Source organism: Mobula hypostoma, chromosome 21, assembly GCF_963921235.1.
Source record: "Mobula hypostoma chromosome 21, sMobHyp1.1, whole genome shotgun sequence".
NCBI lineage: Eukaryota > Metazoa > Chordata > Chondrichthyes > Myliobatiformes > Myliobatidae > Mobula > Mobula hypostoma.
The window spans coordinates 27,680,998-27,812,006 of record NC_086117.1 but is presented as its reverse complement, the minus strand read 5'-3'; the positions used below and the strand labels follow the sequence as shown (position 1 = coordinate 27,812,006).

Here is a 131,009-nt window from a genome sequence, read left to right as displayed (position 1 = left end):
CAATCACATAGTCGTGTGGTCTGTGAGGCAGCAGTGTACTGGCTTCCCTCTAACTGAAGGCGATAGCAAGACCATGGTACTCCTGTGGGGGTTTGGTGAGTTTGGGGCTTTCCTCTGTCTCCACAGGTTTACAGGGTGAAGGCAACCGAGGCTGTGGGCAGGTGGTCCGGTGGGTGGATTCCTTACTCAGCAGTGAACCAGATGGCCAGGTGGAGTGAGGGTCGTGAGTGGAGGGCCGGAGGTAACCCAGGATGAGAGGAGTGTTGGGTGAGTCGGTCAGGAGGAAGTGGACGTGCTCGCGGTGCCCTCTGATGCTCGTGCCTCGGCTGTTTGCACACTCTGGCCATCCCAGGCCCCAGGGCATGTCTGCCAATGGCCTTGACGCAGGAGGGGTGCAAGATAGCGTCTGTAGAGAGCCCAAGCTGCACACACAGCGTCTGCCTGCTGCAGCAGATTCCACCCCAGCCTCCTGTGCACGTGGAGCTGTCGGGGTGCGGAGGAGGGCAGGGAGAGTGAGTTGGCCTATGGTGCTGGAATGAGGGGCTGGGGGGGGGGGGAGCTTACCAGATAGACGATAAGCCCCCCTCCAGCCCTGTGCCTGCCCGTGCCGGCCTGAGAGTTTAGGTTAACAACCAACACACCTAAGGTTGTGCCGGAGGCAGGCCACAAGTGTTGCCATACACACTCCACTGCAACATTCATGCCTGCAAAGATCAGCAGAGAGGGACGCTGTTTAAAATTAACCCACACTTCCACAGAGAGCATAGCAGCCATTCTACTAACAGAAGGAAAGCTTCATCTCTCTCTTCAGGATCCTAGTTCACAGGATTAGGTGGGTAAGCACCCAGACTGGAGAGATGAAAACCACCTAATTATAATCTGATGTCAAATATCTTCTTACTCTGTGTCACAAAGCTACACGGAACCTTTACTAATTCTCAATCGGACACATTTTGACTTTAAACCAGATGAAGCAAGTGTGAAAGTGGTAGTTTGGATGTGAGACCTCCTGTCTAGGTAGGTGAGCTGAAGTAGATCAGTACTCAGAACGGCTGTCCTTTCTCACCTTGTATCAGCTCAGCAGGTGTGAAAGCCGATCAGATACCAGAAGACGCCAACCAGCGCACTGGAGAAATCAAATCCCAGTCAGGATCAGTGCCAGTGGGAACTACGCACTGATGACAATCCGTGTGTTTGGATCCTAGAGAGTATCAGTTCCTTTGTAGCAAAAAGAATGGAAATTAGGGGAGAAATAAACAGAAAAGGTGCGAATTGGAGAGGTGATCTTACATTTCAGAACTGCTCTGATTATTTGGAAGATATCCCACAGAGCTGCACTTCGCATCCTCCCTGCTAGACACTTTTAAATTCTAATCACCGTTCATAAATTTAATTAGGGGTTCATTTGATGGAACCATTGAACAAAAACACAAATGCACAAAGGACATCTTCAAATCAGTTTATACTAATTACCTCAACCTCACACCATCAAGCTTTAATTAACGCTGGACCACCTCATCATTTCTTGTCAGCATTTTAAATCCAGTTGACCCGATCTACTTATTGCGGTCCCTGAGAAATGGCTGGGGATTCGTTGGACCCTTGCTGGAAACTGTCTGCTAGCATCACCACAGGTGATTGAGCTGCGCTGCTTTGACCCAGGCTCAGCCGCAGCTTAAACGTGCGTTCACTAATCAATGCGACAGCAGCCTCCGACCAACCATGCTGCAAAAAATTGTGAACAAGCTAGAGAAAATCTGCAGATGCTGGAAACCGCGGCAACACACACTAAAATTGTGAGGCCGGTTAGCATCAGCTGACAGACCAACATTCCCCTCTTCAGGAGATGCCCAGTGTCTCCAAATACTGACGTGATCTCTGCTCGCAGAAAGCCATGGCAGGGTAGTGATGGATTCAGGCAACCCGTGGCCGATGGGACAGAGGTGAGGCCCTTAGGTGGAGGATACAGGGGTGTGGCTCTGAGATGGAGGGGACAGGGGTGAGGGTCTGAGGTAGAGGGGACAGGGGTGAGGGTCTGAGGTGGAAGGGACAGGGGTGAGGGTCTGAGGTGGAGGGGACGGGGTGACTCTGAGGTGGAGGGAACAAGGGTGTGGCTCTGAGGTGGAAGGGACAGGGGTGAGGGTCTGAGGTAGAGGGGAAATGGGTGAGACTCTGAGGTGGAGGGGACAGGGGTGAGGGTCTGAGGTGGAGGATACAGGGGTGAGGGTCTGAGGTGGAGGATACAGGGGTGTGGCTCTGAGGTGGAAGGGACGGGGGTGAGGGTCTGAGGTGGAAGGGACAGGGGTGAGGGTCTGAGGTGGAGGGAACAGGGATGTGGCTCTGAGGTGGAAGGGACAGGGGTGAGGGTCTGAGGTGGAGGGGACAGGGGTGGCTCTGAGGTGGAAGGGACAGGGGTGAGGGTCTGAGATGGAAGGGACAGGGGTGAGGGTCTGAGGTGGAGGGGACAGGGGTGAGGCTCTGAGGTAGAGGGGACATGGGTGAGGGTCTGAGGTGGAGGGGACAGGGGTGAGGGTCTGAGGTGGAAGGGACAGGGGTGAGGGTCTGAGGTGGAGGGGACGGGGTGACTCTGAGGTGGAGGGAACAGGGGTGAGGCTCTGAGGTGGAAGGGACAGGGGTGAGGGTCTGAGGTGGAGGGGACAGGGGTGAGGCTCTGAGGTAGAGGGGACAGGGGTGAGGGTCTGAGGTGGAAGGGACAGGGGTGAGGGTCTGAGGTGGAGGGGACGGGGTGACTCTGAGGTGGAGGGAACAGGGGTAAGGCTCTGAGGAGGAAGGGACAGGGGTGAGGGTCTGAGGTGGAGGGGACGGGGTGACTCTGAGGTGGAAGGGACAGGCGTGAGGGTCTGAGGTGGAGGGGACAGGGGTGAGGCTCTGAGGTAGAGGGGACGGGTGAGACTCTGAGGTGGAGGGGACAGGGGTGAGGGTCTGAGGTGGAGGATACAGGGGTGTGGCTCTGAGGTGGAAGGGACAGGGGTGAGGGTCTGAGGTGGAAGGGACAGGGGTGAGGGTCTGAGGTGGAGGGGATGGGGTGAATCTGAGGTGGAGGGAACAGGGGTGAGGGTCTGAGGTGGAGGGGACAGGGGTGGCTCTGAGGTGGAAGGGACAGGGGTGAGGGTCTGAGATGGAAGGGACAGGGGTGAGGGTCTGAGGTGGAGGGGACAGGGGTGAGGCTCTGAGGTAGAGGGAACATGGGTGAGGGTCTGAGGTGGAGGGGACAGGGGTGAGGCTCTGAGGTAGAGGGAACATGGGTGAGGGTCTGAGGTGGAGGGGACGGGGTGACTCTGAGGTGGAGGGAACAGGGGTGAGGCTCTGAGGTGGAAGGGACAGGGGTGAGGGTCTGAGGTGGAAGGGACAGGGGTGACTCTGAGGTGGAAGGGACAGGGGTGAGGGTCTGAGGTGGAGGGGACAGGAGTGAGGCTCTGAGGTAGAGGGGACGGGTGAGACTCTGAGGTGGAGGGGACAGGGGTGAGGGTCTGAGGTGGAGGATACAAGGGTGTGGCTCTGAGGTGGAAGGGACAGGGGTGAGGGTCTGAGGTGGAAGGGACAGGGGTGAGGGTCTGAGGTGGAGGGGACGGGGTGACTCTGAGGTGGAGGGAACAGGGGTGAGGCTCTGAGGTGGAAGGGACAGGGGTGAGGGTCTGAGGTGGAGGGGACAGGGGTGAGGCTCTGAGGTGGAGGGGACGGGGTGACTGAGGTGGAAGGGACAGGGGTGAGGCTCTGCGGTGGAGGGGACAGAGGTGAGGCTCTGAGGTAGAGGAGATAGAGGTGAGGCTGAGGCAGTGGAGATAGGGTTGAGGCCTTGAGGTGGCGGGGACAGAGGTGTGGCTGTCAACAAGAGGGGACGACAGGGTTGAGGCTCTGAGGTGGAGGAGACAGAGATGAGGCTCTGAGGTAGAGGGGACTGGGGTGATGACAGAGGTTAGGCTCTGAGGTGGAGGGGACAGAGGTGAGGCTCTGAGGTAGAGTGGACTGGGGTGATGATGGGGTTCTGAGGTGGAGGGGACAGGGGTGTGGCTCTGAGGTGGAGGGGACCGAGGTTAGGCTCTGAGGTGGAGGGGACAGGGGTGAGGCTCTGAGGTGGAGGGGACGGGGTGACTGAGGTGGAAGGGACAGGGGTGAGGCTCTGAGGTGGAGGGGACAGAGGTGAGGCTCTGAGGTAGAGGGGACTGGGGTGATGATGGGGTTCTGAGGTGGAGGGGACAGGGGTGTGGCTCTGAGGTGGAGGGGACCGAGGTTAGGCTCCGAGGTGGAGGGGACAGAGGTGAGGCTCTGAGGGAGAGGGGACTGGGGTGATGATGGGGTGAGGGTCTGAGGTGGAGGGAACAGGGGTGAGGGTCTGAGGTGGAGGATACAGAGGTGTGGCTCTGAGATGGAGGGGACAGAGGTGAGGCTCTGAGGTAGAGGAGATAGAGGTGAGGCTCTGAGGCAGTGGAGATAGGGTTGAGGCCTTGAGGTGGCGGGGACAGAGGTGTGGCTGTCAACAGGAGGGGATGACAGGGGTGAGGCTCTGAGGTGGAGGAGACAGAGATGAGGCTCTGAGGTAGAGGGGACTGGGGTGATGACAGAGGTGAGGCTCTGAGGTGGAGGGGACAGAGGTTAGGCTCTGAGGTGGAGGGGATAGAGGTGAGGCTCTGAGGTAGAGTGGACTGGGGTGATGATGGGGTTCTGAGGTGGAGGGGACAGGGGTGAGGCTCTGAGGTGGAGGGGACCGAGGTTAGGCTCTGAGGTGGAGGGGACAGAGGTGAGGCTCTGAGGTAGAATGGACTGGGGTGATGATGGGGTTCTGAGGTGGAGGGGACAGGGGTGTGGCTCTGAGGTGGAGGGGTACACAGGGATTCTCCAGTACAGTAACCCAGGAGGTTAAACGGTTTATTGTGAAACGGCAAGGGGAGAAGGAGGCTAATTATCTCATTGACAGGGGCTGAAGCCTCAGGTACAGGATGTACTGCTGAAGAAAAGCTTAATGACTAAACAGGTCTGGTTCAGGTTGGCAAACACATAAACAAAGCAACTTGAATAGACTCACGTACTGCTCCACAGCGCCAAGTCCCATCATTTATCCAAGCACAATCTCAATCAGGACCCCTGCACGACAACCATCTGCCCCACCAGGGTCTGCCTGAATCTCTGCCCAGTACCCACACCCACGTCTTATTAAACACAAGTCTCAGCATTGTTGAAGTCTTGGCAGTTTACACAGAATTGCTGTTGCCTTAAACTTTCAGCCATTCAGATAGTGAAATCCTAGTTGAGATGCATCAAGCCCAGAGATGATTTTTTGCACCGTAGAGATCTGTCCCTGGAAAATTAATCCCTCAGAATTAGAATCAGCTTTATTATCACTGACACGCAGTAGGTCGTGAAATTTACTGTTTTGCAGCGCAGTACAGTGCAATACATAAAAATACAAAACATAATAAGAAATATATATATATATAAATAAGGAAGCAGTGGGAAAAGAGAGCAAAATTAGTGAGAGAGTGTTCATGGGTTCTGGGACAATCTGATGTCAGAGGGGAAGAAGCTGTTCCTAAAATGTGGAGTCTGTGTCTTCAGCACTGTTCTAATGAACGTTCCTATGTTCAGGAATCCTTTAAGCAGCATGGGGTGTGGGGGCGATGGTCTTTCCTGCCAGGAAGACCAGGTTCCTTGTTCACTTGGTCTGTTAGTTGGCTAGGCACATGCCAAATGGCAGGGCTCGTGCACATTGTCCTTGCCAATGGTTGGTACCACCCGCAGCCTGCTGTGCGCACTGCCGCATACAACACCCACAAGGCCTTTCTCTTTAACTTTCCGAGAAGCATGAGTCACATCATAAATATGCCCTCATCACTTAACGGAGGAAACTAGGAGCAATTTAGCAGCCGTGCAACCCAACTAAGCTTCACTATCTGAGCCAATTTATCGTGCAGTTTCTTGCAACCGTTTTCTGCCAGAGGGAAAATATCAGCTGCAAAGCCCATCGAATAAAGGGTCTGTCGCAAAGGATCTGTAGCTTGCCCAGACGCGAGGGATCTGTAACAAGTGGAAAGGAGAATTGGGGCGACTCTGATAAGTGAGCCAGACAACTAAGGGATCTTCTGCACTGCCCGCAGGTATTCCCACTATGCTGTTACATATGGGGCATTCCAGGGTTTAGACCAAGTGACAGTGAACCAATGAACAGTGAACAATATGGCCTGGGTTGTATTTAGTTATTTTCTGGGTCGTTAGCCATGCTAGAGCATGTGGCTTTTATTACCCATTCCGAATCAACTTTGAGCTACATCACCCCGTTGTGTTCTGGTATTCCCTAGTTCCCTTGCCCTTGACCATCTTGGTGACAAAGATCATGATTTGGGAAATGTCAAAGCAGTCTTGTCATATAAAGATGGGCCTCACTGCTCTTGGTGGTAGAGGAAGCAATTGTTTAGGGTAGGAGCCGAGAGACAGGTTAGGAGCTGCTTTATCCTGAATGGTGTCAAGCTCTTGAGTTGCACTAATCCAAGCAACACTCCTGATTTGCCTCTTGTGGATGTTGGTAAGGCACTGGGGTGTTAGGAGTTTAATCACTCATTGTAGGGCATCCTCCATTTAACCTCCTCTCATTGTCACAGTGTTGATGTTTCTCATCAATGGAGATATCCAACGTGTTCATTGTGGGGGTGGGGGGGCCTTCATAATGGTAATATTTATTGAACATTTAGCATAAATACTTAGACTCTCTCTCTCTCCCCCCCCTCGTTCTCTCCCTCTCTCTTTTGTTCGAATTCATTACCTAGAACTTTTATGGTCCGAGTGTTTACTTACAAAGCTGAAGGTCGAGGTCCAGAGCCCAGTGAGTCGAAGGGTCAAAGATCAAAGTCAGCAAATCCAGAGGTAGAGGATGAGTCTAGGCCAGAGATGGGAGGTTGAAAGCCCGAAGTCTTCAAGTCTGGGAGTCAAGGCTAAAGACTGGAGATTGGAAACCCAATATCTGTGAATTTTAGAGTCCGGGGCCAAGGACAGGAGGCCAGTAGGTGGCCAGTCCTAAGGTTGGAAGCCCCAATGTGTGTGAGGGGGTGAGGGGATGCTGTTGTTGTTTTTTTTCTGTTGTTATTGCTTGCTTACTTGTTACTGCCCATTATGCCACTGGTGTTTAAGGGCAGCAATGAAGTCCTCCATCTCTGTTTATCCATGACCATCTTCTATATTGTGCCCAGGTGTGGTTCAGGGTCCTCATTTCTGCCTCCACAGTACGGCGCCAAATCACCTTCGGTCTCCCACGTTTCCTCTGCCCTTCAGGGTTCTAATGAAGTGCTGTCTTGATGATGGAGTTGTGCTCACTTCTGATCCCATGCTCAAACCATCGCCAGTGTTTCCTCTCGATGATTGTGTGTAATATTGCATTGTTGTTGGGTGGAACATTGTGGGCAAGCCATGTGAGCCAGTATGGTGACACTTGCGGGCTCTCCTCAGCACATCCCTGGGCATGGTGGTTGTTAAACAATGCATTACGTTATATGTTTTGATGATGTACATGTGATAAATCTGAATCTGAAATATGATTTATTAAACCATACTTGAATGCTGCCAATGTCTTGGAACATTGGACAGCTTCACTTGTTGAGGAGCGGTGAAGGGAATTGACAGTGTGCGGCCATAATTTCTGATCTAATGATAGAAAGAAAGTCATGGTTGCTGTGAGAAGCTTCTGCATCAGTCTCCTGGATCTGATTTCAATCTCCAATGAACTTAATGCAAATTATGACCCTAGAGTTTTCCCTTTTTATCGCCTGTCAGCTATAATGAGACCCTTTTATGCTCTCTAGATGTCAAGAGTAGTTACTCCAGTAGATCTACCACAAGAGGCGCAGGGAGAGCACATTCTTCATAGATGAGCGATGACTGGGTGATTCTCTCTGTCATCATGTCCTACCATCCATGGCCTGCACGTAAGGAAAGAGTATTCCATCATCTTCAACCACAGAGAACTTCAGGAGAGAGGGGAAAGGGGAGAACTGGGGTTCTGGAGTGCTTTTCACAGCCTCAGATATCTCAAGTGGCTTTTCAGTCAATTAATGTACCCGAGGCAACATGGACTCGTACTTCAGTTGAGGGTTAGTTTGTAGTCAGTGCACTTGGATGAACTTCCTGCTTTTCTTTGAAATGGCACGATGAGATTCTTCATACTATTTTACAGAGGAGAGAGGATTATGTGTTTTACAAGCACAGAGAGACAGCTAGAATTTCAATCTGCTGAAACCAGGAAAGTAATGAATTCACAGAGCATCTCTCTCTCTGGCAGCAAGGACCAGTGCCTTTGTAATCCTGTGTCCGAGGCAACAGGTAGCCCATTATGCTTCAGATGTTTCAGTAATGCAATTTAATTCCAGAATAAAAACATCTTGTTGCCGTGTGACAGTTAACTTACATTTTCATCTGGCCTACAATGAGAGCTTTCCTTAAAGTGGAACGATCTGGCGATGTTAAACTGTCAACAGTAGTCTTGATTAAGGATTGGGAAAACTGAAGCAAAGCAAAATTGATCGGTGCATTCATTAACTGCGGAGAACAGCTAGTGTTCTGCACAATACAAAGAGCATTACTCTCAATCACCGGCACATTGTAACACCACTCTGCTTGAAGGAAAGACCAAGTCCTCACACCCCTCTTCTGCAGCTGATTCCCGATTCCCATGTGTTCACTCTGACTTCTTGTCAAGAAAGAAGAAATGAATTTGCTGAAAGAAGTTTAATGAAGGCCTCAGAAGGAAGCACAGCTAGCTCCCCATTCATCTTAACAGTATCTCTACTGAGCTGTCCAAAGGCTGGTCTCTAATCAAGCCTTTTCTCCCCACCGGATTTGTCACTTACATTGTAATGATGGCTTGTATATTATAACTACTGAAGAGTTGTGATCACCTTTTCTAGGTTAAGTGGGGGGAGGGTGAAGGAGCGAGGGCTGCTACATCTGCAGCGGGGAGGGCAGGGGGGGCTTTTGGGTTCTTACGTGTTTTTCTGTCTTTCACTCTGTGTTTGCACAGGGCCAAGTGGGTAAGGTGTTGGTCTAGTGATCTGAAGGTCGCTAGTTCGAGCCTCAGTTGAGGCAGTGTGTTGTGTCCTTGAGCGAGGCACTTAATCACACATTGCTCTGCGACGACACCGGTGCCAAGCCGTATGGGTCCTAGTGCCCTTCTCTTGGACAACATCGGTGGCGTGGAGAGGGGAGTCTTGCAGCATGGGCAACTGCCAGTCTTCCATACAACCTTGCCCAGGCCTGCGCCCTGGAAACTTTCCAAGACACAAATCCATGGTCTCACGAGGACTAACGGATGCCCATATAAACTCTTCGGGGTTCTCTTCTGTTTCGAGGATGTCTGCAGGGAGCAAGAATTCCAGGTTGTATACTGTACACGTTCTCTGACATTAAATGGAACCACTGAGCCTTCATAGCGCCTTAATTTTGTGCCAGGGTTCAGTCGCGCTGTTGAATTGCCGAGGGAGTGACACTCATCCCAGCTGGCCTAGAGGTGAGGTGAAGCATGTCTTTGATTTGCAAATGGGGAAGGATTGACGTTTTATACCTTTTACCCATTTGTATTCAAGCTGTGCTCAACAAGGCAGATGATCCAAGTATGAACCTTGGCTGTGTTACAGAGCACCAAGTTCGATTCCCATTTGAACAATGAAGCGGACTTGTGTTTCTTCTATTCATACGTGGGATGTGAAAGTTACTGGCAAGGTCAATACCTCATTATTCCTTTTAGTTTGCGCTATTTATTTATGATGTGCTTTGCAGTGATTCTATGTCTTAGCATTATTCCTGTCACAAAACAACAAATTCCATGTCATGTATGAGGGAAGACAGCCCAGCCCTCATCGAGGGATCAGAAGTGGAGAGAGTGACCAATCTCAAGTACCTGGGTGTCAATATCTCTGAGGATTGATCCTGGCCCAGCGTATCGATGTGGTTACAAAGAAGGCACGGCAGCAGCTATATTTCATTAGGAGTTTAAGGAGATTTGGTATGTCAGCAAAGACGCTCTCAAATTTCTACAGATGTACCGTGGAGGGCATTCTAACTGGCTGCGTCACCATCTGGTTTGGTGCTGGGGTGGGGTGGTACAGCACAGGATATATACAAGCTGCAGAAAGTTGTAAACTCAGTCAGCTCCATCACGGGCACCAGCCTCCATAGTATCCAGGACATCTTCAAGGAGCGATGCCTCAGAAAGGCGGCGTCCATCATTACGGACCCCCATCACCCAGGACATGCCCTCTTCTCATTGCTACCATCATGGGGAGGTACAGGAGCCTGAAGGCACACACTCAGTGATTGTTTTACCCTCCATCATGAGATTTCTGAATGGACATTGACCCCATGAACACTACCTCACTACTTGTTTTTTGCAATATTTATTTAATTTGACTAATATATATATACAGTATATAAACTGCATATATATGATATATGATGTGATAATAAATATATTAATATTTATATTATGGATAATAACTATGAATTACAGTAAGAAGTAGATATAAACTTACTGTAATTCACAGTTTTTATTATTATATATTGCTTTATACTGCTGCCAGATAACAACAAATGCCAGTGATACTGAACCTGATTCTGATGATAAACCTGAATCTAGTTCTGATACTTATCTTGTGATGGGGGCGCTGACTCTCTTCTTAGCCTGTGTGTGGTAAAGGTACTCTCCGGTGCTGTTAGATAGAGGCTTCATGATTTGGACCCCGAGCTGATGAAGGACTGGTGTACGACTTGGAGGTGATAATTCTCTGCTCTTGACCACGGCGGTGGAGGTTGTGTGCTCGGCACGCGCAGGCAAAGAAGCATCAACAGGCGCGGCGGCACGCGCTGCACTGGCGGTCAGGGTGGCGGCGTGGTGGATAAAGAGCCAATGAAGCAGGCCACTTTGCTCTGGGTGATGTTGATACCTCCTGATGTTGATAGCATTGAGTGTATCCAAGTAAGTTGTGCTAAGGTTGTAACCAACACAACACTGTCTGCTTGATCGAAAAGCCTTGAGGAATCGGGGCAAGTATTTCACTGCAGGATCCCTACACATGTAACCATGGTATTTAAGTGGCTGGTCCACTTAAATTTCTGGTCAATAGTAGGGACAGTGGATTCAATAACAGTGACAGACTTATACCTCTTTTAGTTGGGCATTGTTGTTATCTGACGTTCGTGTGGCATCCACTGAGTATAATTGCCACTGACCAGTGCAGAGGTGGATGATTAACACAAGAGATTCTGCAGATGCTGGAAATCCAGAGCAAAACACACACACAAAATGCTGGAGGAACTCAGCGGGTCAGGCAGCAGCTACAGAGGGAATAAACAGTCGACGTTTCAGGCCCAGACCCTTCGTCAGAACTGAATGATGTTGGGTTTGTTCTTCATGGGGCAGGGGCTGACCCATTGTTGGGCACTGCCATCTATAATGAGTGTGAACCTCTTCTAACCATTTGATGCAGGGAGGCTCACAGACCAGACCAGGCATCTAAAGGCGGCTGGGCCCATAACAGTGTTCTGCGGCAATGTCTTAGGGCTGAGATTGTCCAACAAATGGAACCGTCCCCTTTGACTCGGATACAGCTCAGCCAATGGAGAGGTGCCCACCGGGTTCCCTCTGAACGTTATCTGGCACACTGGATGCCACCCTCACCGAAACACTGCCAGTCTCACACCCCTCCTTCCTTTACATTTCTCGACTGTGTTTATGCCGGAAACTAAACTGGGCACCACTCCGCAGGGTACCGATGACGCTGTCCACCACCTTGCTGATGGATGAGACTACTCTGATGCAGTGGTGCATTTGCCCTTTGTATATGGGCTGTCCTACACACTACCAAGGTGACGTCAGTGATGTAGCTTTATTGGAACAGCTTGGCTAAATGGGCCAGATACTTCAGCAGAATAAGTCTTCAGCCTTACAACAGCGATGTTGTCAGTTCTCATTTCCTTGCTTGTAGGCAGTACATTCAGCAGTTAGTTAAAAGAATTGGCTCGAGGCCAGCTTCTGTGATAGTATGAGTCTTTGGGGGGGTGGGTAGGAAAGGGGTGGTGGAAGCCAAGATGAAGCAGTCCTGGTTGAAGATGCTATGAGTGCTTCAGCCTTACCTGCTGTACTAAGGACAGACAGAGTCAAGGTCCTTGGCTGTTTAATAGTCTGGTACTACCTACAATGGGATTTGGCAGGCTTCATAGTCCATCGTCTGCAGCTCTGACTGTTTAGTGAGACTGCAGACATGCATTGCCACTTCTTCAGGCCGGCCACTCAATTCTGGACAATCCACCAACTCCATGAGCCCGCGGACTGATGGCGGTGTGAGAGTGAGGAAAATGCAGAGCCCGGAGCACCATGATCTCAGTTTTGGCCCGCGAAACCTCATGGATGTCCTACGTTCAGTGGACGTCTCTGTTCTAACACACCGCATCCAGTACAGTCGCTGTGCCGCACAGCCTGAGGAAGGGAGTTCTTAGTACTTCTGCCCAGAGTGCAGCCGCGACCTGCAAGGAATGAGCCAGACAGACTTAAGCTGGGTTCACTGCGCCTGCAGGGAAATTTCTGCCACTGTGGAAAAAGCCATGTCTCCTTGGTGTGTCAGAGAGGGAGGCCCAGGGGTTGGGAGGGGAGAGGGATGGGGCCAGGAATACCGGAAAGATGACTGCTGGGAGTCATTAGTAAGGGCAGGCTTGTGATGATTGGCTGAGGATGTGGTTACTCAACTCGGAGCCTGCGACGATTGGCTGGGAACGGGCAGGTGAGGCAGGAGATGGGACCATCGGCTGGAAGATGGGCTACCTGAGATGGGAACGGTGATCGCTGGCGGGGCATGGGGATATGGATCAGGAGCTGCAGGCAGTGGTTGGGAATGTGGTTACTCAAGTAAGGTAGCTGGGGATTGGGATATTCACTTCTAAGTTGCAACCATATCCTGAGGTTGGCTGACACAGATCCGGGGCTGTTTTCATCTGTTACCGGGGACGTGGGTCAGTTGAACACTGAAAGAAGGTCAGGTTGTGTTAGGACATTGGTGTGTGGGGGGGGTAGGGCATTTGGAGACAGGAGAGCAGTGGGTGGGAGGAGATCAGAGAAGGGTTGCAGACGTGGAGAGGTGCAGGGGTGGGAGTGGAGAGTGGAGTTCCAGAAGGAGGGTGGGGTAGATAGGTTGGTCTCGGTAAGTCTCCCACACCATTCTGAGAAATGCCCATTAGCTTTGTCTTAAATTGCTCAGTAGCAAGCTTCAGAGGGACATTGAAAGTTTGTGATTCACCCGAGGGTGGTGCAGGCTCGAACTCTCAGGCCTGCTGTGATCTTTGGATGTCCAGAGTTGCGGCCCAGACTCGCGACTCTCCGATTTTCCCTAATGTTTTACTTTCCGTAGTGTGAAACGTGTGATCCAGTTTCTAGATGAGAACTGCCTATTGGTCACTCCCTAAGGTACCATCACAGTCAGGGATAAGTGTAGCAAGTAGGTCAATCGTGCCATTCCCTTGTGTCGGAATACTTTGCTACCATAGGACGTTGCAAAGGACTTCAGCGACGAAGATGTATGATGTTTGAAGGATAGTGCTATAAAGGAAATGTTTAGATAATTTGCTTAAACAGTAAACAATATTGACCATATGAAGTGTAATTTAGTTTGAAGCATGAATATTGATGGAAGGTAGCAACAGGAATTTGCCTGCTCTTCTCTGAGGAGGCTGTACAAGAATGTGAATCAGTGGTGCGGGGACTATGTCAGAACTGCCTTCTCTCAGACACTGAACACCTGCACAGTTTGAGTGTATTGAATAATCTGTGCTGGTGTTCTTATTGCTGGGTGCCTGCGTTGCACTGGGTTTCATAATCCAAGATTTTACACAGTTTTAAATTTAGAACAGACCAGTTGTAATGAGGTGTTGTTATAGTTGCCTAATTAAATGCATTATCTCCCAGCTAACAGCAATAACCTATTTATTTGTGAGAAGATCTCAAGGTTTCTTCTCAAAACCACAGAAGTGGACTGAGTGCTGCTACAGGAAGATAATTTGTTTTTTAATTGTGTCAGTTCAGGTCAAACTCTGAGTAATAATAAATATTCAACATGTACCGCAGACTTGGGCCTTTCAGACCTGTCTTTAAATATTGATGATTCTGCTGTTTCGCTGGGAAAAAAAAAATCTTGAAATAATCTTGAGGCCATCCTAAAATATGTTGCTTCAACACTGTACCTGGGGGTTCTCCAGGAAGCTTGAGACCGGAAATTCAGTTCAAACAATCCTAGGGCAGTGTTTCTCAAAACAAAACGAGTTCAAACAGTTCCAGAACATAGAATTAAGTGTTCCTGAAGAATTGCTTTGACCAGAGGTATGTTTTAATTCTTACTCTTAATTCCATCTGCAGGTCCTGGATTTAGACTTGGAAGGGCAGGGGAGTTGCCCTGTACCCCAGGCCTTTCAATTCAGGATTCATGATGGAGTTCATGGATTCCCTCCATGGTCCAGGTCGAGGGAGGTCCCTCCATCACAGAGTAAGCTGGGACTCAATGTCGAGAGGGAAGTAGGAATTAGATGGTCTTAAAAGGAGCCTTGGACCACCCACTACCAGAGGCAGTAGAGAATGGAGCGACTTCAGAATTACAATCTCACCTTTGACCTTCTTTAGAGTGGACGGCTACCTTCTTTATACTTAATACCTTATTGTCGCCAAACAATTGATACTAGAAGGTACAATCATCATAGTGATATTTGATTCTGCGCTTCCCACTCCCTAGATTACAAATCGATAGTAAATATTAAAAATTTAAATTATAAATTATAAATAGGAAATAGAAAAATGGAAAGTAAGGTAGTGAAAAAAAACCGAGAGGCAGGTCGGGATATTTGGAGGGTACGGCCCAGATCCGGGTCAGGATCCGTTCAGCAGTATTATCACAGATGGAAAGAAGCTGTTCCCAAATCTGGCCATACGAGTCTTCAAGCTCCTGAGCCTTCTCCCAGAGGGAAGAGGGACGAAAAGTGTGTTGGCTGGGTGGGTCATGTCCTTGATAATCCTGGCAGCACTGCTCCGACAGCGGGCGGTGTAAAGTGAGTCCAAGGACGGAAGATTGGTTTGTGTGACGTGCTGGGCTGTGTTCACGATCTAAAGGTCCTCGCTCTTGCAATCAGTCACAGCCCTCTCAATTCACTAAAGAGAGCAAATATTCAGTAATGCTAATTGGATAGCCCCTGCAAAGAGTCAGCATGGACATTTTGGGCTGAGTGGCCTCCTAAGACCCTTTTCCTCAGTCTTCACAGCTCCACATTCCATGACTCTAACACACTACTGACATGATGCTACAGTACTCTTTGCTCAGAGGCTCATCGTTTGGTCACTGAAACATCATAAAACGCAGGAGCAGAATTAGGCCACTCAGCTCATTGAGTCTGCTCCACCATGCCATCCTGGCTGATTCATTATCCCTCTCGGTTGCATTCTCCTGGCTTCTCAGCATAATTTTTGATGCCCTGACTGATCAAGTACCTATCAACCTCCATTTTAAGTACACCCAATGACTTGGCCTCCACAGCCACCTGTGACAATGAATTCCACAGATTCACCATCTCCTGGCTAAAGAACTTCATCCTCTTTTCTGTTCTAAGGAGATGTCCTATTCGGAAGCTGCACTCTATGGTTCTGGACTCCCCAACTATAGGAAGCATCGTCTCATCGTCCACTCTATCCAGGTCTTTCAGTATTCCATAGGCTTCAATGAGATCCCCACCATTCTTCTAAGCTCCAGCAAGTACAGGCCCAGAGCCATCAAACGGTCCTCTTATGTTAACCCTTTCATTCCTGTGATCATTCTCGTGAACCTCCTCCTGGACCCTCTCCAATGCCAGCACGTCCTTCCTTAGAGAAGAGGCCCAAAGCTGCTCACAGTACTCCAAGTGCGGTGTGAACAACGTCTTATAAAACCTCAGTATTACATCCTTTCATTTGTATTCTACTCCACTTGAAATGAACGCTGATTCAAGCAACAATTCAATTCAGACCCGTCCCCAAAGCCCAGACCAGGACAAGGCCATCGCTTGTCTGTGAAACACTCCGATGGATGACAGCTCAATCACATAGAAAGAGGGGAAGGCAAAATTAGAGGGACAGAGGCACAGTGAGCGAGGGGGAATGAAAGAGGCAACATGAAAGAGAAAGAAAGAACAGAGAGAGAGAGAGACAGAGACAGAGAGAGAATAAGATCCAAAGAGGGGATAGAGAAGGGTAGAAACAGGAAGCAAGAAAGAAAGTGAGGGAAGGAGTTTGAGGAAGAGAGATTTTCTGGCAGGTAGAGAGCGACCACAAAAGAGAAGGGGTTAGAGAGAGCAGGAAACTGAGGGAGAGGGAGACAGAGACAGGGCCACTACGGGAGATACAAGAGTGAGTCGGAAAGACAGAGTGAGGACATGAAATAAACAGACAACTGGGAGAAATGTAGAGAAGAGGAGAGAGTGAGGTGGTTTGAGAGAGAGGGAATGGAGACGAACTGAGACGAGGGAGAGTAAATGGTCCAATAAGTAACCAAGCAGAGTTCTCACATTCCTTCTTCCAGTTTACCCCTGGAGTCTTGCTTGACAGTTTTTGCAATCTGCTGAAGGAAGGAATGACTCCTAGCCAGGTCACAAATGGAAAGCTCACCCCCAGAGTCCCAGTGCCAGGCCGAGCATCAATATGCAGCAAAGCTCAGCTACACCAGTGACACCTATTTCCAATTGTGCTGAGTCAGTACAGGAAGCCAAATCCAAGCAGTCAGTCTCCGTCAAATCCTGCCTGCCAAACCCTGTCCGTCAAGTCCTCCCTGCCAAACTCTGTCTATTAAATCCTGCCCATCATACACTCCCTGTCAAAGCCTGCCTTTTGTACTCTGTCTATTAGAGCTCAGGGAACTCTGCTCTACAGTCACTGTGAGTCAAAGGTTGCAGCTCACCACCTTCAGCCCTTCAGCAGAGAGTGGCGAATCCGTGGAATTCGTTGCCACAGGCGGCTGTGGAGGCCAAGTCTGTATGTATATTTAAGGCAGAGGTTGATACATTCTTGATTAGTCAGGGCATGAAGGGATATGGGGAGAAGGCAGGAGATTGGGGCTGAGAGGAAAAATGGATCGGCCTGATAAAATGGTGGAGTAGACTTGATGGGCCAGACGGCCTAATTCTGCTCCTATGTCTTACGCTCTTCTCAAGTATGAACAGACACGGGTAACAAATGTTGGCTACACCAGTGATACCAATATTCTAAGGATGACTCAAATGCTGTCACTCTAACACAGTATGATCAATACTCCCTGCCTGGCCATTGATTTATCAAATGCCACCTCCAAAGCTATCCCAGCCCTATAAGCATCTGTACCTTTCCTAAGTTATGATTTTGTTTCTGCTAGACTGGATGTACCGAGAGAGTGTTCACGTAATTGGAACAGTATTGATTCAAAGCAATCGATTCATCCAAAACTGTGGCACCTATCTAGACGTAATACACTCATAGGAAAACTGCTAATGTTGTTTTTATATCCTGTCCAGTGACACAAAATTTTTCTTTTCAAAATATTGATTAACTGAGGGAGGGGTTAATGTACCAAAGGTAAAGGTGGGGGGTAACTATTTGAAAATGGCCTTTCACCACGAGAACAAAAGTTACAATCCGAGCCCAGAACTCATGGTGAACTTCAGACACTGTAAATGTCCAATGTAGAACGTGTTGTGTAATCTCTAAACTAAGAAAGTTTAGCATTTGTGTGCTGTTTCTCATATTCTTTTCATGACATCCCAAAACACTTGGGGAGGTGGGTTACTCTTTCTCTGGCCAGTGGTGCATCTTAAATGTGAAACATTTAAGAATGCAAACGAACGCTGTAGAGTTGGTGGCAAACATCTTTCCATCTGATGTCATACATTGGTGAACAGCTGAAAACATTATTCTCCGATGCCCTATGGTGAAGTCCTGGGACCAAGACTGTCCTTTGTGTGAGCGAAGGCTTTAGTCACTGGAGAGATGTCTGTGGTCTCCTTCGACATAGATTTTGTGAAGATAAAGATGAAGATTAGCATTGTCACGTGCAAGAGTCTTAGGCACCCTATATTTTTATATATGGTTTCGGATGGTATGGCTTCCACAGAGCCCTGATCGCAACATCGTTGAGGCTGTCTGCGATTCTTGAGGAGATAGAAGCAAGCGAGACAGCCAGAGTCTGCAGAAGACCTGTGGTAATTTCTCCAAGATGCTTGGAACAATCCACCAGCTGATTTTCTATTCAAACTGCTTAACAGTGTACCCAAGAGAAATGATGCAGTTTTAAAGGCAAAAGGTGGTCAGACTAAATATTGATTTGATTTACTTTTTTTGCTGTCTACTGCTCTTTATAGTAAATGTTTTGATATTTAGAAACTTTTCACTTCTTTATTTTTGAAAGCATTTTCGCTTTAAAGAATTTTTATATGGGCCTAAGACTTTTGCACATCAGAACGTAGAGTGAAATGTGCTGTTTACATAAAACCTAAACAGCCGCGGGCAGCCCACAAGTGTCGCCATGCTTCTGGCGCCAACGTAGCGATGCCCGCAACTCACGAACCCCACGTCTCTGGAATGCGGGAGGAAACCGGAGCATGCGGAAGAAACCCACGCAACCAAGGGGAGCACGTGCAAACTCCTTACAGACAGCGGGGGGGAGCTGTACCCCGATCGGGGATCGTAAAGCAATTGCGCAAAGCTCTATGCTACCGTGTCACCCCTGTTTGAAGTCATACTGTTGAACGTTACCCTGACATCAAAGGCACAAAACCTATGGGGTTGGCTTCTGTGTCCACATTTGAGTATAAACCATACCATAGTCCAGATCCAAGTGCTCCTGACCAAACTCCAGCTGAGCAGCAATGGTGAGTAACACACATCAAAGTTGCTGGTGAACGCAGCAGGCCGGGCAGCATCTCTAGGAAGAGGTACAATCGACATTTCAGGCCGAGACCCTTCGTCAGGACTCAGTCCTGACAAAGACCCTCTGCCTGAAACGTCGACTGCACCTCTTCCTAGAGACGCTGCCTGGCCTGCTGCGTTCACCAGCAACTTTGATGTGTGTTGCTTGAATTTCCAGCATCTGCAGAATTCCTGTTGTTAGCAATGGTGAGCAGCTGTTTATGAGTAAGTGGTCCTCCATTAGCTGAAGGAGTGAAATCAGTAGCTAAATAGGAAATGGGTGGATTTAGAACAGCCAATGTTAAAGCAGCCAATCAACTAACTGGTACATTTACCTGGAGTGACATTATCTGATCTCATCAGTAACTTTTCACTTAACACGTGCATCAATACAGCGTCCCTAACAACCCAGTAATAACAGTGCAGGCCCCAGCTATCAATTATTTACTGAAGAATAAATGGAATTAGCAGACAATGATATCGAAAAGTACACCTCAGAAATAATGGATCACATTTGATGGGCTTTGTGAAAGCCATGCTGGGAGACACAAGAGAAATAAATTCAATCTCTCTGCAGGATGCCTGCCTGAGTGACGGCAGGCTCGGTGGAGGAGCTGTGCTTCGTGGAATGATGCACTCAGTCCAGTTAAAGTTGACCGGTGCTAATCGACCATGAGTCCCAGTGAGTGTAAACAAGCAACAAATCTACACTTCCAAAAAAACTTAACATGCCAAATCTGAAAGAGGCTTGTCAATCTTTAAAAGTTTCAGGGCAGGATCTGACGTTTATATTCCACACTATCCTCTCAATTCCTGCCCTCTTCCTGAATAATCAACATTTCTTCTACCCCCTTCCCCCATGTACTTTCCTATCATCTCTTTAAATGTTTTACCTCAGCTTCTCTTTGTGGTATCCAGTTCCATTTTGTCACTTTCTAGGTGAAGAACTTTCTAGGTGAAGAGCTTTCTCCTGACTGCTTGTTAGATTTATTATCTTTCCTAGGTCTAGACTGCCTCTTGTTGAATGCACCAGCTACTTTAACACTGGCTGCACTAAATCCACTTATTTACACTCTCCACACGTAAGCCATCAAACCTCTCCTTGAGAAAGACAGTCCTCAGATTTCTGATTAATAAAGTAATCTTTTCCAATGGTCATATTTCTCGGTTCTGGCAACACAAGCAGCTGTTGTGTTGAATATTGAGGGAGAGTGCAGAGAGACCCTCGGGCAGCAGTATGCAGGCATTTCAACGCAACTTTGTTGACAATGCTGCTGGGACAATATGTGAACTTCTCCCATATGAGAGTGGCTAACTAGGCAACGTAGGAATAACACTATTAAATGCTACAACGGATGCTACAATCTGCAGCAAAGAACAAGCTGCTGGAGGAACTTCGTAGTTCAGGCGGCATCTGCAGAGGGAAATTGGCAGTCGATATTACAGTCCAGATGAAGAGTCTCACCCAAAACATGAACTGCAAAATTCCCTCTGCTCATGCTGCCTAACCTGCTGAGTTCCTCCACAGCTTGTTGGTTTTTTTTTTGGCTGTCAGTTCTGGCATCTTTCTGGTGAATTATTTTTTGCACTTCCTCCAGTTTTTCGCTATCATTTTTCTATAAAATATGCTCAAAGGCAATTGCATTGCTCCAAGTTTGGTCCAACAAAAGTTCTGTTCAACTTTAAAACACTTTGCAGTTCCATTCCTCTGGAAATACACACCCGTGTTATTCACATTTTGTAGTGAATTATGTGAAATCCAAGTGTCACTACCAAAACAAACAGAGCAACTCACCTGTAAAGGAGTATCCACTGGACTACATTGCATTGGAAGACACGTTATAAGCTTCCACACATTCTAGTTGGGGTTGGAGTGCTGAAAGAGATGATTTCTCTTTAAAACTATTATCTTGGGAACTTTAGTGTCCAAGTCAATGAAAGAGGTATTAAAGATTCTCATTTTAACAAGGGCCTTCCACATCTTCCAGTCACTTAGATGAACACCAGTGTTTCCAGGAGAATGGCTGAAAAGGCAAAGATTTCTCAGCCAGATAACTGAAGTCTTGTCCCCTGATATCTGAGGTTCAATGTTAGCAAGATGCTCAAGGGCACTTTCAACAGGTCATTGGCCAAAGAAAGAGACTGGGGAATAGAAAAGAGAGAGACGTCCATAAGGCCAGAAAATTACTGTGAGACTTGGGGGTTGTTTTTGGGATCTGGAGGAGGAAAGGCCATGAAGGGACGTAAAAATAATGCAACTTTTAAACATATAACAAAAAAGCTGCAAGAACAGGGCAAGTGCTGGAGCAATGGACAACAGGACATAGTCAAGTCAAGACAAGTTTATTGTCATTTAATTATACACATGTATATAACGTATATAATAATCATATAATGTATAGAAATGGGACAACACTTCTCCAAAACAGGGTGTAAAGCACAGTAGTACACGTAACACACATAACACACGATAACTTATGAAGATAAGGATAAAATCCGGGAATGAAGGGCTTAACATATGAGGTGCGTTTGGCAACTTTAAGCCTGTACTCACTGGAATTTAGAAGAATGCGGGTGGGGAGGGAGAATCTCATCGAAACTTATGGAATGTTGAAAGGACTAGGTAGGGTGGACGTGGAGAGGATGTTCCCTCTGGTGGGAGTATCCAGAATTAGAGGGCACAGCCTCAAAATAGAGGGGCAACCTTTTAGAACAGAGAGGAATTTTTTTTAGCCAGAGAGTAGTTAATCTGTGGAATGCTCTGCCACAGACTGCAGTGGAGGCCAGGTCCATGTGCATATTTAAGGCAGAAGTTGATAGTTTCCTGATCGGCCAGGGCATCAAAGGATATGATGAGAAGCCAGTTGTATGGGGTTGAGTGGGATCCGGGATCAGCTATGATGGTATAGCAGAGCAGACTTGATGGGCTGAATGGCCTAATTCTGCTCCTATCTCTTCTGGTTTTCTGGTCCGATGCTCGACTGCTCCCATACCAGATGGAGATGCAACTTGTCTGGATACTCTCAATGGTGCTCCTGTAAAGCACAGTTAAGATGGGGAGTGGGAGCCTTGCTGGCCTCAATCTTCTTAGGAAGTGGAGGCACTGCTCTGCCTTCTTGTTCAGGGAAGTGATATTAAGGGACCAGGTGAGGTCACCTGTGATGTGAATTCCCAAGAACTTGGTGCACCTAACTCCCTCTACGGAGGAGCCATGTATTCGCAGAGGTTGGGCCAACAAAGTCTTGGACCAGTGTAAGTTTGTAAGGCTGTACACCAGCAATGAAAAAACTTGGAATGGTTGAGTCTAGTGGTAATAACCTGAAACTCTTACCACATTAGTTTTCATTCGCCTTCTAGGTGTGCACGTTGTCCTGTTATCATTGATTTTTGCTTCTTACCTTTGAGAACACAGTGAGGAGCCGCATTCTTGAACACGGAGGTGAAAGTAGACAGGATTTACATGGTAGATATATGTATTTGATATCTCAAGTCAGGTTCAATTGTTATCAAAGTTGCAGAAAAATTGGTTCTGCATGGAGGGAAATGGTATGTGAATATTGCTTGTGATGAGGCCATTGGTCTTTCTGATTTTACTACTCGGTGTCAAAAACTGTAACAATAGAGAGAGCACTTCACAGTAATGCAAAATAAACTAGAACAAATTAGGAATATAAACCAAGGGGAGCATCTGGGCAATAGTGATGGCAAAATAGTAATTCTGGCATGGATTCAGACTGTTAAAACTACCAAGTTAAACAAGGACCAGATTTGGATGGAGTGTGGTGAAGACTGGTTTTAAAAGGGAGGCACGGTAGTGTAGTGGTTAGCACAACACTTTACAGTACCAGAGACCTGGGTTCAATTCCCATTGCTGTCTGTAAGGAATTTGTACATTCACCCTGTGACCGTGTGGGTTTCCTCTTGGTGCTCCAGTTTCTTCCCATTGTCCAAAGACATACTGGTTGGTAGGTTGGTAATTAGTCATTGTCAATTGTCACATAATTAGGCTAGGATTAAGTCGGGGGTTGCCCGGCGAGAAGCCTTACTCCACGATGCATCTCAATAAATAATAAATGAATAAAATAGTGGAAGCTAGGAAAGCAGAAAACAAAATGGCAACTTCCTGTTAACCAACAAGAATAACTGAATGACCCACCATGGATGGGTAAATAAATAAATAGCAAATAGATAATAAAGAGGTCAACAACAAGAATTTAAAAAGTACCAGGAAGTAGCAGTGCATATAATTATGCCTCCCAAACTGGATGATCAAGTCAGAAATTTCAGGCTTAACTAACTTAAAGAAATCAAGTGGGTCTATGCCAGAGAAAAGCCACACAGCCTCAAAAGCCTATGTATTTGGTAGGTGGCTTAAGCAAGGGATCAGGTTAAAGAGCCATGTCGATTGTTGAAGGGGGGCTACATCAAACACAGCTTAATCTCAAGAAGATGAAGTGCTAATATTTTCAGATGAGTGTGAGTTCTACTCGACAATTTCCTAAAAGTTAATTATCATTATTTAACGTAAAATAGAATAAAATATTTTACAAACACCCAAATTAAAGAAAAAAAATTTAATTAGGGATAAGATCACCAAGGGATGTGCAAACCAGACTCATGTCTAATGTTGCAAAAGGGGTTTGGGGGTGGAATGAGAAATATTTTGAAGGGGTTAGGTAAAGATGATGAGAGGCATTGATCGTGTGGATAGTCAGCTTTTTCCCAGGGCTGAAATGGCTAGCGTGTGAGGGCACAGTTTAAAGGTGCTTGGAAGTAGGTACAGAGGAGATGCCAGCGGTAAGTTTTTTACACAGAGAGTGGTGAGTGCGTGGAATGGGCTGCTGGCGATGGTGGTGGAGGCGGATACGACAGGATCTTTTAAGAGGCTCCTGGATAGGTACATGGAGCTTAGAAAAATAAAGAGCTATAGGTAACCCTAGGTAATTTCTAAGGCAAGAACATGTTTGGCACAGCATTGTGGGCTGAAGGGCCTGTATTGTGCTGTAGGTTTTCTATGTTTCTAAAGGATGGAGGGAATCTCAGATAAAACTTACACACTGGTAGAGATGCTTTTGACCGAGCAGCCTGCATCTATCCGTAAATACATGGAGCTGAAGGCACCTAAGACGAGACTTTGGACAGCACGGGGTACAGAACGGATGCTGGTGCTGTCTGTGCGGGCGTGAACTGATGCCTTCAGATCAGGCGTTCATCCGGGCATGATCGATACGTAGCCAGGCGCCAAGATGTAGCTGCGACGGGAGGTGACAAAGGACGGACCCATGGGGTTTCCAGGGACAAAGCGGAAGCTGCTGCACGTGCTTTCCCACCTATGGCTAGGAATGGAATCGCGCTAGGGCTTGGGGAGCAAAGGCCAGTGTAAATCAGTCCTGATCGTGCTGAACGTGGGACAGGCTTGAGGGACCAGACGGATCTAACCCACCGCTCTGATCTTTTTGTGCGTAGCGTTCCCACTTGGCTGGGTGCACATTTGATTCTACATCATAAAACTACTCAAATGCAGAGAAAAGGTTTCAAGAGCAAAATATAAGCATATACTGTCGATACAAAATGCAAGCGCTGTTTCACATGTTACAGAATTTAATCCTTATTGTGCAACTCCTGCACCGACTCTCCTCTCACAGATGGTGTGCAAAAGGAGATTAGGGTGGAGGTGGCCTTACACAGCAGCTTCCCTCTATAGGTGCTCAGGGAGGGTGACATTCCACATAAGCACATCCGCAGCAACTAATCCAGGACCTTGCAGTGTGTCCTTGGCTGCGAATCATTCGTTCTGCTGGAATGCCAATAAATTTCAGGCTCACCAAAGACTCATGAGGTATTAACCATGAAGTTGATCGGGGCTGCTTTAGCCTTGACAAGGGACAGAGTGCTGAGTGAAGAGACTCCAGGTCACAAGAGCTGCCCTCAGATGAAAGCAAGGCAGAGGTTGCCAAGAATACCTCTCAGCGGAATCTCCCTTCCAACCTATTCCCCTTCCCCCACTCTCTCTGCCTCCTCTGCCTAACAATTTATTCCCTCTCTGCTCTCTCCCCCTCTGTCACCCCTTTCATTCTCACTCTCCGGCTCCATTCTCCTTCCCTTAATCACTCCCTTCTCCTTTGCCTGTGCTCATTCTCACACTCTGTCCGTCTCTCCACTTCCATTCACTATCGTACGCTCCCTCCATTCTAACTCACCAACACTATTTTCTGTTTTCTTTGTCTTGTGCTTCCCCCATCATTCTCTCGCCTCCCCTCTCCCTCTCTCTTCCCTGTGCCTCTCTCTCTCTGTCTCTTTCCCATTCTCACCCTCTCTCCCAAATGCCCCTTTCCCCTTCCCTCTCCATCTATCACTCTTTTCCTCATTCTCCCTCTCCCGCCCCCACACCTCACAACAGGTGGGCTCACAACAGAATGGCTGTACAGCTCCACGGACTCCTTTCAGTCCTGATGTCAGATGCTGTCTGTGTGGAGTTTGCATGTCCTTCCTGTGACTGCACAGATCCCTCCAGATGCTCCTGTTCATGATTCAAGATTGTTCATTGTCATTTCCAGTACACAAGTGTAGAGGAGAACGAAGTAGTTGTCACCTTAGATCCGATGCAGCACAAAAACACAATAATAAAAAAACATAATCAATGTAAATACATTAGATCGCTTACATGCATAGATCTGTTGTGTGTCCATAAATTGACGCTAGGAGTATCTACACATATGGTGACTGACAGGAAGTGATAAAGTAGCGGTGTTTGGGGTGTGGAGAGATGGAGGTGTTGATCAGCCTTACTGCTTGGGCAAAGTAACTGTTTTAGAGACTGCATAGCCTCCTCTCTGAGGGGAGTGGGACAGACAGTCCATGAGCAGGGTGCGTGGGATCCTTTATGATGCTACTGGCCCTTTTCCGGCATCTTTCTGTACAACTGTCCTTGATGGCGGGTCATCTGGTGCCAGTGATGCATTGGGCAGTTTTGACTACGTGCCCACCACGGTGCAGCTTCCGTATCGAACAGTGATGAAGATTATTGGGATGCTCTCCACTGCAGCTCTCCAGAATTCCGTGAGTGAGTGAGCTCCCTTCGTCCTCCTCAGAAAGCAGACGTGTTGGTGAGGTTTCCTGACCATGTAGAATCTGTTCTGGGACCATGAGAGGTTGTGGGAGATGTGACTCCCAGGATTTAGAAACTGCCCACTGTTTCCACTGCTGTGTTGTCAACGTAAAGGGGGGGGGGGTGAGGGCTGAGAGAGCTCCTGAAGTTGATAACCACCTCCTTTGTCTTGAGTGGGCCAATAGTGTTTCCTCCCTCCTCCCAAAAATGTGAGGGTCGTAGGTTAATTGACCAGTGTAAACTGGTCCAAAAGTAGTTGGGGTTGTGGGGGGATACGAGGAGAGGGGTAAGTTATGGGAATGTGGGAGAACGAGATGCGAGTAATGTAAAGGGCCCCTTTCAGTACTCTATGTCTATCCTCACACTCCCTCCCTCACTCCTCACACTCCCTCCCCCACTACTCCTTCTTTTCCCATCCCCTCATCTCTCCCCTCCTCACCCTCATCTGCTGCTCACTCTCACTCTCCCTGCCCTTCCTCTTCTATCTCTCCTCTCTCCTTTATCTCCCCTTACTCCCTCCCCTCGCATTCTTTCCTTTTCACAGCCATGTATACTCTCCCCTTTTCTCACCCTTTCCTGTTTCTCATTCCTCTTCTCCCCACATCCTTCTTTCCTTCCTTCCCCTTCTCCGCTCTTCCACCATCTCTCTCCCCATCCATTTCTCTTCCTCTTCCCCCCTCATTTTCACCTTCCCTTTTCCCCATCTCCTTCTTTTCCCTCTTCCCCTTCTTTCTCTCCCTCTACTGCCTTCTTCTTGCCTCCCTTTTTCCCCTTTTGTCCCTCTCGCTTCCCTCCTCTCTCTTGCCTCTCCTCAATCCCCTCACCTCTCACCCCTTCCACCCTCTCTCACTCCTCAACTTTGAACTCCCTCCCCTCTGCCTCTCTCTCCCTCCCTCCTTTCCCCTCTTCATCCCTCCCTCCCTCCTTTCCCAGCTCCATCCCTCCCTCCCCCTCTCTCCATCCCTCCCCCTCTCTCTCCCACCTCCCCCACCCTCCCTCCATCACGGCTTTCTCCTCCCCTCTCCCTCACTCCCTCCCTCATCTATCCCTCCCCCCCCCACTCTCTCCACCCCTTACCTGCTCCCCCTCCCTCCCCCTTTCTCTCTCCCTCCTCCCCTCCCCCACTCTCCATCCCTCCCTCTTTCTCTCCCTCCTCTCTCTCCTCTTTCTCTCTCTCCCCCCTCCCTCCGGATTGATGTCACATCCTGTGCTAGCTCCCGGACCCAGACACGGGCTGGAAGCCGCTCTCCGCTCCGATCTGCCCGCCCGCGGACCCGCTCGCTCGCTGCCGGCGGGGCTGAGATGCGGCTGCGGTCAGGCGCCTGACCGGGGACTGAGCGAGAGAGGGAGAGGGAGGGGCGACGAGCGGGGAGCGAGCCGGGATCGGGCGGAACAGGTGCAGGGAGCCCGGGACAAGCGGACGGGGAGCGAGAGCAGCATGGAAGCGCAGCCCGGGGGCAGGAGGGAGCGCGGCCGAGTCCGGCTCCTCACGCTGGGGGTCCTGCTCATCAGCATTCAGCTCACCCAGGTAAGGTCCGGGGTCCCGGCACGCCCGTCTGCGAGGGGGCGCCGAGAGCCACGAAGCAGACCCTGGGATCAAGGGTCAGGGCTCCTGGTGCTGGGGGAGGAGGTCAGCGGTCAGTTGAGGAGTCGTGGGTCAGTGGGTGCTTTCAGCCGGACGGTTTTTGGTCCGGCTTTCGGAAGGAGGAGGCCAACATTGAATGGAGGGTCAGTGGCCGGGTTTGAGGGTTGGGGTCAGGTTGAAGGTCAGAGAGATGCTGGACTGAAAGTCTGGGGAGAGGAAGGTCGAGGAGGGGTTGAGTCTGGTTTGATCTGCGGCTTTGAAAGCCTTAGGGAGGGTTGCTGAGGACTGGGGCGGCGGGCAGGGTTAAAGATAAACCAAAGTGGGCAGGGATGTGGCTGGGGATCGGGCTACGGGAAGGGGGCTCTGCCAGCCCGCGAGACCAGAGGGTATAGGTTTCCACCCAAGCCTTGACCCACCGATCCGCGGAACCCGGTCCTTTGAAACACTTCCACTGTAAACTTTATCTGAGTTAGATCTTCTCAGACAGTCCTCTGGGATCGAGGATGCCTGGCGTCGCCTTCGGTTCGGTGGGTTCTGCGGTGGTTGGTGGGACCAATGTGTGAACCATCGAGTCTGACACAGAAGGTGCAGGAAGTACCTGGCGTGTCGTACCTTTGCAATGAATGGAGACGACGCTGGCAGGCTGATTGTAAGTTGAGTTAAAGGGGGTAGGGGGAAGAAAGAGAGAAAAGGGGGTGGAGATTCGACTTGCGAGTGTACTTAAAACTAGGTACCATTAAGTACAAAAGAGTAGTTTTTGCAGAGAACCCGGTGTGTGGGGTGGAATTGGCGGCCACTCGGCGTGGCCCAGGTGAGCTGAGTGGACGCGCCTGTTTCCCTGTAGGGCAGCGGGGAAGAAGGATTTGCTGGTGGGGTTAGGAGCAGGCGAACCCAACTCTGGCCTGGGCAAGTCAGCCACGCCGGCGTTCCGAGGCCCTGCCGGATCTCGAGATGGGAATAATGGCAATGAAGAAAGAGATGAGTGACATGGAAGTGGGGATGGGGTAGTGGGGAGGGGGGGAGCAGTGGCAGCCACACGGCGGGTTGTTGGGAAAGAAAGGAAGGAATTGTAAGAGGGGTCATTAAGGAAAGTGATGGAGTGGGAGAGGACAAGATACAAAAGCCTCTTGTGTCTGGAACGTGGACCTTCCATTCTTCCCGCCTGTTGTGCAATATGTATTTATAATCAGATTAGGTATTTATTTATACCTGTCAGCATGATTGCTTTATATTTAAAAGTAGAAAAAAAACCTGGTTATTTAAAATACTGCAAAGACGTTCTATTCTGTGGTGACCGTCGGTTTGTATTGTTGGCAAATTGAAATCGATGGGTAATTTGGTGTGAATAGAGATTTGAGGATTTTTATATTGGTTTTTATTTGGTTTATTTGGTCAAAAGTAAACTGCAGCTTGTGTTTCACTGCTGATTCCCGTTATTCGTGGCATCTGATGTAAATCATGTGTTTGTTGAGCATCGATGATGTGAGATTGGATTGGGGTGCGCTGCAGCCTGTTGCCAGCAGGCGGCGCTGTTCACCGTACTATGAAGACCGAAGCGCGTCCTTAAAGTGACAGGTTCCCATTGTTTTCTTAAGGTGACAGATGGCAGCGCATTCTTAAAGAGGCAGGCTCCCGGTATCAATGAGTAGACGGAAGCCCATGAATACATCCACATTATCTGTGCTCGAAAGTATTCCTTCACATAGATTCCCACATTGCTCCAGCAGTGTTTGTTTTTACTTCAAAATTAAGCACACTTCTGGAGGAAGTCGGTGGGCCGGGTGGCATTAGTGGAGGCAGAGGGATGGTTGGCTTTTAGGGTCAAGACTCTCCACACAACTGAGAGTATCGAGATAAGATGGCCAGCATAAAGGGCGGGGGGAGGAGAGGAGAGAGGCAGGGGCTGGTGGGTGACAGGTGGAATGGGGATGATGGGCGGGTGGAGAGGAGTGGGAGGGGGAGAGTAAGGTTGGAAGTGATGGGTGGAAACAGGCCGGGAAAAGGGTCAGGCGGGTGAAGGTAGAGCCTGAGGCTGTGTGATGGAAGGTGGAGGGACAAGAGATGAAAGTGCTGGGCTCTGATAACTCTTCTTCCTCTTATCGTGCCCAGCCGGAACTGGACACATCTTTGCGCCTTGTTGCTGAATTCGGCAAGATCTGCAACAGTACAGGGTTCCTCTCGCGATGGGCATTGCGGGAGATGTTGTACAGTTTGTGGCTCAGTTCCACATTCACAAGTTGTCGGTCTGGTTGTATATCCCCATTTGCTTAGTGACACCTTTGAACGACCTACACCAGTCCTACGTCTGCTGAGGAACTTCCGGGTTGCCCAGCGAGTAAGGAGGGTGATGAGTGGAGATAGATGAAGGAGGGCAGCTGGAACCGGCAGGGGAGGAGGTTGGAGGCCTATTGGGTGGATCCAGGTGGAGGAGGGGGTGTTTTGTGGGTGGATGTGGATCAGAAAGAGGGGAGTGGGAATATGTGGGATAAGTGTTACCTGAAGCTGAATGACCCCATGTCAGGATTGTAGATGATATGAGGCATTGTCCTTCAGTTTTATGTGTGGCCACTCAGCGGCTGTGGAGATGATAGACAGGGCGGTGCTGAAGTAACTGCGCAGCCGGAATGGCGACTGCAGGCAAGAGCGCGGGTACCCCCCCCCCCCATCCCCGAAAGGGTCACCTGGTCTGTAGCTGAGAAATTGGTTTATCAAAGTGTGGTGAAAAATGTGTCTTTGGTATCGTCCGTGCAAACAAATTCAATACAACAGTGCATTGAGGAAGTACATGGTGGAAGCAATGACAGTATCACAGGAACAGGGAGAGTGCAGCGCAGGTAGACAGCAATACTGGGCTCATCGGGCCGGAGGAGGCCACATCAGGAGTAGGCTGGAGGTGAATCCTTGCCCCTCCCGGGGAGGGCTGTTTAGGAGGGGGTGTAAGGACAAATATTGCAGCTACGTTTGCAGGGGGAGGTGGCGGAGGTCCGAGTGGGGTGGGAGAATGAGTGAACCGAAGTGGAGTGTAGACCCCGCGGGAGGTGTGGAGGGGAAGGTGGGAACCCATCACCACGGGGTGGGGTGGGGAGGCGGGGGATGACAAAGGTGTGCTGGATACGGTGGCGAGCGAGGTGACCGGTGAGCACCAGGTGAAGTCGGCCTCCGTCCTGTTGCAGAGAAGGGGCGAGAAGCCTGTTCTGAGGAATGGAGGTACAGGCGAGTGCCCCATCACCCAGAGTGAGGAGGAAGCCACGTTTCCTGAAGAAGAATATTTCAGGTGTCCTGGGGCGCAGGGCCCCATTTTGTGAAGAGATACAGCGGCGATGGAGATACGGAGAGAACGGGGCGGCATGCTTACATGAGACAGGGTGGGGGTGGTGGGGGAGATGTAGTGTAGGTGGTGAAGCTGTGGGAGTCGGTGGCTTTGTGGTCAATATCAGTGGATTGTTTGTCTCCTCAGATGGAGACAGGGATCTAGCAAAGGGAGGGGGGTCAGAAACCAATCGAGTAAAGTTGAGGGTGGGGATGAAGTTTGAAGCAAAGGTGACAAAATCCATAAATTCCTCGTGTGCGGGTGATGTCAACGATCTAGTTGCTGGTGTAGAGGAGAAAGAACTGGAGACCTTCATTCCTTTTCTCCACATGTTCCACTCCTTACTCTTCCATGGGCTCCTCCTCCTTCTCTCCTTTAGCTCCACTCCTCGGGTCCTACCCCCTCCTCGGGTCCTACCCCTCCTCGGGTCCTACCCCCTCCTCGGGTCCTACCACTCCTCGGGTCCTACCCCCCCCCCGGTCCTACCCCTCCTCGGGTTCTACCCCCCCCCCGGTCCTACCCTTCCTCGGGTCCTACCGCTCCACTGATCCTACCTCCCCCCCCCCCCCGGTCCTACCCCTCCAGTGATCCTACCCCTCCTCTGGTCCTACCCTTCCTCTAGTCCTACCCCCTCCCCTCTGGTCCTACCCTTCCTCGGGTCCTACCGCTCCACTGATCCTACCTCACCCCCCCCGTCCTACCCCTCCAGTGATCCTACCCCTCCTCTGGTCCTACCCTTCCTCTAGTCCTATCCCCCTCCCCTCTGGTCCTACCCCTCCTCGGATCCAACCCCTCCTCGGGTACTACCCCTCCACTGATCCTACCCCCCCCCGGTCCTACCCCTCCTCGGGTTCTACCCCTCCTCGGATCCAACCCCTCCTCGGGTACTACCCCTCCACTGATCCTACCCCCTCCCCGGTCCTACCCCTCCTCGGGTTCTACCCTCCCCCCGGTCCTACCCTTCCTCGGGTACTACCCCTCCACTGATCCTACCCCCCCCCCCGGTCCTACCCCTCCTCGGGTTCTACCCCTCCTCGGATCCAACCCCTCCTCGGGTACTACCCCTCCACTGATCCTACCCCCCCCCGGTCCTACCCCTCCTCGGGTTCTACCCCTCCTCTAGTCCTACCCCCCCTCCGGTCCTACCCTTCCTCTAGTCCTACCCCCCTCCCCTCTGGTCCTACCCCTCCTCGGGTCCTACGCCTCCTCTGGTCCTACCACTCCTCTAGTAATCTGACATCTCAAGCTTTCCCTCCAATCCTGGAGATGGTGGACAATCTGGAGCATGCCTTTAGGTGTCCGCCTCTGTTCTCTGTGCAATTATCCAACATGGAGTGCATTAATCCAATTAACCTTGTGACTGCGCTTCCTACACCACCTTCAGTCTGCACGGTTTCTTCCCAACGTCAGTCGGAAACAGCACGTTTACAAATGTATGATGGATAACACGAGAAAATCTGCAGACGCTGGAAATCCAAAGCAACCCACACAAAATGCTGGAGGAACTCGGCAGGTCAGGCAGCACCTATTGAAAAGAGTACAAAGTCCACATTTTGGGCCGAGACCCTTCATCAGGACTGGAAAGGAAAGGGGGAAGATGCCAGAATAAAAAGGTGAGGGGGGGGAGGGGAAGGAGAACTAGCTGAAGGGTGATAGGTGAGGCCTGGGTGGGTGGGAATGGTAAAGGGCTGGAGATTGAGGAATCTGGTAGGAGAGGAAAGTGGGCCATGGGAGAAAGGGAAGAAGGAGGGGACCCTGGGGGGGATGTGATCCTCCTTCCCTTCCCTTCCAGTCCAAAGAAGCGTCTCAGCCCGAAACATCTCGCCTCCCAACCCTCTGAGCTCCCCAGCATCCTGAGCGTGTTGCTCCGGATTTCACGCACCTGCAGGAACGCGAACAACGCCGCCTGTCCCCAAAATTCTCCAACAAAATATATTTCCCCTCAATTGAAGGATCTGATGGTTTCTGTCAATCAGCTCGTCACCATGGCGTCCAGGGGTTCCAGCTACAGTGTAGCATCTCCGTTCACTTGGCCCGCAGTCGTTTCTGTCAATTTCCTTTATCATTCCATACCACAGCCCATCCGGAGATGAATGTCAGGAGTCCCACTGGGCTTATCGTATCAGGGCATCCTGAGACTGTGAAATGTTCTCAGTAAACTTTCCAACTCAGTTGGAGGCTCTGGCTGAGAGACCTTGTCGCTGGCGTTAACATTTTCTGGGCCATCTACAACTAATGAGGGTGCTGGCGTTAAAGTGGCCGTTTGAATCCTGTGATGTCGGCAGTGGTATTAAAGAAGCGGCGGGGATTGCAGTGCAACGGCGGAAGGCGTCGCGGGGAGTGGGGAGAAGATGGAGGATCTTAGCGTGCACGTCCGCGGATCATGCAAGTGGGAGGATAGCTAGAGACGGTGTCCATTAGGAACACATCAGGTAGGGGCGGGCCATTACACACTCTGCCGTGTATTCCGCTATCAATCTGACCACAGCCCAGCTACCTGTCCATCCTATATCCCTTCATTCCTTCAAAACCTAGAAATATCAGTTTAGGAACGCACTCCATAGCTGAGCCTTCATAACCCTCCACGCAGAGAATTCCCGAAAATTCACCGGCCACTGCGAGAAGTGGCACCTCCATCCCAAATGGCCTGCCCCTTACTTTGACGTGCCTCCCCCTCGAGGGGAGACGTTCCTCCCGCGTCCATCCTATCAAGCTCTCGAAGAAGTTCGCGCGATTCAATTAAGTTTTGCTGAAGTGTGGAGAACTGTTCTACAAGATCATATGGTAGTCCCACGGTACCGGGAACAGCTCCAGTCAATCTCTGCCGCACTCTTTAAGTTTCCGAGTTCGCCCTTCCAGGTGCGGTCTCGCTCAGGCCCGATAATTCTAGCATGTTTCACCCACTTGCAGCAACAGGCCGGCACTCCTCACTGCCCATAGATCTTCCTGCCGGTGTTCTGTGACCAGTACTGGTATAAACCTTTCCCAGTGCCTCGCCGTTTAAAAATAATTGGTAATTTGTTTATTATTGTTACAGCGCAAAACTTCTGTTTGCGTGTCATCCAGACAGATGCGCCCACACATTTTTATGGAATGAAATTACACTGCATTTCTGTTTTCGCTGCGAGCGCGTACACTCATGGCTCTGCACCCCTCCATGCCCGTGTTGCTGCCCACCCACTTGACAGATGCCCTCTCAAGTTGTTCATCGTCATCAATGATGTCATACTCGCCTTAACTCGGCCGAGCACGAAGTTATACTGGGGCCATTCAAACCGTAATGATGCCGCAGCCAGGGTACTGTGCACGCTTCGGGCCACCACACTGCAGGAAGGAGGACGCTGCCCATCTCAGAGGCTAAGGCCCCTAATTCTGTTTGTGCGGGGACAGCGGGCGGCTCTGGGACTACTCAGGGGAAAAAAAAACTTTAATGGGTGTGTAAACTATTGGGAGAGGCTTCAACAGGCTGAGATGGATGGAAGACCCCGGGAGAGTGGACGTGGAGAGGATGTTTCCTATAGCAGGGGCGTCCAGAACCACAGGGTACAAGGGCGTCCGTTTAGAACAGAGATGAGGAGGAATTCCCTTAGTCAGAGGGCGGTGAATCTGTGGAATTCATTGCCACGGACGGCTGTGGAGGCAGAGTCACCGGGTGTATTTAAAGCCGAGGTTGACAGGTTGACAGGTTCCTGATTTGTCAGGATATCAAAGGTTACGGGGGAAGGCAGGAGAATGGAGTCGAGAGGGTTAATAAATCAGCCGTGACAGAATGGTGGAGCAGATTAGATGGGCCAAATGGCCTAATTCTGCTCCTGTGTTTTATGGAAGGAGGGAATTCTCTGAGCAGAAAGATTAGTAATAGAACATTCAACAGGACAGGGTTTTGTTTTGCAATACAGCTTTACGAGACACGCCGCCCAGCAGTCCCCGGGTTTAATCTGAGTCCAATCGCGGGACAATTTACATTGGCCAATTAGCCTACCACGTGTACATCTTTGGGAGGAAACCGGAGCACCCGGAGGAAACCCACATGGTCATGGGGAGAGCGTCCAAACTCCTAACAGGCAGTGTCGGGAATTGAACCGGGATCCCCTGCACTGTAAACCGTTGTGCTAACCACTACGCCACCGCGCCACCCCCGGCAGGCTCCCCACAACATCTGGTGCCAACCACGATACCAGTTCAAACCACTCTCCTCAGCCTGTACATGATAGATGTCCTTCCGCTCCCTGACGCTACATGGACTTGTCCAAATGCTCCTTACTGATTTAAGATCATTGATAAACTTTTCTCCTGGCGCCTGTTAGTCCTTTGAGCATTGCCAGAAAGAAGCAGCAACCCTTTTCGTATTTGAAACATATACGATGCGCTGTGAGCAGGGCAACACAGAGGGAATCAGGGTGTGAAGTTAGGCTGGTCGGCTCTATTCAGATGACAATGGACTCAAAGGGCAGGAAAGCTTTACGTTTCTGAGCTACTTTGTATCTGATTCTTGGAAAGCTGCAATAAGACTCTAGATTTGAATTTTACAGTCAGTAGGTATCTCTGTACACCTGCTCCTTAATGCAAATATCTCATCAGCCAATCGTGTGGCAGCAACAATGCATAAAGCATGCAGACATAGTCAAGAGGTTCTGTAATTCTTCAGACCAAGTATCAGAATGCAGAAGAAATGTGACTTTGACCGTGGAGTGATGGTTGGTGCCAGACAGGGTAGTTTGAGAAAGTGCTGATCTCCTGACAGTTTCAGTCTGGAGTTTACAGAGAATGGTGCAAAAAACACACACAAAAAAAAACCAGCCAGTGAATGGCAGTTCTCAACAGTGGTGTGCAGAGAGCGTCCCTGAGTGGATGGGGTACAGCGCAGAGGGGTACCGCGAGCATGCACTCTCTGCCACGTTATGAGGTACAGCAGCTGTCTTAATAAAGTGGTCACTGAGTGCGAATGAATATTCAAGTTAGACTTCGTTGTTCGGGCCACTAGACCCTCAGACTTTATTGCGAGTACAGAAAATTAAACTATTTGCGTTTATAGAGTTCCTTCACGAGGCGTTTCACGGGGAAACGTTCGACCACTGCTCGGCACTGAGCCGCGTGAGATATAAGACGCTGAGGAATTCTTTTCGTGGAATGACGTTTAGAAAAGTGAGAAGTTCGAAGGTTTAGGGGAAAATTGCAGATTTTGACCTTTCGACACAGAGGCGAGTGCTTCAGGGGTTCAAATAGCGGAATCGTCAAAAGCTAGAACGGGAATGGGGGGGGTGGGTGGTATGGTGATTGGGAGAGGAGTGCGAGACAGGGCAATGAAGCTAAAGTGGGTCAGCCAGCGCACCGATGATGGAAGAGGGGTCGGTATGAATCAGGCAGCAGCATCGTGGAGTGGGAGGGTAAAGAGCAAGGCGGATTGTAACCCCACGCTGCGGTGGGCATTCCCGGGATTTAGAGACCATTTACCTGTGAGGAAGCCCAGACGGAAACCGCTCCATCTCGCAGCTCCGGAGCCCTGCCGCTCCTCACCAGTGCTGGGCGCTGGTTGGGGAGGTCCGCTGCTGCAGTATCTGGTTGAGAGATGGCTGTAATCTGCACTAGGAGGCAGACCGGTTGCTGTAGCCATGGCAACTATGAGCACCGTGAATTCTGCATATATTAAGACACAGAAGTAATAAATCATTCCAGCTTTTTAATCTTATTTTCAATGCGGAATTTTTTTCCCATTTTCTTTTCAGTAGACACTGACCCTCACAGGGGGATAGTTCCACACCACACACACTGACCCTTAATGGGTGATCGGTCCCACACACACTGACCCTCACTGGGGGACGAGTCCCACACACACCGACCCTCACTGGAAGACGGGTCCCACACACACTGACCCTCACTGGGGGACGGGTCCCACACACACCGACTCTCACTGGGGGACGGGTCCCACACACACACTGACCCTCACTGGGGGATGGGTCCCCCACACACCGACCCTCACTGGGGGATGATCCCACTCACACTGACCCTCACTGGGGATGGGTCCCACACACACACTGACCCTCACTGGGAGACGGGTCTCACACACACTGACCCTCACTGGGGGACGGGTCCCACACACACTGACTCTCACTGGGACGGGTCCCACACACACTGACCCTCGCTGGGGGACAGGTCCCACACACACTGACCCTCACTGTAATGGGCTCAGTGGACTTTAAATTAACCGCTTCCCTCCCCGGACTCTGTGCTACCCGTGCCCAGGCCACTGAAGTTCACTGTACAGATTCCGCGGGTACTGACTTTCCCGGTCAGAACGGTTCCCCGTTCCCTGGCACTGCCGACTCCTGGTTTCACAGGGCGAGTGAGGGAGAACATTTGAGAGAGAGAGATGGGAGCTTAGAGCGGGCACTTCTGGTAGAGGAGGGAGGATTGGTATTAGGGAGGGTCGGTGGGCAGGTCCGTTCGGTGTGTACCGGGGGAGGGGGGCGGGTCCGTCCGTTCTGTACCGGGGGCGGGACGAACCTTGCGTATCCGCGTCTGCTGCCCCACTCTCCCAGTCACTCTCCAGTGAGCAGCGAGCGCGGCAGCTCCCGCCGCCGGAGCCTCGTGTCTCCCTCTCCCCGCCCCAGCCTTCGCTCGCTGCCCCTGCCCCTTGCCCTTGCCACCATGCTCCGGCTCGGACCGTGGCTTCTCACCGCCCCGCTGATGCCAAAACCCGCCGCCGCTCCGCCTGCTCCACGTTACTCGGTATGAGAGAACCGCAGTCCTCCCGCAATGACGGTACCTCTGCTAAAGATCGGGATCGTCCTGAGTACAATGGCCATGATCAGCAACTGGATGTCCCAGACTCTCCCGTCCCTGGTCGGCCTCAACGCCACCAGGCTGACGGCGGCCAGCGCCGGGACTCTGGATCGCAGCACTGGGGTGAGTGCGGGGGGGAGAGGGGGTAGAAGGAAGGACCGCGAGTGGGAGAGCCTGGGGACGGGAGAGGGGAGAAGGACGGGATGGGAGAGGCAGGGGAGGAGAGGAGGAAGAAGACGAACCGCAGGGGAGACCGGTGGGGCAGAAAGAGGAGTGAGGAACAGAAGGAGGGAGTGAGGACAAGCGGGTGGGGAGGGTGGACGGTGAAATGAGTTGGGAAATGGATAGGAGAGTGAGGAGGAAGAGGGGCGGGAAGAGGAGTGAGAGGAAGGCCCGAACGGCGAGGGGAGAGGGAGGAAGAGGAGTTGGGGGAGAGGAGAGAGGAGAAGGGCCGAGGGGCTGGAGAGGTAGCAGAGTGAACCTGTTGGAGAGATGGGCATGGAGAAGTGGCGGGGAGGGAGACGGTGGGGTTGGCAGATTGAGCGGGTTATCTCCTGATTAATAAACTGCCGGCGTTTACAGGTCGCCGGCTCCTGTAAAAGTTGTAATGCCCTTCCGAGATTTCGATATGAATTTGGTGACCCGCCCCAGTCGGGCGGAGAGCAGTTGTTGTACGGTTATTTTACCTGGTGAGGGTCGGTATGCTCGCAGTGGGAGCGTAGATTCGACGGGCAGCCGGTAAAACCCGGCTTCGGGCGACCCTTTGGGTGTAGCGAACCCACGCCGGTTAAACTGGGCATTAGTGTGAGGTGCGGTCGGGGTGCGTGAAACGCGGTGATGCGGCTTGCGATTGGGGGGAGAGAGAGCGAGCGTTTCGGCTCGGAGAGCGCAGTTCACCCGGCCGGCCCCTTCCGATCCCCCAACAGCTGCCTGGACACCATCGCCCTTCACCACCCCCCGAGATCGCTTTAGGAGATTGGTTGAGAGCAGTGTCCTCTGGATGGGTTGTTTGGCGAAGCGCCTTGCTCTGTCCCAGCCCAGCGTCCAGTTTGGTCCCCACGCATCAGGTTGTGTTCTGCGTGGAATGGGCTTAATCATTGGAGCCCGTCCCTTCACTCAGTGAGATCACCCCGACCTGTGAGCTCCGGACAGCCCTTCATTTCCCCGTGTCCTTTAATAACCCCGCGGGCTCGCTCTAAAGTTCGTAACTGATTTGGAGTCGAGATCTCCGAGTCTAAACTTCCGCACTCGGAAAGTTTTCTAAAGTTCGCAGCTGTAGGGTCCGGCGCGTTTGAACCGCTTCTAGTTTCGGCCAGAAGGAATGGTCCTTAACAGCGAGATATTTTGGAGGAAATGCTGCAGTTTTGTTCCTTAATATATTGGCGTGTCTGTAATTTAATGCTTCCATCTACCTTGGCCAGAACGCTTCGAGGTCAACTCGCGAGAGTGCAAATATCGCAACATCAAAGTCATTAACAAATTAAATGCATGATCGCGGTTCCAACTCGCGGCGGCGAACTGATCATCATTCATATCACCGCCTGTTGGAATATGTGACCTAAGAGATTCATTGAACTTATGAAGCCATCCCGTGCGATGTCTGTCCCAGCCCTGCGAGTCTCGCCCTCCCTCCAGGTACTTCTTAAGCTGAACGCGAGAGGTTCTGCAGGTGCTGTAAATTCAGAGTAACACGCACGCTGGAGGAACTCAGCAGGCCAGGCCGCATCTGCGGAGAGGAATAAACAGACCATGTTTCCAGCCGAGGCCCTTTATCGGGGCGGGAAAGGAAGAGGAGAAGAGGCCAGAATAAGATGCGGGGTGGGGGAAGAGGAGAAGAGGCCAGAATAAGAAGGGAGTGGTGGGGAGGGGAAGGAGTACACGCTCGAAGGTGATGGGTGAAGCCCCGTGGGTGGGGAAGGTGGGGGTGAAGTGAGAAGCTGGGAGGTGATAGATGGAAAAGGCAAAGGTCTGAATAAGTGATTTGATAGGAGAGGAGAGTGGACTTTGGGAGAAAGGGAAGGACAAGGGCCACCAGGGGGAGTTGAGAAGAGAAGAGGCACGGGGGGGGGGGGAGCCAGGTGGGAAATGGAAGAAGAGAGACAGGGTAGGGGGAAATTCAGTGTCATCCTTTTAGCCATGATTCTGATTTCTGTCCCAAACACCCCCCCCCCCAGGGCAGTGGGCTTCAGACCCCTGGCACCCTCTGAGTGTAAAAACAATTACTGATCTCCCCTCTGACGTTTCTACATGCATCAGATTGTATATCTTTTTTGCCTTTCTGACGAGGAAAATGCTCACTTCCTGTTTTCCCTCATAATTTTACACGTCTCAGTTACATCACCTCAGTTCCCAAATCTCTACCTATACAACCTTGTCAGCATTATGTGCTGCCAAAGGGTCTTGGCACAAAATGTTGGCTGTACTTTTTTCCACAGATGCTGCCTGGCCTGCTGAGTTCCTGCAGCATTTTGTGTGCGTTGCTCCGATCTCCACCATCTACAGATTTTCTCTTCTGCCACCCGACTATGTTGTCAACTGCATCAGCGATTTGCTCATGGTTCTGTGAGCTTTGACTTTTGCTAACTTTTTATGACTTTCGAAAGTTTCACTTATGGCCTTCTGGAACCCCACACTAATCATTGTCTTCTGGAACCCCACACTAATCATTGTCTTCTGGAACCCCCCACACTAATCATTGTCTTCTGGAACCCCACACTAATCATTGCCTTCTGGAACCCCCCACACTAATCATTGTCTTCTGGAACCCCACACTAATCATTGTCTTCTGGAACCCCCCACACTAATCATTGTCTTCTGGAACCCCACACTAATCATTGCCTTCTGGAACCCCCCACACTAATCATTGCCTTCTGGAACCCCGCACTAATCATTGTCTTCTGGAACCCCCCACACTAATCATTGTCTTCTGGAACCCCACACTAATCATTGCCTTCTGGAACCCCCCACGCTAAGCATTGCCTTCTGGAACCTCCCACACTAATCATTGTCTTCTGGAATCCCACACTAATCATTGCCTCTGGAACCCCCCATGCTAAGCATTGCCTTCTGGAACCTCCCACACTAATCATTGCCTTCTGGAACCTCCCACACTAATCATTGCCTTCTGGAACCTCACACTAATCATTGTCTTCTGGAACCCCACACTAATCATTGTCTTCTGGAATCCCACACTAATCATTGCCGCTGGAACCCCCCACGCTAAGCATTGCCTTCTGGAACCTCCCACACTAATCATTGCCTTCTGGAGCCCCATACTAATCATTGTCTTCTGGAACCCCCCACGCTAAGCATTGCTTTCTGGAACCTCACACTAATCATTGCCTTCTGGAACCTCACACTAATCATTGTCTTCTGGAACCCCACACTAATCATTGCCTTCTGGAACCCCACACTAATCATTGCCTCTGGAACCCCCCATGCTAAGCATTGCCTCTGGAACCCCCCATGCTAAGCATTGCCTTCTGGAACCTCCCACACTAATCATTGCCTTCTGGAACCTCCCACACTAATCATTGCCTTCTGGAACCTCACACTAATCATTGTCTTCTGGAACCCCACACTAATCATTGTCTTCTGGAATCCCACACTAATCATTGCCGCTGGAACCCCCCACGCTAAGCATTGCCTTCTGGAACCTCCCACACTAATCATTGCCTTCTGGAGCCCCATACTAATCATTGTCTTCTGGAACCCCCCACGCTAAGCATTGCTTTCTGGAACCTCACACTAATCATTGCCTTCTGGAGCCCCATACTAATCATTGTCTTCTGGAACCCCCCACGCTAAGCATTGCTTTCTGGAACCTCACACTAATCATTGCCTTCTGGAACCTCACACTAATCATTGTCTTCTGGAACCCCACACTAATCATTGCCTTCTGGAACCCCACACTAATCATTGCCTCTGGAACCCCCCATGCTAAGCATTGCCTTCTGGAACCTCCCACACTAATCATTGCCTTCTGGAACCCCACACTAATCATTGCCTTCTGGAACCCCACACTAATCATTGCCTTCTGGAGCCCCACACTAATCATTGCCTTCTGGAACCCCCCCCCCCACGCTAATCATTGCCTTAGGGACCCCTACACTCATTATTCTTAGTTTATTAATTTAGTCAACCCTTCAGAAAATTCAGTTTGAGTTCATCAGCCATTTCCAACTTTATTCCAGTTTCCATTGATCAGTTAAAAAGATTTGAGAGGCATTCAGCCAACTTTTCTGTAATTATAAAACATAAATTTCCAGACAGTGGATCCATAAATCTGTGGTTTTCATCCACTCAACTAGATAATCAAGCGATGTGCAATTTTCCATTATGCTTCCCAGATGGAGGGAGCTTGGAAGATAATAGTAGGGGTTTCCACAATATTCTTACCTGATTCCTTTAATCCCTTGGATGGAAACCATCTGGTCCTGGGAATCTGTAACACATCTCTTTGTATTATCTTCTTGGTGTGATCCTGTTCAAATGCTCTTCCGCAGCCCAAAGTACTTATTCAACATAGGCACCAATTCTTTATTTTGCTTTACAGTACAATCATAAATTTCAAAGAGATCACTCTGTTCCTGACCACAGTGTTTCAATAAAACTGCTCATTTATTGTTGTAACCCTTGCTATAGTTTTTGAGATGCCCTGTTCTTTGCAGATTCTTCTCATCCAGAGATTCCCAACCATTTTTATGTTGTGGACCAATTCCAGTAAGAAAGGGGTCCGTGGCTGGGAACCTCTGCTTCCCCTGTTTTAATCGTTACATTTTTAGACTAGCTTTTGAATTTCTTTTGTATCTTGACTCCTACCTCTATTGTTGCTGGGGTGGGGGTTGTTTGGAAAAGTGGTGTTTTCTTACCCCTCTTTAAACTGGATCGACAACAAATTTTTAACACATTCCATTGATTGTCCATTATTGTCCATCAGTTTGCTGATTTTACTGGGGATAAGCCAGCCTTCCCTAAATCTAGAAAGTTAGCAGCTGCTTCGTCCTTTCAAATGTAACATTGAATTTGATCATTCTCTGATCACTGTATTTAAATGTTAATGCATTACTGCTGCTGACAGTGAGATCCAGCTAATTATTAAATCTACTCTGGCTTTCCCTTGCCAATTCTCTGTGGTATTGCAGAGAAACTACCCGGAGTTTGCTGAAGAACTCTCTTACGGATTGGACTGGTCTACATTCCATTCATTTTGAAAATTAAAATTCTGCATTAAGACCACTCTGCCTTTCCTATATTCTTATTTAATCTCTGCATTTACTCATCCTAATACTTCATCCCTCTAACCAAGGGACGTATGAACAACTCCCGAATCAGTCTTAAATCCTTTTAGTTTTCTTAATTCAACCCATTAAGTCTCCACTGCCTGCTTGCCTCATGTTATTTTCTCTCATTATCGAAGTTATTTAATCTTTTATCACTAAAATTATTTCTCCCAACTCAACCATTTTCTGATTCTTTTCTGTAAACTCCGTAACAGTATAATTTACTCTTTATATTCATTTGGTTCTTGGAGGCAAACACATTAACCTCAGCCTCTATTATTTTGTTTACACTCTCATTTCTCATTTCCATCTCCTGGTTTTATTTCATTTCCCCTGTAATGGCTGAGGCAAAATTTCTGATTTATGCTCCCTTCTTTTTCAGTTTATTTGTTTCTGAATCGAGTATGTCCCTGCCACAGTTTTCTGGATTGAAGTCCCCCCAGTTATCCAATGATCCCCTCATTATAATCCTTGGTTTTGCCTGTGAAGTTAGAGTGGACATGAAGAGGATGCTTCCAATAAGTGGGGAAGTCCAGGACCAGAGGGCATGGCGTCAGAATGCAAGGACATCCCTTTAGGACAGAGATGGGGAGGAATTTCTTTAGCCAGAGGGTGATGAATCTGTGCAATTCATTGCCGCAGACAGCTGTGGAGGCAGAAGGGTATATTTAAAACGGAGGTTGATAGGTTCTTGATTGGTACCAAGGGTGTCAAAGGTTACGGGGAGAAGGCAGGAGAATGGGGTTGTGTTACTGCCCATTACACTGCTGGTGTTTAGGGCAGCAATGAATGTCCCCCATCTCTTGTGGTAATCATGGCTTCCTTAATCATATCAGTAGCTTCCTCGTGGTTTTCACTCGTGGTCAGTCATGCAAGTCCTGGGAGGAGACTCAGGAATACCGTCACACTCAGATGTAGAAGGACTCTTCGCTGCTATTTCCGTAACAGTGTTGTTTGACCAGTCAGGGTTGTTAGCCTTGAGCTGAACCCCCAAACCTAGAGGACCGATGGACCACTCTTAGCCTGGCCTCTACCCTTTGACCTGTTTGGCATGGGCGACCCTACCAAGAGCTAAAGCATGAAGCCCTGACTCCAGCCAGTATACTGTAGCTCTCCAGGTCATTGAGACATGCAAGCCTTCAGACCACGACAAGGCTGTGGGCCTCTGGGACAGGAGAGGGACAGTAAATCAGCCATGATGAAATGGTGCAGTAGACCCAATCTACTCCTTTGTCTTGTGTCTAATGAAGTTACTGCTGATGAAAGTGAAATGGGGAATGAAGTTGGTGCCGATGAAAGTGAAATGGGGGCTACGTGAGTGGGAATGTAGTGCTGATGAAAGTGAAATGGCTACGGCACGTGAGTGGGAATGGGAGGGGGAACATGTATTTAAACTGGTACACGTCTGAATGTGATACGATTATGAATTTCATACATCAATCCAACTGGGTACCCAAGTGTAGTCCTGACGAAGGGTCTCGGCCTGAAACGTCGACTGTACCTCTTCCTAGAGATGCTGCCTGGCCTGCTGCGTTCACCAGCAACTTTGATGTGCGTTGCCCAAGTGTAGTCACTGGTTTGGTTAGATTGTCAACAGTTTAGATTGAGGGAAAAAAATGCTGGTGTAAAGATTGAGAGATGAATGAATAAGAGAATGGGCAAGATCAATCATTTTGATTTATTTCCTGAGCCACATTCATTTAAATAAATCCTCCGAGTACTGAGTGCTGCTTGGAATAAGTCTCGTCTGATAAGAGCTGATTTTCCTGTTCCTGTTAGATGCTGCTCAGTGAGAGCTGGAACGAGAGATTGGCTTAGCAGTTAGACAGAGAGGGGACTGTGCTGCCCTCTATCATTGCCCTTTCGTAAAGAATCAAACAGTTTACTGGTAACTTTAGTTGCAGATCTCCTGATTCAATCTCATTTTGGAGGCAGGTAATCAATCGGTTTCTTTTATCTCTCCATGACCATCGAAGTGCCCGCCTGAAAGACACACTGCACTCAGAACTGGAGGCTTACTTACAGATGCACACTATTTAATTTACACACAGACACTAATTATACTAAAAATTATATAAAACTGTAGGTTCTCATATAATTATATACAAGGGGTGATTGATAAGTTTGTGGCCTAAGGTAGAAGGAGTCAATTTCAGAAAACCTAGCACATTTATTTTTCAACATAGTCCCCTCCTACATTTACACACTTAGTCCAGTGGTCATGGAGCATACGGATCTTGGACCTCCAGAAAGTGTCCACAGCAGGGGTGATTGATAAGTTCGTGGCCCAAGGAGATGAGTTATACAGCTCTCGTTACATGCACATGCAGTTCAACTCTTTGAGTGATTAAACAGAAAGTTTAAAGTTAATAACTCGTCGGGGTGATTAAGAAGTTAGTTGCCTAAGGTAGAAGGAGATGAGTTATTAACTTCAAACTTTCTGCATAATCACTCAAAGAGTTGAACTGCATGTGCATGTAACGAGAGCTGTATAATTCATCTCCTTCTACCTTAGGCCACGAACTTATCAATCACCCTTGTGAGACTGTAAACTACTGTAAGGTAACTGGCTCAGTAAGATATTGCGGAATCCCACCGACAGAACCCCAGGGAGAGTACCACACAGTGCTGTGCTTCATCTCAGCAGATGGAACTGGTACCATGCCCAGACTAGGCCTTTCCAATGCTTTTGGAATACCATTAGCAACAACTGAGAGGGTTTCTAACAGAAGAGGTGTCTACATTGATCCCAAAGCCTCCAATACTCATCATGCACCAACTCTGCTGGGCTGGGCTGCGTGTGCAAATGACGGGTTTCCAAGACCCCTCAGTACTGTCCCTCTGACAGTGAGACACTACCTCAGCACTGTTCCTCTGACAGTGTGACGTTCCCTCAGTACTGTCCCTCCGACAGTGTGACACTCCCTCAGTACTGTCCCTCTGACAGTGTGACACTCCCTCAGTACCCTACCTCCGACAGTGCGACACTCCCTCAGTACTGTCCCTCCGACAGTGCGACGCTCCCTCAGTACCCTCCCTCCGACAGTGCGACGCTCCCTCAGAACTGTCCCTCTGACAGTGCGACGCTCCCTCAGTACCGTCCCTCTGACAGTGCGACGCTCCCTCAGTACTGTCCCTCTGACAGTGCGACACTCCCTCTGTACTGTCCCTCTGACAGTGCGATGCTCCCTCAGTACTGTCCCTCCGACAGTGCGACGCTCCCTCAGTACCCTCCCTCCGACAGTGCGACGCTCCCTCAGTACTGTCCCTCTGACAGTGCGACGCTCCCTCTGTACTGTCCCTCCGACAGTGCGACGCTCCCTCAGTACCGTCCCTCCGACAGTGTGACGCTCCCTCAGTACCCTCCCTCCGACAGTGCGACGCTCCCTCAGTACTGTCCCTCTGACAGTGCGACGCTCCCTCTGTACTGTCCCTCCGACAGTGCGACGCTCCCTCAGTACCGTCCCTCCGACAGTGTGACGCTCCCTCAGTACCCTCCCTCCGACAGTGCGACGCTCCCTCAGTACTGTCCCTCCAACAGTGCGACGCTCCCTCAGTACCGTCCCTCCGACAGTGCGACGCTCCCTCAGTACCCTCCCTTTGACAGTGCGACGCTCCCTCAGTACCGGCCCTCCGACAGTACGACGCTCCCTCAGTACTGTCCCTCCGACAGTGCGACGCTCCCTCAGTACCGGCCCTCCGACAGTGCGACGCTCCCTCAGTACCCTCCCTCTGACAGTGCGACGCTCCCTCAGTACCGGCCCTCCGACAGTGCGACGCTCCCTCAGTACCGGCCCTCCGACAGTGCGACGCTCCCTCAGTACCGGCCCTCCGACAGTGGGACGCTCCCTCAGTACCGGCCCTCCGACAGTGGGACGCTCCCTCAGTACCGGCCCTCCGACAGTGGGACGCTCCCTCAGTACCGGCCCTCCGACAGTGGGACACTCCCTCAGTACCGGCCCTCCGACAGTGCGACGCTCCCTCAGTACCGTCCCTCTGACAGTGCGACACTCCCTCAGTACTGTCCCTCTGACAATGTGACGCTCCCTCAGTACCGTCCCTCTGACAGTGTGACACTCTCTCAGTACTGTCCCTCTGAAAGTGTGACACTCCCTCAGTACCGGCCCTCCGACAGTGCGACGCTCCCTCAGTACCGGCCCTGCGACAGTGGGACGCTCCCTCAGTACCGGCCCTCCGACAGTGGGACGCTCCCTCAGTACCGGCCCTCCGACAGTGGGACACTCCCTCAGTACCGGCCCTCCGACAGTGCGACACTCCCTCAGTACCATCCCTCCGACAGTGCGACGCTCCCTCAGTACCGTCCCTCTGACAGTGCGACACTCCCTCAGTACTGTCCCTCTGACAGTGTGACGCTCCCTCAGTACCGTCCCTCTGACAGTGTGACACTCTCTCAGTACTGTCCCTCTGAAAGTGTGACACTCCCTCAGTACCGGCCCTCCGACAGTGCGACGCTCCCTCAGTACCGGCCCTGCGACAGTGGGACGCTCCCTCAGTACCGGCCCTCCGACAGTGGGACGCTCCCTCAGTACCGGTCCTCCGACAGTGGGACACTCCCTCAGTACCGTCCCTCTGACAGTGTGACACTCTCTCAGTACCGGCCCTCCGACAGTGCGACGCTCCCTCAGTACCGTCCCTCCGACAGTGCGACGCTCCCTCAGTACCGGCTCTCTGACAGTGCGACGCTCCCTCAGTACCGTCCCTCTGACAGTGTGACACTCCCTCAGTACTGTCCCTCTGACAGTGTGACACTCCCTCAGTACTGCACAGGCAGTGCTCACCTAATTTTAGCAACAAGAAAATGTGAACCATATGCATTCTCATTTCAGCAGCAGCTGACCTTGTTTCCGTTCATCAAATCTTGTGTTTGTTTTGTATTGATCTGATCTTAATACAGTGATGAAATCTGGAAATGCTGGTTCTTAACTCGTCTCATATCATTGCTCTGTGTTCTCTCTCCACCCTAGGTCTTACCAGATAACGCTGAGGATGGCTGGCGAGTGTTCAGCTCTGCACCAGACAGTGAGGGCAGGTGCATCTGCACGGTGGTGGCTCCCCAACAGACTCTGTGTTCCCGCGATGCCCGCACCAAGCAACTGAGGCAGCTTCTGGAGAAGGTACCGCAAAGAATGGGGTGCTGGGGATCAGGTTGCAACTGGGGGAAGAGAGAGGAAGGTGTAGAAATACGAGCCTGGGGCAGCAGATCCCAAAACAGAGATACACCACCGATTCAATATGACAGACAATTTTCATCGACGGGTTCTAAAATGGCAGTGTTCGAGAACATTCGTCATTGTCTTCATTATGTGCCATGTCGTATGACATCATCATTATGTGCCATGTCGTATTGACATGGGCGATCATGGTCTTATCCATGACTGTGACTGTTCTTGGCAAATTTTTCTGCGGACGTGGTTTGCCGTTGCCACCTTCTGGCCAGTGTCTTCACAGGACGGGTGACCCCAGCCATTGTCAATACTCAGAGATTGTCAACCTGGCATCAGTGGCACCTAACCAGGACTTGTGATTTGCAAGTGACCCTGGTCGGGGTTGTGGAATTATAGAAGCCGAAAGCAGAAGGAGGCTGTTCAGCCCATCCTACCTGAGCTAAACTTTATGTTTCTAATTCATCATACTCTCCTATCCTTACCCATCTAATTTCCTATTAAAATTGTCCCACTGCCCTTTAGAACAATGCATTCTGGATCAAGATATGTAGCTGCACCAAAATTGTCGTCATTGCCTCTCCTGGTTTTCTTCTGAATCCTCCTTGCTTGTTCCTCTGTTCAGCTGATTTACAATTGATCAGCTTCACAGATTCGGTTACTCTCCATAGCTCCAGTTATTTAATATCTTAACCAGATCCCCAATTGTATCCTGGCAGCGTAGTTTTTTTTTAAGGGGGAAATTAATTCCTTGAAGATTATGAAAGGGTTCATTAGGGGCAAAGATGCTTCCAATCATGGAGAGCTCAAATTAGGAGAGTCGCACAAATATCAACAAATAAGTGCGATTGGGAATTTGCAAATAATCTTTCTTTAGAGTTAGAAAGCACAACTCGTTGTGGTGTGCAGTGGATCAAACAAACAGTTGGGTGTGTTTAAGAGAAAGTCTGCATACACACATGAGGGAATTGTGTTTGGATACGTTTATAGGCCGGTGGTGTAGAGACATCAGTACTGGACTTCGAGGCATATGATGCTGAGTTTGAGTCTGACTGTGTCCCAGCCTGGGCAGCAGCAGTTTCTGCGCGGAAGAAAGGCCTGGCAATCTATCTTGCTACACTATCCACAGGATCACCATGAGTCAATGACAATTCAACAGCAGTCAAACAACAACATGTTTATAGGATCAAACAGAATAAACGGCAGGTTCAGAGGTAGACTAGAGGGTGACTATTTACCAACTATTAATCTATTTTGTAAAAATTCTTCACATGGGACCAGATAGATGTAATTAGCAGAGTCTTGTGCCAAGCAGAAACGTTGACCAGCTGGGTAGGATGACCTTTCTCTGCTGTACGTACTTTCTAATACGCTGTTTTAAAAAAAAAATTACACCTTATATTGTCACTTAACCTTTTCAGCCTGCGTATTCCTGTTAAGTGATTGTGACTGTTCAGGTCTCGTTTTTAAAAGTGAAGTAGGAATTTTTGAATACATTTGCTTAATTTGCCAGACTAGCCTGAATGTACCTGAATGTTCAAATAGCATTGTGTTCATAGTCACCATGCTGTGGATTGCGTCTCTACTAATGTTCCTCCGACTTTCCCAAACTGTCATATAATAATCCCTCGCACGGTGCCTGCTGTTCGTTTCTAATTGTACCTACCAATGTTAATCCAGCTCCATCACACTGTCACCCAGTGTAGTTTATCACTGACTGTTTCTTGACTCATGTTAACGTCACTCCCTCGCACGTCACTTGCTAAACATTTTCATCAGCACCTAGTGTCATTATCTCTTCTGGTATAATGGAGCTGGTGAGGGAGGAGTGACTGCAATCACCAGGACGTTACTCTCTTGTAACTAATATACAACAACAGACTGTGAACTGCACTCTGTGGCTTCTGTTGTGATCATCTCACTCACTCAGTTTTACACTATCGGACACTGGAGCAGAATTAGGCCATTCAGTCCATCGAGGCTGCTTCACGATTCCATCATGGCTGATTTTTATCTCTCTCAGCCCCAATCTACTGCCTTCTCCCCATAACCTTTGAAGCCCTGACTAATCAAGAACCCACCAACCTCCACTTTAAATGTACTTAATGGCTTGGCCTCTATAGCCCTCTGTGGCAATGAATTCCACAGATTCACCACACTCTGGCCAGAGAAATTTTTCCTCAGCTCAGTTCTAAAGGGACTCCCTTCTATTCTGACTCTGCCCTCTGGTCCTAGACTTCCCCAGGGTAAGGAGCATACAGTCCATGTGCAATCTATCTAGGCCTTTCAATATTTGATAGCTTGCAATGAGATTCCACCCCCCCCCCCCACGCCCATTCTTCTAAACTCCAGAATGTTGCGGCTCAGCACCATCAAATGCTGCTCATATCTTAACCCCCTCATTCCCGGGATCATTCTCGTCAGCCTCCTCTGGACCTTCTCCAATACCAGCTCATCCTTCGTCCTTTCTTAGATCAGGGGCCCAAAACGGTTCATAATACTCATAGTTTTGCCACGTCACATCACAGTGGAGGTGTAAATTCTCATCCTCAGTGCCTCTGTTGAGTGAAACACATTTCAGGCTCTTTAAGAGTGATCTCTGTGTGGGTATGTATATACACGCACACATATACACTTCCTGACTGACCTGTGCTATGTCACAGTGTGCTGTGATTATTGGCTGTGCCTCGCCTGGGAGTGATTTTGGGGCCACTACTGAAATTGTTGCCTAGCTCCATGTCAGAAAATGGAAGTCTCCCTCACTCCTCTTTCTCTGCTCCAGGTGCAGAACATGACTCAATCCATTGAGGTCTTGGATCGACGAACCCAACGAGACCTCCAGTATGTGGAGAAAATGGAAACACAAATGAGAGGCCTGGAGACAAAATTCCGACAAGTGGAAGAGACTCACAAGGCACATCTCTCCCGACAGTTTCAGGTATACCAAGCACATCAGTAGAGTCTGTATAGGGGAGCTAGCATATGGGTTGACAGGTATTGGCCATTGAAAGTTTTGCTACCTTGTGATATCAGACTGATCTTTTATTTGAGGGATCCCAGGAATTCCCATTAGGAATTCCACAAGTCAGCTTCTGGAATTTCTGCATTCAGAAGAACACAAGGATGGAAAAAGCTGTGTGGACTATCGAGTTTGCTCATCTAGTAACTCCCCACCAACCCCCATCATTTCTACATCCTTTCGCAATGTAAATCAAACAGACCTGATTCCATATAATCCCCAGCCACTCTATATGAAGCTGTTGAACTGATTCCTTTTCGAAGGTACCAGAATTGCATTTCTCATAGTTTGCAGTTACTTCCCAGTCACTCAAGAGCTTCTATTAAGTCTCACTTGAGTTTGTGAACTTTGACTTCAGTAAAGAGTCATAGTCCATAAAGTTTTCATACACAGAATCTTCCAGTCCCAATTCTGTAATGAAGCCAACCAGAAAAAGCCACGTTAATTGTCATTCTTTGCCTTCTGCTAGTCAGCCAAACTTCTGACCATGCTAGTATCTTTCCTGAAATACCACAGGCTCTTATCTTGTTTAGCAGTCATATGTGCAGCACCTTGTGAAAATCCACCTTCCAAAAATCCAAGTAAACATCATCCACTGACTCTCCTTTGTCTATCCTGCCTGTTATTTCCTCAGAGGATTCCAACAGGTTTATCAGGCAAGACTTCCCCCTAAGTAAATCACCTTCCTATATTATCGAATGCTCCAAATTCCCTGAAAACTCAGCTTTATTAATAGACCCTAACATCTTGCCAGCATTGAAGACAGCCTAACAGGCCTATATTTTCATTTTGCCTCCCTCCCTTCTTAAAGGGGAGAGTGACATTTGCGGCTTTCCAGTCGCCTGGGACCATGCCTGACTCTAGTGAACCTTACAGATGCCACTCACATGCTCTTAAGGAAAGCTATCAACCTCCGTGTAACAATGTTACTGCTTCTCAATCAAAAGCCTTTGTAACTTTAAAGACTCTTCTCATTTTTATTCATTTTCCTGATCTGGAATTGGGATACTTCAACATGTCCTACCAGCTACATAACCATCAGAATTCTGTTATATGAACAAGTCCCACAAGTCGAGAGAGGACAAGGAAAAACTGGCCGGATCTGCAGTACCAGTCACCTTGACCATTCCATCCTCTGTGATGGTGTTGGATTTGCTGACACCAAAGTCCTAAACTCAAACCAGGTCCTTAAGCCCTATCCAATATAAAGTACCATGAGTGCTCTCACTAAACGGAGATCGTACTGCAACTACCCAATCTTCAAAGGCAAGTTTACTTCCCTGTTTATTCTCCATGGTGAGATTAGCTTCCAATATCTACTATTTGAGCAGTGGAAACTACTCTGAGCAGTCTACAAATGAGTTTAAAATGGTTCATTTATTTCAGTGATGTACATTTAAATCTAAACAATATTCTTAAAACACATTTAAAACTCAGAGGATTTCTACCTTAAACATTATCAAATTACGAACCATTTCTATAACATAAAGCATTCTAAAAACATGAAGTATTTCTAAAATGCAAAGAACAAAGGATTTCCAAAACACAGGTACGATCCCTATAAACTAAAAAGACATACAGTACCAGTGATGCAGACGGACAAATCATGCATCACAGAAACCAAAACGAAAGGAATGGATTCCTTTTGACCCCATGTTTCGTGATGTTCCTTACCCATGTGTAATAAGCTCAAACTGCTCACCACATTTATACCGTTTCTCTTCCACTTGATTGACATCACACACATATCATATTTCCTTAGATATTCTTTTTATACAGGCAGTCTAAGGGTATCTTATAGCCATAGATCTTAATAAATACTGTGAAGCTAACTTCCTTGAGTACATAAAACTCCCAACTATATACACATCAGTTATTGATATGCTAAATTATATTATCCATCTGGTCTGTAAGCTTTCTTGAACTAAGCAGCATGGCCAGTTCACCTGTTTTGAAAGAACCAAAATTAAACGACCCATTCTCATATACTCTACTCTTGAACAGCAATAAAGCAGATACAGTGAGGTACTTCTTACTTCTCACCGACAGAGCATCTTCAAAGCTGCTTTATAGCCTGCACTTTGTTTTAACTTCAGACTGATTACTGCATGCCATTTACATTTTGAGAACTGAACACTGACTCCCATTTATGACCAGAAACTAAACAGAGCAATATTAGTTGGAAGTTTGATCTTACATGTGGCAGCTGCTGTGTTTAGAAAGCAAACTTTGCAAAAAAAAACAGGGGATCCCATTGGCAAAGAAATGAATATCCATCACACCTCCCACTTTTGATCCTCTGTGAAATTTATCACTCCTGTCTGCTTTCTTCACTTGCTAACATGCACCAGAGTTTCTGCATTCATCACCTTTGTGTTATTCACTGCCATTGACTCTCTAACCAGCAGAGCATCCATTTTTAGAGCTCCATACTTGTTACAAATACCTTTAATTTCATACCTCCTGCTACCTTGCAGAGTCCTCCAATTCAACCACAATCTAAGAAGTCTTGCATTTTAGCCTCTTGTCCACCGATTGTCTGGTCACTATATTGTTAGTGGCCAAGTCTCCAGTTGCCTTTTTCTTTGTTATAACTCTCTCCTGTATACTGCTCCTTAAAGCCAACCTTTCAGAGTATGCTTTGACTACTTGTCCTTATGTAGGCTGGTGTTAAATACAGTTTAATTATTGCTTCTGTGAACTGCATTGTGTGGTTTAACTATGTTGAAAGTGCTACAATAATATCAGTTGACATTGCTGTGTCAAAGTATGGAGGTGGATGAGGAGCGGGTGGGAGATGAATGGAAAGATAAGCCGGTGGTACGTCAGTAGCAGGGAGCCGTCTGAACCATCTGTTTGTGTCTAAAACAGGCAAACCGTGGCCCATCACCTTGTACTCGCTCCTCCCATCTTAACAACAAAAGCTACATTGGAAGAATAACAGATCCACTAAATTGAACAAAAAAAATAAGGCAAAGGAGAGATCATTGATAAATTAGTCATACCTAAAGAGGATAAAAGCACTGTTCTGGACAGATTGTGTCCATTCATATTAAACAAAATTGGAGAAGTATTGAAAAAGAAGCATTGCATTTCATATATTACAAAGGGAATAAGTGTCAAAGGACTGGCAGGCGGCCTGATATTTAAAGGAAGGAAGTGGAAGAAGCCAAGCGAACTAAAGGCCAATTTGCATAATGTTAGCGGTAGGAAAGGTATTGGAATCTTGACAGACCTTTTTTCTTTCTTTGTTCATGCCACTTGCTAGAACAGTGGACTTCTCTTTCAGAAAGTGAAGGGCATTAGTGAATGAGATGAGCTTTTGTGATCATCCGGTTGCTTCACACAGTTAGCATTCCTGTTGTTAGGTCTTAGGTTATACCTTTGTAGTATGTATAAATGGAGGCCATATTTTGCTGATGATATCCTGTTTCCATATTTTGCTGATGATACCAAAATTGATGATTGTAAGAAAGGTCTTGGCTACAGGGAGATACCAATGGACCAATGTGACAGGCACATAAAGGCAGATAGAGTTGATTCAGAAAAAGCCTGAGATGTCTACGGGAAGGACGAGTGAGTTAAAGGACTAGGTTGAGTAACATTAACCTATAATCTGTTCTTGACTAACATGGACACAATGGGGCAAATGGCCACCTCCTGGGCTTTCCAGAGCTGCAATTCCATGAAACAATTTCTTGACTTTAAGTCCTCCATAGTGTGATTTTAACTTGTGCCTTTAAATCAATTGCTTAGAAATTGCTCTGAAAGCAACACTAGTAATAACTGTACTGCAACTCTGAATGAACGTGTAGAGAAAGGCATGAATATAAGACAATTGCTTATTAATCACATACAAATTTATGGAGAGCGGTGAGATTGTTACTTACAGATGAGTAGGTGAAGTGGATAATGGATGCATTTAAGAGCAAGTTGGATCAGTGCCTGGGAAGAAGGAATAGAAAACACCAATGTATGGTGGGAGGAAGCTTGTGGACCATAAACACTCCCAGGCGTATTAAGTGAAATGACAGGTCTCTGTGTTGGACATTACATGTAATATAGCACTTGCTGGAGCTTCACACTATTCCTTCTTTGCTGAAAATTTGCACTCTGCTATGGTGGGGATGGAGGCTGCACTCTGTACTCCTCTCCTCTCAAGTGATGCAACTGATAAAAATTTAGGAAACCACTCTGACCTTGCACTTTTCCTTCTTACGTCTTGCACCTGCCCCATCAACTGTTTCCAACAATTCCCCATATTCCACCCTCTCCTTCTGTTATATAATAACCATATAACCATATAACAACTACAGCATGGAAACAGGCCATCTCGGCCCTTCTAGTCCGTACCGAACTCTTACCCTATCCTATTCCCACCGACCTGCACTCAGCCCATAATCCTCCATACCTTTCCTGTCCATATATCTATCCAATTTAACTTTAAATGACAACATCGAACCTGCCTCAACCACTTCTGCTGGAAGCTCGTTCCACACAGCTACCACTCTCTGAGTAAAGAAGTTCCCCCTCATGTTAACCCTAAACTTTTGTCCTCTAATTCTCAACCCATGCCCTCTTGTTTGAATCTCCCCCACTCTCAATGGAAAACGTCTAACCACGTCAACTCTATCAATCCCCCTCATAATTTTAAACACCTCTATCAAATCCCCCCTCAACCTTCTATGCTCCAAAGAATAAAGACCTAACTTGTTCAACCTTTCTCTGTAACTTAGGAGATGAAACCCAGGCAACATTTTAGTAAACCTCCTCTGTACTCTCTCAATTTTATTGACATCTTTCCTATAATTCGGTGACCAGAACTGTACACAATACTCCAGATTTGGCCTTACCAATGCCTTATACAAATTCAACATTACATCCCAACTCCTATACTCAATGCTCTGATTAATAAAGGCCAGCAAACCAAAAGCTTTCTTCACCACCCTATCCACATGAGATTCCATCTTCAGGGAGCTATGCACCATTATTCACACCTTCCCACCCCTCCTGTCCTCTCCCTCCTACTCACCCACTCATCTCCCCTCTGCCCATCTTCTCACTCCTACTCCTCTGCTGCCCTGGTCTTCCCTCCAATTCCAATTCCTGAAGCTCCCCAATCTCAATCGCTACAGCCAGCCTCCCCCAATAATACTCTGCCGGAATCTCCTCCACAGCCTGTGTCCCAAGCACCTGACGTTCCTCCTCCTGTGCACCTAACACACCCATATCCCTTACAATCCAACACTACGCCCCCCACACACACACACCTGACACCAATACCCACCTGCAGTGACATCCTTGTATCCTTATCCCACACGCTCTACCAACCCCATCCCATTTGTCCCGGTATCCCATGACTCCTTGTTCAATGCCTCCTACCATCCCAATCCCCATTGAACTTCCATGTTCCTCCTGGTCCACTTCTCTTCACTGCTGGGAAATTCTCCTGCACTCTTACACTCCTCTCCCTGCCTCTTGACCCCAACCTTCTGCTACAATTTAATTCTGTCCCTGCCCTGATTCTTATCCCCAAAGACTCTTACCTTCCAGTGCCTTATATCCCCATCCCTTTCCTTCACTCAGTCTCATCCCTTCTCCTTGACCCACTCAACACTACACTCTTCACTTTGCTAAATTTTACAAAATGAGACTGTAGAATCTATTTTGCCATAAATTCCCAGTGCTAACGGGATCCTTTTGCTGTGAGCTTCCAAGCATGTGGCACATTGCTTTTTCTCAGGTGAACCTATGGGACCTGCCTTTTCTTTACCCCAAGCACCAAACCCAACAACGCCCTCTCCACCCAATAATATAATGCCTGTGGGACCTTGCACCCCCTCCAAGAAAAACTCTACTTCCCTACTCCAGAAGGACTGTAGAGATTGTCAAGGTATTTGTTTCATAACCTTTTGGACCCAAGAAAGTTCCTGAAGTTCTGATTTTTGAAGGTGCTCCTTTTTATGGTATTGTTTTTCAGGAGCAGAGATTGTGCTTGGGGCGTGTGTGTGTGTGTGTGTGTGTGTGTGTGTGTGTGTGTGAGAGAGAGAGAGAGAGAGAACACCAGCCACTCATTTCTCCAAACTCTAGAGACTTTCGGACCCAGCCTGCTTGAGTTCTCCTCATATCACGAACCCACCAACCCAGGAATCAATCTGCACTCCCTCTATCCTATGTATGCTCACATCTTCTTTCAATAAAGGCTAACCCATTTTTCTCATTGGCCACTGCACTCGTGTGTTATCGATGATTCACACCAACAGACAAGCAGATCATCTGAAAACTTCCCAATTTCCAACCATTTTCAAGATATTTACCATTTCTAACTTTTCTCCAAAGCAGATATCTTAAATTTCCATGTGACATTGCCAATGACACATGACCTTAAGATATAGGAGCAGATTTAGATCATTTAACACATTCAAACCTGGCTGATTGTTTTCAGCCCCATTCTCCTGCCTTTTCCCTGTAACTCTTAACACTACCCACCCAATCAATTAATCAAGAACCTATCAATCTCTGCCTTGAATACACCCAGTGACTTGGCCTCCACAGCTTGATGTGCCAACGAATTCCACAAATTCATTATTCTCTGACTCAGGAAATTCTTCTTTTATTCTGAAGCTGTACCCTCAGATCTTAGACTCTCCCATTAATGGAAACACCCCTCCCACATCTGCTCTGCTCAGTCCTTTCAGCATCTGCCACTCTTCAGGCCTTTCGTTATTCATTTTTTTCTGTCTATATTTGCTTGGAATCTTTCTGTGCCCTTGCCAAAATTGACTCTGCCAGCTAGCCCAGTAGCATCACTGAGTTTGGATATATTATACTTGGTCCTCTTCGCCAGATCATTGATATTGAGTACAGTATGTCCAGATGACAGAGGCACTTCTGTGGGCAAGATTCACAGTTTGAAGATGACCACTTTAGTATTGCTCTTTATTTTCAATTCTTTAACCAATTCTCAAATTATGCCAGTGTGTTACTCTAAGTAACATGTTCAAATTTTGTTTTATAATCTATTGTGTGGCATCTTATTAAGGCTTTCTTAAAGTACAAATATACCACCTCAACTGGTTTGCCCTAATTTACCCTGTTGGTTATAAGTTTTTAAAAAAGAGTACCAGATTTCCTACTGATGATTTCTCTTTCATGAATTCATTGCTCTGGGAATCCTATTGTTATTTTTCAAATCCTCTACTACCAATTTCTTCAAAATAGATTTCAGCTATTTCCCAACAATTGATGTAAGGCAAACTGATCTGTAAACTCTCCCTCCTCCCTTAAATAGTGGGCTTCTCGAGGATGCGAGGCTGTGGTGGTGGGGCAGGTTCTGAAAAGGGTTTCTTGTATCTGTGGGAGAGCAGCAAATCCTCAGTGGTATCGCTCTTACTTTTGTTTGTTTACAGGGCTAAGTTAAGAAAGTTTTTTTGAAAAGCGTCATTGATTGAACGAAGATACAAGTCCAAATCTTTGTAATCGTGGTCTTGGGCTCCCGACCTTGCACTATTATATAGTTTTAAAAAAATGAAAAAAAATCACACACAGTGACAGTTTTAAGGCTTTCTTTAATACTTACAAAGCTGACTTGTTGACCTTTGCTGTGAGTCCTCCTGCATGTTAAACCATTTAATCAGTGTTAGTTTTAAATAAAATATTTTAAAAATGTATATATACAAATCAAAAAAAATTGTTGATGCATCTCTGAATGTCCTTTTGTTACGTGATTGAAAGCATGTTAACCCAATCGCATTCTAAAAAATAATAAAAAAAAATAAAGGCTCTTTTTTTCCGAACTATTGTGGTGTGCTGTTCACTCTATGCTCCTTCAGCCACACGACAAGGGGGAGTCAGTAACTCTGGGACCGCTGCCCTGGGGAGTGTCAGTGTAGGGAGTCAGATACAAACACACACACACACAGACTTGAATACGTAACCCCCATGAAGGTGAAAGATCCCACACACTTTGAGGAGGGTTCTCCCCCACTGTCCCGGCCAATTTTTATCCCCCTAATTAGAATCTGTTAAAGAAAACTGATTCCCACGTTTCAGATTGTGGGAGCTTCCTGTGCCCAAGTTGGCTGCAATTTTTCCTGCCTTACCACTGACAATAGCACTGCAGTGGCTGTAATTGGCTCCATTCGGGAAGCCCAGAGGTTGCAAAAGGAAGGAAAGAAATGGAAGCTCTTTCTTTCAGCAGTAAGATTGGACAGGGTGCAGGGAGCTGTTGGGATTTTTATTTTGCCACAATTACAACTGAATAGAGATTATTTTACCCGTTGCAGGCCCTAAAATCGAAAATGGATGAGCTCTTGCCTTTGATCCCCGTGCTGGAACAGTATAGAGCTGACGCCAAGTTGGTGTTGCAGTTTAAGGCGGAAGCAACGAACCTCACGGCTGTACTGGCCGCGCTGCAGGAGGAGATCGGAGCGTACGACTATGAAGAGCTCCTGGGCAGAGTCTCCAGTCTTGAGGACAGGCTTCGGGCCTGCATGCAAAAATTAGGTAGGCCCCGAATCACGCGACAACGGGTTATGCGGGATCAGCTGCCCCCCCCCCACCCTCCCCCACCCCCGCCTCTTGGGGTCTGCGGGGTAGGGGTTAAAATGCGGATGGCAGGCAGTGGAAGGGGTCTCGGTAGGTTCTCCCTACTGCCCCTGCAGGGAAGAGGAAGGGCAGCCTGCAGTGCTGCAACGACCTCTCTTCTCCCCACCCTCTCCTCATCTACACTCCCTACACTGAGCTGATCTCCCACCTCCCTGCAAGGATGAGGACTTCTCCCTGCATCTGGTTCCCGCCCTCACCACCACCAAATCCTCCCCTTCCATACACAAGGTAGTGGTAGTCGGTAGGCTGTCTTAAACACAGAAGTATCCTGACCAGGCATTGAACCTCAGCCATTCTTGACTGCAGCAAACTGCTCATGGCAGCGAGCAGCTTTTGTTTCCTTGGGAGGAGTCTGATGTTCCTTGACCCATCACGTCAGCCAGTTCCGGAATTGAATTCTGGGATCTTCCTTCTGCCTGACGCGCCCGGTGGGATGGGTATTCACACACCCAGTGCCTGCCCGACAGGACAGATGGTGAAGGTTGCTGCAGTCTGTCACCTCAGTGACACAGCAGCCATGCAGAGGGACATCGCAGTGAGGCAGCCACACCGGAAAAGTCAACATCTCTGACTGAAGGAGGAGGCTTCCCTGTGCGATCCAGTCATGGCTCGCGGCAGATCTTCCACAGGTCCCAGCAGTGCCAAGGACAGGGCAGTTGGGGATGCAGGGTAGTCTGAGGATGTTCCGTGGAAAAGTAAGCAGCTCAATTGAAAACCAAATCAGTGAGTCCCATCAGTCTGTTTATGGGAACAATCTCAGTAAATCCTTCTGTCTATGGGAACAATCCCAGCACATTCCTCTCTCTATAGGAACAATCCCAGCACATTCCTACACTATGGGAACAATCCCAGCACATTCCTACACTATGGAAACAATCCCAGCACATTCCTCTCTCTATAGGAACAATCCCAGCACATTCCTCTCTCTATGGGAACAATCCCAGCACATTCCTCTGTCTATGGAAACAATCCCAGCACATTCCTCGCTCTATGAGAACAATCCCAGCACATTCCTACACTATGAGAACAATCCCAGCACATTCCGCACACTATGGAAACAATCCTAATACGTCCCTCACTCTAGGAGTCAACACCAGCATATCCCTCACTCTACAGGGACAATGCCAGCACATCATCACTCGACCTGGAGAATTCCAGCATATCCCTCACCCTGCAGGGACATAAGAACATAAGAAATAGGAGTAGGAGTCGGCCATCTGGCCCGTCGAGCCTGCTCCACCACTCAATAAGATCATGGCTGATCTGACCATGGACTCATCTCCAACTACCTGCCTTTTCCCCATAACCCTTAATTCCCATACTATGCAAAAATCTATCGAACTTTGTTTTAAATATATCGACTGAGGTAGCCTCCACTGCTTCATTGGGCAGAGAATTCCACAAATTCACCATTCTCTGAGAAAAGCAGTTTCTCCTCATCTCCATCCTAAATCTACTCCTCTGAGCTTTTGTCCCCTAGATCTAGTCTCACCCACCAGTGGAAACAACTTTCCTGCCTCTATCTTATCTATCCCCCTCATAATTTTATATATTTGGATAAGATCTCCTCTCATTCTTCTGAATTCCAGCGAGTACAACCCAGGTAACTCAATCTCTCCTCATAGACTAACCCCCTCATCTCTGGAATCAACCTGGTGAACCTCCTCTGCACTGCCTCCAAAGCCAGTATATCCTTCCTCAAGTGAGGAGACCAGAACTGCACGCAGTACTCCAGGTGTGGCCTCACCAGTACTCTGTACAGACAAACCCATCACATCCCTCACACTACGGGGACAGCCCCAGCACATACTTCACACTACGGGGACAATCCGTCATGGAGGCCCCACCCAAGAAAGAGGCGGAAGCAGATCGAGGAGGCGCGGTATTAAACGGGAAGCGCGAATCCATCCAGGATTAGTTCCTCTCAGCATGGTCACCCTCTCTCCATCACTTCCAGCCTGTGGCAAGCTGACAGGGATTAGCAACCCGCTCACCGTCAAGACTTCAGGGTCGAGGTTTGGTGCCTGGATGACAGACCCTGCCTCACCGGAGGGAGACACCAAGGTAAGCCCAAGCAGTCACTGAGTCAACACAAAAATTATCGTCTCACCTCAGTTGTGGGGGTAGAGGGAGGGACCGTGGAAGAAAAGAGACGACTTGTGAACATGTTATGGGGCTGCGGGTGTGGGAATAAGCAATTTATTGGGGAGTGATGAGATTAAAGTCCAAAAGGAAGTAGCAGCACAGGTACAAAATTGGCAACGAGTCATCGTGAATGTTTCAGCTTTTGCCTGGGGTGGCTATTGCTAGGCATTATTTGGGGATGGGGGGTTAGAGCACTTCTGGCTTTGATACGCCTTAGAGGCCTGGATTTGAATAAATATGACACAAAGTTTGGAAAAGCAGTCAGGAATAGGAAATGGTGTGATGAATTCCACCAGGCAGCAGATACAGTTCAGGACTCTTTTTTTTGGGGGGGGGGAAGAATAATTAGAGGCAAAAAAGAGTTACCAAACAGAACTCTACACTTAGCCTCACAAAGCGTTACTGGGAGTTTGCAGGTGGGTCACAAAAGATGTGGAGAGGTTTTGGACGATATTACAAATGTTAGGGCTTTAAGCAGCTGAAGACACACTGCTATAATGGAACAGTGATAATCAGAGGATTGGGAAGGAGGAGATTTTGAGAGCAGGGGAACATGATGGATGTAGGAAACGAGGAAATCAAAGAGAGACCCCTAAGAAAGTGACCGTCTGTTTTACTCTGGCACTGTAACACCTTCAGCACTGGGAAAGGTTCAGATAGCTTGGTAAACTTGTAGGGTAAGGAATTATGTGCAGGAGATTCTGGGCAATCAATAGGGGTTACATTTGTCAAGTTTACCTTTCACTGTCTATTTTTTTTAAATGTGTGCTCAAGTTATGCTTAGAAATTTGTCTTGAGCTGGGCCAGCGGATAAAGTCACAACTTTTGTTTTCTTGATTGATTTGGAGCTTGCTGGGCTGGATTTGTACAAATTAAATTAATCAGCCAAGAGGCTCCCGGTCATCCGAGCTGAATGTCATGGTGAGTTAAGGATGTGAATGATACCAGAAGCAAGACTTTAGCCTGCTGATGTACTGAGGGAGCACACCATTGCCATCTTAAAGACAAACATTTCCGATTCACGGAGTTCTGGGCGAGAAACACGAAGGCAGAATTTCCACCAACATAATTGCAAACCAATATATTTCTGGCAGTACACATCACAATCTCAAAAAAAATGTGCATTTGCTACAGATTTATATAAAATTTGCAGCACAGGTGGAGGTCATGCAGTCCATTGTTACTGTACTCACCAGCCCAACCACACCTTTCAGCACCCTGGTCAGCAACTCTGTAAATTAGAGCTTATCAAGTACCCATTCAAATGCTCAGCAGCTGTGATGAGGGTTTGTACCAATCCTATCCTTACAGGCAGCGAGTTCCATGTGACTGCCAAGTCACTTTAGATCTCTGCCTCCCGATTCTTGACCACAGTGCCAGGGGAAATGGGTATTGTCCACTCTTTTCTTGGCTCCTCATGATTTTCTATACATCCAGAAGGTCTCCCCTCATCCTCCTTTATTCCAGATGAATCAGCCCTAGCTTATCCAGATTGTTCTCACAGTCATCTTATTCTAGCTGTGCCAGCATCTTCGTACATCTCCTCTGCAGTATGATCCTTACACACCTCTCTGGATAAAGTTCTGTTTGCCTTTTCTCTGCCTGACTGACTAGACCATCTTTGGACTGGTGCAAAGCTTTCCTCCTTCCTGTCAATCCCACAGCCAACTATTGCACCATCACAAACAGTCTTATTATCTCCCAGTAGAAACTATTTTGTTCACTTTATGCTGTTATCCTCTCTGCCTACTTAAGTGAAGAGAAAAGATCACGGCCAATATTTATCCCTTAAATAATATCTTAACTTGACCTCATATTATTGCAAGCATAAGAGATTCAGCAGAGGCTGGAAATCCAGAGTAACACACACAAGATGCTGAAGGAACTCAGCAGTTTGGGCAGCATCTTATTGGCCTCTTTCGATGCTGCCTGACCTGCTGGGTTCCTTCAGCGTTTTGTGTGTGTTCCTCATATTTGCTGTGTTTTCTCATCACAGTGGTGAGAATACCACAGAGCATTCAGGAAACACCTGAGTTATGGAAAACATCTTATAAATATGCAAGTCCTTACATGGTTTCGTTTTGTACCTTTTCAACTGTGGAGATCAAAATAGGCAGGCTTGCCAGGAAGTTGGATTTCATCCACTTTCAGTGTTCCAAACATAAGTGCTTCATTTAGCCCTAGCATCCACTAGGGCAGCTCACAATAAAATATGTTCAAGTGTTGGAAATTTACTCTTAAAAAATTATCAGCTTTTTTTCCCCCTTATGTGGACAATGTTTTAATGCAGCACACATTTGAACTCGGGAGTCTGAAGTCACGCACTCAGTGTTTTAGGAACAGTTTCTTCCCCTCAGACATCAGATTTCTGAATGGGCCATGAACCTATATTCACAAACTTACTATCTTTGCACTACCTAATTACACACACATATATATGTGCGCGCGCACGTGTGTGTGTATATACATATATATATATAATACATAGAGCATATATTTCTTTTGTAATTTATAGTGTATTTTATGTATTTCATCCTACTGCTGCCACAAGACAGCAAATTTCACAGCATATGTCAGAGATCATTCTGGTTCTCATTCCCGGTTTGCCAGTCATGTCTTCCCTCTTCCTGATCACGGGAAGTACGGCAGTGCCTTGGTGGCCACAGTACATTACCATGGAGAAGAGGGAATGTGGGCAGCAGGGGGAAAGAGGGTTGGAACACGTGAAGTCACGTAACCCCAGCCCCGTGTTGACCCGTACTGATCGAGCGCAATGCCGCGAGTTGCCCACGTCACTGTGAGACACGTGTGCTGTGATTGTTACTGCCACGCAGAGCAGTAACGAAAAACATAGACGGCCGCATTCAGAAAGCAAAGCTTTGATGTCCCAGGTACCTGAAAACTTGTCTGCAAGAATTGCCCCTGCTTCTCAACCAGATTGCCAGTTGTGCTCTATGTGTTTCCAATTTCATGCCCAGATGATGCTGGAAATTATGACAACACTGCCAGTGCGAATCCTGCCTGGAAATCCTCTGAATGCTTCCTTTTGGGCAGAACTTGCAAACATGTTAAAACGTGCACGAAGTGATCTGTGCATGATAACCTGGTGCTATGCGCTCAGATCTTAAGGCACTTTATCTAACCGAAGTCTTCCTGATGCAGTGAAGGATTTCTGTAACTATACCTCAACATCCAGCTTTTAAATTGATTCTCCACAGTATCTAGTTTAGCCAGCCATATAATTGTTTTCAGGATTGCTAAATACCATCATTGTATTCCATATGCTGAGCTCTTCCATTGTTCAGAAGTAATTAATTTTAACATCAGTTTCTCTTGTCGGGCTGACTTCAGCTCCTCTCCAAAGCTTTCACTGTATCCCAGTCCCTCTGTGCTGCAGCTGTTAATGAACTGAGTTATATATCAATTAAAAAGAACAATGAATCTGCTCCTCAGGAAGCAGCCGTGCACGCTTCCTCCCTACAGACCCACCAGATGAAATAGCTTATCGTTATCTACCCTATTAACCGGGTCAACGGGTTAATCTATATTTGAGCCTTGTCCATGAAACCTGACTTTATAACTTGCCGCACCTCCCCTTTGCCCAGTTTACGTGCAGTGCCCTTCAGTGAACACTGGGTCTCACCAAAACTTTCTTTAACAAATTGATCGAGAATAAACTGAAGCCTCTCACAACAATGGTTGTTGACAGAATGAAACGTGTGCCTGGAATATTTAAAAGATTAGTCTCAAACTGAAGTAATCCTGCCACTTTGTAAAACAATATGTACACCCACGGTAAAGCTTCAGAAGAGAGCTGCTGGGATGGAACAAATTGATTACGAAAAGCATTACACATGCTCTCATGAATTGTTGTCCTGACTGACGGCAACTTGCCAGGCAGCATCTATAGGAAGAGGTACAGTCAACGTTTCGTGCTGAGACCCTTCGTCAGGACTAACTGAAAGAAGAGATAGTAAGAGATTTGAAAGTGGGGGGGGGGGGATCCGAAACGATAGGAGAAGACAGGAGGGGGAGGGATGGAGCTAAGAGCTGAGAAGTTGATTGGCAAAAGGGATACAGAGCTGGAGAAGGGAGAGGATCATGGGACAGGAGGCCTAGAGAGAAAGAAAGGGGGAGGGGAGCCCAGAGGAAGATGGAGAGCAGGCAAGGAGTGATTGTGAGAGGGACAGAGAGAGAAGAAAAGAAAAGTGGGGGGAAATGGTCTATGTTCCAAGCCTATACTGGTATCTGTCCCCCACTTTTCCTTCGCTACATTGACGACTGCATTGGCGCTGCTTCCTGCACGCATGCTGAGCTCGTTGACTTCATTAACTTTGCCTCCAACTTTCACCCTGCCCTCAAATTTACCTGGTCCATTTCGACACCTCACTCCCCTTTCTAGATCTTTCTGTCTCTATCTCTGGAGACAGCTTATTCACTGATGTCTACTATAAGCCTACGAACTCTCACAGCTACTTGGACTATTCCTCTTCTCACCCTGTCTCTTGCAAAAATGCCATCCCCTTCTTGCAATTCCTCCGTCTCCGCCACATCTGCTCTCAGGATGAGGCTTTTCATTCCGGGACGAAGGAGATGTCTTCCTTTTTTTTAAAGAAAGGGGCTTCCCTTCCTCCACTATCAACTCTGCTCTCAAATGCATCTCTCCTATTTCACGCACATCTGCTCTCACTCCATCCTCCCGCCACCACAGGGTTCCCCTTGTCCTCACCTACCACCCACCACCCCACCAGCCTCCAGGTCCAACATATAATTCTTCATAACTTCCACCACCTCCAACAGGATCCCACCACCAAGCACATCTTTCCCTCCCCAAGTCTTTCTGCTTTCCGCAGGAATCGCTCCCTACGCGACTCCCTTGTCCATTCGTCCCCCCATCCCTCCCCACCGATCTCCCTCCCAGCACTTATCCTTGTAAGCGGAACAAGTGCTACACATGCCCTTACACTTCCTCCTTCACCACCATTCAGGGCCCCAGACAGTCCTTCCAGGTGAGGCGACGCTTCACCTGTGAGTCGGCTGGGGTGATATACTGCGTCCGGTGCTCCCGATGTGGCCTTCTATATATTGGCGAGACCCGACGCAGACTGGGAGACCGCTTTGCTGAACACCTACGCTCTGTCCACCAGAGAAAGCAGGATCTCCCAGTGGCTGGGGTGATATACTGCGTCCGGTGCTCCCGATGTGGCCTTCTATATATTGGCGAGACCTGACGCAGACTGGGAGACCGCTTTGCTGAACACCTACGCTCTGTCCGCCAGAGAAAGCAGGATCTCCCAGTGGCCACCCATTTTAATTCCACGTCCCATTCTCATTCTGATATGTCAATCCATGGCCTCCTCTACTGTCAAGAGGAAGCCACACTCAGACTGGAGGAACAATACCTTATATTCCGTCTGGGTAGCCTCCAACCTGATGGCACAAACATTGATTTCTCTACCTTCTGTTAATATCCGTCCTCCCCTTCTTACCCCATCCCTTACTTATTTTTATTTCCCCCCCTTTTTTTCTTCTCTCTCTGTCCCTCTCACAATCACTCTTCGCCTGCTCTCCATCTTCCTCTGGGCTCCCCTCCCACTTTCTCTCTCCCTAGGCCTCCCATCCCATGATCCTCTCCCTTCTCCAGCCTTGTATCCCTTTTGCCACCCCTTAGATCCACCCCTCCCCCTCCTGTCTTCTCCTATCATTTTGGATCTCCCCCTCCCCCTCTCAAACCTCTTACTATCTCTTCTTTCAGTTAGTCCTGACGAAGGGTCTCGACCCGAAACGTCGACTGTACCTCTTCCTATAGATGCTGCCTGGCCTGCTGTGTTCCACCAGCATTTTGTGTGTGTTGCCTGAATTTCCAGCATCTGCAGATTTCCTCGCGTTGATGGCAACTTGCCGTTTCTTTAAGCACTCTGTTTTTCCAGTCCAGCCGGATTCAAACCCAGGACCACTCAGCTCAAAGTCCGGTGTGGATACCACTACACCACCGGCCAGCGCCCTTCCCCAAGTAGGAGCGATACCGCTGGTCTTTTTAAGACTGTAAATGGAGTCAAACTGTTTCACTTTGTCCAGAGCAATAGGACGAGAGGATGCAGCCTGAAAGGGAGGGGTGGGGATGTCGCTGAGCGCATAGATCCAGAGCTGCAGTATTCCAGTGAGTGGGGGACATGCTCTTGAGGAGTTGTTCGGGGTTGTTTGTATTGATTCATTCATTGCAATTAGATTTGTTTCAGGGTAGCGTGGTGGTTAGAACATCGCTTTACAGTACAGGCAATCGCGGGTTCAATTCCCACTGCTGCCTATAAGGAATTTGTACTTCTCCGTGTGACATCGTGGGTTTCCTCTGGGTGCTCCAGCTTGCTCGAACGGTCCAAAAACGTACCAGCTGGTAGAGTAATTGGTCATAAAGCTTTATACTTTATACTTTATTGTCGCCAAACAATTGATACTAGAACGTACAATCATCACAGCGATATTTGATTCTGCGCTTCCCGCTCCCTGGAGTACAAATCGATAGTAAATATTAAAAATTTAAATTATAAATCATAAATAGAAAATAGAAAATGGAAAGTAAGGTAGTGCAAAAAAACCGAGAGGCAGGTCCGGATATTTGGAGGGTACGGCCCAGAACCGGGTCAGGATCCGTTCAGCAGTCTTATCACAGTTGGAAAGAAGCTGTTCTCAAATCTGGCCGTACAAGCTCCTGAGTTTTCTCCCGGAGGGAAGAGGGACGAAAAGTGTGCAGGCTGGGTGGGTCGTGTCCATGATTATCCTGGCAGCACTGCTCCGACAGCGTGCGGTGTAAAGTGAGTAGAGTAAAGCTTGGATTAAATTGAAGGATTTCTGGGCAGCAGCAGTCGAAGGGCCGGAAAAGCCTATTCCGTGCCTTAAGCTCAATAAATAATAAATAACTAGATACCATGCAGAGGGGAGGAAAAAGGAGCAATTGGACATGCAATATGAAAGGCCTCAAGGCTCCACAGCGTCCCCCATTTGCACCTTCCCTTGGGTTTCTTACCTTGTCTGTTGTGGGTTTATTACCATAACAAATCGTAGAAAATAACTATGGTAACTAGGATCCCAGCGTGGAGTCCTCTCCTCCAGCCTTCCTCATTTGCTACCGACTGCAGCAAGTTCATCGCACAATGATTGGCCATTTTCGGTGGGGCGCGAGTTTCGCTGCCGAAATGGACGGCTATTCCCAGGTCTATGTGACGCGAGGAAGTGCAAAGGAATCCAGTGTCTTCATCACTGGAGTCCATTTGCCTGAAGCCTTCCATGCTAGCAGAAATGAGCTCCCACTCTGGTTTTGGTCACCTCATCAGCACGTTCCTCTAATCCCTCCATCCTCTAACTCCGGACGCTATCCATTTCAATCACACCTTGTTGTACCCCTGGGTGAGCCACACAGAGACCGGAGTTTCTGAAGTAAAAGGTCTTTATTCAGGTTTGGGGGGCTTAGATAAACCTTCATGAACTCCGAGTGCCTCATGGTTTTATGCTCTTCCTCGTCACATGTTCTTACATTCTGTGGGTAAAGAAATTTCTTCTGAACTGCCTGCTGAAGTTAACAAAGACAATTGTAAATTTATGAGCAAGGCACAGAAAATACTAGAGGAACTCATCAAGCCGGGCAGCATCAATGGAGAGTCCACACCTCAGTCCACGCTTTGTCCAGAGCAATAGGACCAGAGGATGCAGCCCGAAAGGGAGGGGTGGGGAGGGAGCTGAGCACATAGATCCAGAGCTGCAATATTCCAGTATACAGCCCATGCTTCAGGCTGAGACCTTTCATCAGGACGGGTCCTGACCTGAAATGTCGATTATTTATTCCCTTCCGCAGATACTGCATGACTTGAGTTCCTCCAGAATTTTGTGAGTTTTCCTCACGACTTCCGGTATCTGCAGATCTCTTGAGCTTATATTTATGAACAAAATTTTGGCCTCACCCACGTTAATTCAATCAAACCTTTTCTCATTTCAACACCTGTTGTCAGGTCATACTTTGAGCTTTCTGAGTACTAAGGTCTAGCTCCATCACTGAACTAATGAGCCCATCCTGACTGTCTCTTTCTTCTTCTTCCCTAGGTTTATTATATGGATGGTTACCATAACAACCGCTTTGTACGCGTTTATAAGTCCCTGCAGGACTTCACAAGTTCGGACAATTTCACGGTGCACCGGCTGCCTCACCCTTGGTCCGGCACAGGCCAGGTGGTCTACAACCAGACCCTCTACTTCAACAAGTACCAGAGCCACATGATCATCAAGTTCCACATCCCCACCGAGCGCTTGCTCACCCAACGGAGCCTGGACAATGCGGGCTACAACAACATGTACCCTTACTCCTGGGGGGGCCACTCCGACATCGACTTGATGGTGGACGAGGGGGGTCTGTGGGCCGTCTACGCCACCAATCAGAACGCGGGGAACGTCGTCATCAGCAAGCTGGACCTGGTGACCCTGAAGGTGGTGCGCAGCTGGAACACGGGCTACCCAAAGCGCAGTGCTGGAGAGGCCTTCATGATCTGCGGCACTCTCTACATGACTAACTCGCACCTGGGAGGGGCCAAGGTCTACTACTCGTACAACACCAACACTTCCACCTACGAGTACACTGACATCCAGTTCCACAACCAGTACTCCCACATCTCCATGCTGGATTACAATCCCAAGGACCGAGCCCTTTATACCTGGAACAATGGCCACCAGGTCTTATACAACGTCACACTGTTTCACATCATAAAATCTGACGAATTCTAAGCCCACATTCATTTCCACAGTGGTACAGTCAGTCTAGAGATATATAGATCTGTAGATGTGTACAGGTATATATATATTCTGTAGAAATGACACTTAGCAAAACTGAGTCTTAGCTTTGCCCTAGGCAATTCTCTCCATGTGTGGTACTTTCTTGTTAAGCATTGGCTTTCTCTGATTTCAGGCACAACAGAACTGAAATCAGAGTAAACTAGAATGGCCATTTCTCCACTGATCCTTTTTATCCACCCCATACCTTCCCTGACCTTTCTCTTCCTTTCTCAGTCCCCTCCCCTTTTCTCCCTCTCCTCCTCTGCCATTCTCTCCTCTGACAAATCCCAAGCTCTCTCCTCATCCACTTCGTCCAGCCCTTCCTTCTCCCTCTCCTGCTTCCCTTCCTCCATCCCACCCGTCCATTCACTCCCCCAGCCTCACCTCCACCCTCATTTCAATTCTATCCCTCACCCCACTCTCCATCATTCCACCTAATCCCTCCCCTCACCCCACCCCGTTCGTATCTTGCCTCAGACACTGACAGCAGCTGGGCCTATATTGTTCCCGCCAAGCCTGGGATCTGAAGTGAGTGGGTCCTTTGTGACCATGGCAACGATCCCAGCTGACCTGTCCGAGGCATCCTCGCCATCAGCCCAATCTTGCAAACGTTAAGGGGTGGGCTGGCAGGCGATTAATTCCCACGCAAGGGCTCTCCTCACCTCAGCCCAAGCACCTGGGAGAGACGGTGATCAAGACCGGTTGCAATCACTAACGCACTGACCAAAGGAGCAGGAAGAAACATTTTGGAAGGAACTATTGGACTCACTGGATTTGCCCCTCATTGTTACCTGCTGCAACCATACTGAGCTGCCTCATCGTCATCACCGGGAGGAGTTTGCTTTTTAATTGTGAAGAGGTGTAATTGTTGAAACCTGGTTTCTGCATTACGTGCGTCATATGGTGATTATGTGTCACAGCTTGTCAGTGACACATTGTTATAGCCCATTTAACAAATGTGTGTCAATATAACCATGTGAGGTGCATCATATTTAGAAGTCTTTAACAGGAGTACTTTTTTCCCATCATAGCACCTGGTATTTTAAGAATTGGTTCTGAAGACAACCCAGGGCTGTTTAAAAGAAGTTAAATGTCTCATATTCAACCCATCAGTAAGGTTCTGATGTCCAAACCGTATTGTCATATTAATGAACTCTACAATTATCAGCGTGCGCATGCATCTGTGTCCTTGGGTGCTTGTGTGTGTGTGTTGGGGAAGCAACTGCATATCTTTATGCCATTGTGTGTGTGTGTGTGTGTGTGTGTGTGTGCCACATATCTTCACAAGATTGTGTGTGTGTGCGCGCGTGTGTGTATGTGTGTGCGCATGTGGATAGATCTTCACATGATTGTGTGTGTGTGCGTTTGCGTGTGGGTGTGGACAGTGTTTGTATATATGTGTCCATCTGTTGTCAGGGTGTGTGCACACATGAGTTTAAATTTTATCTCCACAACTATCAACGAATGCAGAGGTCGGCTTGTGCTGCTACAGACTGTTGTTAAAAGGAATGGTATGACTGTTAAAACTCAACCTCTGTACTTCCCTCTTTATATTTTATCATTAAAAGGAGTCCAATGATGAGCTGTGAATCCTTCAGTCCTTGTGTTTTAAAAAACTTTTAACAAAAGTGTTTTTTAAGCTGCTGGAATACGAGTCTGGAAGCTGAGTCCCTCAGAATCATCGAACCTGACAGAGTAGAAGCCGTCCGTCTCTTTGCACCTGAACCAACACTTTGGAAGAGCTTTGGAATTAGTCCTACCGCCGTGAACTTCCAATTCCTTCCTTCATCATTAGTCCAAAGCCTTTTTCAGAATTTATTTCCAGGCAGTTCATTCAAACCACTATACCTGTCTGTGTAAAAGAAATGATCATCTTCCTCCTGCTTTCTTACCATTCACATACACTCTGTGAACTGCGATTCCCAACTTTGCAGTGGAAACAGTTCTCCATCTGTACTCCATCAAAATCCTTCATAAATTTACCAGTTCTTCCATTAACCATTCTGAATCAAAGGAAATTAATCCTTGCTTCTCAAGGTGATGTATCACTGTACCTGCCCTGGAGAGTGTTTGATGGGACAGTGTACCGTGGGGCAGCACGGTAGCGCGGTGGTCAGCACGACGCTTTACGGTTCAATTCCCACTGCTGCCTGTAAGGAGATTGTACGTTCACCCTGTGACCATGTAGGTTTCCTCCGGGTGCTCTGATTTCCTCCCGCATTCCAAAGATGTACCGGTTGATAGGTTAATTAGTCATTGTATTGGTCCCATGATTAGGCTAGGGTTAAATTTGGGTTTGCTGGGCGGTGCGTTTTGAAGAGTTATTTTAAAGCCTACTCTGCACTGTATCTCAATAAATCTACTCTGTGCCTGCATTTGAAACAACAGTGGAGGGGGAAGCGCTCTCAGTGTCCTAGAGTGTTTGGTTGGATAGCATACTGGGAGCTTCCTTCTGTGTCCAACCTAGCAATGTTTGATGGAGCAGAGGAAGAGTTTTAATCCTTTATTACAATTGACATCTGTATGTTTTGCACAATGACCTGCAATCTGTACTTGGGAATTCGAGGAAGGGATCATTTCCATTTATTGTAAAGGATGCATCTTGTCTCACATTACCAAAGCTCAATGTTGGATTATTTCTTGTTGATTATGCTGCCTTGCCATGACAGACTAAAATAACACCCTGCTTCAACCTTCCAGTTATTTCTGTATATTGCTGAGAGGCAAAAATCCACAAGAACTGTCCTTGGGAAATTGACTTTTATTGGCCGCACTGTGGAAATTGATATGTGATTATTGTCTTGTAAAGTAAATCCAGCAACTAGCAGTGACATTCAGGGAGCAAACCATCCCAAAGTATGTCACTAGCAGTTGAAATTCTCGGGAATATTAGAGGAGGTGACCTAAACTTTCTCAGAGAGCAAGAAAGAGAGGAGGTAGAAAGTGGGAGGACTAGAGAGGGTTGTGCAGAAGTTGGATGGTCAATAAAACAGAATTGAAGGAACTCTAAAGGAGGGTGTAAGAGGGATACAGCCAGACAGCACTTCAAGTTTAAGGGTGTTGCAGGGCTGCATGCCAGAGTAAGTCAACAGGCCTGGAGATGTATGTGAGTGGTGCAAGCTGGTACAAGTGGGTCTGCATATTTTACAAGCGAATCTTTCCAAAGGGAATAAATGAGAGGCCACTGGTGCAGGTTCTGGTGATAACAAAGGCACAGGTGAGCTACCTGCTCCAGTGACAGAGGGAAGTTATGGATACCTGGCATTTGGCTTGACGGATGCAGTGACGTGGGGACTGGCCGTTATCGGTCCTACAGAGGAGGCAAGGTAATTGACAGTGGTTGGGCTGATTTCAAAATGTTCGATATTACTGTACACTTAAAATATTTATATGCCCTCTGCTCACTCTTCCTTTGCAACAACCTCTAGCCTTCTTTCTACAGAAGTAATTCTTTCTGTATTTTTTGGTAGAAGAAGGTTGGCTGAAGCTAATTATTTAGAGATACAGTGCAAAACAGGCTCTTCCAGCCTAACGAGCCACAACTCCCAGCAACCTCCAATTTAACAATAATCACGGGACAATTTACAGTGACCAGTTACAATTTAACAATAATCACAGGACAATTTAGTGACCAGTTACAATTTAACAATAATCACGGGACAATTTAGTGACCAGTTACAATTTAACAATAATCACGGGACACTTTACAGTGACCAGTTACAATTTAACAATAATCACAGGACACTTTACAGTGACCAGTTAACCTACTAACCGTGGGAGGAAACCTCAGCATCTGGAGAAAACCCAAGCGGTTCACAGGGAGAACGTACAAACTCCTGACAGACAGAGGCAGAGTTGAACTCCCACCTCCGGAACACCTTGAGCTATAATAGCATCGCACTAACTACTGCGCTACCATGGCAACCATTTCTAGAGCTTGGTACAATTCCAACCCCTGCACTACGTTACCCTTGTTTCCCAGGGCTCCTTGGCACTGCGCTGATGCAGTCACCCATCCGCAGGCATTCGGCCTATCTTCCTGCGTCAGTAGGAAGGTTGCATGCATCCTGCTGATTGTGGATTAGACCTTCATGTGTCCATGAACAGGGAAACTAGTTATAAGACAATCTCGTACGACCCAGAAGCACCAGGCAAAAACATTGCTGAAAGAAGATTGAATAGTTGTGAAGGAACGTTTGCACAATGCTGTATACTATATCTTTACAGTTACCAAATAACACTTAATACTACTGAGCTAAAACAAAGCTAATTACTCTTTATTTCAGTTTCCTAACCCCCTTCCTATTTTAACCAATATACAGTACTGTGCAAAAGTCTTAGGCACCATAGCAGTGCCTATAAAAAGTATTCACCCCTCTTGGAAGATTTCATGTCTTATTGTTTTACAACATTGAATCACAATGGATTTAATTTGACTTTTTTTTTTGACACTGATCAATAGAAAAGGCTCTTTCATGTCAAAGTGAAAACAGATCTCTACAAAGCAATCTAAATTAATTATGAATATAAAGCACAAAATAATTGATTGCATAAGCATTCACCCCCTGCAGGTCAGTATTTAGCAGGAGCACCTTTGTCAGCAATTACAGCTTTGAGTCTGTGTGGATAGGTCTCTATCAATCTTGCACATCTGGACACTGCAATTTTCCCCCCAATTCTTCTTTACAAAATTGCTCAACTTCTGTCAGATTGCATAGGTGAGTGAACAGCTCTTTTCAAGTCCAGTCACAAATTCTCAATTGGATTCTGACTTGGCCACACCAGGACATTAACTTTATCGTTTTTACGCCATTCCTGTGTAGCTTTGGCTTTATGCTTGGGGTCATTGTCTTGCTGGAAAAGACATCTTCTCCCAAGTCGCAGTTCTCTTGCAGACTGCATCAGGTTTTCCTCCAGAACTTCACTGTATTTGGCTGCATTCATTTTACCCTCTACCTTCACAAGCCTTCCAGGGTCTGCTGCAGTGAAGCATCCCCACAGCATGATGCAGCCATCACCATGTTTCACGGTTGGGATGATGTGTTTTTGATGATGTATGACATTTGGCTTATGCCAAACATAGTGTTTAGCCTAATGGCCAAAAAGCTCAATTTTGTTTTAATCAGACCATAGAACCTTCTGCCAGCTGATTTCAGAATCTCCCACATGCCTTCTAGCAAACTCTAGCTGAGATTTCATGAAAGATCTTTCCCCACCAATGGTGGCTTTCTCTTTACTACTCTCCCATAAAGCTGCGACTGGTGAAGCACCCGGGCAACAGCTATTGCATGCGCAGTCTCTCCCATCTCAGCCACTGAAGCTTGTAACTCCTCTAGAGTTGTCATAGGTCTCTTGGTGGCCTCTCTCACTAGTCCCCTTCTTGCACAGTCACTCAGTTTTTAAGGACAGCCTGCTCTAAGCAGATTTACAGCTGTGCCATAATTATTCCAGTTCTTGATGATTAACTTAACTGTACTCCAGTGACTTGGAGATTTTCTTGGATCCATCTCCAGACTTGTGCTTTTCAATAACCTTTTCGTGGAGTTGCTTGGAGTGTTCTTTTGTCTTCATGGTGTAGTTTCTGTCCGGATACTGACTCACCAGCAGTCAGCCCTCCCAGGTACAGGTGTATTTTTACTACAGTCAATTGAAACACCTTGACTGCACACAGGTGATCTCCATTTAACTAATGATGTGACTTCTAAAACCAAGTGGCTGCATGAGTGACAATTTGGTGTGTCATATTAAAGGGGGGTGAATACTTATACAATCAATTATTTTGTGTTTTATTTTTGTAATTAATTTAGATCACTTTGTGGAGATCTGTTTTCACTTTGACACAAAAGAGTCTTTTTCTGTTGATCAGTGTCAAAAATAGGCAGATTAAGTCCACTGTGATTCAATGTTGTAAAACATGAAATCTTCCAAGTGGGGAGGGAGAGCTGAATATCTTTTATAGGCACTGTATGTGTGTGTATGTGTACTCTTGCACAGCCCTGTACCTTTAGGGATATTTAAGAGACTCTTAGATAGGTATGTGGATAAAAGAAAAGTGGACAGCTATGTGGGAGGAAAGGGTTAGATTGATCTTGGAGAAGGTTAACAGGTTGGCACAACATCATGGGCCAAAGGGCCTGTACTGTTCTATGCTCTATGTTCAAGAATAATGAATTCACTTAGATCAATGCTAAAAGACAAGAAAAAATCTGCACTGGACGAAGAGCAGGGAGTGCAGCAAATGAGTGATTTCAGAGAGGTGGCAAGGATACAATGAGCTGAATACCCTCTCTGCCACATTGTAATTCTTTCTTTCAATGTTACAGCTGTGGTGAACGTAAACATACGAGGATTTCGGTCTGCTCAGCTTTGATGCCATTCAACAAACTCTTAACTGATCTATTTCTCCATCCATCTCCCTCAGCTCCATTTCCTTTTATGCTTCTGGCAGGCAAAGCCCATCAATCTCAGGTTAAGAATGATTACTTTGTCGCGCAGCAGTGGAGTGGCTCAGACACTGACCTTCAGTCCTGCAGATGTAACGTTACAAAGCCCACAGTCACGCGCTATTGGACTCAGCTGTTTCACAATTGGATGGCAAAAATCTCGAGGGAATCTCGAGGCAGAGGTGGAAAAGTGAGGTAATTCCCTCCACAATTAAGCTGAAGATATTGGCAAAGAGCTCACTCTTGTGTTCTCTGCAAAGGTTGTCAGCTCCGTCTTGACTAAGGATTGAATATCCATGAAGCCTCCCTCTCTTGTTGGTTGCCTGCCAACGTTCTCATGGTCAGACAGCAAACCTTTGTCCTAATCCCCCAGCTATGGCCGTTCTTGAGTCTTTATGTTTGTACATGAATTGGGTCTTGCTGTGCTCAAACCTCAGTGCGGTGAACCTACAAGTCTCCATTGTTATATTCTTTCTGTTAAAGAACGACAGAACTGCAAATGATCAAGGGTCAACTTTTCTCGCATTTACTGTACGTTTACATGCTGTGGTGTGTCAGCATGACACACGACCAAAAACAACTACATTCAACAATTATAAAGAATAAAAAATTATATAAAATAAAGTTAGAGGCTAAAGTAAAGTTAAAAAAGCTATAGAATAAAACGTGCGTCCATATGTAAGTACCAGCGCATATTTACATTGTAAATAGCTTTACAAGAATGGTTGAAAGTGTTTGCAGTGCAGTGACTGGGTAACTGATAGGAACGAGTAGGAGGAGGCTAACTAGAATGGTTGATCAGATGAACTGCCTGGGGGGAAGAAGCTTTTAAGATGGCATGAAGCTTCTGTTTTAATAGCCCTATTGGGCTTTCCAGAAGGGAGCTTTTAGAAAAAGCATTTTGCAGGGTCAGCCGTGTCTGCAATGATTTTTTTTCTCCTCACTTCTTTGTCTTTAACACATCCAAGTCAATGATCATAGACTGCAGCCAATGACCTTTTCTGCTGACCTGACTGTAACGTCAACCTCCTCGACCATCTTTACCAAGCTTCATGCCTTTTCCGTCTATTTATTCTCAGGTTGTGAGCGTTGTTGACAAGGTGGGCCTTTATTACCCATCCTCCTTAACCCTCAGGAGCGACTCTACAGTGGCGTGTTGCTGGCTTGATGGATCTTAGCTTGTTAAGGAACTTCAGAAAGAAGTTGAGGGTCAACTGTAGTGCTGCACGAGAGATAGATGGGGGAAGGACAGTAGCTTCATTCATTAAAGGATCTTATCAGATCAATGATTTTTACTCATGCCAATTTTAAAGGCTGCTGTTCTATGGATTCTTAATTGTAACTATCTACCCTCCGGAACACCAAGAGCTGATTGTGGATTACAGAAGTAATCTACCCAATCAACATCAATAGGTCTGCAGTTGAGAGGGCGAGTAGTTTCAAGTTCCTCATTATACACATCACCGATGATCTCACCTGGACTGTATTTTTTATTGTGCCAAAAAATGCACAACAGCACCTCTTCCACCTCAGGCGAATGAAGAAGTTCGGCATGAGCCCCCAGATCCTCAAGACCTTCTACAGGGGCAACATTGAGAGCATCCTGACTGGCTGTATCACTGCCTGGTACGGGAACTGAACCAATCTTGATCACTGGGCACTGCAGAGAGTGGTATGGACAGCCCAGCGCATCTCTGGATGTGAACTTCCCTCCATTGAAGACATTTACAGCAGCAGGTGCAAAAGGAAGGCCTAGAAGATCATTGGGGACACCAGTCACCCCGACTACAAACTGTTTCAGCTGTTTCTGTCTGGCAAACAGTACCGCAGCATTAAAGCCAGGACCAAAAGGCTACCGGACAGCTTTCTTTCTACAAGCCATTAGACTTCTAAATTCACATGTCTCTACATTGCGACAGAGTCATAATGCAAAGATTTTTACTCCCTCACGTTGTGGGATGGTTATAAGATTTAAATAAATTCTAAATTCTAAAATTCTAAATGAGTTCATTGTACCTCTTCTTAAAAATTTCAGCATTCTTTACTTATTCTGAAGCACATTCTTTGAATGTTTTTCTATTTAAACTGTATCTATCATTGTCAGCCCATCCTAATGTTACATTTGTAGCCTCCCTCCATCGATATGAATTGGTTCATAGCAATCACTCATCATGTGGCTTCCATACTTTGAATTAGTTATGTTGGGTCACTAGAACCACGTGGCCTTTTTCAGGATAATGGGACATTTTGATTTGGGTTTCACATGTATATGAACAAGTGTTATTGAACTATCTTCCTGAATGGCTTCAGAAGGTTCTCCATCAATGCTGTTGGCACGGAGTTCCAAGATTTAGACCCCAATACCATCGAAAAATTTGCTGATGATACAACCATTGTTGGTAGAATCTCAGGTGGTGATGAGAGTGCGTACCGAGTGAGATATGCCAACTAGTGGAATGGTGCTGCGGCAACCCTGGCACTCAACATGAGTAAGACGAAAGAGCTGATTGTGGACTTCAGGAAGAATAAGACGAAGGAACACATACCAATCCTCATAGAGGGATCAGAAGTGGAGAGAGTGAGCAGCTTCAAGATCCTGGGTGTCAAGATCTCTGAGGATCTAACCTGGTCCCAACATATTGATGTAGTCATAAAGAAGGCAAGACAGCGGCTATACTTTATTAGGAGTTTGAAGAGATTTGGCATGTCAACAAATACACTCAAAAACTTCTATAGTTGTACTGTGGAGAGCATTCTGACAGGCTGCATCGCTGTCAGATATGGGGGGGAGGCGCTACTGCACGGGACAGGAAAAAGCTGCAGAAGGTTGTAAATCTAGTCAGCTCCATCTTGGGTACTAGCCTACAAAGTACCCAGGACACTGTTAGGGAGCGGTGTCTCAGAAAGGCAACATCCATTATTAAGGACCTCCAGCACCCAGGGCATGCCCTTTTCTCACTGTTACCATCAGGTAGGAGGTATAGAAGCCTGAAGGCACACACTCAGCGATTCAGGAACAGCTTCTTCCCCTCTGCCATCCAATTCCTAAATGGACTTTGAAGCTTTGGACACTACCTCACTTTTTTAATATACAGTATTTCTGTTTTTTGCACATTTTAAAAAAATCTATTCAATATACGTAATTGATTTACTTGTTTATTTATTATTATGTTTTATTTTATTTCTTCTTATTATTTTTTTCTCTGTCTGCCAGATTATGTATTGCATTGAACTGCTGCTGCTAAGTTAACAAATTTCACATCACATGCCGGTGATAATAAACCTGATTCTGATTCAGATTCAGTGATATGCTTCCGAGTCAGGGTGGTGTGCAACTTGGAGTTGCCCTTGCCCGCTCGAGGGTGTGGACTTGGGAGGTGCTGGATGAGTATCTGAAGTGAGTAATGACGGTGTGTTTTGCGGACAGAACGCACTGCAGCTACTGATGCTAGAGAGAGAGCGAGCGTTCAGCCGGTTGGTGGAATGGCAATCAAACAGGCTTCTTTTCTCTTGGATGGTATTGAGTTTCTTGAGAGTCAGAACTGCACTTATCCTGACTCCTGCTGTTTGGATAACGGGAGAGGTTTGCGGTGTCAGGAGGCGAGTGGCTTGCCACAGAATACCCAGCCAACGATCTGAGCCCATTCACGTGGCTGAGTTCCTGGTCTGTGGCGATCCCAGGAGGCTGTGGGGCACAGAAGTGGAAACTTAACCGTAGGCCAGGAATAGGTCATTAGAACGTCTCCTGTTGGAGATGGTAATTGCTAGCACTTGTGTGGCGTGAATGTTACTTGTTCAGCTCGAGAACAATTGGCTCTTTAATTACTGCAGTGAAGTCACAGGTTTCCACAAGGAAAGAATTCCCAATCCGTCTTACCGCATGAGATCACGTTTCACCGCTCCCCCATTACCACTGGCTCTCCGTGAGCCCATTTGGCTGACGAGCAATGCACACACAAAAACATGTTTTTCACACACCTGTGTGTCTGAGAGCTTGTTATTCCCTGTTGGCCTGCTTCGCAGCACGTGGCTGTCGTGGAAACGCTGACGTCTCCCCAACCCTTCCTGACACACTTCACCCAGGTTCATTTACATATCCCAAGATTTTCCTTCTCCTTCCGAACTTTATAACACTGCCTTGGCTCAGCGGGTTGTGAGTTCAAGTCCTGCTCCAGAGACCATTCTCTTTGCTTACTCACTCGCATGGTGGTATGAAGATGCAGCGACTTTGAGTTATTTAACCTGAACCCGAGGGCAGAGTGCAAGGTTAAGGGCAGGAATCTTAGCAGTGTGGCAGAACAGAGGGATCTTGGGGTCCAAATCCACCGATCCCTCAGAGCTACAGCACAGGTTGTTAGAGTGGTTAAGAAGGCGTGTGGTGTGTTGACCTTCATTAGTCAGGGAATTAAGTTGAAGAGCCACATGGTAATGTTGCAGCTCTATAAAACCACATTTGGAATATTGTCGTCGTCTTCTTCTTCTTCTCCTTCTTCTTCTTCTTCTTCTTCTTCTTCTTTTTCCCCCTTCTGGGGCATAGGCTGCTGACAGCAGCTCACCAGAATCCTCCGACCTGGGGTCCAAAGGTTGATTGGCCCGGTGGCTTCCATTTTCACCACACAACTTCATAGTCTTCCTGCCGAAGATGCTTCCTCTCTGAGGGATGAGGTCTTTGGAGCTTCTGTCTGGGATGGGGTTGCTAGCCTCACGGCAGAGCTCCTCCAGAGTTGTGTTCAGTTCTGATGGCCTCATTATAAGAAGGGATGTGGAAGCTCCAGAAAGGGTGCAGCGAAGATTTATCAGGATGCTGCCTGCACTGGAGACCACATCTTATGAGGAAAGTTTGAGTGAGCTAGGGCTTTTCTCATTGGAACAAAGAGGGATGGTAGGCACGTGGATGTGAGAAAAATGGAGGGCTATGTATGAAGGCGGTGTTAAGATTCGTCCTGTAGGAGTAGGAGTAGGTTGAAAGGTCAGCATGACACTGTGGGCTGAAGGGCCTGTACTGTGTTGTAACATCATTGTTAGTGAGATTAATACAAGGCAACTTGGGAATAACTTTGCACGTGTGAATGTTATTGCCCATCTCTATTTGCCCTTGAGAAGGTGGTCGTAGAGTCATAGAGAAATGCAGCACAGAAGCAGGCCTTTCAGCCCATCTAGTCCATGCTGAACTATTACTCTGCCTGGTTCCATCAACCTGCACCTGGACCATAGCCCTCCACACCCCTCCCATCCATGTACCTAATCAACTTCTCTCAAACGTAGAAATGGAACTGGATCCACCACTCCTGCTGGCAGCTCATTCCACACTCACACCAGCCTCTGAGTGAAGAGGTTCCCTCTCATGTTCACCTTTCACCCTTAACCCATGACCTCTAGTTCTAGACTCACCCGAAGTCGGTGGAAAATGCCTGAATGCCTTTACCCTGTGTGTAACCCCCCCCCCACCCGATCCGTCTTCTCGACCTGCTGTCATTGATTCGGTGAAGGTGCCCCCACATTGCTGTTGAGTCAGGATTTACACCCAGTGACAATGAAATACAGATGATAAGAGATTGTTTCCTCATCACTAAAAGGTATAACCGCAAGAGAAGGGATTTAGGACAGAGGTGAGGCGAAATGTTGTTATCGGAAGAACCACCAATCCTTGGAGGTCTCCACTCCTGTGGATTATTTGTCACTCAGCACATTCAGGGAGGGATTTATGGGGACATGAGGAGTCAAGTGAAATGGGGATGAGTAGGTAAGTGGATGAGGGTGGGGTTGAGACAAGCCATAATGAATCATGAGCAGCCTGCCCTGCCTCACGGTCTGCCTTCAGCGTCAATGTTCTGTGAGGTGGAACTGGAAGGTGTAACAGAATGAATGTGAGGACAGATGATGAGCTCGAGTCATGGAGAGACACAACTCGGAAACAAACCCTTCAGCCCTCAAAGCCTGTGAACCTTTTCACACTAATGCTACCCTAATCCTTTTTATTCTCCCCTCATTCCCGTCATCTCCCTCCAGATTCTGCTGCTCCTCCACACTCACAATTGGTGCTTGACATGGGAGGAAAATGGAGCACCAGAGCTGAGGCAACACGCAGAGAGCTGGAGGAACTCAGCAGGTCAGGCAGCATCGAGGGAGGTAAATGCGGAGTCCATGTTTCTGGCAGAGAGCCTCCATCAGGAGCTGAAGGAAAAGGGGCAGGTCACCAGTATAAAAAGGTGGAGGGAAGCAAGAGTGGAGGGTCATAGGGAGGAGGGAGAGTGGGAATGAGTGAGGGAGGGGGAAGAGAGTTAGAAGCTGGGAGGTGATAGGTGGAAGTTACAAAGGCCTAAAGACAATGGGAGCTGATAGGAGGGGAGGATGTAGCATGGACTAAAGTGGGGTAATTAATTATGGGTTATATGTAAAATAATTGCATATGTCATCGTGCTACCATGTGATACGTTGCACCCCACTTCAAGTAAACTTGAACTACACTCGTGTTTTCAGACTCCCGCGAGTTTCTTTGGATTAATTTAAAGTTTCCAAGTCTCAAAACATAACATTGGCGACGAGTTTTTTGTTTAAACAAACTCAAAACAGCTACCGACATGTTAAAGCGCAGCAAGATGTCTGAAATACAGTAAAACGCAGCAAGAGCGTCGGCAAGTAAAAAAAGGGCAGCCCAGCACGTGGAGAGACAGTCGAATTTAAAACAAAAGTAGCCAATGCATGGTCTTCAGAAGGGAAGACACAATCGAGTCTTTTTAAAGCAGTAAACAGAAGAATTCACAGGTCCCTAAAGAGAGAGTACTAGGTTATAATAATTATTTTTAAAAATCTGAAATGGCTGGTTACGTTGGAAATATTGACGAGTTTGATTACACAATGGGTGATGTATGCTGAACTATTGGAACTATTGTGAAGCAAATGAAATGGTCAATGAGAAGCGAGCGCCAAGTGCATTTAGGTTAAAGGCATAAAGTTTGTTTCTAAGTTTGACTGCTCCAACCAAACCTTCAGAAATGAGCTTTGCTACTATTGCAAAAACGATGCAGAAACGCCTAGAACTAAAGGGATTGTTAATTGCAGAATGCTTTGAGTTTCATAAAGGGAATCAAAATGAAGGGGAGTCCATTTCAGCATACATGGCTGAATTGAAAAGATTGTCTGAGCATCGTCAGTTCAGTGACAAGCTTAATGATGCATTGAGAGATAATTTAGTTACAAAAAAAATTCAAAAATGGCTCCTCAGTGAAGCACAGCTTGCATTCAAACAAACAGTGAAAATTGTTATTTCAATAGAGACCGTAGAAAGAGATGCAATTGAATTGCAGTCAGGAATCAAAATGAATAAAATTGCATCGTCTACAGAAACCACCCTGGCTGAACAAATTGTGTTACTGTTGTGGCAAGGGCTGACATACACCAAACGAATGACTTAAAGGCACAACTTGCAGAAAATGCAACAAAATAGGATATATACAAAGAGGATGCCAGGCAGGCAAAAATAAATGGACTGCTCAGGGAAGAAAAAGGCTAACAAGTCAAGATGCAGTTTGAAAAAGAACTCTATTCTGCCCGCTGTCAATGAAAAACCGGATCATGATGAGAGTGACACAGGATTGTGTAGCCTTCAGATTTACAGTATGAAAATTAACGGCAAATTAAGTAAAATGGAATTGGACACTGGTTCTGTTGTTTCAGTCTTTCCACAAAATGAGTTTGAATGGTATTCAAAGATACTGAACTGAAGCCTGCAGATATCCAATAAAGAACTTATACTAGAGAAGAGCTAACTCCTGTGGAATGACATTTGTAGATGTGAAACACAGCAACGAACAAGCTACATTAGGCTTGTATGTGATAAAAACAGAAGGGCCAGCATTATGGGGTGTGATTGGCTGGGACAACTACAACTTGACTGGAGATCCATCCAGCGTTTGCAAGCCATATCGCCTGTAATGAAGCCAACTGAAAGTGAGTTAAGAAATGTACTGGATGATGCCACAACTGTCTCCATGCCAAACACTATGAACCATTGCCCAGCAGAGGACAAATAACTGTTGGTGCCACCCTCTGTGCTGCTGGTTGGAAGGACCATATTGCTCAGACGAAGTGTGAAAGCAGTGATCCGAGGACAGCAGCTTTTGTAGACAACGTATCTGAGAAAGCTTCTGATATGTTAATCAGGCAGTTACGTGTGAGAAGTGGCTGGGTTTTAAGCTGGGAGAGAGTTGAAGGAGCTTCAGGGAAGTTCAAACGTTCAGCTTTTGTGAGTATAAAGAACCAGAATCTACTCTGTGTACGAGGGGTGATTGATAAATTTGTGGTCTGGGGTAGAAGCAGTCAATTTTAGAAAACCTAGCACATTTAGTTTTCAACATAGTCCCCTCTTACATTTACATACTTAGTCCAGCGGTTGTGGAGCATACGGATCCCTTCTTTGTAGAAGTCGGCGTCTTGGACCTCCAGAAAGTGGTCCACAGAGGGGTAATTGATAAGTTTGTGGCCTAAGGTAGAAGGAGATGAGTTATTAACTTCAAACTTTCTGCATAATCACTCAAAGAGTTGAACTGCACGGGCATGTAACGAGAGCTGTATAACTCATCGCCTTCTACCTTAGGCCACAAACTTATCAATCACCCCCGCTGTGGACCACTTTCTGGGGGTCCAAGATGTCAACTTCGACAAAGAAGAGATCTGTATGCTCCACGACCACTGAACTACAAGTGTGTAAATGTAGGAGGGTACTATGTTGAAAAATAAATGTGCTAGGTTTTCTAAAATTGACTCCTTCTACCTTAGACCACGAACTTATCAATCACCCATATAACCATAATCATATAACAATTACAGCACAGAAACAGGCCCTTCTAGTCCGTGCTGAACTCTTACTCTCACCTAGTCCCACCGACCCGTACTCAGCCCATAACCCTCCATTCCTTTCCTGTCCATGTATCTATCCAATTTAACTTTAAACGACAACATCGAACCTGCCTCAACCACTTCTGCTGGAAGCTCGTTCCACACAGCCACCACTCTCTGAGTAAAGTTCCCCCTCATGTTACCCCTAAACTTTTGCCCTTTAACTCTCAACTCATGTCCTCTTGTTTGCATCTCCCCCACTCTCAATGGAAAAAGCCTATCCATGTCAACTCTATCTATCCCCCTCATAATTTTAAATACCTCTATCAAGCCCCCCCTCAACCTTCTATGTTCCAGAGAATAAAGACCCAACTTGTTCAACCTTTCTCTGTAACTTAGGTGATGAAACCCAGGTAACATTCTAGTAAATCTTCTCCGTACTCTCTCTATTTTGTTGATATCTTTCCTATAATTCAGTGACCAAAACTGTACACAATACTCCAAATTTGGCTTCACCAATGCCTTGTACAATTTCAACATTACATCCCAACTCCTATACTCAATGCTCTGATTTATAAAGGCCAGCATACCAAAAGCTTTCTTCACCACCCTATCCACATGAGATTCCACCTTCAGTGATCTATGCACCATTATACCTAGATCCCTCTGTTCCACTGCAACATTAAATTAATTCAGAGAAACTCACAGGAGTCCGAAAACAATGGTGTGGTTCGAGTTTACTTTAAGTGAGGCGAGCATGTATTACATAGTAGCATAATGTTGTATGCAATTAATATATTTTACATATAACCTAATTATTTAAACAAGCAAGAATGTTTAATCAAGCAATAAATATACACAAGATTATATACACCCCTCGTATGTTAAGGTTATTGCATGAACTTCAAGTGGGAGACAAAGAGCTGCTTGTGAGTGTAGATGCAAAGACCAAAGCCCAGCTGGATGGATGGAAGGACAAAGAGAAAGGAGCCAAAGGAGATACAAAAACAGAGGATTTGTCAGATGATGTTGTGGATGTGAAAGCCAAAAGGAGAAATCAAATCCTAAAGGGAGCAATAGAAGGATTAATAAGAGAATATTACTGTGAACTAAATGAAACTTCCCAAGATCGAGATGCACAAACTAGAAAAGAAAATGGAAGAAAGAGGTGGAGGGAAGGAACATGAGAAAGAAAAAGAGATTGAAGTAGATCCAGAGAGAGAAGAAGAGAAGAAAGTTGTCCAGAGATGTCAGGACCACTTCCTGCAGTACCAGAGTCACCTCCTACGATCACCACGGACATGGTCCCAGGACATGAGATTATTTTCACAGCCACAAGTCCCACCTGTCAGGCAGAGGGATCCCCCTTGTCAGAAAAGATGTAATCCCACCAGAGTAATAAAGCCTCCACAGCGATGAAATCTTTGAGCCTGAATGGGACAATTTAAAATTTGCTATGCTGTGGATGTCTGTATGTAGTAGTTGCATGGTGTAATGTACTGTTTAGATAGTTGAGATGCATTGTCCTTCGAGTTAGAGTTTATAGCTAAGCAGGGACGAGTGTTGTGTCTTTAATATTCCAGTAATATTTGAGTAATCTTGTGTATATTTATTGCTTGATTAAGCATTCTTGTTTGTTTAAATAATTAGGTTATATGTAAAATATATTAATTGCATACAACATCATGCTACTATGTAATACATCTTGCCTCACTTAAAGTAAACCGAACCACACCATCGTTTTTGGACTCCCGTTAGTTTCTCTGAATTAATTTAATGTTGTGAAATTACAAAACATAACACCCTCCAGGTTGTTCCCATGACTTGGTGCCTCTGTCAGCACAGACGATGTGGCACCTCGTACATCAGCGTTACCCAAACCTGCCTCCACTCACTGCCCTGTCAGAACATCGTTTCATTTGGCCCAGTGAACGCCATTAGAAATTTTTAATGTGCAGGAGTGAAGCGCAAACAAGGCCAAAGGCTCTGAGAGTTGTCCTGATCCAACCCTATAAAACAAGAGCTGCCATTTCATCCTCCTTATTGTATGCATCAACATGATTAATGTTCCTTGGATCGCACATCAATATCATTTTTCCTCTAATTTCTCAGGCGGACATGAGAATTCTTAAAGGATGTAATTTACTGAGCAATGCAGAGTGTAAGGAACTGTGAGATTACATTTCAAAGAGTGGACAACTTCTTATTTTTATTTGGAGTACCAGGCCCTTCGGCCCAGTGAGGCTATACCAACCAATTGCACCCACGTCACCAATTAAGAAACTAAAATGAAAGCCTTTGGAATGTGGGAGCACACTGAGGTCATGGGAAGAACATACAAACTCCTTATAGACAATGGCGGAATTGATCCTGGGCCACTGGCGGCCATATTAGCATTACACTGACTGCTATACTGCCACATCACCCCTAAATTCCATTAGTGTAAATTATATTTCATTCATCATAATTCCATCAGTTTAAATAAACGTCCAGGTAAGATGGTGCTACTGAATGTGTGCGTCGGCTCACCAGAAGTTAAAAAGTTAAGAAATCCGACTCAAAACATCACTAAAAACTCCTTTTCCAAGGTAAACTGTGTTAAATTATCTTCACAAGCAGTGAAGAGGTGAGTGATGGCGAGGCAAGTTCCAAAGATGAGGCGGGATAGTGTGTTGCAGAGTCGTTGCAGATGGAGTTCCGATGCCCATACAACTGGCCCAGGTGTGAGGTTGGATTGCTCTGGGCACCGAGAGGAAAGCCAGGGCAGAGGAGGTTCGATGCCCATACGACTGGCCCGGGTGTGAGGTTGGATTTAGGAGAGTCGGGGAGGGAATGAACTGGCTCTAACTAAGGGGAAAGAATAATCGGGGTAAAAGTAGGATCCAATATGGATTACAAGGGCAATCTGAGCATAGAGCCAGAAGCTTTGATGAGGTCCTCAGTGAATAATTTTTCACTGGCATTCACAAAGAAATCAGACTTGGTGGTTGGAGAGTTTAGTGAAGGGAGAGGTGAAAGTGCAGTGTACATGAAGAGGAGGTACTCCCTCCCTTGGTGAGTTTAATGGTAGAATTCACTAGGACAGGATGGGATTTATCCCAGCCCGCTACAGGAGGAGAGGGAAAATATTAAAGGGGAACATGAGGGGGAATTTCTAGATGGTGGGAGTGTTGAACGAGGTGCCAGTGTAAGTGGTGGATTCAGGTTCAATTTCAATATTTAAAAGAAATTTGGATAGATTTGTTAAATTTGTTAAAATTGGAAGGCTGTGATCCAGGTGCAGGCTGATGGAATAGTTCACAATCGATTAAATGAGCTGAAGAGCCTGTTTTGTGCCGTAGTGCTCTATGGCTGACACTAAAAGATTGGTAAGCTGCTGGCTGGGATCTTCACTGGACACAAGTAAGATACCAGATGACTGGAAGACAGTAAGCCTGGTCCCCACATTCAAGGAAGGGAGCAGGAAAAAACCTTTTAACTATAGACCTATGAACCTAACTTAAGGAAGTTATTTGCAACTATTTGGAATAACATGCCTTTATACATCCTCCCAAACAGAACATAGAAGAATACAGCACAGGAACAGGCCATTCGGCCCACAATGTTGTGCTGAACCAGCTAACAAGCAAATCAAAAATGCCCAAATACCAATCCCTTCTACCTACACCACGTCCACCTCCCTCTATCCTTCTGATATCCATGTGTCTATCCAAATGTCTCTTAAAAGCCTCGGATGTATTTGCCCATACCACAACACCAGACAGCGCATTCCAGGCACACACAGCTCTCTGAGTAAAAAACATACCCTCACATCCCCCTTGAACCTACTCCCTCTCACCTTCAATGCATCCCCTCTGGTATTAATTAGATATTTCACCCCTGGGAAGCAGATACTCCCTGTCTACGCCTCTCATAATCTTATAAACCTCCATCAGGTCTCCCCTCCAGAGAAAACAACCCAAGTTTGTCCAGCCTCTCGTGATAGCACACGCCCTCTAAACCAGACAGCATCCTGGTAAACCTCTTCTGCACCCTCTCCAAAGCCTCAACACCCTGACCAGAACTGTATACAATACTCTAGCTGTGGCCTAACCAGAGTTTTATAAAGTTGCAACATAACCTCCTGATTTTTGAACTCAATGCCTTGAACAATAAAAGCAAGCATTCCTTAAGACTCCTTAACCACTTTATTGGTCAAGAAAGGGCAGCTGAATCTTTCAAAGGCAGAGGAGGTGGAGTATGCTTTATGATCAACTCTTTGCTGTGCTGTCCCAGTTCTGCTCATCCAACTTGAAAGACTCGCGATCAAGTGCCATCCATTTTATCTGCTGCAGAAGATTTCAGCCATCATCCTGGTGGCAGTGTACATCCCACCACAGGAGGGAGGGAACATCGACTCAAACCATGAGGAACCTGCGTCAGGCATTTTCATGCCTACAAGGCGCAGATTGGAAGTCTGTGTGGGGCGCCACTCCTCACACAGACACTAGAGCAATGTGTGGTTAAGTGCCTTGCTCAAGGACACAAACACGTTGCCACAGCTGAGGCTCAAACTATCAACCTTCAGATCACTAGACGAACGCCTTAACCACTTGGCCACGTGCCCAACACAGACCAATGTAAAAAAGGCTCTAGAAGAACTAGACAATGTGATCAACAGGCATGAAACAGCGCACTCTGATGCCTTTCCCATCATGTTGGGGGATTTTAACCGGGCCAGCTTGAAACCATCTCTAACTAATTATTACCAACAAATCATTTGTAGTACCAGAGAACCAACAGACTGGACCATTGCTACACCGCCATCAAGAATGCCTCCTGTGCTATTCCAAGCCCTCGCTTCAGGAAGTCTGATCACCTGGCTGTACTCCTACTGCTTGAGTAGAGGCAGAGACTGAAGACTGCTAGCATCAGCAATGAAGACCAAGAAGATATGGGCAAGAGAGGTGCGGGAGTGCTTACAGGCTGCTTTGAATCAGTGGACTGGGCTGTATTCAGGGATTCATCTTTGAAGATGTCATCCAGGACATCTTCAAGAAGTGGTGTCTCCAAAAGGAGGCGTCCATCATTAAGAACCCCATCACCATGACATGTCTTGTTCTCAGTGCTACCATCAGGGAGGAGGTGTGGGAGTCTGAAGGTACGCACTGAACAATTTTAGAAACAGCTCCTTCCCCACTGCCATCCGATTTCTGAACGGACATTGAACCCATGAACACTACCTCACTACTTTTTTATTTCCATTTTTGCATTACTTATTTAATTTAACTATTTAATATATATACTGTTATTCACAGTTTTTTTATTATGTATTATTGTGATTATGATTATTATTGCACTGTACTGCAGCCCAAAGACAACAAATTTCACGACATATGTCGGTGACATTAAACCTGATTCTGATGCTGAGCCCCAGCTGTTACTGAATTCATTAAAACCTGTGTGGATGAGTGTGTGCCTACAAGAACACACTGTGCATACCCAAATCAAAAGCTGTGGATGAACCAAGACACTTGAAGTCTGCTGTGGGCTAGACCTGTGAAACTCATTTCTGGCCACCCTTGACTATGCTAGAAATCCAGAGACGACTTACAGAGGGCTATCTCAAGAACAAAGAAACAACTCTGAACAAGGTTGGAGGCAGTATCAGGTGCACGTCAACTCTGGCAGGGTTTACAGGCCGTTGCTTCCTGCAAGGCAAAACCTAACATCATGAATGGCTGTGATGCTTCACATCCAGACAAGCTCAGTGCCCTTTATGCTCGCTTTGAGAGTAAAACTACAGGTTTGAGGATCTTTGCAGCATTCGATGGCCCTGTGGTCTCTGTCTGAGGCTGATGTTGGACTGTCTTTCAAGAGGGTAAACCCTCGCAAGGCATCAAGGAGTATCTAGTAGGGCTCTGAAAACCTGTGCCAACCAACTGGCAGGTGTGTTTTCAATCTCTCATTGCTACATTCAGAAGTTCTCAACTGCTTCAAAAGAGCAACAGTCATACCAGTGCCCAAGAAGAGCAAGGTGAGCTGTTTTAAGCACTATCATCCAGTAGCGCTCACATCTACAGTGATTCAGTGTTTTGACAGGTTGGTTATGGCTAGAATCAACTCCTGTCTCAGCAAGGACCTGGACCCACTGCAATTTGCCTTTCACCACAATAGGTCTACGGCAGATGTGATCTCATTAGTTCTTCACGCGGCCTTGGATCACTGGACAATACTAATACCTATGTCAGGATGCTGTTTACTGACTACAGATCTGCGTTTAACACAATCATTCCTGCAGTCCTGATCGAAAAATTCCAAAGCCTGCGCCTCTGTACCTCCCTCTGCAAATGGATCCTCGACTTCCTAACCAGAAGACCACAATCTGTGTGGATGGGAAATAGCATCTCCACCTCAGCACCGACACTCCACAGAGATGTGTGCTTAGCCCACTGCTCTACTCTCTCTACACCCGTGACTGTGTGGCTAGGCACAGCTCAAATGCCATCTATAAATATGCTGACTACACAACTATTGTTGGTTGAATTTCAGATGGTGACAGGAGGGCGTACCAGCGCGAAATATATCAATTAGTTGATGGTATCACAGCAACAACCTGGCACTCAACATCAGTAAGACCAAAGAACTGACAGTGGAGGTCAGAAGCAGAAAGAATGAGCAATCTTAAGTGTCATGGGTGTCTGGGCCCAACATATCGATGCAGCTACAAAAGAAAGCACAACAGCAGCTATATTTCATTAGGAGTTTGAGGAGATTTGGTATGTCACCTAAAACACTCGCAAATTTCCACAGATGTAATGTGGAGAGCAATCTAACTGGCTGCATCACCGTCTGGTACGGTTGGCGGGTAGGAAAGGGGATTGCTACTGCACAGCATCAAAATAAGCTGCAGAGAGTTGTAAACTTAGTCAAGTTCATCATGGGCACTCGCCTCCGTAGTATCCAGGACATCTTCAAGGAGCGATGACTCAAGAAGTCGGCACCATTGTTACGGACACCCATCGCCCAGGTCATGCTTTGTTCTCATTGCTACCACCAGGGAGGAGGTACAGAAGCCTTAAGGCTCACACTCAGTAACTCAGGAACAGCTTCTTCCCCTCTGCCATCTAATTTTTGAATGGATATTGAACCCATGAACACTGCCTCACTGATGTTTTTAATTTTTATTTTTGCTCTACCTACATAATTTAACTATTTTATTTTTTTTATGTAATACACCTTTCTTTTTCTTATTATAAGTATTGCATTGTACTGCTGTTGTAAAGACAACAAATTTCATGACATATGCCAATGATATTAAATTCGATTCTGTTTCTTTGAAGCGTATCCTTGAGGGCAGGATTCTAGATGTGACAAACATGGAATTTACTAAAGCCTCTGACAATGTCCCACATGAGAGATTGGTTGGAAAGTTTAGGGACTATGGGATCCAGTATCAGTTGACAAACTAGATCCACAATTGGCTTGGCAATAGGAGGCAGAGAGTGCTGGTAGAGAGTTATTTGTGCGATCGGATGCCTGTGACATATGATGTCCCACAAGGACTGGTGCTGGGATCCTTGCTGTTTGTAACGTGTGCGTGTGTATGACCCTGGATGTGGATGTGGGAGGCCACAACAGTAAGCTTACAGATGACTTGGAGGTTGTTGGAGTTGTTGATCGTGTGGAAGCTAGCCTCAGGTTGCAGGAGAACATCAATATGTTAGTCATACAGGCTCTTGGCAAAACTCAAACTGGCAGATGGAGTTCAATCTGGACAATTGCGAAGTGATTTCGGGAGGACTAATAAGGCAAGGACACAAACCATGAATCTGAATCAGGTTTATTATCGCTGATATATGACATGAAGTTGTTGTTTTGTCATTACAATACAAAAATCTATAAATTATAACAATAAAAGAGCTGTGCAAAAACAAAAGGAATGACATGGTTTGTGGATCATTCAGAAAGCTGATGGCAGAGGGAAAGCATTTCCTTAATCGTTTGGTGTGGGTCTTCTGGTTTCTGTACCTCCTCCATGAATTGCAATAGGTTCAAGTCCTTGCTCAGGTAGGAGTTAATTCTGGCCAAGACCAAGCTCTCAAAGCATTTCATCACAGATGATGTGAATACGACTGGGCAATAATCACCCTGCCCTTCTTAGCCACTGGAATCATAGCTGCCCTTTGAAGCAGGTGGAAGCCTCAGATCACAGCCATAAGAGTTCAAAGACGTCCTTGACCCTGTTGATTGGCACAGGTTTTCAGTACCCGTCCGGGTACACGGTCAGTCTGTTGCCTTGAAGGATATTCTGACATCACCCTCCAGGACAGAGATGGCAGGGCTGCCAGATGCTCTGTGGATTCACACAGGTGCCATGTTTTTCTCCCTTTGGTTGGGTCTGAGGGAGTATTGAGGAACAGAGGGACTTTGGAGTACAGGTTCGTAGGTCACTAAAGGTGCAACACCAGTAGATAGCATAGTTAGGAAGGCATATGGGATCAAGGCACTGAGTACAGAAGTTAGGAGGTTACATTTGTTCGTAACATTGTGGATATTTCTCAGCTGCAGAACTGTGTACAGTTCTGATCGTTGTGATAGGGGAAGGAATGTGGGGCAGATTCGCCATTTTGTTGCCTGGGCTGGAGTGGTTTAATGACAAGGATGGATGGGAGGGGCTAAGTCTATTCTCCTGGAGTAGAGGAGGTTAAGTGGGAAATGAGTGAGGTGAACAAAATCATGAGGACTAGAGACATGGTAGACTACAGAAGCACAAGAGATTCTGCAGATGCTGTAAATCCTGAGTAATGCACACAAAATGCTGGAGCAACTCAGCCAGTCAGACAGCATCTATGGAAGGGAATGAGCAGTCAACGTTTTGGGCCAAGATCCTTCATTAGGACTACAGCAGGGGTTCCCAACCTCTTTTATGCCATGGAGCCTTACCATTAACCAAGGGATCAAGGACCCCTGGACTACTGGATAGTTTTCTATCACAAACAAAAGAAAATCTGAAGATGCTGGAAATCCAGGCAACACAAAATGCTGAAGACCCAGTAAGCCAGGCAGCATCTATGGAAAAGAGTACAGTCGGTGTTTCAGGCTGAGACCATTCGGCAGGCCTTTGATAACACTGGAAAACAAAGATTTTGTTTCCTGAATACTTTTGGGTGTATCTTATGGATTTTGGACTGCTGATCATGAAAATCACCATGAAATTTCCCTCGCAAACAACAGGAATTCTGCAGATGCTGGAAATTCAAGCAACACACATCAAAGTTGCTGGTGAACGCAGCAGGCCAAGCAGCATCTATAGGAAGAGGCGCAGTCGACGTTTCAGGCCGAGACCCTTTGTCAGGACTAACTGAAGGAAGAGTGAGTAAGGGATTTGAAAGCTGGAGGGGGAGGGGGAGATGCAAAATGATAGGAGAAGACAGGAGAATTTCCCTATCACGCACAATTTTTTAAAATCACCTATCTTTATTATTTCAATTCATAATACAGATCAGAATAATTGATGCCAAGATTAAGGAAGGCATTTTTGTTGATCCACAAACCAAAATGGTCATCAATGTCAGGCAATTCGAAAAACCCCTACTTGGACCAGAGAAGATCACATGGCAGACATTTAAGGATGTTGTTGAAATTTTTCTTGGCAACTATAGAGCACCAATCTACATGCAGATGGTTGACAACATGCTTCAAACATACAAAATCATGAAGGGCAACATGTCACTAAAGGTTTCTTTTCTGCATTCCCATTTAGACTTCTTCCCTGCAAATCTTGGCACTATCAGTGATGAGCATGGTGAAAGGTTTCATCAGGACATTGCGGTCATGGAGAAATGGTATCAGGGCAACTGGAATCCATCAAAGATCTGGCTGATTATTATTGGATACTTAAGAGAGAAGCCTCATATACTGAGCACAAATGAAAATCATCAGCAAAATATTTTTAGCTTAGTTGAACTATTGCAAAGCGTCAGCACCACTATGCAATTAAATGCATTATGTTCAATAAATTCTTGTTTCTCCAAGCTCCTACGTGATACAAGTAGTTTGAAATTATATTTGTGTTCAGCTTCAAGTATAAACAAAAAAATTCTGAAGAAGCAACACTTTTGAAAATAATTGTTGTCCGGTGTTACTGATAACTTTCCCCCCTCCACTTTCCACAAACAAAGAGAAAATCTGCAGATGCTGGAAATCCAAGCAACGCACACAAAATGCTGGAGGAACTCAGCAGACCAGGCAGAATCTATGGAAAAAAGTACAGTCGAGGTTTTGGTCTGAGTTCCTCCAGCACTTGGCTTGTGTTCCCCTTTGCTTTCCACCCAGTTCTGAAGAAGGGTCACCAACCTGAAATGTTGACCGACTTGTCTTTCCGCTGAGGCTGAGTTCTTCCAGAATCTTCTGTTTTTGCTTCAAAGAGGCTGCGCCTTTATTATGGAGCAGGAGTTTTAAAACAAAGTGATTAGAGGCTGAAAGCGGGAGATGGGCTGCCCACTTGACAGTCAGCTTTGCTTGGTTTAGAATAATGTAGCACACTGAAGTTTGAGCTTGACTAACGGTCAATACCCAAGCGCCTGTATTTTCTCTCAGTGGCAGCCAGTGCAGAAACTGTAACAGTTTGAAGTTGTTTTCAAGGCATCTGATTGGAATGGCAGCCAATATTGTAGTCAGATATTGAACAAGGTCCTGCACCGATGTGCACATCAGTGTGAGAAAGCAAGCACGCACTGAGTGACGGATTGCTTAAGAGTGGAATAATCAACCGTTCATTGATTGCTTGGGTTTATTGGAAAGTGAATGTACTCTTTAATCAGCAATAGATTAAGTCTTCAAAGAATCCATTTAATTCTTTGAAACTACAAAAACTAAGTAAAACCATTAGGGAGATTAAATCCATCAAGAGGTGTCCTGAATTCTTGTCTTGATCGTCAGAGTTCAATTCTCATAAAAAAAATCCTGACCATCTCAGGACATTCCGAAATCTTTTACAACTGATTAAGTACTTTTGCATTGAAGGAAACTCAATGACAAATCTGCACACAGGAAGTTCCTAGAGACCTATCACCTCCCTCTGGTGCACCTCCTCCTTCCTTTCGTCCCATGGTCCACTCTCCTCTCCTATCAGATTCCTTCTTCTTCAGCCCTTTATCTTTTTCACCTATCACCTCCCAGCTTCTCACTTCATCCCACCCACTTTTTCCCTCACCTAGCTTCACCTATCTACCAATAAGCTTCTACTCCTTCTCTTCCTTCCACCTTCTTATTCTGGCTTCTTCCCCCTTCCTTTCCAGTCCTGATGAAGGATATTGGCACAAAACATTGACTGTTTATTCCCTTGCATAGACACTGCCTGAACTGCTGACTTCCTCCAGCACTTTGTGCGCTTCTCACAGGGACATGATTCTGAAGATGACCAAATAGACGATACAGTGAAGCAGTGGGTAGTGCTGCTGCCTTACAGCTCCAGAGACTCAACTTCAATCCTGATTTCTGGTGCTGTCTGCGTGGAGTCCTCATTGTCCTTTCTGTGACCATGTGTGTGTAACGCCCTGGTTAAGATTTCACTGCTAATGTGGTAGGGTATTTCATTTAATGGCTTTCTGTAGAAGCAGAGTGTTCTGCTGGTAAAGATAAGGGGTTGTGAAGTTCATGCTTAGGAATGTCATGTCATCCAATCAGGATGGTGGAATTGGGAGAAGGTTCTAGAAAACGCTGGGCGGAGAGGTTTTGTGACGGACACTGAGATGGGTCGAGGTCTTTTTTGGCAGGAGATGGAGAGAGAAGAGGCTCGGGAGAATCGGCTGTAGGATTCTATCCAACAGGAATGTGTGACTCAATGGAGTCCAACAGGGAAATCCTACTGGTGATCCGTGAAGATGAGTTGGCACCGTGAGGACATTGGACACATCGGCTTTTGGAAGATTTAAGCTTCAGCCTGTGCACACTGTTTTAATTATGATGGGCTATTTTGCTTTCTTTTCTTTTTTTTTCCTTTCTTCTTTAATAATGGTTTAGTTAAGTTAACATTTATAAATATACTTTCCTTATAATTGTATGCAGTTGTACAATCTGTTACTTCTTGTCGACGGGGCAATTGCATGGGGCCAGCATTTACACAATATTCACACAGATCGGGGGTTGGGTGGGCAAGACATCCCAACTTCCCGGTTTTGGTGGGACCCAAGTCATATCGACCCTAGATGTACGGAGCCTGAGAAATAGAGTTTTCTCACCACTGAGTCAGGTAGCTGTTAGTGAGGGGCATTGCTAAAGACGCCTGAGAAAAAGGGGTTTCATGTGTTTCATCCAGGTGCCCCAGTCTCCTCTCATATCCCAAAGGCATGATATAGGGTAAATTAACAAGTTACTTTAACTTCCCCTAGTGTAGGTGGGCGATCCGGGGGGGGGGGGTGTGTTTAAAGACAAGAGACAGGGAATAGGTTAAAAAGAATATGTGAGGGAATGGGATTGTTGGAATTGCTCTGAGAGCCGGCATTGATTCAATAGGCAGGGAGCCTTCCTTCTACGTGATTAGACTGAGCTGAGGTTACATATTGACTGCTTGTGACTATGTTGGTAGGAGTGACCTCCACATAGTCCTTGCGGGGACAAAGCACTGAGTGCAGCCTCTCTCTACATCGCATGGCTGCTAGGAGAGATTCTTCCAACACTATGACAGGTGAACGTGTCATACAGGTCCCAGCTAAACCTTTAGTCTGTAGAGCTGTTGTCCTTCCTACACTCCTGTATGGAGCTGAGTCATGGACCACCTACAGTAGAGACCTGAAAGCCCTGGAACAATACCACCAAAGAGCTTTACGAACAATTATGAGAATCAGCTGGAAGGACAGACACACTAACACCAGCATACTGGAGGTGGCCAACATAAAGAGCATTTCCACCACGATGAAGCAACATCAACTCCGATAGATAGGTCAGGTCATCCAGATGCTCATCTCACGTCTTCCCAAACAGATCCTTTACTCCCAGCTGAAGGAATGTCAGCGGGCTCCTGGTGGGCAAAAGAAACACTTCAAAGATAAACATCAAAATCAGCCTGAAGGAATTCAACATTACATCTAAAAACTGGGAAGACATGGCCCTCAATAGATGCACCTAGAGTAAATCTGTTAAAGAAGGAGCCCCGTCGTGCCACAGAGAACAAGTGGCAGCTGCAACAGGAGAGACTGAACAACCAAAAGACCCAACCACTAACCAGAGCCACCACTTACTCACATCCACAGTGCACCAGAACATGGATCCCACCAATAGACAACCCTTTCGGAGAACATCATACTTGACTCGAGTGATTGCACTGTTACTACTAGGAAGCACTGACCTGGAGCACTGTGTGTGAAAAGACTAGACACAGGAATTGGAAACGGTGCAGAGGAGGTTCACAAGGTTGATTCCGGAGATGAGGGGGTTAATCTATGAGGAGAGATTGAATCACCTGGGACCACAGTCACTGGAATTCAGAAGAATAGATCTTATAGAAACATATAAAATTATGGAAAGAATAGGTTAGACAGAGACAGGAAAGTTTATTCCACTGATAGTTTCAAGATTTGTAGGAATAGATTTAGGACAGAGATGAGGAGAATTTGCTTTTCCCAGCAAGTCGTGAATCTGTGTCACTCTCTGTGCTGCAAAGCAGTAGACGCTAACTCATTAAATACATTTAAGACATAGTTGCTGTCAATAGATTTTTGAATAACAGGGAAATGAAGGGTTATTGGGAACGTGTAGGTAGGTGGAACTGAGTCCACGGCCAAATCAACCATGATCTCATTGAAAGGCTGAGCAGGCTGAACAGGCCGGATTGTCAACTCCTACTCCTGTTTCTTGTGCTCTTATGTTGTTCAGCTCTCACCTTGAAACTTTAATGTCAAAAGTCATCGTGGTGCATTGTGGGTATGTTGGTAGAGAACCTTTGTCTTGTCTTGTTGAGTGTAATATTGGACCCAGGTGAGACTTCATCAGGAAAACTGTGTACGTCTGATCTCCCTGCCCAAGGAAGAAAACACTTGCCATAGAAGGGTGCAGGAAAGGTTCATCATACAATAATTCCGGGAATGCCGGGGTTGTCGAATGAGGAGAGATTAAACAGACCAGGCCCGTACACCCTTAAGTTTAAAAGAAAGAGAGATAAAATACAAAACTTACTGCAACAAACCTGCATCGAGCAAGGTGCAGAGCTCAGGTCATTCCTGGATTGGTTGAATTATAATGGGCCATTTCTTGCCAGCCTGTCAGTCTCATCACAGCCACCTCATGAACTGTGCAAGCAGAGGTCAGATCAACTTGGCCTCTGTGGCGTGAAGGTACATCTCAGCAATGCAAGCAGAGCAAGCAGCTGGCAGACTACAACTCAGAGAAGCCTCCGACGCTTGCTTGTGACGTGTCACCCATACGAAGTCAGTGCAATCATCCCTACTGTTTGGCCCTCAGCTGTGGGCCTCTCAATCACTTTCCCTTCCAGAACTTATAAAGAAGCACTGAGCATTGCAGTCGGGGTCAAAGATATTTTCAACTGCACAAATATTTGTATGGCCAGAAATTCATTTGACAGATCACAAACTCTTCTTGACCAAAGTCAACAGTGTAGACCCTGCAGCAGTGAGAACACGCCGGTGGACGTTAACCTCGTTGGGTATAACCACGAAAATGAGCGCAGCAGGCCCATACAAAAATCATTCAGGACTTGATGACATGGAGCGATACTCCCAAGTATTGTAAACTGGAGGTCTGCCTGTGACAGCAAGCAGCATTGCAGAAACAAGACGGGATCCTGTCCTTCTAAGCGTCATGGATTTAACGCTGACGGACCGACCTCGTTTCAACACTGCACCCTGTCTTTGATGCACGTGATCCAGGCTGAATTCTGTGGGATCCCAAAGACACGATCCCGCCAAAGCTCAAGAAGCAGTTACGAACCGACCTGCATGAGGACCAGTTTGATGCTTATGAAGAAAAGATTCCCGGCCCAGGACTTCCTCTGGTGTCCAACAATGGATCAAGGTGGACAGATCCTGGTGAGGCCAATTGTGCCCTTTGAAGTGGTCTCAACCCTCCTGCACTCGTGTTCCTGAGCTACTGCTTTCACCTGGACCGTGGTGAAATTGACGAACACATTACAGTTGCAATAGTTGTTCAGTTGTTTCTTTCATTGGTTAATTGTTCAACTTTTAATAGTTTTTTAGGTTAGTAAAGATGATTTTGGGAACAGAGAGGGGAGCTAGAGGTCAGATTAGGGTTTAGGAACAGGGATGTGGGGGAATTTAGGGGTCAAGCTGGAGTCTAAATCTCTGCTCTGCATTCGAAGACCAGCGGCATAGACATGGGACGTCCATGGTCAGATGTCAGATGAGGAACCCCCCCCCCCACCAAGTTCAGCAAGTTATCGGTAGGTTCTAGAGGCAGAGTTCACGCAGGCAGGAAGAATGAGTTCCGATGACCCCATGGATTCACATATCTTTGAGATCATACTTCAAGGCCTGGTTTTCAGGGTCCCATCAGCAGCAAGTCTGGAGTTTGAGGCCTAGTGTTCACTGACTGGCATGTCCTGGGATTGATGCTGAGGATTGAGGCTTGAGGGTCAAATTGGAAGTCCCCAAGTTGAGGCCTGTTGACCGTTACTGAGTCTGTGAAATTCTGCGAGTCCATTGGGCTGGTCGAAGCCTGGTGTCTGCAGGCCCGAGTTCACTGGGGGGTGTCGAAGCCTGGAGTCTGCAGGCCCAAGTCCGTGTCTGCTGGAGACTGGAGGCTGGAAACCTGTCCTGGGGTGGTGGTTGGAGGTTGAAGGACTGTGTACATGTGTGAGTGGAAGGCAGGAACAGGGCTTGCCTTTACTGGTGTTGTTTTATTGGTTGTTGTGTTCTGCCTTGTTCTACCGAGAATTGTGAGCATACTTTGTTGGTGCCGGAATGCTCGGCAACATTTGCGGGCTGCCCCTAGCACAGCCACAGGTGTGTTGGTTGTTAACATACACGCCATATATTTCGATGTATACATGACAAATAAACTTGAATCCTGAATCTTAAATCTCGTATTATGTATAACAAAGGGTATTATAATCTAATCAAAATGCATAAAAATTCAGAGAGGAATTCTGAGCGGTTGCTGAGGGGACGTTTACCCTGCTTGTAAAGTGCTAAACTAGAGGAATTTAGAAATTTAGAAATCTGACCTCTGCTTGAAACAGATGAGTGGAAATACTTCTGAACACAGAACAAGGGACAGTACAGCACAGGAAAAGGCCCTTCAGCCCACAATGTCTATGCAGGATCTGATACCCAATTAAACTAAATCTCTATTGCCCATACGTGAGCTCTCCATTCTCTGCATATTCATGTGCCTATCTAAAGGTCTCATAAATACAACTCTCATATCAGCTTCCAGTTCAGACCTCAGTTTGCTCACCTTTGGAATTCCCTTCTCTGGAAGGCCCCAGATGCTTGGACACTGGGAGTTCCCCAGTATTAGATCGTTGTCATTTTGATCTTTAAGAAAGCCACAGAATATGGAGATTGAGTGGGATAAGTTCAGAGTCGTCCATTTCTAAATGGCAAAGATAAATGGCTTGCACCTGCCACATTTCTCATGCCAGATGCTCCCTGCAGTGTTTGTAGTGTCTGTATTAAGTCTACATAGAGCCTCCAATAAATTAGGTTTTTGAATGCCACAAGTGATGTGACAGAGGTGAACAGAATTATGAAGGAACTAGATAGGGGGGAGAGTGTGAAACCTTTCCCCAACACCGAGATGTCTAAAATTAGAGATGTGGAGAAAGAGGATCACAGAGAATCCGAGGAAAAATTCTTTCACCCAGGGTGGGGTTTGAAATCTGGGATGCACTGTTTGAAGGCAGGTCCTCTCATATTTCAGAAAGCGTCTCTCTACAAGCACTTGAGTCACAATAAGGCTATCGACCAAGTGCTGGTACAGAAGATCAGGATAAATGGGACTACAAGAGACTACAGATGCTGGAATTTAGAGCAAAAAACAAGATTCTGGAGGAACCCAGATTCATTTATTTACCACACGTGCAGTACTGTGCAAAAATCTTAGACACACACACACACACACACACACACACACACACACACACACATATATAAAGAGAGAGAGAGAGAGAGAGCAAGCTTGGGGTCCTTACAGTTTTGCACAATACTGTAGTAATTTTACATATTGTACTGTACTGCAGCCGCAAAAAAAAAATAAATTTCCTGAGATATGTGAGTGATGAAAAACCTGATTCTATCGTGGACTGAGAGTGGGAAGGGGGGCAGGGAGAGGGGAATCATGGTTGGGAAAAGGGGAAGGGAGAGGGGAGGCACCAGAGAGACATTCTGTATTGATCAATAAACCAATTGTTTAGAATCAAATAACCTTACCTGGTGTCTTCGAGCTGGGTGTGGCTGCACTCCTGGCACTCCTTCTCTGCCACCTGTGCCACGCCCCTCCCGTGGCGCTACCCCCCCTTCACCATTCCCAACATCCTTTGTTCCTGCCAGAGTTACCAGCTTGCTCTCCACACCATGTTGACAAGTACAGAGCGGTGAAAAGGTCTCAGGCAGCCCAGTCATATGTGCATGTCCAAGGCGCTTGCACTGTACGGTACATCAAAACAGAAAGCGAAATGCGCCATTTGCCTTAACGACCAACATCACCTAAGGGTCTGCTGGGGGCAGCCTGCATTCTGGCACCAACACAGCACATACACAAACACGTGGAAACTGACGAAGGGTCTCGACCCGAAACGTCATCTGTACCTCTTCCTAGAGATGCTGCCTGGCCTGCTGCCTTCACCAGCATTTTGTGTGTGTGTTGCATAGCACACACACAATATTCAGCCAGACAACACAGGACACACGAAAAGATGTCCGGGTTAGGGTTGGTAGGTTGGGGGCATAGTGCGTTGGCACCAAACGCAACGTGACAGTCGTTGACACAAGTGATGCACTTTGCTGTCTGTTTCTACGTACATGCAACAAATAAAGCTAATCTTTAATCTTTTTCTCTAAAACCAGCCTGAGACCAATTGACTATGACGTTGGATAGGAAGGGATGAAAGATTCCGTCACCTCAACCTCCAGAAAAATCAGTGTGACAAATTAATAAGCTTGCTTCATAGCATTGCTTTTGAAATATGATTTCAGTTCTGATGGCTGCTGGGACCTTGAGACTGTGTAATCGCTCACAGAAAGGGCCTTACCTTTACTCAAGCAGTAAAACTGAGCCGTTGTCCACAAACGAGCTGATGGACTGTGACAACATACAAGGGAGATGAAACGGCTTCTTACGCCCAGAGGCTCTGCTCCTAACTTCTGCCCAGCAGACCCTCGGCTCTGGCTCTTTGCCCAGTTTCACTCCTGAAAATCAAGGAGGTTTCCAGTTTGAGGAGCTGTGTATTTTGGACATTTGATTTTCAATTACTTAAACCGGCTCATTAACCTTTAAGTGCTGAGAGCTTATCAAACACACTCACACTTCACAATTAATTGTTGAGATGCCTCCTGAGCAACTGGAGATTACTTTGAAATTCACTCTCAATTGTCGTGAAGTATTTAGAGATTTTCTTTAGTGCTTTGTGAATTTTATCACTTTAAGCCGAATGTTATCAAGCCTAAAAGGATTAAACTAAAGGGTTAAAAGTGGCATTGACTAATCTTACACTCCCATGAGCATGGATTAAGAAGGAATTAATTGACCGAGGGTAAGATAAGGTTTCGTATTTTCATATTCCCTTCTGAATTCAGAGTTTGAGCATGGATAGGCACATGGGATTGCAATATAATAACTATTATGGGCAAGAACGGCAGTTCAATGTTCCAGCATGGCAGAGCTAGAGGGGGAGAAAGGACAGGAATTTGCACTACTGAACTGAATTGAAATGAATTTATTGCTTACATCCCTCACAAACATGAGGAGTAACAATATTTATGTTATGTCTCCGTCTAAATGTGCAATATGCAATCATAGTAATTTATAATTTATAATAAATAGAACATGTCAAAGTAACAGAGAAGCTGTCCAACACGAGAAAATCAGCAGATGCTGGAAATTCAAGCAACACACACAAAATGCTGGTGAACGCAGCAGGCCAGGCAGCATCTATAGGAAGAAGTACAGTCGAAGTTTCGGGTCGAGACCCTTCGTCAGGACTAACAGAAAAAAGAGATAGTAATAGATTTGAAAGTGGGAGGGGGAAGAGGACACCCGAAATGATAGGAGAAGTCAGGACGGGGAGGGATGAAGCCAAGAGCTGGGAAGTTGATTGGCAAAAGGCTGGAGAAGGGGGAGTACCACGGGATGGAAGGCCTTGGGAGAAAGAAAGGAGGAGGGGAGCACCAGAGGAAGATGGAGAACAGGCAAGGAGTTATTGTGAGAGGGAAAGAGAGGATAGATAGATAGATAGATAAATAAATAAATAAAGGATGGGGTAAGAAGGGGAGAAGGGGCATTAACGGAAGTTCGCGAAATCAATGTTCATGCCATCAGGTTGGAGGCTACCCAGACGGAATATAAGGTGTTGTTCCTCCAACCTGAGTGTGGCTTCATCTCGGCAGCAGAGGAGGCCGTGGATTGACATATTGGAATGGGAATGGGACATGGAATTAAAATGTGTGGCCAGTGGGAGATCCTGCTTCCTCTGGCGGACAGAGTGTAGGTGTTCAGCGAAACAATCTCCCAGTCTGCGTCAGGTCTCGCCAGTATATAGAAGGCTGCATTGGGAGCACCAGACGCAGTATATCACCCCAGCCGACTCACAGGTGGGGTGTCGCCTCACCTGGAAGGACTGTCACCCCATCCTCCTGCCACCCCCCAGGAATAGGGTTCCTCTTGTCCTCACCTACCACCCCACCAGCCTCCGGGTCCAACATATTCTCTGCAACTTCCGCCACCTCCAACGGGATCCCATCACCAAGCACATCTTTCCCTCCCCCACCCCACCCCCAGGAGGAGAGGAGAAGATGGTGCCACTCCGGTAGTGATGTCTGTTATCTGTCAAGTAGGGTGCCATGCACAATCCTGATCTGATGGAGACGGATGTGACAGCACGGAGGAAAATCTGGTGAAACTTCTGAAATGCCTGCCTCACTGCTGCTGCTATTGTGTGATCCAGAATCTCCGGAGAGGAAGGCCCCGAGTCCTCGGCTTTGCTTGTTGCTCGGCGGCCGGGGCGGGGTCGAAGCGCTCGGCAGAGGATGGTGCTCAGTGCTCGGTGTCGGAGGCTCGAAGTTTTCAGACAGGCTCAGAGTCCACTGCGGTCGGGTGCTTCCAATGGTGCTGCATCGGCAAGTTTGCGGCGCTTGGAGTTTCATGGCAGGGAGAGTTTCTCCCTTCTGCTGCCTGTATGAGATGATGAGTCTATCGGGACTTTGAGACTTTTTTTACTGTGCCCATGGTCTGCTCTTTATCAAATTATGGTATTGCTTTGCACTGTTGTAACTACATGTTATAATTATGTGGTTTTGTCAGTTTTAGTCTTGGTTTGTCCTGTGTTTCTTGTGATATCATTCTGGAGGAACATTGTATCATTTCTTAATGCATGTATTTCTAAATGACAATAAACGAGGACTGAGTGTCCTCATAATCTAATTTAAATCTAAAAATAAACTAAATCTCTGCTTTCCGCAGGGCTCACTCCCTATGCAACTCCCTTGTCCATTCGTTCCACCCCCCCCACCCATCCCCTCCCACCGATCTCCCTCCTGGCACTTATCCTTGTAGGCAGGACAACTGCTACACATGCCCTTACACTTCCTCCCTCATCACCATTCAGGGCCCCAGACAGTCCTTCCAGGTGAGGCGACACTTCACCTGTGAGTCGGCTGGGGTGATATACTGCGTCCGGTGCTCCCAATGTGGCCTTCTATATATTGGTGAGACCCGACGCAGACTGGGAGACCGCTTTGCTGAACACCTACGCTCTGTCCGCCAGAGAAAGCAGGATCTCCCAGTGGCCACACATTTTAATTCCACATCCCATTCCCATTCTGATATGTCTATCCATGGCCTCCTCTACTGTCAAGATGAAGCCACACTCAGGTTGGAGGAACAACACCTTATATTCCGTCTGGGTAGTCTCCAACCTGATGGCATGAACATTAACTTCTCTAACTTCCATTAATGCCCCTCCTCCCCTTCTTACCCCATCCCTAATTTATTATTTATTTATTTCCTCTCTTTCCCTCTCACAACAACTCCTTGCCTGCTCAGCATCTTCCTCTGGTGCTCCCCTCCCCTTTCTTTCTTCCAAGGCTTTCCGTCCTATGATACTTGCCCTTCTCCAGTCTTGTATCCCTTTTGCCAATCAACTTCCCAGCTCTCGGCTTCATCCCTCCCCCTCCTGTCTTCTCCTATCATTTCAGATCTCCCCCTTCCCTCCCACTTTCAAATCTCTTACTAGCTCTTCTTTCAGTTAGTCCTGATGAAGGGTCTCAACCCGAAACGTCAGCTGTATTTCTTCCTATAGATGCTGCCTGGCCCGCTGCATTCCACCAGCATTTTGTGTGTGTTGGAAGGAGCTGTCCACCAGGTTGTCCTGGCTTTTATGCTATGGTACCGTTTCCTGGATGGTAGCAGATTGTGGTTGGGGTGACTCGGGTCCCCAATGATCCTACAGGCCCTTTTTACACACCTGTCCTTGTAAATGTCCTGGGTCATGGGAAGTTCACATCTACAGATACGCTAAGCTGTCCGCACCACTCTCTGCAGAATCCTGTGATTATGGGAGGTACAGTTCCCATACTAGGCTGTGATGCAGCCAGTCAGGATGCTCTCAGTTGTGCCTCTGTAGAAAGTTCCTGAGATTTGAGGGTCCATACCAAACTTCCTCAATCGTCTGAGGTGAAAGAGGCGTTGTTGTGCTGTTTTCACCACACAGCTGGTGTGTACAGACAATGTCAGGTCCTCGGTGATGTGGATACTGAGGAACTCAAAGCTGTTTACCCTCTCAACCCCAGATCCATTGATGTCCATGGGGGTTAGCCCGTCTCCATTCCGCCTGTAATCCACAACCAGCTCCTTTGTGTTTGCGACATTGAGGGAGAGGTTGTTTTCTTGACACCACTGTGTCAGAGAGGTGACTTCTTCCCTGTAGGTCACCTCGTTATTGTTTGAGATAAGGCCAATCGATGCAGTGTTGTCAGAAAATTTAATTAGCAGATTGGAGCTGTGGGTGGCGATACAGTCATGGGAATACAAGGAGTAAAGGAGGGGACTTAGTACACCGCCCAGAGGATCTCCTGTGCTGAGAGTCAGAGGGGTGAGCCCACTCTTACCACCTGCCGGCGATCGGACGGGAAGTTCAGGTCCCATCTACACAGGAGAGGGTCAAGGCTGAGTTTTCTGAGCTTCTTGTCGAGCCTGGATGGAACTATGGTGTTGAATGCTGAACTGTAGTCCAAAAACAGCATTCTCAAATAAGCATCTTCCTTCTCCAGATGTGTAAGGACGGCATGTAGAGCAGTGGCTATTGCATCGTCTGTCGATCAGTTATGTCGTTAGGGGAATTGTAGTGGGTCCAGTTTAGGTGGTAGCAAGCTGTAAATGTAATCTTTGACCAGCCTCTCAAAGCATTTGCTTATTACTGAGGTGAGTGCGACAGGACTCCAGTCGTTCAGGCATGTTACCTTGGTACAGGGACACTGGTGGATGTTTTGAAGCAGGAGGGCACTCTACACTGGGAGAGGGAGAGATTAAAAATGACTGTAAATACACCTGCCAGTAGTGCTGCTTACACCCTGAGTACTCGCCCTGGGATGCCGTCCGGTCCCGCAGCCTTGCGACTGTCCACTCGTTGGAAACATCTGCGTACCTCAGCCTCAGAGATGACCAGGTTGCAGGCTGTAGCGGTGGCTTTCCTCGGAGGCTCAGAGTTAGCGACATCGAACCGAGCGTAAACGCGACTGAGCTCATCTCGGAGAGAAGTTGGCGGCATCACAACGTTTGGCTCTGAAGTCTGCGATGGTATGCAGCCCTCGCCACAAGTCACCTGCGCTATTGGTTGTGAATCTTGACTCACTCTTGATTATGAAGAACATCACGGTAATACTGGAGAGAGGATTCTGGGCACACTCAGTGACTACTTTATCAAGGGTTTTCCAGTACCTAATAAAGTGGCCATTAAGTGTATGTTCATGGCCTTCTGCTGCTGCAGCCCATCCGCTTCAAGGTTTGACGTGTTGTGCGTACAGAGATGCTCATCTGCGCACTGCTGCTGTAACGCGTGGTTATTTGAGCGATAGACTGGTTCTGTCAGATTGAACCGGAATGGCAATTCTCCTCAGACCTCTCTCACTGACGAGGCGTTTTCGCCTACAGAGCTGCCGCTCACTGCATGTCTTTTGTTTCCCGCTCCGTTCTCTGTTGGGCGGCACGGTAACTCAATGGTTGGTACAACGCTTTACTGTACAGCGACCCGGGGATCAATCCCCATCACTGCCCGTAAGGAGATTGCACGTTCTCCACAACCGTGCGGGGTTCCTCCAGGCTCTCCAGCTTCCTCCCACAGTCCAAAGAAAAGCTGATTGGTAGGTTAGTTAGTCATTGTAAATTGTCCTATGATTAGATTAGGATTAAATCAGGGGATATCACGGCGGCATGACTCAAAGGGCCAGAAGGACCAACTCCACACTGTATCAACTCTAGAGACTTTTGTGCATGAAAAACCTGGCAGATCAGCAGTTTCTGATATACTCAAACCACCCCATCTGGCACCAACAATCATTCCACAGTCAAAGTCACTTAGATCACATTTCTTCCCCCATTCTGATGTTTGATCTGAGCAACAACTGAATCTCTTGACCATGCCTGCATGCTTTTATGCATTGAGTAGCTGCCACCTGGTTGGCTGATAAGATGTTTGCATTTATGACAAGGTGTACTTATGTACCTAATAAAGTGGCCACTGTGTATATATGGGTAGAACTTAGAACTAAATAAAGGATGATCACTCTTATGAGATTAAACTATAGCACCCCCCAACAGAGAACAGAAATTAGCAAAACATAATGTAGGAAAATCCCAGGTGGGTGCAGGATTAATAGAGTTTCAATAGTAGGTGATTTTAACTTCCCTAATATTGACTGGGACCGCCATAGTGTTAAGGGGTTAGATGGAATAGAATTAGTTAAATGTGTTTTCTTAAGCAACATATAGGTGGCCCTACTAGAGGAGAGGCTACACTTGAGGAAATGAGGCTGAGCAAGCAGTTGATGTGTCAGTATAAGGGCACTTGGAACAACAACCATAATTCTATTAGTTTCAATACAGGCATAGAGAAGATAGGACAGGTCCTCAACTTAAAACCCTAAATTGAGGGAAGGTTAGTTTCAAAGGTAGGAGCTCTCAAAGTTGATTGGAGTTGCTAGGACACTTGGCAAATGAGTGCTTTCAAAAGTGAGATAAGAAGAGATCAGGCCAACGTTTTCTCGTCAGAGTGAAGGGTAAGGTTGGCAAGCATGAGGACTCTTGGTTATGTGAGATATTGAGGATCCATTCAGGAAAAATAAAATACTTCCAGTCAGTAAGGTGGACTTAAAAGTTTTCCACTTCTTTCTTAATAAAAGGCCTCACCAGTTCCCCTCCTCCACTGGCAGAATTGGTCTTCACCCTCAACAATTTCTCCTTCGGCTCCTCCCACTTTCCCCAAACTCAAAGGGTAGCCATGGACCCCAACTGTGCCTGTTTTCTCATTGGTTACGTGGTACAGTGCATATTCCAAGCCTTCCCGGTAACGATCCCCTACTCTTGACAACAACTGATGACTTCATTGGTGCTGCTTCATGCACCCATGCTGAGCTCGTCAATTTCATCAACTTTGCTTCCATCTTCCACCCTGCCCTTCAATTCATTTGGTCCCTCTCTGACAACTCCCTCCCCTTTCTCGATCTCTCTGTCTCCATTTCTGGAGGCAAACTGTCTACCGGCATTTTTTATAAACCTACCCAATTCCTATGGCTACCTTGACTGTACCTCTTTCTACCATGTCGCCTGTAGAAATGCTATTCCCTACTTTCAGTTCCTTCGTCTCCACCGTACGTGTTCCCAGGATAAGGCTTTCCTTTTCAGGATATTAGTGGCATCCTCTTTCTTCAAAGATAGGGACTTCTCTTCTTCCACCATTGATACTGTCTTCACCCACATCTCCTCCGTTTCCTGGACATCCGTTTTCAGCCCATCTTCCTGCTGCCTCGTGTCCTCAGCTACCACCCCATGAGCCTCCGCATCCATCACATCATCCTCCACAACTTCCGCCATCTTCAACAGGGTATTACGAACAAACACAACTTTACCTCCCCTCCCTCACTCTCCGCTTTCCATAGGGATCGCTCCCTCCCTGATTCCCTTGTCCATTTGTCCCTGCCCACTAATCTCCCTGCCGGCATATATGTCTGCAAGCGGCCAAAGTGTTACACCTGCCCATTCACCTCCATTCAGGACCGCAGGCAGTCCTTCCAGGTGGGGCAACACTTCACCTGAAATCTGTTGGGGTCATCTACTGTGTCCGATGCCACCAATGTGGCCTCCTCTACGCTGGTGAGACCCGACATTAGTTGGGGGACTGCTTTCTTGAGCACCTCCACTCCACCCGCCAAAGGCGGAATTTCCCAGTGGCCAACCATTTTAAGTACTATCCCCATTCCCGTTGGGTCATGTTGGTCCACCACCTCCTCTTGTGTTGCGATGAGTCCACTCTCAGGGTGGAGGAGCAACACCTCTTATTCCATCTAGGTAGCCTCCAACCTGATAGAATGAACATCTATTCCTCCTTCCAGTAATTTTCCCCCTTCCCCTTCCCTCTTCTTCTATTCCCCACTCAGTTTCTCTCCTCACTTCCCTATCACCTGGCTCCCTTCCTCTTTCCCTTTCTCCTATGGTCCACATTCCCCTCCTATCAGATTCCTTCATCTCCAGCTCTTGACCTGTCCCACCCACCTGACTTCACCTATCACCTTCCAGAACCTCCTTTCCCTCCCCCCAACTCTTTACTCTGGCATCTTCCTTTCCAGGCCTGATGAAAGATCCCAGTCTGAAACGTCAACTGTTTATTCATTTCCATAGATGCTGCCTGACCTGCTGAGCTCCTCCAGCATTTTGTATGAGTTGCTTTGGATTTCCAGCATCTGCAGAATCTCTTATGTTGCCTTTATCTACTGCTTGGTTTATTGTGTGCAGAAGATAAAAGTGAGACAACCAATATGATTGTTATAAGCGTAAGTGAATCATTCCCTTTGTTTCTTGTTTCATGTTTATTGTGGTATTCAATGGGGTTTTTAGCATGCAAATAAAGTCTATTATACTAGATCTTATATTTAGGATGCTCATTATCTGAATGCATTAACTGTTGTAAAATCTTCCACATTTTAATTTGGCAAAATAAAATTGAATAATTATCATTGCAGATCTCTTTCAGGTGAAATCAAACAGATTACATAGCTCCCTGCGGAGTTTGTTCACCTCTCCTTCTTTCTTCCTCTACCTCTGCCTTTCCCCTATTGCTCCTCTTATCTCACCAACAGCCTGCAGGTAATTTTAGCTTCACTTCACCAGGCTCAAAAGGAATGTATTGGGTTTGAAATGGATGTCTGACCCAAATCCCCTGGTTACTGGGCAAGGTGGAAGCTTATTCTCTCTCTCTCTCTCTCTCTCTCTCTCTCTCTCTCTCTCTGTCTCTACGTCTCTTTCTGTCTCCCTCTGTCTTCATCTGTTTCTCTGTCTTTGCGTCTTTATTCCCCTCCCTCTTGCTCTCTCCTCTTTTCCCTCTGTCACTGTCGTTTACTTTCTATTTCCTTCTTTGTTTCTTTTTTACCTGTTTCTTTTTCTTCCTTCCTCACTGTTTTTGTTTACCCATCTCTCTCTCTTCCTCTCTCTTTCTCTCTCTCATCCAGAATCTCTCCCAGTCTCCCTCTTTTCCTTTCTATGTGCTAATCTCTCTCTCCCTCTCTTGCCTCTCTCCCTCATCTCTCCTCTCTCCTCTTTCTCTCCTCTTTCCTTTCTCTTCTCTCCTCTCTCTCTCTCTTTCTCTCCTCTCTCTCTCTTTCCATTCATCTTTTCCCATTATCTGGAGAATCTGACAGAATGCAAATCATCTCCATGGAAACGAGTTGCCTTGACAGCTGCAGAATGAACATTTCCTTGCCTGATCCTTTGGGGAGAAACCCAGCCACATTAAAATTTAAACCTCAGTGCGGGAGTTTTAAATCACCAGAATTTTACACACAGACAGATGCTCCCAACTCCCTGACCTCAAACCTCTAATCTTCCTGCATCCTGACTGAGGAGGCAGCCGCATGTGTCAGGGGAAAAGAAAGGATTAAGGTCTGAGACACCACTTGGCCGTGTCTTCTGCACTGGATCAGTGACCTTCTATCCTCCGCTGATCTCCTATTAAGCAGAGTTGGTCATTTAAAGATGGTGGGACAGTGCCAGTTAGACACAGATCTTTATTAAATATTCATGCTTGCAATGCGGACACAGTTGGCGTTTATCACTCTCCCTGGACGCAATGTGCAGGAGGCGGGAGCCATCTTGAGCCATCACTAACAGAAGAGATTCTGCAGATGCTGGAAATCCAGAGCAACGCACACACAAAATGCCGGAGGAACTCAGCAGGTCAGGCAGCACCTGTGGAAAAGAGTCAACAGCTGACATTTTCCGCTGAAGCCCTTCACCAGGGCTGTTACTGACTGGTCCGTTAACTGAATGCTCTCTCCAGTTCCAAGGTAGTTAAAATTTACCCATGTGGGCTTGCAAAAGAGTCACAGATTTTTAAATTTCAAGAACAAATATATATAAAATTATACCTTACAACCTGTATGTATATGCCTTTCATCGTTCATTGTGTCGGCCATTCAATATATTCATTGTGCCATCAACCCGTATGTTCTGTTTGCAATGCTTGAGGGCCATGTGCATCCTCAGAATGGCCACAGGCAGTGGGATCCCACTGTTTTAGACCATTGGTTGGGTTTGTACAGTCAACCAATAGCCTCACAGTCGGTTGTAAAGAGGCAAGCTTTTAATTTGCTTTTAGAATTTTAAAAGGAATTCAATTTCTCAGACTGCCCAATGTGGGATCTGACCTCTCCTCCCACCTGATCGATAGTCTATATTCCTCTTGTGGTCTTATAGGTTGCGGGGAGAAAGCAGGAGATTGGGGCTAAGACGGATAATAAATCAGCCATGATGAAATGGCGGAGCAGACTTGATGAGTCAAATAGTCTAATTCTACTTCTCAGTCTTATGTGTTATGGTCTTGTGGATAGCCAGCTGCAGAACCACTACTCAATTAAAACTTTTGATTTTCAACATAGATTACAAGTTTGATCCTACTGGGGCTCTCGTTTATTTTTCTTCATGAACTCAGCTGCTTCTTCACGTCCTGGGAAGACTTCCCCTGTTGATCACCCACTCCCACGCCCACAACTCGACTTGGTGCAGATTTCATGTGGCACCGGTACAGAGCTCGGTTTCACTGCAGCTGTTACATTGTCACTTCCCCGACTCTTTCTCTGATTCTCTCTCTCTCTCCTCTCTCTCTCGCCGCCTCCTCACAGCCATCAATTTTCAGAAGAGACAAGGTACAAACCCACAGAAGGTTTTGTTCATGTTGGGCTAAAAGGAAGGGGAGAAAGAACAGAGGACAGAGAGAAAGGCAAGGGCACAGGAAGGAAGGGAGAGGTAAAAGAACAAAACCATAAAGAGAGAAATATTTAAAAAAAGAAAGACGCAGGTTGAAGAATGAGGTGGAGAGAGACAGAGAGAAAAAGATGGTTAGGCAGACAGAATGTAAGGAAGATAATTAAACAGGGAGTTCGAGAGAGAGAAATGAAGGGAAAGAATCAGGGCATTGAGAAATAGAGTAAATGAGAAGGCCAGAAAGAAGGAATGAGGGAAGGAGAAAGAGAAAAGGAGAGAGAAAAATAGACAATGACAGAAGGAAAGAGAAAGAAATAATATCAAGAAAAATTCACAGGAAAACAAAGATAAACACGCCATAGAGTCTGCTTTGCCATTCGAGCATGGCAGATTATCTCTCTGATCGCCAGTCTTCTGCTTTCTCCCGTAATCTTCAATGTCCTTACTAATCAGGAATCTATCAAGTTCCACTTTAAATATTCCCAATGGCTTGGCCTCCTCCACTGCCTGTGGCAATGAATTCCACAGATTTGCCACCCTCTGGTTAAACAAATTGCTCCTCATCTCTGTTCTAAAGGGGCATCCTGTATAAAACAGGTAGAAAGAGAAAGAAGATTTTGGGATGAGAGAGACTCTGAGAAGCGAGAAGGAACTGGAAGGACAAAGAGAGAAAGAGAGAGAAGGAAAGAAGCAACAACCAAGCATGTTAGTTGGATAAAGAGAGCCATATATATGACGGGGAGGGGGCGTGGGATTGACAATGAGAGGGAAGGAAGTAAACCAAGAAAGACAGACCACAGCAGAACGAGAAGAAGCAGGACCCAGGACCCAGCCCAAACATGGAACAATATGATGTTCAAGTCTCTATCCGGAGCACAGGATGCAAGGGGGAAATTTAGCAAAGGTGTTCAAAAACATGAGGTTTTTTGAATGTGTGAATGAACAGAATCTATTTCCTGTGACAGGAAGATTATTAATCAAAGGACACATTTTTACTGGCTGAAAACCAGTAGGAGTCAAGGAGAATTTTTTACCCAGCAAAGAGTTGTGATCTGGAATGTACTGCCTGAAGGGCAGTGGAAACAGATTCAATGATAACTTTCAAAGCGAATTTTGATAAATAATTGAAAAGGAGCACTTGCAAAGCTACAGGGAAAGAGCAGGAGGGAGCAAGACTAATTGGAGAGCTCTTTCCAAGAGTTGGAACTGACCTGATGGGCCAAATGGCCACCCCCCCCCCCATGAAGTGAGATTGTTTGATCCATTGTTTCACCCCAGTGCGTCTGAGCCTAGGGCTCTGCTCGGCTACTGCAGAGGCAGTCGAAGGTTACCTCACTCACAGTCACGCTGTCCTGCACCCCGTATGCACAGAAAACAGATTACAGAGGCCATCTCGTTAAACACCTTCTGACACGCCATCATTGATGCTGAGAGATGAAACCGGGCAGGATCATCCAACAGCCACAAATCACCAGCGCCCAATGACTTTGCTGTCAGGCAGCACCGCTTATTTTGATGCTGGGGTTGAATGAGAGATTGGTCAGGATGCGTTCAAATCCAAGTATTTCAGATCTGCTCTCGCTGCTGTGACCCCTATTTGTTCAACATAAAATAAACGTGTCAGGTAATGTTACAGAGAACAATTTTTTTTTTCTTTTTCTTTCCGATTCTGTCCCATGTGTTTAGAACTAAAAATTGATTCAGATGAAAGCTGTGTGGCAGTGCTGAATAATTCATCATACTTCACCAGACATCGCCCACAAACCTGTTTGTGATCAAACACAACATCAATTATACATCACACAATACCGACACAGTTATTACTTTATTATCATTTGGAATCGGGTGAAAGAATTTTGTGAGCAAGACTGCTGATGAATTGGAGAGACTGAGGGATAACAATGCATGTGTCTTGTGTCTGAGGGAGAGAAAGATTGGGTAATTAGCAGCAAGTGTTTTGTATTTGTAAAACATTATGTATTTGTCAATTTATCTAAGTGTGGGTATATGTATATCCTGTAAATATGCATGTATTTGTCTGAACCTGCTAAAGACCATAGATCATATGACCATTCGATATAGGAGCAGAATTAGGCCATTTGGCCCATCGAGTCTGCTCCAGCATTTCATCATGACTGATCCATTTTCCCTCTCAGCCCAATCTCCTGCCTTTTTCCCGTATCCCTTCATACCCTGACTAATCAAGAATCTATCAACTTCTGCCTTAAATATACCCAATGACTTGGCTTCCACAGTTGCCTGTAGCAATGAATTCCACAGATCCACTATGCTCTGGTTAAAGAAATTCCTCCTCATCTCCGTTCTAAATGGACGACCCTCTATTCTGAGGCGGTGTCTCCTAGTCTTAGACTTCCTCACCACAGGAAGCTGTGTGTATTTATATTTGTCTTTTTATGTGAATATATGTTAGTGTGTGTGTGATTAGTATGTGTATGAGTCAATAAATAAGTGTTTTTAAGAGTGTGAGTACGTTTGCATCGCTGTGAGTTTGTATGTTTCTGTGTATGTGTCCAAGTGTGTCTGAGTATGCCTGTATACAAATGTGCAGACTTGTGTTAGTATGTGTATCTGTGCATGCAGATAGCTGTATGTGCATATAAATGAGATTCTGTCTGTGTGCATGGATATTTAAGTGCATTTGCATAGGAGTGAACATATACGTTTGTATATGAGCATATGTTTGTGAGTTTGTGTACAAATTACCCTGTACTCACATGTTGACTTTAGTTGCGTTTGGTATAAGCATACCTGCAACCACTGAACATCAGTATTACCCAATCTTTGACCATTTAATAAACACGCTCATTTTTATTGCTTTCACCAGTGTGAACGACCTCACATTTTTCCACATTATATCCCATCTGCCATATCCATGTTTGCTTACTCAGTTTATCCTCTTCCACACTTACATTCCCAATCAGTTCAATATTCTCAGCAAACTGAAAAATATGTCACCTCACTCCCTTGTTGATACAAAATGTGAACAACTGGGGCTCAAGCACCAAAGCTGTGGTTCTCCACCAGTCACAGCATGCGAGCCTGAGAAGGTTCTTGATTCCTGTTTCTTGCCTTCTATGCAAAAAGCAGTTGTCAATCCACATCAGAGTATCATTCCCAATCCCATGTATTCTAACATTAATCAACTTCCTGTGCCTGACTTTATTGAAAGCCAAATGCTTCCCTAAATCTCCTCTTCCAGTCACATCCTTAAAGAATTCCAACAGATTAGTCAAAGATGGTCTTCCCTTCATAAATCCATGTTGATTCTGTTTGATCCTATTCTTTTCAAGGACAAACTGTAGCAGTAGAGCTAATGTAATGGAGGTTTAGGGTCAGTGAACAAGAACAGGTATCAGTGAGTGCAGTTCAGAGATTCAGGGAACTGGAATCAATTATGGTGCTAGGAGGTTGGGTTTGGTGGAGGGACTTGAGGGTTGGGAGATTGATGGAAAGCCAGGCAACAAGAAAAAAAGCAATTGATGGTAGAGTTGACTGAACAAAGGGGTTTTGATGCAAAAGCAAGTAATTAGAGCACAAGGTTTCCTTGGAAAATTGGAGTACTAGAGAGATGGACATTAATAGGGGAAGTAAGATATAGAAAGAAGTTAGTGAAGACAGATACGAGGAATTCTGCTGATGCTGGAAATTCAAGCAACATACATCAAAGTTGCTGGTGAACGCAGCAGGCCAGGCAGCATCTCTAGGAAGAGGTACAGTCGACGTTTCAGGCCGAGACCCTTCGTCAGGACTAACTGAAGAAAGAGCTAGTAAGAGATTTAATAGTGAAGACAGATGGTGTACACAGAGTTGCTGGTCAGGAAGATGTAGGGCTTCACCTGAAGAGCTGGTGTACTCGAAAGAATTATGATGGTGCAAGAATTAGGAGAATAAAGGGTTGAATTTCAGAGGGGGAGTAAAGGGACTGGGGTATGAACAATATGTCTAGAGATCTTTTCTTATCTCTTTCAGTTCTTACGTGTCATCAAGATAAAAATAAATACTGTTTACTGAATATTTTATTGGTTTTTCTAAACTATAAATGAACTGGAGCAGACAGCAAACAAAAAAAAATTATTAATAATTTATCAGAGATACTGTCAGCTCGTGATCCATTGAATCTGTGCAAAAATTTTAACTCAAGAATATAAATATTTTAGCAAAAAGTAAAAGCTTTTTCTGTAATTTTTCTTCCAAAGATGTTAACACGGTTTTATTCTAAATTGCTAAATTTAATGAAAAAGTTATCACAAAAAAATTTAAAAATCAAAAGTATAATAAATAGTAACAATAAAGATTTCAAAAGGAAAGATCAAACTTGACCAAACTCATTGAATTTAAGAAGTAACTGTAAGGGCTGATTAGAGTAACGTTGCAGATGTAATATATCTAGATCAGGAAGGTCTTAGGAACGTAACTGAGATGGAACACGTAGATTTTGGAGCGAGTGTCTAAATGGTCAGCAGGCTAGACAAAAAAGTGTGGGAAGTAATGGCAAGTAAACGGCGGGGAATGATGTTCCGCAGAAAGCAATACTAGGGCAGTCTCTCGATTCACATTAAATGATTTAGTTGCAGGCATCAGAAGAGCAATTGCAAGACTCACCAACTGAGCCAAATCAGGGTAGTGTAGCACTGACCTGAACAATGAGGAAAGTACCAGAGACGTTGGTGAATTTGTAAAAGGGCACATGATTGAAAAGTAAATTTTACTACAGATACTGTAATGCCATTTAGCAGTAAAACCAAGCACTGGAGTTCTTTGCAAAAACTGCCTAGTCTGCATGGGGAAGCAAATGGTTGAAGGGCCACAAATTCTAAGTATAAAATTCAAAAATTAATAAAGGCATTAAGAACCCTGAGCAAAAACCTAGATATAAAAATGTTTTCACTTTGGGGAAATCAGAACTGAAGTTTATAAATCTTAGATAGTCACCATTATAAACAGCAGAAGATAAATATCATAACTAGAAGGTATTGGGAAGTTGGAAATCTCATCACAAGGAGGAGTCGGATGGATTTGCATAAATTGATTTAACTTTGAGCTGAGAGTACATGAGAGAGGATGAACGAACAGAAGGATTTGGTGATGGGCTGAGATGAGGAATGGATGAAGAACATTACTCAGCAGCATTAACACCAGCTCAGACCAAATGAAGCAAATGATCTGTTTACTGGCTGTAAATTATATGTAATGTTTCACAGGTGTTAAACTGTGTAGCTGACACTATTTCACTGTATGTGTATTTCCTCAGGGACACTGCAGCGCAGTGCTTAATTTACTAGATTGGTATCAGAGGCCCGGGCTATTGATCTGGAGACGTAGAATTGAATCCCTTAAATTACACTAAATAAGACCATAAGATACAGGTGCAGAATCAGGCCATCTGGCCCATCGGGTGTGCTCCGCCATTTCATCATGGCTGATTCATTTTCCTTCTCATCCACAATCTCCTGTCCTCACGCCCTAACTAATCAAGAATCTAATAAAATCTGCCTTAAATATACCCAATGACTAGACCTCCACAGTCGCTTGTGGCAAAGAATTCCACAGATTTACCACTCTCTGGTTAAAGAAATTCCTCCTCATTTCTGTCCTAAAATGACACTCCTCTATTCTGAGGATGTGTCCTCTGGTGTTAGACTCCCCCACCGTAGGAGGCATTCTCTCCATCTCCTTTCAACATTCGGTAAGTTTCAATTAGGTCACCCTGATTCTTCTGAGTTCCAGCGTGTACGGAGCCATTAAAATGCTCTTCCAAGTAAATTTGAAATGAGCATCGTTATCAGTGAGATGCAACCACCTGTTTGAATGTTGAAGTCCATCTGATTCTCTCATGCTATTCAGGATAGAAAATTTGCCATCTGCACACATTCTGATCTACATGTAACCCCAGACCCCAGTCATGGGACAGATCCCCAAGATGTTCTTAGTCCGGTGAAAATTAGGGCAGTAGTGGCTGGTCCTTGCAGTGATGTCCACATCCTGCACACAGGTACAAGTCATAAAGTTAAATAACATGGAAACAACCTCAACTGATCCATGCCAACTAAGGTGTCTATCTCTGCTCGTCCCATTTTCCAGAGCTTGGCCCATATTCCTCTAAAACTTTCCATAGACATATTTTAAACATCGTAATTGTACCTGTCTCTACAATATTTTTCGTGGCTTGTTCCATTCACCCAGCATTCTGTGTGTGGAAAAAGTTGCCTCTCAGTTCCCTTTTCCCTCTCACCTTAAACCCATGTCCTCTATTGGAAATGTATACAAAACGGTTAAATAATTCAATAGGATAGATAGAGGAGCTAATTCATTTTGGTGAGGGAATCTAGAATGAAGGGGCAGAGTCTTCAAACTGGAGTCCATCAAATCAGGGGTAAGGTCAGGAAATCCTTCTAAACGTAAGGCCTGTGTGGGTATCTGGAATTCTGGTCCATAATGTCACCATGTGACTGAGCTTTACTGCTGGAGGTCCCAATCCTGAGAACAAAAACTCTTGATGGGGAAAGACTTCTAGTGAATTTAAGGGAAGATGGACCAAGGAGTTGAGGTCTGGGATTCCACTGAATGCTAGAGGTAAGTGTCCTCCTCATGTTTCTATATTCTACCATCTATCTCAATTCACAAACTTGGATCACTGTCTTCAGCTGGAACGAGGAGTTGGTTGGAACTCAATTTCTCACTTGACTACAATCAGAATTCAGAATCAGGTTTAATATTGCTCGCATCTGTCATGAAGTAACCTGTCCTGTGGGCAGCAGTACATTGCAATAGATAATTTAGGAAAAAAACTATGAATTACGATAAGAAATATATATATACATTAAATAAATAGTGCAAAAAGAGAGCAAAAAAAAAGAAAAATACAGCGAGGTAGTGTACATGGGTTCATTGTCCATTCAGAAATCTGATGGCAGAGGGGAATACGCTGTTCCGAAAATGTTTAATATGAGTCTTCAGGCCCCTGTCCCTCCTCCTTGATGGTAGCGATGAGAAGAAGGGATGTGCTGGGTGATGGGGGTCCTTAGTGATGGGCGTCACCTTTTCGTGGCATTGCCTTTTGAAGATGTCCTCGATGCTGGGGAGGCTGGTGCCCATGATGGAGCTGTCTGTTTGTATCTTTCTGCAGCTTGTTTCCGATCCTGTGCAGTGGCCCCTCCATACCAGACGGTGATGCAACCAGTCAGAATGCTCTCCTTGATACATGTGCAGAAATTTGTGACAGTCTTTGGTGACATACCAGGTCTCCTCAAACTCGTAATGAAATATAGCCCTGTCATGCCTTTCTTTGTAATTGCATGAATATGCTGGGCCCAGGATAGGTCTTTAGGATGTTCACATCCGGGAACCTGAAACTGCTTACCCTTTCCACTGACGATCCCTCAATGAATACTGATGCATCTTCCCTCAACTTCCCCTTCCCGAAGTCCGCAGTCAATTCCTTGGTCTGACTGACGTTGAGTACAAGGTTGTTGTTGCAACTCCACTCAACCAGCTGATCTATCTTGCACCTGTACGCCTCCTCGTCACTATCTGAAATTCTGCCAGCAATAGTTATGTCCTAATTACTAACCTGTACCTCTTCTGCATTTGTTTGGGAATAGTGTTAAGTCTAAGGAACCTGCCATCAGCCAGTCTCAGTCAGAATGAGCAGGGAGCAGGGAGATCAGCCAGATGTGGGTGTGTCATCAATAGGGAATTCAAGATTAATGGAATGCTGGTGTCAGAGATTGGGTTCCTGACAACTGACTCAATACTTTGGGTCAGGAGCTGAGGCCGGCTCCAAACCCCAGTTATAGGACTGCACTCCATCACCTCGTCCAAGTCAGTACTGAGGGGGGAGGGTGCTGTGGTGTCAGAGGCACCTGGTTCGGTGGAAAGCAGGGTATTCTGTCATCCCTCCCCTGCCCAACATTTCCTTCCCAACTAAACGAAAATTCAGTTGTTTCCAACACATTTGCCATGTGTGGTACCTTGCTGTGAAAAAAGCTAATTGGCTTCCAAACACACTGAACTTCAAAGCAGTTCATTTACAGACAGAATGGTGTGAAGTAAAGAGGCTGTACGGTCAGCTTGAAATTTTGCAAGGGAATTTTGAGATGATCCCTTAGTCTGATAGTTGAAAGCTCTCCATCCTCATGCTGAACTGTGGAATAGATGATGAGACTGGTTGAGTGGAGCAATCACCATCTCTTGTTTTAATTGGTTCTTCCCAGCACAATGCCGACATTCACTGAGTTTAACAGGGAAGAAAAACCCGAAGGAATCAATTAGAAATTGCCCCAGCAGAAGAGGAAAGATCAGGGGATGGGCCAAGGGTAGTAAGTCACTGACACTCCCGTCAAGCTCTGAGCTCCCAGGGGCGAGTGCATTGAGATCTAAACTGCCTTGAGTCATTTGACTTGCCTGAAGTCGACCAAAAGCACAGAATTTACAAATAAATTTGGGCATTTTTTCCACTGGAATGAGCAAAGCTTCAAGAATTGGCTGAGTACTTTGGGGCCTCTTCCCCTGGACAGTGAGATGTAACCAGATGAACAAGCATAGGATGGTCAGGGAAAGGTTCAACATGAAGTTTAGGAAAGGTTTCTTCATGCAGAGCAAAACTCGAGGGTTGTTGATCACAATTTGATGGAGAAGCAATGTTTGAAAGTTTTTTTTAAAGGGAATTGGAGCTTCTGTGAAAGAGTATACATGTATAATAAATGATAATAAATTTACTTTGACATTTGAACTCTGAACTATATGAGCAGTGAGCAAGTAAAATGGAAAGGGATGATGGACTTGCAGGGAAAAATTGGAGGGAGCTGCAGGGTGGGATTGGAATGGGAGGAATATTGAAACCCATATGTAATGAACATGAAATAGACTTGTGCTGGGTAGGATTCTCCTGAGAATAGAAGAATGGGATTAAACCAAGGGTGATATTAAATGGTACATAGAGTGAACAGATTAGGATTAAACTGGAAGGGCATAAAATGTTGAGAAAGTGAGTTGAAAATTAAAATAGAATGAAATGAATAGCTTCTTGAAACAAAACACACACTTAACAGTGGAGATGAAGGGTCTCAAGCCACACTGTCCATCTCCCTCCACTGATGCTGCCTGACCCATCGAGTTCCTCCAGCTCCTTTGTGTGTTACTTCAGATTCCAGCATATGCAGTCTTCTGTGTTACACACTTGACATGGGCTGTTTGTTGGAATATTCAACAATGGGTTTGATGGTGGGTAACTGCCCACGCCCATATTCCAGGAGATGTGACTGGTAAAATGGAGCTATGGGGGGCTCTTGGATTGGATTGGAGGCAGATTTCAGGACAGAGGTGAGGGATTCCACCATTAATGAGTGCTCAGTACGGGTAGATCTAAGGGGGAGATCGGGGAAGCCTCCAGGGTAGATTTTGACCAATTTCCACTCCGGTGCCTATGCAGTTAGACCATGAGACATAGGAACAGAATTTTTAGGCCATTCAACCCATCAAGTCTGTTCCACCATTCAATTTCAGCTGAATTGTTTTCTCTCTCAACCCCACTCTCCTGCCTTCTCCCCAAAACCTCTGAGGCCTTTACAATCAAGAACCTATCAATCTCTGTGTTAAATGCATCCAATGACCTGGCTTCCAAAGTCTTCTGTAGCAATAAATTCCACAGCTTCGCCATCTTCTGGCTAAATAAATTCCTCCCTATCTCTGATCTAAACGGACGTCCTTTTCTTCAGAGGCCGCGCCCTCTGGACCCTCTCTGATACCAGCTCTTCCTTTGGAAGTTCAAAATAAATTTATTATCAAAGTACATGCTGTATATGCCACCATAAATTCCCAAGATTCATTTTCTCACACTTCATTCTCCCTCCCTCCTCCCCCACCTACTTACCTCTTCCTCACCTGGCTTCACCTATCTCCTTTCAACTTGTATTCCTACCCATCCCCCACTTCTTATTCTGGCTCATTCCCCCTTCCTTTCCAGTCCTGATGAAGGGTCTCGGCCCAAAACGTTGACTGTTCATTCCCCTCCATTGATGCTAGCTGGCCTGCAGAGTTCCTCCAGCATTTTGTGTTTGTTACTGAGCTAAGATTCCACACATTTAATGCTGGACAAGGCAGAAGATTAGAACACAGAAGATCCTCTCCTTAACCAGAGAGAAAACATGGTTCTGTCTGTGTGTGTTTACAGATTATCTCGCTGTCACTGACTGAAACCTAATCCTTTTGAATTTAATTCCGAACATCCAAATCTCATTTGTCGTGGTTTAATCCCTAATTCCCTGTTTATTCCTTTTAAATTCCATTCAGCCATCGATCCTATTAAAATGAGTAAATAGCAATCCAGCTCTTGAACTGAACAAATTCTCTACTTCGAAATATTCTACACCAGTAATGTCCCACCTAGTTCAATCCCCTTTCTATTAATTTCCCTCTCCCTCTATTTCTTTTAGTGCCTGTTTGTGTCTCTTGTTCAGTCTGTCCCCATGTTCTTATCTTTCTGTAACCCTCTGCGCTTCCCTCTCCCTCTCTCTCAGAATTGCTTCACGTTTCTCCATCCATTACAGAGAAGAGTTCAGTCCGGTGCCTGGAACACATCGACTCCTAACTCTGGTTCAGCTTTGAAAATAAAATCTATGCCGACATCCTGCAGAAGTCTGAGAGAATACTATCCCACCAATGACGTCCCACACAGCAGGTTCAGAAGAAACTGCTTTCCTACAACCATCAAATTCTTGAGCCAGCCTGCACACCCCTTACCCTTCCTTGGCAATGGACAACCTCTTGAACTCCATAGATTGACCTTTGGTTGTCTCTTGGCTACTTCCTTTTCACAAAGACCTTGCTTTTGCCCAGTCTTTTTAACTGCAAACAGCATTTGTAATGTATTTACAATGTTGCTTACATTGTAAATACCTGCGGCCATTTATGTATTTGTGCACATTTTATTTGATATCTGTATTTTTAACATTATTTTAATACAATTTTATTCCTTATAATCGTTGAATGTTGTCTTTTGTTGCATGTCATGCCAACACACCACAGCAAATCCCTAATGCGTGTAAGTGTATCTGGAAAATAAAGTTGGTCCTTGATCCTTGTACAATTTATATTCTGCGTGTTGCCGACACCTATGTGCCTGTGATGTTGCTGCACATATTTTGTTGAACTGTACTTCACCACACTTGTGCACGTGAAAATAAATTCAGCTCGATTCTTTCAGATGTTCAGCTGAGGTTCTTTCTAACTCTGGGTGAACAACATTCTGTCGTATTGGTATTGTGCTGACCTTTTACCCTACTCCAAGATCAATCTAACCCTTCCTTCCTACATAGCCCTCCATCTTTCTATCATTCATGTGCTTAACTAAGAGTCCCGAATGCACTGGAATTGGTTTATTATTGTCACACGTACCAAGAATACCTTGTCTTGCGTATACAGATCGAATCATTGCATTGTTCATTGAAGAGAGTAGGGCATTTATAATAGTAGATCTTCAGGTACTAGTCAACTGAGCACAGGGAAACCTGCCTATATCCCGGTCAACACATATTTATCAACCATAAATAATATGGAAGTCATTTAAACTGGGAGCTTGCTGTGGCTTAAGTTGGTGTTTCATCCATTCCGTGATGACACTCTAAAAGATACTTCACTGGGTGTAAAGTTCCTGAGCTGCTTCAAGATGGTAAAATGCTAGTCTTCCCTACAGTGATGGTTTGCTCCAGGTTGCAGCTAGGCCCCCTTCGATTTTTCATCATAATTTTGCCCATCAGCAACATCAAATGAAGTCACATTAATGATTTCCTCGTGCCCACAGATTGACCTACGTCTGACAATGGTCAAGGAGTTTCCTCTAACTAGGGATCACCATTCATTGGTCTTCAATCCCATTTGCAAACTGATTCTTAGACACAATGTGGCTGACGCAAACCTGAATAAAACTGGTCATATCCGCTAAGCGTCTGAGCGCTCATCCGCTGCATTAACAGGAACATCCCATTTCACAACCACAACATTGCCCATTTCCACCTCCGCTGCTGTTCATCAGATACACAAACATTTATCCATTCCTTCCCAACATAGAACATAGAACTGTACAGCACAGTGCGGGTTCTTCTGCCCACGTTGTTGTGCTGACCTTTTAACCTACTCCAAGATCAATCTAACCCTTCCCTCCCACATTCCTCTCCATTTTTCTATCATTCATGTGCTTATCTCCAGGAGTTTCTTAAATGTCCCGAATGGATCTGCTTCTACCACCACCCCTGGCCATGCCACACTCTGTGTAAAAAACCTACCTCTGACATCTCCCTGTACTTTCCTCCAATCACTTTAAAAATATGTCCTCTCATATTAGCTATTTCTACCATGGGACAAAAGTGCTGATTGGCCACTCATCCTCTTTCACTCAGATCGATCAACCATTGCTCACAAGTCACGCTCTCTAATCCGGGCAAATTCCTGGTAAATCTCCTCTGCACCTTCTCTAAATCTTCCACATCCTTCCACAATGAGGCAACCAGAACTGAACACAATAGTCCAAGTGTGGTCTAGCCGAAGTTTTTTAGAGCTGCGATATTACCTAGTGGTTCTTGAACTTAATCCCCCGACAATTGAAAATCAACACAACACAGGACTTCTAATCCACCCTATCAATGTGCGCAGCAACTTTGAGAAACCTATTTACATCAAGATTTAACCATCTCATTGTTTTTCTGATCTGTTTGTAAAATGTAATGCTCTATTAACTTCAACACAGCCAAAGTCCTACAGTGTCCTGACTCACAATAATTCTCATTTACCTTTAGCCCTCTACTGCATTCCTGTTTGCAGATCACTTCAGGGAATCATTCCCTCACTATCTCTGCAGGTTCAAGCCTTGTAAACTTTGTTATTTCCTTCATTATTACTGGCCATGCCTACTCCTTGAACCATCTCAGTCCACCTCCACTGCCCATTTTCAACATCAAAGAGGAGCTTTCTGTCATATTAGATTAGATTAGATTAGATTAGATTATGAGGACACACAATCCTCTTTTATTGTCATTTAGTAATGCATGCATTAAGGAATGATACAAATTGTTCCTCCAGAATGATATCACAGAAACACAAGACAAACCAAGACTAAAAACTGACAAAAACCACATAATTATAACATATAGTTACAACAGTGCAAACAATACCATAATTTGATAGAAGAACAGACCATGGGCACGGTAAGAAGTCTCAAAGTCTCTCGGAAGTCCCATCATCTCACACAGACAGTTGAAGGAAGCCTCCAGTGCTGCAAATTTGCCGATGCAGCATCCTGGAAGCACCCCAACCACAGTCCGAAAACTTCGAGCCTCCAACCAGCTCTCCGACACCGAGCACCGAGCACCATCTCTGCCGAGCACTTCGACCCCAGCCCCGACAACAGGCAATAGACAAAGCCAAGGATTTGGGGCCTTCCCCTCCAGAGATTCTCGATCGCACAGCAGCAGCAGCAGCGAAGCAGGCATTTCAGAAGTTTCTCCAGATGTTCCTCCGTGCTTCTCACGGCTGTCTCCATCAAATCAGGATTGTGCACGGCATCCGAGTTCACAAATACGGTATCAATTCGGAGCGGCTGCACGTTGCGTCGCGCCGCCATCTTCTCCTCCCCCGTATATGGGCAAATAGGTGCAACTGAAGTCCATTTTAGTGCAAAAGTGGTCGAAATCGTAACAATGCTGCTGAACTATAGTGTTTAGGGTTTGCCGGTTGGTTCAGAGTGGTTGAAGTAGCTGTTCTTGAATCGACTGGTGTGGGACTTCAGACCTCTGCACCTTCTGCCTGATGGTGGCTTCAAGAAGGTGGTATGCCCTGGACGGTGGGGATCTTTGATGATCGATATTGCCTTTTTGAGGAAGTGCCTCCTATAGATACTACTCGTGGTGAGGAGGGGCGTGCCTGTGATGTTTTGGACAGACCCATCTACTCTCTGCAGCATCTTACGTTCCCACGCATTTGAATTTTCACACCAGACCATGATGCAGCCAGTCAGGATACATTCAACTGTACATCTGTAGAGTTCAATGACAAGCCAAGCCTCCTTCACTTCCTAAGAAAGTAAAGGCACTGATGCACTCTCCTTATGATTGCACCTTTATGTTAATTCCGGTAAGATGGCCGAGCACTCTTTTTTACGATCACAAGACCCTGTGGGACACTAAGAACTTCAGGTCCTGCAGGTCTTCCCCATCAGCGGCAGAGGAGCTGGACTTGGTGCAGACCGTGTTGCTCCCTGCCAGACAGCGGCGTCGGAGTCGGTGCGTGAAGCTAGTGGGCAGTCTAACGGCGCGCGATTATCTTAGTTATTGTTCTTGTGATCGTAAGACCCTGTGGAACATTAGAATGTGGAATGCTGCAAGTCCGGTTCACTGTGTTTTTGGTGGGACCCACGGTGGGGAAGGTGCATGACCTCAGTTCAAGCACAGACTAGGGTTAGGCTGCAGTGTCATCTGTTACAGCCACCCAGGAGAGGTGACGCCAGAGGCGGTGTGGCGTGGCGTCCGTGCTGGTGTCAGTGCTGCCCTCCGGTGTTCGCTCAGTAGAAGGCAAGCTGGATTGCATTTGTCTGCAGACTGTTGTGGGTTTGTTCTTGCCAACAACATCCATGGACTCAGGAACTGTATGGTTACTGCTGTCTTATATATGTGCTATATGTGCTTTGTGCTGTGTATGACTGTTGGTACTGTGTTTTGTATCTTGGCCCTGGAGGAACGTTGTTATGTTTAGCTGTATTCATGGGTATTCATTTATTGTTGAATGACAATTAAACTTGAACTTTAACTATTTGTTGACACATCCATTATGTTAACACCCAGGAATTTACAACTGCTGACTCTCATTACCACCATTCTCCCAAGATAGACTGGCACATTTTTCCCTCCTGAAGTCTACAATCAGCTCTTTAGTTTTGCTGACTTTGAGCGAGAGGTTATCATTGCAGCTTCACTCAACCAGACAACCTATCTCACTCTGGTACACTGACTTACCACCATCTATGATTTCTCCAACAACAGTAGTGTTATTGAAGATGACGTTGGAGCCATGCTTAGCCACATAGTCATGTGTGTGCAGAGAGCAGAGCAGGGAGCTAAGCAGCCTGTGTAGATGATTAGAGAGGAGACGTTGTTATCAATCTCTCACGACTGCGGTCTGCGCGCGAGGAAGTGGAGTATCCATGGCAGAGGGAGGCACTGAGGCCCAGGTCTTCAGAAACTTGGTCCTGAAAGAGAGATGGCACACAAACAGGCTCTCTGGCCCATCACTCTGCCCATTTACACTAATTCATTGCACATTCTCATTAATTCCCAAACAAGAGAAAATCTGCAGATGCTGGAAATCCAATTAACACACAAAAAATGCTGGAGGAATTCAGCAGACCAGGCAGCATCCATGAAAAAGAGTACAGTCGACATTTCAGTTTGAAACCCTTCAGCAAGATTTGTCCTGATGAAGGGTCTTGGCCTGAACCCATCAACTGTACTCTTTTCCATAGATGCTTTCTCATTAACTCCCCCAAGATTCCACCACTCGCCTATGCTCTAGGGGCAATTTACAATTTGTGTTTGGATGTGGGAGGAAACTAGAGCACTCGGGAAAACCCACACAGGCACAGTGAGAACATGCGAACTCCACTCGGAAAGCATCTGAAGTCGGGATTGAACCGGAGTCTCTGGCACTGTGAGGCAGTGGCTCTACCAGCCGTCCCTTGAAGGTGTGGAGATCCACCAGCAAGCAGCCCCACATGCCGCCCTCCGATGGAGTGAGGACGACCGATGGCACAGCTGAAACTTGTCAGCCCCACTCAGCTCCCTTGAGGCAATAAGAGCTGGTCTTCACAAGGAAAGCAATCACATCCGTCTCCAGCCAGCGGAGCCCTTTTCCCTCTGGCCTGAGCTCTGGGTGACACCAGACTCGATCAAATTCTGTCTTGATGTCTGGTGTACTCCTCTCTTCCCTCGGCCCAAGTGGTGATCCATAGCCCGTCATAAGAGATCCGACCCTCTCCACAAGCTGATTCCTCAAAGCAAATACATCAAAGTTGCTGGTGAACGCAGCAGGCCAAGCAGCATCTATAGGAAGAGGTGCAGTCGACGTTTCAGGCCGAGACCCTTCGTCAGGACTAACTGAAGGAAGAGTGAGTAAGGGATTTGAAAGCTGGAGGGGGAGGGGGAGATGCAAAATGATAGGAGAAGACAGGAGGGGGAGGGATAGAGCCAATAGCTGGACAGGTGATAGGCAAAAGGGGATACGAGAGGATCATGGGACAGGAGGTCCGGG

General features: G+C 46.6%; 1 protein-coding gene across 2 annotated transcripts; it reads left to right on the top strand.

The window, feature by feature from the left end:
* Positions 1 to 27,211: 27,211 nt before the first annotated feature.
* On the top strand, positions 27,212 to 72,353 carry olfm1b (olfactomedin 1b). Of its 2 annotated transcripts, none has more exons than XM_063073755.1 (6): positions 27,212 to 27,570; positions 47,988 to 48,137; positions 50,968 to 51,123; positions 59,490 to 59,709; positions 61,769 to 61,875; positions 70,051 to 72,353. In XM_063073755.1, exons 1-6 carry the CDS (start codon positions 27,238 to 27,240, stop codon positions 70,723 to 70,725), a joined length of 1,641 nt encoding a protein of 546 aa, XP_062929825.1. In that variant the 5' UTR covers positions 27,212 to 27,237; the 3' UTR covers positions 70,726 to 72,353. The 2 variants fall into 2 exon arrangements, with proteins under 2 accessions (XP_062929825.1, XP_062929826.1); XM_063073756.1 differs by lacking the exon at positions 27,212 to 27,570 and adding an exon at positions 37,469 to 37,843.
* Positions 72,354 to 131,009: the final 58,656 nt, after the last annotated feature.

Bases quoted from the DNA above. Each gene is read 5' to 3' on its own strand.
- olfm1b (XM_063073755.1), top strand. From the start codon at position 27,238: ATGTCACATCCTGTGCTAGCTCCCGGACCCAGACACGGGCTGGAAGCC. The intron at 51,124-59,489 runs GTATACCAAGCA...TACCCGTTGCAG, and splicing joins ATCTCTCCCGACAGTTTCAG to GCCCTAAAATCGAAAATGGA. The intron at 61,876-70,050 runs GTAAGCCCAAGC...CTTCTTCCCTAG, and splicing joins CACCGGAGGGAGACACCAAG to GTTTATTATATGGATGGTTA.